Source organism: Peromyscus maniculatus, chromosome 4 (assembly GCF_049852395.1).
Source record: "Peromyscus maniculatus bairdii isolate BWxNUB_F1_BW_parent chromosome 4, HU_Pman_BW_mat_3.1, whole genome shotgun sequence".
Lineage (NCBI taxonomy): Eukaryota > Metazoa > Chordata > Mammalia > Rodentia > Cricetidae > Peromyscus > Peromyscus maniculatus.
Window position 1 is genome coordinate 84,455,647 of NC_134855.1, and position 144,179 is coordinate 84,599,825.

The following is a 144,179-nucleotide window of genomic DNA, read 5'->3' on the forward strand; positions in this document are numbered from 1 at the left end:
GTTTTCATTTATTTTTTCTTTTTAATTTTTTAAATTCATTTTACATACCAACCACAGACCCCTCTCATCCCTGTGCCACTCCCTTCCACCTTCCCAAACTGAACCAAGTTCAAAGGAACTCATGAACTTTAGACTGACAGCTGTGGAACCTGCATGGGACCAGACTAGACCATCCTCATATGGGAGACAGTTGTGTAGGTGGGTCTGTTTAAGGGGCCCCTGGCAGTGTGACCAGGATCTATCTCTGGTGCATGAGCTGGCCTTCTGGATCCCATTACCTGTGATTTGACACCTTGCTCACCCCTGATAAAGCAGGGAGGGGCTTGGTCCTGCCTCAACTGAATGTACCAAGCTTAGCTGTCCTGCTATGGGAGAACTTACCTGGGTTTTTAATATTAGGGCCAATTAGAATTTATGCTACACCAATGGTCTTTATGATGAACAAGGAAAGTTGGGCCTATGTTTTACTGTGTAGCCAAAAAGAAGGAGTTGGAAGATATACTTAAAACCCAAGCACCAGGCTGTATCTGTAGCTTAATGTTCAGAAATACATGAAAACTGCTCTCTCTTGAGGAGTAGATATGAACGGTGCTTTCAGAATGAACTCAGGTATAGCACACTCATACTGCATTACAATATAATACAAATGGCTAAAATATGATATCATTGGATACAATCATAAGCTTTACAGCAGATAATTCTGGCCAAGTCTCTTTCTTTAATCATTAAGGATAAGTCTGGCACAGTGGGGGTTTGTTTGAAGTTCAGAATATTTCTGGACCAGCATTACTCCACACCTATTGATCTGAATTTTCATTGGGAAATTATGAACCCCAAATTTCAATTTCAGTTTCTTCAGTCCTAAAAGAGGGGGATGATTTTCTTATAGTTATCATCAAAATAAATAAATTAGCATTACCAAAGTATTTAGTAGGATACTTTGGAAACTAATGTATTCATACTTAACTAATAACAGTGTATGTTTTAGTATCAGTTTCAAAAAGAATAGAGAAGATGTGCTAAAAATACTAATTAAATGAGAGAGGCAGTGTTTGATGTCCATTCCATGGTGCCAGATAGGACTGTTTTCATAGGACAGTACTGAAAGTGGTTTGTATAGCAGAGACCTTGGAATGGCATGGGGCTTTATTGGCTTTGTGGGTCCCATGATGGAACATGATCTATGCAAAGGTGGAGTTTAACAGATCTTAATTATATATTGTGGTGATATATTGTATACCCCAATAAAGCTTGCCTGGGGATCAGAGGACAAAACCCACCACTATATTTAACACAGAGGCCAGGCATGTTGGCACATACCTTTAATCCCAGCACTAGGAAGGAAGTAAAATGGCAGAGCATAGAAAGGTATATAAGGCATGAGTAAACAGGAAGTCTCTCTTTTGAGGCTGAAGATCTCATAGGGGTAAGAATATGGCTGGCTTGTTCTGTTTCTCTGACTTTCAGCTTTCACCCTAATATTTGTTTCTGTTTTTTTTTATTTAGTAAGACCATTTAGCAATTCATGTTACAATATACAGTGGAATTTAAAACAAGTTTGTAAAGTGGAGAAAATTTTAAAAAGGGTTAGGAGAATAGGAGAGAGAGAGAAAGAGAGAGAGAGAGAGAGAGAGAGAGAGAGAGAGAGAGAGAGAGAGAGAGAGAGATATCTTTCTAAATTACTCAAAAGCAAATGTGGCAAGATGCATGTGGCAAACTGGAATTTTTAGAGAAAAACTGAATGGAAAACCATATTGTGCACTACTGAGCTTTTGTATGGCTGGAAAGCCTGGGCAGCAGTTCACAGAACACATAAATGATAGTACAGATGAAAAGGAATGAGCCTTTCCAAGGGATGGGTAATTATTTCCCCTAGCATATATGACCTAATGTATATATTGGGTGTGGAAACTACTTACCATGACATTGTCCCACAGCCCTGAAGAACCAAAGGGATCTCCTGGCCGCAGACACTGCAGGCTAGAGTGAGGCTTTGGGCCTGAACCAAGCAAGCACAGCTGGCCACATAGAGGCAACCATGGTAACAGCAGCATTCCAAGATGAAGAATATGGACAGCTCATGGAAAATGTTTATGAGTTATGGAGGTCTAGATTGGATAATGTTTCTCAACCATGCTTCTAAACACCATACTGCTCTTTTGACACAACAACTGATGTGCGTCAAAGACTCATGTTGTAATGGTTTAGAAATTGCTGATGTTTCTTCTTAGTCTTCCCTTAGCTACCCAATGCTGACAAGCAGATGATGGTGGAACTTCAGAGATCCTGTCTACCCTTTGAATAGAGGTTTCATCACACAACAATAACCCTTGAACTTGTCACAAATTCATAAACACATCTGAAAGAAAATGGAGAAATCAATTGTTGAATTTAATGAGGACATCTGTGTGAATAAGCAAGGATATTCCTCCAAAGTCATTAGACTGTTAAGAGAAAATTCTCATCCAGCCTTGATCTAAGGGTTTGTGCCTAGTCTTATTATAACTCATTTTTGCCATGTTCAGTTGATATCCCTGGGAGTTGTGCTCCTTTTTGAAGGGAAATGGGGGAGAAGTGGGTCTGAGGGAGAGGGGAGTTTGGAAGAGTGGAGGAAGGGGAAACTGTATTATGAATGTATTGTATGAGAGAAGAATAAATTTTAAAAAATGAAATATGGGTTAGAAAATCCTATTGCCAGGATTGTACTACTTCCCTATGAGTGGCTGACCAAACAGGAGGCCCAGGGGGCCCCACAAACCACAAAGGCTATCGCTACTATTGTTGCTTGCATGCCAGAACTAAATGTTAAGTCTCTGTTTTTAAAACTACCACTTATTTTGACTACTGGATTTGGAGAAAACAAGATGGGATTGAAGTGGAAGCTCCTTCCCTTCTGGCTGGAAGTGTTAGAAAGCAACATCCACTTTGCTGTGCTACAGGGGTCGGGGGTGTGTGTGTGTGTGAAATTTTGCTATAGTTTTATTTGTCTGTGAGTTCTTTGTACCAAACATCAAGAAAGATGCAGTCTCTATAATGACAGTTAGGGTATTCACTAATCTGGTTACTTCAGTAGACCAGTTCAGGCACTCTCTCAATTCTTGCTAGAAGTCTAAGGTGGGGTCATCCTTGTGGATTCCTAGGAACTTCCCTAGCACCCTGTTTCTTCCTGAGGTGGGTATCTGTGGTTAGTGTGTAAGATGAATAGAAAAGTTCTTAAAATAATAATGATACTAATGATAAGAAGAAGAAGAAAAAATAGAAAGAGGCACCTGCTTTGCAGTAGTGGCACAACTGTTAAGAGTGAAACAAAGAAGCTTTTTAACTGCATGTAAGGCCCATTAAAATGCAGGTCCTAGGAAAAGAGCTCTTATGTGGTCCTGTTAGCCAGAGCAGAAGCTTGTGGCCTAAGATATATGAGCAGCAATATATGGGAAGACAATTACAATTGCTATCTTTTGTTAAAGGGATGTGATACATTTGTCAAACTGCCTTTTCTACGTTGGTGTTTGTGTCCTCAGGTGACTTTCTGCCATCCTCAGGCAGTCCTGGAAAGAAACTTCTGTGTTACAGTGGATGGATGGTGTCCTACAGAGACTCATAGCCAGTGACAACATTCCCGGATAACAAGTGACTGCTGAGATGACACGGTGGCCCATTGCTTAATTATAGATGAACAACCAAGGCTCAGAGAACATCATGGAAGAAGGGACAGCAATTATTTAAGAGCCAGAGAAAGGGAAGGAATATTTGTGTAGCAATTTCCTCTGAACTGAGACATTACTTTCTAGGAGGAGAGAAAGGAAGGACCATGAGATTCAGGAAGTAAATAAACCTCTGAGTCCAGGAAAACTAATATTTACAAGATTAAAATTACTCTTTTACCACAAGGAAGGCCTCTTCCAGCGATTACAGAAGCAGTAAACAATTGATGGTGAAAGGAAACACTATGACCTGTTGAGTCACCTGCAACTTGTACAGGGAGCTTCCGTGATACAGCTGTCATGAGTCAACACTCCTGCTGGGGTGGCCTTTTGGGTGATGCAGCTGTGTCTGAGTCATCCATGCTCCTATAAGAAACACCTCATCAATACTTCTGTAAGTAATCCAAATAAACACATTAGTTCACAAAGTTAGACTTTGGTAGATTCACTGCTACAACCTGTGATCTATGCCCTCACTGGGGTGAGTGGATGTTTGTCCACATCTTCCCAGGAAAAGTTAATACAACAGAATGGCAACATCTAATGTCTTGTGAGTTCAATTCAAGGATGTCATAGGATGTCATGGAATCTAGGCACAGATGGAAGACTTTCTCATGTACCCGGTTGTGTATTAAATTGAATTTACTATCACTAGAACACAATCACTGATCATAACCAAAAGCCAATGTATGTTTAAAAAATTCACTCATTTTGATTCATCAATATTTACAGATGACCTACTCTATGTTAGCTGCTCTGGAGGGATAAGTAAATAGAAACAAAAATGAACATAGATGAGCAGATAAATGATTTACTAAAGTGTTTGCTGCTTAAGCATGAGGGTCTGACTCTAGATTCCCAGAACCCTGTTAAATATCAGGCAGTAAGGCATACATCTATCATCCTAGTTCTGGGAAGGGGAGACATCATGGATCACAAGGGCCTAGTGTCCAGGTAGCTTTGCTGAATGGGTGAGCTCCAGGTTCAGTGAGAGTTCTTGTCTCAAGGAAAAAAAATAATGTGGAGGGAGACTTAGAGAGAAATCTGACAATGAACTGTGGCCTTCACTTCACATGCGCGCGCACACACACACACACACACACACACACACACACACACACACACACACACAAACAGGATTAAAAAATATACTCAAAAAAAGTAAGGAAAGAACCAAACAAAAATTTTAGAAAAATTACAAATAGATTTCTATTTTCAAAACATAAATAGGGGGGCTGAGGGCATGGCTCAACAGTTAAGAACACTTTCTCTTTTTTTCACAAGACCTTGTTTCAGTTCCCAGTTCCCTTGTCAGGTTGCTCGCAATACCTGTATCTCTATCTTCAAGGGTTTGTCTGGCCTCTGGAATACCTGGCATTCATGTGTACCCACACATACCCCCACATAAATATAACTAAAAATATATGATAAGTAAAACCTTGGGGCCAGAGGGATGATTAAGCAGTCAAGAATGATTATTGCACTTCCAGAGCACCTGAATTTGGAGAGAGTAGAATATTTAAAAGCATGAAGTACTGGGAAATTTGCTCTGCTAAGAGAGCAAATCCATTTTCTGACATCTGGCCCTGCATTCTTATTGATTAATCATGACATTTAGCTGAAATTTTATCCATTGCAATAGTCACAACAATTTGCCATGGTGAAAAAAGTGTAATGAGTACTTATTAGCTGACTGTGTAGAGAAAAGTCTATAGTTATAGTTTATCTGGTAGACTAATTTTCTGACTTAAGTATTAGAAGAGATACATTTCTAGAAATATTACTTTCATCATTTTTGTATAGTTGGTTTTAAAGGTTATAAAACAATATTGACTCATATAAAATATCTTAATTTATATGCTATTTCCTAATTGATTTTTTATTTATTCATAACACAAATATGTTTTTGATGGGTTGTCAGATATCAACAATTGTGTTCAACTCTAGAGATACAAAAATAAAGAATCTCATACCCTCAACCTCCATGACTTATTCTAGTGAAATTTTCACCGACATCTAATCAGCTATTTAAAGAGTATGAGCACTACAAGGATAGAAATAAACCAATAGAAACATAATAAAGGAGACCTAGGCAACATGAAAAAATATTTGAGTAATTGGCAGAACTTGACCTTGCCTTTGGAAAAAAATAAAAAATAAGTTTTATTTTACACGAGTAATTTGTTTTACACAACCCCATAAGAGCTTAAACAAAGGTGATATGAAACATTAAAGGTGGTTATGGAAGCTGCCACATAACATTTAATATTCTGGAATACAAGAAAGACTGTAACAATCCAAGGTGTAGGTAATGACTTAAAATTTATTTACACCTACAATGTTGTATGTTCTGTCTTCATTGACAATCTTTTATCAACCAAGTTAAACAATAATGTTGCTTGTGTTTTTATGGCCCTGCAATTGTTGACATCCAACAAAGAATAATGCTTGTTGGTGTGGTTGTACAGCTGCTGATAAGGATATAAGTGAATGAATCTGAATGTTAGTTAATGCATCATATCGGTGTTAATTAAAGTATTCTTATAAGGCTGACTGTTACCACTCATATTCTTAGCATTTACAAACACACTTCATTAATCTTTGCCCTCCTTGTGGGATGAGGCACTGCACCTGTTCTTTATGAGCAACAGCATTGCCTGCCAGATAGCTGGTGTGCAGCTCAAGGCAGGAATGGGTGGCATGTGGCAGATGAAAGAGAAAGCACCCTGGTGTTTGCTATGAATTTTGATTTCCCTACAATTTGATGGGGCATTCTGGCTGTTTTTGTTGCTGTTGTTCATTGTCAGAGTAGAACTTAAGGTGTATTCCTTAAATTCCCTCAAACTATAATGCCCTCATTAATATCAGTACTCCTTTTGTGGTGCAGCTGTATTTTTTGCTACTCAGAATGTTTTAGATGTTACATTGCTAGAAGTTTTGGGACAATGTTCCTATTGTCCAACCTAGAAAATATGACCTTTCAGTGGACAAATGAAACAGATATTATTGACTATATATGGAAAGTATAGCATCAAGTCCAGGCTATTATTCCTGGGCACATTTTACAGAGTCAGCCTAAAAGTTCTTGGAGGAAAGATCGCAGGGTTTTGAATGAAGAAGTACATAAAAATGACAGCAAGAAAGGTGCCAATACAAAATTATACTTAAACAGACATTATTATTTTGAACTTTGGACATATTAAAATACTTACTAGCATTTATTTGAGATCAAAGTTTCCCTGCTTTGTAGTTTAACAGCCCATACTGTCACAATAAAGGTACTCATTGTCTACAGTTAGTTAGAGGTAGAACCAGGTACAACTGTTAGTGGATCTCCCCCTGCAGTCTGTTTTAACCTTTATCTTCAGTTGTTTCTCCAATTGGGAGCAGCTGGCTATCAGAAAAACCCCAAGCTTGACTATTGGTCAGGATCATCTGTAATAGTTAATACCAACTATTTGAAAGAAACAACTTTTTTAGGTGACAGTGTGTATTTGCCTCACAGTTTGAGGCTATAGTTCATCACAGAAAGGAAGGAATGACACCAAGAGCTCAAAGCAGTTGTTCATGTAGGATCTATACTAAGAAAGCAAAAAACAATGGATGCTGGTGCTCAGCTTGTTTTCTTCCATTTCCCTTTTTAATCAGAATGTGGCCCCAGGCTGTAGAATTGTGCAAACCATATAGAAGTACTGCTCTTCCCTTCTCAAGCACACTCTGAGGCCTCCTCAATTACTTCCCTCCTCAATTACTTCCCTACTTAATACATGTAGAGGTATGTCTTGTAGGTGATTTCAAGTCTATTCAAATTCATAATGAAGTTTAACAATTACACTTTGGGTTGGTATATTAGGGATTGTAAACAATACTCTTCACATCAATACTGATAGTATACTTCTCTGATGACCACTTATTACAAAGGTGTTGGAAAATAAATTGATTTGAAAGTAGGCTAGGCTAAGGAATGAGGGTTGAACTCTGAGTTCATGGAGGAAATATTCAAGTTTCTCAAGCTCCAGAGTCTGGCTTTCAATAATGGCATTTCTATTCCAAAGTGATCTATTTTTTGAGGACAGAAGGACTCTTTATAAAATTAAACCCTCAAGAGACTAGATCTGTTTACTGATGTGTTTGTTAAATACATATATAAATATTGTCAGAATGGCTCCCGTCACCTGGTGTACCATTTTATTGACCAATAGAATAATATGCATGAGAGAAATCAACTAGAATGAAGCTTACTGATAACAGATTTAGAAAAAAATGTTTTGAATGAAGTTATCATTTCTTAAAGGAATGCACCTATGAAGATACAATGTAAAGGATCAGGAAAAGTGGCCTCTTCAAGAACAATAAAACATAGAAGCAAAAATCCTCCTATAGACTTGGGGTCTTCTGTTGGTCTCCTCATTTTTTTTTAAATGGAACATTCAATAACATGTTGCTATTATAATGACATATCTCTAAATGGCCGTCCCTGCCATGAAAGTTACCAAATGGATATATGTCTTTCTATGAAGCACTAACTACAGATCATCCACAAGAATCCAATGCAATAAATTTCTGGATATTTAAACCAGTGGTTTCTTGGAGGAAATCCTGGGGAGTTTCAGCACTCTCTCACTTTGAGCGTGTTAAGAAAAAAGATGGTCACAAAGAGCATCATTATTATGTGAGGAATAACACGACCAGAAACATGTAAGAAATATAAGATTGTTGAAATGTCAAACAGAAGAACAAAAAGAATACTTTGATGTTTTCCTGAATAATTAATATAAATTCACTCTTGTTTAGCATCGTTCTCTGTGCTGGAGCCAAAATGATCTTCTATACATTTTAGTATGATGCATCAGTTTTATGCTATATTTTCTGAAATTGATTGTTTTCTTTTCTTCTCAGAGCCTCAAACATAAGTTAAAGGCCATGCATTTGATCTCTACCAGCCCCAACTGTTATCATAGTCTACCCATTGATTCTTTATGATTTAAAAGCACTGATAATCTCTTAACCATTTTGATATATTAAGGTGTCTGTCTCTTGCCACAGAGCCTCACTGTGGGCAATTTGCTCCCTCCATTTTCACCCATTTAATTACTATCTAAATTTTATAGCTCACATAAATTTTTATTCTTGAGAACAAGATATATCTGAGGTTGTGATCTAGGTCATGATCTGCTATCATATCCTCTAATATCAACAGAGGACTCTGCTCTGTAAGTTGTAATTCATATTTATTCATATAACTATTTGATCAATATCTGCCTCACCTACTGCATTTGTTTGACAAAAATTTATTAGAAAAAATAATGTGTAATTGACTAGTATCTCAATGTCTAATGAATAATTTGTAGTACTATATGTTTATTGAGAAAATTAACGCCAACCATGCTATCTTATGGTGTCTCACTGTGACTTTTAAATGTATTCTTTCCAAGTCAATGTTTGTCAAGTTATACATTACAATTAATCAATATTATAGTAATTATTACATTTTTACCTTTCCCAAAATAATATAAAGAATAAAAACTTACAAAATTTGTTCTCTTCTCTTCCAAATTACCAACTTTTTCCATTTGGAGATGTATCCTTTCAATACTCATCTTCTCTGTAGTGAACAAATACTAGCTTTTGGATGACTGAGGATGTACCATGTGGACATTCTCTTTTTCTATTTAATATGCTGCAAAATAATTTTAGTAACTATATATATATATATATATATATATATATATATATATCTCAATTTTATGTTTCTGACTTGAGTCTAGAATACTATTGAACAGATATGATGCTACTTTTTGTTTTACTTTCTCATGGTCAATGCACATGTTGCTTAATTCAAATTGTGAGTAATACCTATCTCTTCAAGTCTTGTTTTGTACTTTTTCAGAATTTACATACTTTTCTAGCAATGCTATTTGATAATTAAAATAAAGTCTTTTTAAATGATGATAAATTGTTTTCAATACATTTTTGTAAAAGGTGTCCATTTTAGATTTTCATTAACAGTAGAGGAATGTCCTCATACTAAGATAAATATTTCTATTACTAAGTCTAAAAGTGAGTTTAGAAACAGGCCTATCTATGGTAGATATGTGAAATTAAGTTAATTATTAAATAAAAATATTAAAAAAAGAAATAGGCTTATATATCACTAAACGTTTCTGTTTTATTTTTGTTTTTTTTATAACTTTCATGAAGAAATATAGTAGTTTTTTTTTTTTGAAAAGCTAAAGTAATTTTCCTGGTAGATAAGAGTATAGTTTCAGGGAGACACTGCCAGCCACCGCCATGACAAGCAGCATGTGAAGATGCCGGTAAGCCACGAGGTACGTGGCAAGGTATAGATTTATGGAAATGGATTAATTTAAGCTATAAGAACAGTTAGCAAGAAGCCTGCCATGGCCATACAGTTTTGTAAGTCTGTGTTTACTTGGTTGGGTCTGAGCAGCTGTGGGACTGGTGGGTGACAAAGATTTGTCCTGACTGTGGGCAAGGCAGGAAAACTCTAGCTACAAATGGTGCCCAATGAGTTGGCAAGAGTTTCCACCTAAAACCTGAGAAAAGATTCTAATACAGAACTAAAAACAGCTTCCTAATTGTCTCTCTCAAATGAGCAGCAGCTGCTGGTTTGAGCTACTTGTGTGTTCCTGGCGTGTGCGCTTGACCTGCAGTATGGCAGGAATGAGGCCGCTGCAAGTGGCACATTAAGCTGCGTGGTGGATTTAGCCTTTGCTAGTACAAAACAAAAAAAGAGGTTTCTGGGCTACACGCTGCTTGGATAAAAGTATAGACCCATGATAGCTCCTAGAGCTGGTGGTAAACTACCACCGCCATGTTGGGAAGCTGAAGTGGGCAGAGCCAGCAGCCATAGAGCCTTTTCAGTCTTACAAATGCTGCAGTTTAAAGCAATAGATTCACATTAAGACAGATTCAGATGTAATAGTTTACAATGTGTGTAAAATATGCGTAGGCTTGAAAGAGACAAAAAAGGTGATATATACAGTTATATAAACAAATACATAGTTTTAAAAAAATAAAGTCTTTAAAGCGACAGTAAAATTAATATAAAAAATAAGCCACATAAAGATGAATATTATACAGAGAAAACAAAAACAAAAACAAAAACAAAGAGTATAGTTTCAAAGGCATAAAAACTCAGAGCTCTGAGGTAGCAGTTTACCAAAATCCTGATTTCTAAGAAGAATATATAAGATTAGAGTGCATTAAATCTGTGTGACTCTTAAGAGCTATAAGAACAGAAAGATAAGGAGGATTGATCAAAGAGCTATGACATGAACATAATGGAAGTATGTGTGGATAGTCCAGGCCAGGTTTCTAAGAAGATATTTTGTTGTTGTTTTGTTTTGTTTTTTCTTCTTCTTTTTATAATTAAGAATTTTTTTTATTCATTCCAGATACCAACCACAGATCCTCCCTCATCCCTCTTCCTGCTCCTGGCCTTGCCTTCCTCCCTAGCCTACCCCCTATCCCCTCCTCAGAAAAAGTATGGCCTCCCATGGGGAGTCAGCAAAGCCCATTAAGCTGAGGCAGATCCAAGCCCCTCCTTCCTGCATCAGGATTTGAAAGGTGTCCCACTATAAGCAATGGGCTCCAAAGCCAGTTCATGCACCAAGGATAGGAAGAAAATGTTTTCAGCTGCTGCCCTTACACTTCTTTCCCTGTTGCCCCTCTTGAAGGTGCTGACAATTTCAAGAAGTTAGAGCAGAGAGATTGAGAAATCTTTACCACGCTCTAAATTTCCTTTCCTTCTTGAGTTTGGGAAGACTGCTGTATCATGCCAATGATGCAAGAAACAAAGCAATAATCTATACTTAAAAATCATATCCTGTAAGCAAATGGATCAAGAGTCGTTGTAAGTCAAAGAAACCATCCTGTTTTGAGGCTGCCCAGGAATTTGTATCTTGGCCTCTGCTGTGTCAGTGTTAGATGTGGGAACTATGGAAGTTGTAATGTGGGTCCTCCACCTTAAGATACTCATTGATCCTCTCTCACATAGCTGAATTCTCACTGTGTGGGACTGGATTAATCTCATGGAGAGCAAGTATCATTTCAGCAATACCATGCCTTGTATTTTAGGTCATACCCAGGCTAATTCTTCTTCTCTATCCATTTCTATTCTGAGTTGAAGAAGCCCATGGCTCTCACCAGCTCTTGGACTTTCTGGTCCTAGAAGTATATATTCACTGTGTAGTTTTGGAGCCTGTCCTGGAACTCTCTCTGTAGAACAGGCCTTGAACTCACTGAGATCTGCCTGGGATTAAAGGCATGTGCCACCACTGCCCGGCTATTCCCTTTATTCTTATGTTTGTTTTTTTTCATAGTGTCCCAGATTTCCTAGATGTTTTGTGTCAGGAATTTTTTGAGATTTAACATTTTCCTTGACCTATCTATGTATCTGTTTCTTCTATCCTGTTTTCAATGGCTGAAGATTCTCTCTTTCATCTTTTGTAGTCTATTAGTGAAGCTTGCCTCTGTAGTTTCTGTTTGAATTCCTAAATTTTTCATTTCCAGAATTACCTCAACATTTTGTATTTTCTTTGTTGCTTCTATTTCCATTTTCATGTCTTGAACAGTTTTATTGATTTCCTTCAACTGTTTGTTTTTTCTTGGCTTTCTTTTTTCTTTGATTTTTTTGTTTGGGTTTGTTTTAGGACACAGAGTTTTTCTGTATAACAGTCCTGGCTGTCCTGGAACTCAATTTATAGACTAGGCTGGCATTGAAGTCACAGAGATCCACCTGTCTCTGCCTCCCAAGCCTGTCTCAGAAAAAAAAAGAAGAAGAAGAAGAAGAAGAAGAAGAAGAAGAAGAAGAAGAAGAAGAAGAAGAAGAAGAAGAAGAAGAAAATAAAGGGAATAGAGGAAGGAGAAGAATCCCATCTCAAAGGCACAGAAAATATTTTCAACAAAATCATAGAAGAAAATTTTCCTAACCTAAAGAAGAGATGCCTATAAAGGTACAAGAAGCATAGAGAACAGCAAATAGCATGCACACACACACACAGTAACAGTCACACATACACACCAACAACAGCAACAATAAAATAACAGGAATCAACAATCATTGGTTATTGTTATTGGATATTGTTATCAATATCAATCGTCTCGGATTCCTAATAGACACAGACTAACAGAATGGTTGTGAAGACAGGATCATTCTTCTTGCATACAAGAAACACAGCTCAACATCAAAGATAGATATCACCTCAGAATAAAGGGTTAGAAAAAGATATTCCAAGCAAATGTACCTAAGAAGCAAGCAGGTGTAACCATTTTATCCTCTAACAGAAACAACAGAAAGCTTATGAACTCATGGAAATTGAACAACTCTCCACTGAACGAAAAATGGTCAAGACAAAAATAAAGAAATTAAATACTTTCTGGAATTCAATGAAAATTAATACACAGCATACCCAAATGTATGGGACACAATGAAAGCAGTGCTAAGAGGTGAGTTCATAGCACTAAGTGCCTACATTAAAAAACTGGAGAGACCTCATACTAGCAACTGAATAGCACACCTGAAAGTTTTTGGACAAAAAGAAGAAAGCACACAGAGAGGAGTATGTAGTGGGTAGCCATTCCAGCTTTGATCTGGAAGTTCCAAGCCCCGTTGAGGCTTTGGTAACTGCCACGCCTACAAGGCAGGCCAAGAGAGGACCTGAAGACCTGAGATCTGGATGAGCTGGCTCTCTTGGTTCCTGGACCCTGGACGCTGGAGGTAGACTGAGCAGAGTTCTCCAGAGAACACCACCGGACTGTGCTATGTCTTTCCCAGACCCTGTAAACTATCCCTTCATTTGTAAGTTACCCCACAAAATAAACCTCCTTTTTAACTAAAAAAAAAAGAAGTATACATTCAAATAAACTTCCTTATGAATTTCCCAATGATGAGTATTGTAGCAACAAGAAATGGATGAAGCCTAGTTTTTGTTTGCTTGTTTGTTTTTGTTTTTCTGTTGATAAGATGCTTTTTGTGAATTCAAAATATTAAGACCATAGAAATACCAGGTAACAAAAGTCTAAAGAGCCCATATAAAGCTCCCTGGACTCCTAAGTTATCTGGTTGTAGTCAGCTAGGATATAAGATGTTAGAATGACTATCAAAGTGAAATTATAAAGAAAACTGAAAAAAAAACCCTTCTAGTATCACTAACAGTCCTACATTTCCTTACTAACAGTGTCAACTTGATTTCTTGCGCCTTAGACCTATATTCTCTCTTTCAGTAATACACAGTTGCTTCTTCACCAGCTCAATAGCTATGACAACCCTCCAATCTCCATAGATAGCATGTTTCCATATATAACACACAAACAAGTTTTAAACAATATTTTGAACATTTGGGGAAAATGAGTATTTTATTAGACCAGAAATAGATGCAGCAGAGCTATTGGACTTTGTAACTATTATTATAGGAGAGGCTATCCTGTATATTTTAAGTCATACAACCTTATTCTTTATAATATTACCAGGTAACTAACATGTCTTGCCATTTTGGATAATCAAAAGACCCTCTAGAAATAGTCACAAATGTCTCCTGGAAGGCCTGCCCTGCTGTATTACATGCTACATGCTACGTGTTCATGGTTGGCCAGGGACAAGCTTGTATGCCAGTGCAGGGCTTACAATCTTCAGTTTATTAATTAGATTATCTGATTATCCAGATTTAGGAGATACTTTCATGGCTATCCCTAGCACTATTCCACCTATGGCTAAAGGATAGATGGCTTGTTCTGAGGAGCCCTTCCCTGAGATGGCACACAGAAAATATCGATACTGGGAAGCTGACCACGTTGTGAACTGCTTCATGTGGAGGCCAAGTTTCACTTGCTAGGTTTGTGCCAGACAAATTTAGAAAAACCCCAGGATTTTCAGTCAACCCATAGTGCATATGTAGAGTCATGCGTTTATTCCAAGAGTTGTGGTAACATGTCCTTAAGTTCTCATATCAGAGACAGAACACTTTCTAATCACTTTACTCTCCTTTTTGATCAAAGAATACTATGTTTGGTCTAAAATGCAAAATCTGCATGTCTTCATATTTGTAAGGGAAATAAGAGAAACCAACATTTAGGCCTCTAGTTTTCTACATGCTTTAAATATATTAGATAATTAACGCTTCATGGCAAGATCTGCTACAATCACTGTTAATTATTTCACTCAATGATTTAGAATTTAATAGTTTAAATGACCTGACCTAGATGAGATTATAACTCTTACTTAAGTTTAATTTCAAAGTCAACATCCTCTTTCCACAATTAAGAAGTCTGCCTTTTTCTCCCCAAAGTCAAAAACATGCCAAAAACTGTCTGGAAGATTCTAATATGTGAAACAAAATACTATGTAAGAAAGAAGGTTCAAAATCACTTTATGTTTAAAGAAGTAGTTAAGAGTACAAAAAAAAAGAGAACATTTACAGGTTTGAATGATATGATAATGAACATACATTTAAGAACTGAAATTTAGAACCATTTAAAATAGAAAATGATTTCTTAGCCAAAATATGTGCTCCTGGAAAATAAGAAAAGGAACATAACCAAAAGGCATTGAAACCAAATCACTTCCTGAGCCATAATGAGCTTAGGTTTTTAATCAGACTAATGAGAAAAGATCTGTAATTCAGCACAGCTCATGAGTCATACCGTAAAGTTTCTCCCTACAGTTTCATAGCAGGCCTTGATGTATCATTCATTAGGTACTGCAAAAGCAACACTTTCCAGAACACAATGAACTGCAGACAGACAGGAAAAACAATGAGGAAGCAGCCTAGGTACTGCCTCCCGAACTGCCCTTTGCTGCTTCTGTCAGTGTGATATCATTCCCACATCTCCAAGCCAAGCTTACTACCTCTGGTCTAATCTAATGACTCACTGGTGGGCTTGGAAAATTGGTCTTATAATCTCTGTGATAAAATTGTGGCATTTTAACAGAATTTGACCAAGAATAAAATAGGTAACCGATCAGTTCTCAGGTTTCCTAACCCTTCTTGGTTATCAAGGACTCAGGATTTGGATGGTTCATTAATATCTCTATAAATGCTGGTCCATAATGGCTTCAAACATTTTAAGCATATAGCACTTGTAAGTACAATTCACCTTAAAATCATCTGTAGTTTAAATGCTAAGTACATACATAAGCACCCAAGCCCAGAAAAGTCATAGAAATCTCGTAGTAAATTAATAAAATAACCAAGTAGGTTAGGATAGACTTTAAGTTGGAAAGGCAGGTACAACAAGTACTCAAGGAACAAAAGGAAGAAGGAAGAGTATGGGATTCAAAGAGATGTGGATCTGATGTGTTTTAACTATGTAGCCTTAAGAGTGGTGAGTCTGCATTTTCCTAAACCTCAATGTTTTTGTCTGTTAAATGGTAATAATAAAAATCTTACATTATAGATCTCTCATCTGAAAGAAATTAAAGGTCATCTTATTGGTTTGCATTTATAGCATTTATATTATAATTGAGTTGTTTTGAATATATTTTAATTATAAGAGAAATGATAGTTTTCATTCATTTCATTCAGGGCTTTTTATCATATACCCTCTAAAATTAGGAGAAGAATGTTAGTTTCAGATATACAGTTCTTGTAAGAATCTCCATCATTCTGTAACTTCTCGATGGATTTTTGCCTAGGCAAGCCTGGGGGATGCACAGCCACCTAACTATACCATCTTTGATTGTAACTACAAAATTTATACTTTTGTCTCACTCTGTTGCCCCTCCTTTGTTCATTCTCTCCTTCCCACTCTACCTGTTTTTTGCTTGTGACCTTAATCTGTAAGTACTTTATTTTTAGAATTGTTAGCTGGTGCTCTGTGCCTCTCCTGGAGACTTCCTCTGTGGCTGTAGGCCTGGCTGTAATTACAGTTATGGCCACCCGGGGACAGCAGACTGCAAAGGAGCAAAACTGCATTTTTAAGAGCCTCTGTAAGAGAGGAGCCAAAGCAGAATTTTGGAATATTTGGCTCTAGGGGAATGTCTGTCTCCCAACCTATCTGATACACCAGAAGACAAAATGGAACAGTGAGAGGCTGGGGAGAAGGCTAAGTGGTTAACATGCTCTCAGCACAAGCATGAGGGTTGGAGTTCAGGTGCTCATAATTCATATAAATACCAGGTAGATACGGTGGCCTGCCTGAAATGTCATCTTCAGAATGTGATTAATAGCTTTCCCAGAGCAAGCTGGCAAGTGAGATAAGCCATACAGGTGAGCTCTAGGTTTGACTGAGAGATCTTGCTCTTATTTTAAGATCTGTTACATTTGTTTATGCTGTGGAAATTTTGTTTAATGATGCAAAGATGTGTTGCATTCTTTTATGTTGCATTTGTTTAACTCTGTGAATGTGTGTTACTGTGCCTGTCTAAAACACCTGATTGGTCTAATAAAGAGCTGAATGGCCAATAGCAAGGCAGAAGAAAGGCTAGGCAGGGCTGGCAAGTAGAGGAAATAAATGTGAGGTGCAATCCAGGAAGAAAGAAGGAGGAGCAAGAGAACAAGGAGAGAAGGATGCTAAGGACTAGCCATCCAGCCACACAGCCAGCCATGGAGTAAGAGTGAAAATAAGATTTACAAAAGTTAAAAAGAAAAACAGGAAAATCCCAGAGGCAAAAGGTAGATGGGATAATTTAATTTAAGGAAAACTGGCTAGAAATAAACCCATCTAAGGCTGGACATTTATAAGTAATAATAAGCCTCTGTGTTTGATTTATTTGGGAGCTGGGTAGTGGGCCCTCCAAAGAACAAAGAGCCAAAAAGAGTGAAAAACAACCAATTACACCTCATTGAATATGGTGGAATAATGATGGAGGATAACAAACAGATGAAAGATGACTCTGATTATCAAACTTGCTTTTCCACATGCACAATATGGTCTGTTATGACTAAAGTAAAACAAGCTTTGCATCATTTTCAAGGTGGAGGCTACTGCTTAAAACATCAGAATCATTATATCATTATTTGAGATTCCAAAAATTTCTTTTGTGAGAAAATGATGAATACGGTAGCTGAATCATAAGAAAAATGTTTTAAATCAGTATTTTTTTTCTTATCTATTTTGATACAATCACACTTGTATTGATTTTTCCAATCTCCTCTCCAAAACAGCCTGATTCAATTTAATTATCTGGGCCTGTACCTAAATATATAGAGAACATACCAGTTGCTCATTAGTGAAATCAATCTCCCTCCCAAGCTCTCATCTCTGAAGACTTTCAAAATTGTCAACAGTTTCTAGCACTGGATTGTGTCCTACCAGATGCCAAGAAGTTCAGCTCTTCTAGCTCCATCCATTTGTCTTCAATTTTCCTGATGTCATATTTTATAACAGCTGAATAATACTCCGTCGTGTAAATGTACCAGATTTTCTTTATCAATTCTTCACCTAGGGGGCATCTAGGTTGTTTCCAGGTTATGACTATTACAAATTAAGCTGCTATGAACATAGTTGAGCAAGTGTACTTGTGCAGAAAAAAATCATCCTGAGTGAGTTAACCCAGTGAGTACATAAACAATAGTATATACTCAGTCATAATTAAATAGTAACTGTAAAGCATAACCAGGCTACACTCTACAGACTCAGAGAAGCTAGGTACCAAAGAGGGCCCACGGAGTAGGTAGGGAAATACATGATTCTCTCAGGGAAGGGGAAATAGAAGAGATCTGCTGGGTGGACTAGGGATAGGTGGGGATGGTAACTTGAGGGATCGGGTTGAGGAGTGGGTGGAGGGTTAGAGTACTGAAAGAGATGACTGGATGGGGGAGCTCTTGGGGGGCAGGTAGAAACATGATGCAAGGGAACTCCCATGAATCTACAAGGGTGACCCCAGCTAAGACTCCTAGCAATAGTGGATGCATACCCTGAACTTGCCATCTCCTGTGATCAGATTGGTCATCAGATAGCCTTCATTCACTAAGTGTTGGAAACAGACACAGAGACCCACAGCCAAACATTATGCCAAGCTCAGGAAATCCTGTTTAAGAGAGGGAGGAAGTATTGTAGGAGTGAGAAGGGTCAAGATCACCACAAGACATCCCACAGAAACAACTAACAACTCATAGGAATTCGCTGAATCTGAACTAAGAACTAGGGAGCCTGAATGCAACTAACCTAAATCCTCTACATATATGTTGTACATATATGTACTACACAAGCAGTTGTGTAGCTTGTATTTGTGGGACTCATAATAATGGGAGCAAGGGCTGTCCCTAATGCTTTGGCTGGCTCTTGGGTCCTATTCCTCATATTGGATTTCATTGCCCAGCCTAAATACAAAGGAAGTGCTTAGTCTTACTGAAAAAATAAAAGAAGAGAAAGAAGAAAGCAGAAGCTGACGCTGACACGGACAAGGACGAGGACGAGGATGAGAAAGAAGGAGGAGGAGGAGGAGGAGGAGGAGGAGGAGGAGGAGGAGGAGGAGGAGGAGGAGGAGGAAGAAGAAGAAGAAGAAGAAGAAGAAGAAGAAGAAGAAGAAGAAGAAGAAGAAGAAGAAGAAGAAGAAAGTCAGCTTTATAACATCAGATCACATACATAGTTGGTAACATGCAGTCCAAGGTGGATTTACTTTGGCCAATAAAAATGCCTATATCTAGTTAATTAGGATTCTGTGTAATAGCTTTCCTTTGAATAATTTGCTTTTAACAACAAAAATACACCAATATTGAAGGAAAGCAGATTACTACCCATATTACAAAGCAAGTATGCCTTTTGCTTCCTTTTCCTCTTCTCAATCTTGTTAGTGTGTTTCAAATGCCTGTATGGTAAGGGTATTCTATGTGAATTCAAGTTCCCCTTTACCAAGGGCAATACACTACAGTATGACTGTTGGACTTTATAATAACAATATTTTTATTTTTCTAAGAAATTTGTTGAATAAATTTCTGGGATGAGTGATCCACTTCACATTCTTTTCCACAGCATGTGATTTGGCCCCATCAGCAATTAGTCTTCTTCTTAATATTATGATTATCATCATCATCATCATCATCATCATCACCATCATTTGTACTTTATGTTATCATGGATCTAACTTGCATTTTTTTTCTAATGATATAATACACTGAACAGCTTTTTATGTCTTTTTTTGCTTTCTGCACAACTTCTTCCCTGAAATGCCTGCCAGATATTCTACTCACTAACTTGATTGTTTATGCTTTGATTATAGAGTTTTGCATGTACATTATATTTTCATGTATAATTACTTTGTCAGATATATGATCTGGATTTTTCCTCAATATTGCTTATAGCAGGTTTTCTTACAGAGAAAAGTGTATCATTTTGATAAGATACAGATTAACTTGTCCTTTTTAGGTTTTTCTTTTGAGCTTGTGAGAGAGGAAGAGTAAGAGAGGGAGAGAGAGAGAGAATGAGAGGAAGAGCTTCTTTCCTCATTAGTGGTATCAAGATGCTCTCATGTGTGTGTTTTTTAAAGATTTTGTTAGTTTCATATTTTATAATTAAGTTCATCATCATTTGTGTTGGTGCTTATATGAGGTAGTATGGGGATCTTGATTTACCTTTGGTTATTCACTTTCTTCCAGCCAGAAATACGTATTGAAATTTCCATCTTTCAGTTTAAATTTTATCATTTTTATAAAAATCAAAACCAGAAGCATTTTTTTAATTTCATATTTTATTAGTAAAACATTAACTTAGATTCTCATTGCATACGATATGAAAAATTAATTTAAAATGGATTATGTACTAAAAGGCCACAGTCAATGCTGCATTAAGACTTATCTAATCTGATTGTTTCTGAACACTAAATACAAATATATTTTAGTATTTCTATAATCCGATGAGTAACACTCAGGATGTAGAGGAAAATGCTTATTTCAGGGTGCTTATTTTCTCCAGATCTTCTTGTTAGAAAAAAAAAAAAACATTAAATTGCTAAATGTTGAATTTACTACCTTCAGCTCATGATAAGGTGTGGCTGAATTATGAATTACAATACACCTTTCTGAAAACCATACACATACATATCTGGGTGGCTGTGATTTGTACCATTTGTCTAGAGCACAGCATATCTGAGAACCTAGACCTTATAAGCCACACTGCTGTAACTTTGGGTTTTGATTATATGCAGTAGTACTGTGGCATATTGATTGACCTGCAAATCCCTTAGAGCATTGTTTCTGTTGAACCTATCTACTCATCAGAAACACCAGAAACTGTTTTATTAAATGCATAGAATTAGCAGCCCACTGGACTCAGATCTTCACATAATATGGGTGTTTGTTAATTCCTTGGTAAACTAAAGTCCTGGGATACATCAGAAGGCTGATGAGTCTGTGAGGTTCTGCCCAGCAATGGATAGCAGCATAAAACGTTGGGAAAATATCAAGTTGTGTTTGTTTAAATAAACTCATTTACTTTCATCTTTTAGAGCATTATTAGCCTTTAAATAGATTTTTATCAGCAGATAACACGTGGTTATATTGTGCCACATTTTCTGATTTTTATACATTGTTAATCCTACTTCGAGCTGAAGAATTTATAATTTATAGAATGATTTCAAGAGTTTCTCATTTTCATCAGTGTTTCAGTGAAACAGAATTATGACTACAAGTGAAATGTGAACTTGTGATGACTGTCATAAAACCCAAAGTTTGTCACAGATGATAGATTAGGAAATTTACTTAGAAATTTGATGTGGGGCTATGCATACATTCTTGACCATTTAGAAATTTGTGCTGTAACTTTTTGAACAGGCATGGTCAGGTGCTAATGATCACTGTCTTCTAGATAGAAGACTGTAAGAGGAATCATGACTTGCATGATAAAGTCATCATTCCACAGCTTGAATGGTTCTGTGACTTTAGAAACAGTATCTCTAAATTTGATGCCTAATGAGCATCAGTTGAGAACAATAAAAAGGAAAGCTTACAGAATAATAACTGAGTGCTGGATTGAAAAAAAGAAAGCCAAGAGACAGTATGTTTATTAGTCCTATTACTTTTGCTGAGTAGCTGTGTGAATTCAGGTTAGCCACTTAATTTTCAGATTCTCCACTTCTTCCTATATGTGAAGAAATAGTCAGCATTTAGTAAACAATATGAGCATGATTACAAAGACTTAGAATGGAAAGATTCTAATCACATATAGCCACTGAACATTGGCGTAATAACTCAAATATTCTCAGCATAAATGATTTATAAAATGGAGATAAAGTTTCAATGGCTTAAAGCTGGTGTGAAAATTAAAATTATGTGCACAGGTAAATAATTACTTTGGAACCAGACAAATAATAAAGAAAAATGTGTGAAATTATCTTTTCATAGGTCTTCAAGTACAATGAGGCATGTTCCTAGAAGCTCATAGAATTAGGTTTACAACCTAGTGACTGGGATATAATGTCAGGTGTAAACCTGAATACACTTTTGCTGCCTAAGAAATGAAGAGACATTATGGGAAATGGCTGCCCGAAATGACTCAACAACTGTTGTTAGCCAACTGTGTGAAAAATCAAACAAGTGTTCTTGTGTGGGCCATAATAGCTAAGCCCATTTAAATAATAAATTTCAGAATGCCATCCAAGTTACTTTTTGACTTTGTGCTTTTTTTGGAAACACACTTCTCATAATATACATCCTGTTTTTCCCAAACTTTAAATTTTCTTAAATGCTTTTTAAATGAATTTTATTATAAAATAAACTTGCAAATAAATGAAAAGATCATTCATCAGAATTAACCGGACCCAAACTTGATAGAGCATTTTTGGTTTTGGTTTTGTTTTCTGTCATGGTGGAGAAGTTTACAATGATGTGCTGTTTCTTATGTAAAAATCTCAATCAGAACAGAAAAAAAAAATAAAAATAATAATAATAAAAAACAAAACCCGATGCAACAAAACTGGGAAAATAGGATGAACATTCCTGAGGGTCACATGATGAATGCCACTGTGGTTCACAGCTGAGCATACTAGAATATGATGAGCCATGTAGAATACTTGGAGGCCTAGAAACACCACTTCTTCACAATTAAAAATAGCTCTTTTGTATGACAACATTGAAATATTTACCTGAACATAAAAGTCCTAAGGAACTGTGCTGTCTTTTCTTCAGATTTACTCTTATTACGGTTTTCATTGGAAATTTCAGATACAGAAAGCAGTTCTTATCTGAAAAAAGAATTCACTTCTTTTATTGTAGCACCAATATAAGAGAGCCAGATAAAATAAAGGATACCACAAACTTGCTATGCTTAAAGAAAATTATCATTTAATTGATAATTTTGATAGTTTTGATACATTTTGTGTATTCACTAATTGCTTGATTTTAGGACTTAATTTTTGTTCATGAAGTTATAATGACTGTGAGAATACAATTATCTATTCAACACATGTCTAAGTTTTCTGAGACATTGTGGTGGTATTGTGTTCCCTGAAATATTGTGCACTCTAATAAACTTATTTGGGGTCAGAGAACAGAACAGCCACAATATTAAACATAGAGGTTAGGTGGTGGTAGCACACGCCTTTAATCCTAGCACTCCAGAGGCAGAGATCTGCCTGGATCTCTGTGTGTTCAAGGATATAGCCAAGCATGGTGACTCATGCCTTTAATCCCTGGAAGCAATGGCAGGAGGCAGAAAGGTATTTAAGGCGTGAGGACGAGGAACAATAGGCTGGTTAAGCTTTTAGTCTTTCAAGAAGCAGTTCAGTTGAGATTCATTTCTGGATGAGAACTCAAAGGCTTCCAGCCTGAGGAAACAGTATCAGCTGAGGAATTGGCAAGGTGAGGTGGCTGGGCTTGTTCTGTCTCACTGATCTTTTAGCATTTATCCCAATACCTGGATCTGGGTTTGATTTTATTAATAAGAACTTTTAAGATTCATGCTACAGAGACATACTTGTATTCCTTTCATAATGAATGTATAGGTTTTCATTCCAAACTACACAGTACTAGAGTTTCTTTTCTTCCACATTTTTGTCAACAACTATCATCTTTATGTGAATATATTCTCTAACAGTTGTGAGATAATCCCTCAGTGTACATTCTCCTGATGACAACAATAATTGGACATTTTTTGTCCATTTGTATTTATTTTTTAAGAGTTGTCTATACTTGTCATTTACATTTTTATTTAAATAATGAGCATGTTTTCTTAGCATTGGGTTGTTTTAATTCACTGTGATATATTTTGAATAGCTAATCCCTTACAAAAAGTATAGATAATAGTTTTTCCTATTCTGTAGATCTTCTCTTCACTCTGTTGGTTTTTTCTTTGCTCCAGAGAATTACAGAATTTTTTTTTAATTTGAAATAATGCCCTTTGTTTATTTTGTTGTTGCCTATGCTTTGGACTTACATGCAGAACTTAATTCACAGCCTAGTGTAAACATTTCTATTATATTATCTTATATTTTTATATTTCCAGACTGTACATTTAAGTTTTTAGTATGTTTTGAAAGTTGTGTGTGTGTATGTGTGTGTGTGTGTGTGTGTGTGTTTTATGAGAGATGAGCCAAATTTTATTTTACATATAGACACACAGCTTGCTAAGTATCACTAACTATAGAGATTATACTTTCCATGTTGTGTGCTCTTGCTGTCTTTTTTGAAATGAAGTCTATATTAAAGAAATGAATTTATTTTTGGTCTTCCTATTTTGTTCCATTGTTCTATATTTTTGCTTAGCACTACTTTGTTGTAAGACTTAGGAGTTTAGGTGTTTTGATATGTTTCAAAGTCAGGTAATCTTTAACTCTACCCCATACACACACACACACACACACACACACACACACACACACACACACAGAGTATATTTCTCTGTTATTTGGATTCTTTAGTTGTTCATGGTAGAATTCTGACTGTAATAAACCAAGCTAGCTATATTAAAAATGTATGAAATCATTAAAGAATTTGAAGTAGAAAGTGCTAACCTAAGTAAAAAGAAGAGGAATCTGTTAAACTAACAGCAATACAAATTGTACATAAGGGTAGTACTTCAGTTAATAACATGTTTTCCCACAGGAGTACTATTAATGATTCTGATACTGCTATGAAAGTGAATAAGAGTTAAACAATTATGTAAATATATGGCAATGTGAATGTCAGTTTTATCACTGGTAATAATCTAGAAATATCCCTGAGTTGGTGAATTAAAGTTAGATATCTGAGTCTGAACTCATGTTTCACTTTAATATAGATATATATGGTTGCATGCCTAAATCTTAGTAGCTATGTACTTCTACATTTATTAATATTTACTTACATCTTTAATATACTGTCAAGTAAGGGGACTTAGAAGCAATGCCAGCTCAGTTACAGCATGGACATTTAACATACAGATTGTGTTTCTAATACTTTGTCTCCAGTAAAGCTTTTAGAAATCCTTTGAGAAGTGGGTATAAAATATACAATATGTGTCTCAAATAAAATATCTTCTAACAGAAAAGAAAGAATTTCTTAATGCACACACACACACACACACACACACACACACACACACACACGGTCTGTCAGAAAAACACAAGCATCAATAGGAAGAGCTCTTACTGCTCAGAACTGATATATGTTATCAGCAAAGTAGCTAAACAAGCTAAATGTCTATGCACTGGTATCTAAAGTTAGTCAGAATAAGTTAATACTCAGACAGAAGAATTTTAACTCTGAATGCAGACAATCTTTCCTCAAATAAATGGAACAGAACTTTACTGCTTCACTGTGTGCTTTGCATCTTATAAAGTAGAAAGGGAAAAGGGGACCTTTACATGAGATAAATTTAGCAAAACACTGCCTTGGTTACTGATTAAAGTTATGACAACAACAACCAGTCAACCTGATAGACTGTACTCTGAAATGCGAATGGTACTAGATCTCTGTGACCTTCCTGCCAAACAGTACTGTGCAACCTTGAATAAAGCAGCAGAGATATAGCAGTTGCAGAACTACATCATTAGCACTTCTCAAAACTATGGGTTCATTAGTATAACTGACTATCAGTTATTTTAGTATAATAAACTATCACAGACTAGTAAATTGAAAGAGAGTTAGAAGTAAATGTAATGTGGGACCTAGATTGGAGCATAGAGATGAAAAAAGGACTGTTTAAAATACTGTCTTGTTACTATGACTAAATATCTAATGGAAACAACTGGTGAAGTCAAGTCTCCTTTTCCCACTGTTTCAGAGGTGTTAGTCCATTATGATGAGGAGAGTATGGGCAAATAGAACAGTTCACATCAAGCAGACAGGAAACAGAGAGATGATGCACTGACTCCTTTATCATTCATGTCCCTAGGACCTGTTGCTTGCTTCTGTCTATATTTAGGATTGGTATTGTTGTTAGTAAAAAAATTTCTCTGGACACATTCTCTGGGAAATAACCAGTGGTGTGCTTTACATATCTCGTAGGCTAATAATAGAGATTAACCATCCTAAGAACATCAAGTTAAAAATTAAGAGCACCTGAAAAGCATAATAATGCTGGAGGAAAGAAGACATTAATAGTCGTATCCAATGTTGCACCCTGTTTGCTACAATATCAACCTGTTAGACAAGAAGACCCCAGTGATGGAATAAGAGGACAAGAATTTTTACAGGAGTAAGAAATCAAGTGCTTTCTTGATTGAATTTGAGGCCTTCTCTACAGCAGGGAATTTATGTCTGGTACTGTCAACATGGCCAAATTCATGACTAGGGATGTCATACATTCAAAGAAAAAAACATTTTTTTTTCTAAACATTCATGTTATCAAACTGATTTCCATATATTTGCAGTATATTTTGGTCAAAGAAACTTGTTAATATTGTGGATAGTGGTCAATGCAGGGGCATGTTGCTGTTTAAAGTACTGAGAACAATCAGTTAAGAGTCAGCAGACAAAGGTGGGATATTTTTATCAATGTTTCAAATAAACACGTGGTTAAGAAAACATCACAAAGGAGGAAGCAGAAAGAATATCAGAGCTGAAGGATGGCTAGGAGAGCACTGAAATACTGTAGTCTGGACATGACATGGCTGATGTACACATCTCATGAACTTAATGCAGCTGGGGTTTTCTGCACAAGATCTGTACAAGATCATGCTGGTTAAAAATTCCAGCAAGGAGATGGGAGGGGTCCCCAAGAACCCAATTTTTACTGAGTAGTTTTGGCTAGTTAGTGACTGCCAGTGTGGAGAGTTACTTTTCTTTGAGGGTTTGATCATTGGTTTATCCCTTATTTCTGGCAAGGATGACTGTTGCTAGAGTTTTCCTGCCTGGCCCACAGTCAGGACAAATCTTTGTTACCTGCCAGTCCCACAGCCACTCAGACCCAACCAAGTAAACACAGAGACTTATATTGCTTACAAACTGTATGGCCGTGGCAGGCTTCTTGCTAACTGTTCTTATAGCTTAAATTAATCCATTTCCATAAATCTATACCTTGCCATGTGGCTCGTGGCTTACTGGCATCTTCACATGCTGCTTGTCCTGGTGGTGGCTGGCAGTGACTCCTTCTGCCTTCCTGTTCTTTCTTTTCTCCTTTTTGTTAGTCCCTCCTATACTTCCTGCCTAGCCACTAGCCAATCAGTGTTTTATTTATTGACCAATCAGAGCAACACATTTGCCATAAAGAACATCCCACAGCAGATGATGTCACATACACATACATATGGGCAATGCTAACTGGATTTGGTGCCTTAAAATAGAAATTAATTTTACAAAAAAAGACATAATGTTAGAAAAAGATGTAATGGGAGGTTCTGAGAGGGAAGCTGAATGTGAAAATGAATGCCGAATATTATCAAGAAATATTGTATGCATGTATGAAACTTTCAAAAAATAGAAAAGGAAAATGTTACAATAACATAAAGACAATAATGTGATCAGCAACCTCACACTCCTGCTGCCATGTATTCACTACAATGATGAACTGTATTCTCAAAATGTATACCAAAATAAAGTTCCTTTCTTAAGGTGCTTTTATCAGGTAATTTTTTTATCATAGCAACAAGAAAATTTACTAATATGGGTATCATAGAGCAAAGGCCAGAACTAGTAAAATGTTCCTTTACAAGAGAATTGTGCATACAGGATCAGCCTAGAAGCTGCACTTCATTAATACTCAGTCTAAGCCATAGTATTGTGCTACTTGTTTGGGCTATCATTGAGACAGACTTAGTCAATGGCTTGGGTTTACAGAAATAACTGAAACCCAAAGATAGGTCATATTCACTGTCAAGAAGCCCTTGACACTCTCCTCCCTGTTACAAATACATAGGTATTATAGGAGATTCTGAAGCCCATGGTACACTGACATCATTTTAATTAAAAGATTTGCAACTCCATTAATCTCTTGAATAAATTGACTTAATATTTTCCCACAAAAACCTTAATGCATGAAGAAACACACCTATTATCATGTCTAAGGTTTTTTTTTAACCTCAGCTTTTATTGAGACACATTAAACAATCACCAAAAAGGCAGATGGAGACTTTCATTATTATTGTTTTAAGCTCTAAGTCACCAAGCATAATATCTCTAGCATTTTGTTAGTTGCAAATAGGTAATTCAGTTCAGCCAAGATTGAAGTGATTGGGAGTTAGGATGTAAAACACTTTATTAGAGTATCAAAGAATTTCTAGATATGCTTTAAAGTCATTGCTTTTATGTTCCATGATGTATGCTATAGCATTATTATATATTAACATTTTTATTAATTAGATTTACTCATTTATTTTACATCCTGGCCACAGTTTTCCCTCCCTTCTCTCCTCCCAATCTCTCCATCCAACTCTCCTCTGCCTTCTCTCTACAATCCAGTTCTCCTCTGTTTCTATTCAGAAAAGGGCAGGCCTCCCATGGGTGTCAACAAAGCATTGCATACCAAGCTGAGGTAGGACTAAGCTCCTCCCCTAGTATTAGAGCTGTGTAAGGCAAGCCAGTATGAGGAATAGGTTTCCAAAAGCTAGCCAAAGCATCAGGACAGGCCCCCTCCCACTGCTAGGAGTCTCACAAGTAGACCAAGCTACACAACTGTCACACATATGTAGAGGGTCTAAGTCAGTCCTATGCAGGGTCCCTAGCTGTGAGTCCAGTGTCTGCGAGTTCCTACTACCCCAGGCTAGTTAACTCTGTGGGTTCCCTTGTGTTAACCTTAATGCCCCCCCACCTAGCTTGTACTTGATAAAATTATAGTCTATGTATTATGTTTTGAAATTGCAACCAAGGTAGGTGCACAGGTCGTTCTTGTGGTGAATTATTGGGGCAGTAGTAATCACAACACATTCTATTATGAAATAGATGGATTCTATGAAGAAGCAATGGAAATCTGCACCTTGCTAAATCAAATTGTAAGGTATATTATTTAGTCTGTTCATGTAAGGAATACAGAACACAGAAATAATAACACCAAAAATCATAGAACCAAAGAGTATTGTGGAGGTCCTAAATACTTAAATACTCTGTATTTTATCTATAAAGTTTAGGGTTGACTTCATTGAAATCTAGAAGCAAAATTTAACTTTAAGATTGTGCACTAGAAATAAAAGTTGATTCTAGAGTCTTACATGGTACGTATGCCCAAACTGGAGCATCATTTGAAAAGGAATTCTAGTTATGAATTCATATACATCTTGAAAATCTGAACCCTAAGTACTTTGCCTACAGAAGAATCCTACCATCTTCTTGCTAAAGGTATTGTTCTTCCCTTATTATAAGATCCTATAACAAGCTTGCCTCCAGCAGTTGTCCTGAAAGGAGTTACTGTTGTGGAAATATTGTCTAAATATATGCCATTAGTAATAAACTTATAAATAAAGCCAAATCTCACTCTGCTTTAATGGGTACAGTGTAAATTCAGAAGAAACATACTCCAGTACAATGACAGCAATTCTCTGTGTCAGGAGAAATTAGAGAATGTGTTTCAATAAATGAAAAGGATAGGAAACAGAATTGGAAGAAATGTAACTCCTGCATTGGGCTGACTGTATTCATATGAAGATACTTGACACTTGTTGAGTTCAAGAGTTAGCTCATTTAACTGAAAATGGCTTTACTATTTGACTTTGTTTGACAGAAGTTTGGAAGTAATAACAGCCATATTTAGAATGTGGATGAGGTGATGAGAAGTAATTATCAAGATCTTTCTGAATATTTGTTCTCATAGAAGTTCCTCAAACACTGACTTATTAAAGCAACGAAGAAAATGCCAGTGATAGACAGACCATCACTCACCAAGTGTCTTCTGGCTGGTGGTCACTCCCAATGAAAAGAAGCCAGACCCAGCATCATATAGGACATAGGACACACTGTCAGTTCATTCTGAAATTTTCATGAGTCTCAGAATCACCTTCTTGTATCATTTGATAACAATGCTGACTCCTTAGAGTATAAGCCCCACTTTCATAATGGAGCAGGTTCAGCTGAGCTTGATAAGTAGTGTAAAGGCTCAATTACTTAACATTTTATTTTTAAGACTCTTTCTTCAACAGGGAATACATACAAGTAGTAGGAAATTTCAAGTACATTAGATTATGATTGAAAGTAATATATTTGTAGTATATTTAAGAAAGAAAATCAATCTCTCTGAAGCAGCAGATAAATTATCAAAATAAAAGCTATGTGTCCCATGGGGACACCATTCTCAGGTAGAATCTCATGTTCTTTCAAGAAAGGGGAAACTATTTGAGCAATAATGTAGGTGGTAATAGAAATGTCTGTTTTGTCAATGATTGAATTCTAAACATCAGTTCTCCTGGTGAATTGTCTCTCCAGTGACTGACTTTCTAAGGATGTGAAAGAAGTTTTGCATAAGAGAGGCAGCTTAGCAAATGGAAATTAATAGGCTGAAGAGAACCAAAACTGATTAATAATGAGGGCATGAACTTAAAAGTTTATATTTTAATTGACTGTACTTCAATTTTTACAACTGCCAAAAAAAAAAAATTTTTAAAAACATCCTACAGAAACAAGCAAGAACAAATTAAGACAGTGTACATAAATCCAAAAGTGCATATGAGGTTAATGATAATGGGTAGCCACCATAATTATTATGAGCATTGAAATTTGGACCCACATCTGAGAAACTATGCATGGCACTGAGAAATTATGCATGGCACATAATTGCATTATCACTGAGCTATCCATCCCCCACTCCACAAAAATAAATGCCATTTGATAATTTCTGTATGGTGCTTTATAAAATAAAATAATAATGGCCAGAGTAATGGTAACAAGTTGTAATAATGGCAAAGTCAGTGGCTACTATGATAAGGATAACACTAAGAACCCTGATGGAGTCATAAGCGCAAAGCACCATAGCAAGTGGAATATAAGCCATATGCCACCTACCATAGTTTAATATCCTTAAAAGGGCAAGGTGACCAATATCCGGCTTCAGGATGTGATGAGACACAACTAATATAAGATTCCACTAGGGTCTTCAGATATTTTTTTCCTACATCAAATAATTACATATAAGATAAACAAGAAGTGACCTTAGTTTTCAGTGAAGCATGGTAATGGCCAATGAGCGTTCAACTCTGAAAAATCATTATAACAATCAGAATGAATCAATTTCTTTATGTCTATAGTAATACTATACTTATTTAGTATTCTGTGCACTCTACAAAGCACAAATAGGAAGAAATCTGTTAATAAAGTATTAATTTTAAATATAAAAATTGATATATTATGTTCATATATTATTAAATAAAGATAAATAAAATGATGCTTATTTATAGTTTAGAAATGTTACTATAATGCTTCAAAAAATTTTTCTATACATGAAAATATCCCTGAAATAAGTTTCCTGAACTTCCTTCAGGAAGATGGTATGATAAATCATTTTTCATATATTCTAGAATGGTAATAACATATTGTAGTGGTTGGCATGCCTCCCTCCTTGAGGTACTCCTGGCCTTTCTTGCAAAGGAGTTGTCTGCAATGACAGTATTAAGAGGGAACTAGAGAATGGTCTTTGAAGTAAGACTTGAATTTTAAAGAGATATAATTTCATTTGTACCTCATGACATTGAGCAGGTTCCTTAACAAATTCTAAGATTTATCAAAACCTATTAACATGTATATTTCCATGCTGACAGCAACGAAAGTGACAATTCAGTTTTTAGGGTGTGTTGTGTGAGTGACCTTGTCTAGAATAAAATCTGATACAAATATAAACATTTCTTCTCAACCAGATCCCAAAGGCGGGAATGTACGTGCTCACCCGATTTTGCCTGTGAAGCCCTCCATGAATGGAAGATTTACTACCAGGCAAATTACAGAATGATTCCACGACAACTTCAGTTCTGCTTTTCGTTAAAACAGGCAGGGTAAGTATTCGCTGGGAATGACAAAGTAAGAATCCTGTAGAGAATGAACAGTTTCATCTCATGGACAATGCCAAATTTTAGTTTCTTGGGTGACCAGGTTTGCAAATTCATTCGCTCCAGAAAAAGCATTCTTCTATCGTTCTTGAAGCTATCTCAACTTCTGATTACTATTTATTTCAAGAAACAAAATTTCAAACATCCTTTAATCCAACTGCCCAATATGCTAATGCATTTTAGGAATTAAAATCTCACTAGGAAGTCTGAGGAGCATGGAACCCTGATCAAGTTTCTTTTTTGTTAGTCAAAAACACTGAAAGAATAGATTAATGACTCAGGTGATTCAAATGTTAAGTAACTGCTTAGATTTTGGATCAAAATCAATCTACTCACATATGTCTATGTCACTTTGTTTGTCAGTGCTTTCCAAGCTGCAGGTCTCAGTGACCGAATAATGAATAAATAATGAAAACAATTTAATGTGTCATGAAGAGCATTTTTAAATACAAATAGAAAAATATCATAAAACTGAGTCATAAGAAGGAAGAATAAACTAGTCTCTTAAAAATTATCTATTGCAGGGGGAGGGGCTTGGACCTGCCTCTACTGAATGTACCCGGCTCTGCTGGCGCCTCATGAGAGGCCATACCTTGTTGAAGGAGGGAATGGGGAGTGGTTTGAGGAGAAGGTTGGAGGGCCTGGAAGAGGGAAGTCGGAGGATCTGTGGTTGGTATGTAAAATGAATAAAAAAATTCTTAATAAAAAATAAATAAAAATTATCTATTGGCTGCATGTGCCTGTTTTAATGCATGTTTGTGTTCACATGGCCACACTTTAGCAATACACTTCACACTGTGTTTGAGGTATGCTTGAAAAATGCATCTTTTCCAGGCGGGGAGGGACTAGGTAGGCCCTTCCTCAACTTGGTATGCCAGACTTTGTTGATAACCCAAGGGAGGCCTTAACCCCTCTGAGGAGTGGATGAGGGCATGGGATGGGAGGTAGATGGGGAAGTAGAAGAAGGGGAGGTAGGGGAAACTGGGGTTGGTATGTAAAATGAAAAAAATAATAAAATAATAAATAAATAAAATAAAAAAGAAAAAAAGGGCATCTTTTCACAAGTAGCCTAAAAACAGAGACATGCTACATTTCCATTCGCTTCTAAAGAAAATCACCTTTTCAGCTCAGAGAAGACTGACTGATCCTGAAAACAACAAAAACTAATTCATTCAGTATTCCTCAAATTTTTCTTTTTCGTTTTAATACAGAAACTGTATTTTGAATATTGAAAGTAAAGGATTTTGGTCTCTGCATCACTCTTCCTAAGACAATAAAAATCTCCTGTCTGATGACCAATCGTGGTAATGGATGTTGAAGGAACTATTTGAAAAAAAAAAAAAACAATGAGCACAGCGTAATGTGTACACTATCATCCCAACTGTTTACCACTCAACTGAAGCTTTATGAGAAACAAGTGCAGAAATATCTGGAAGGATACATATAAAGCTGGATTCAAAGATCAGGAAAGCTATAGATGGAAATCTAAACAAGGGAAGATGTAGAATATACTAAAGCAAACAAACAAAAATAACTCTAGTAGTATGAACTGGGTGAGATGAAGAGAAATATGAATGAAGATATCTAGGGCAAGGAACGTCATGGAAAATAAATGCCAATTAAATAAAGAAGGCACTCCCTCTTCTCTCTCTCTCTCTCTCTCTCTCTCTCTCTCTCTCTCTCTCTCTCTCTCTCTCTCTCTCTGTATGTGTGTGTGTATTTGTATCTGCAGAGAGAGTAATCTCATAGATGAGATCTTGTTCTCTTTGACTATGTATAGTTAGAACCTTAATAGATACCAACAAGCAGTTATTTGAATGAATCTATAGCTAATGAGATAAGGACTATATCAAATATATTTTAGTATAATTAACCTACCTAGTGAATACTGAAGCTATGAGGGAGTATATGTAAATGTACATATACATTTTTGTGTATGTGAGAGAGAAAGCATGTTGAATTAGGTGATTTTGAAGACTAACCTTGTGCCTTGAGGTCACATCAGTATGTTAGGCAGGAGCAGCCACATTTCCAAAACATTTGAACAAATTGGTAATCAGAGATAAAAAGGGAGTAGATGCAAATTTGTCTCAGGAAGTAATGAAGAACAATTTGAAAGAAAAAAAAGTATTTACATCTCAGAAGCTTCATGTAATATAAGTTTTAAAAAGTTCAAATGACAGTGCATTGTGCCAGTTTAGCAATCTCAGCTTCCGACTGCTGGGGAAGGAATAAGTGTGGGCGCAGTGAAGTCAGAGTCAGAGTGGTGGTGTGAACACACGGTAAATATGAACCCTGACTTTGGGGAATAAATACATCTGTAACAGACAGTGTAAAAAAGAATGAGGCAGTGTCTTCTACAGTTTTACGTAAATACATGAGACAGTTGTGCAGATAATAAAACAGAGTAGCATGTGAATTATTGCCTGACATACTTGTTTTCAACATGCCATTGCCCTTTAATATTCAAAATATAATTTAAACTTAGTAAACTTTGGTCTAACCCTCTGATCCTTGTCTGCTTAGCCGTTTGTGCTTTATCACTAGATAGCAACCATATATTTCTAGTTAATTATTAATTAATTATTAATTGAATAATCAATTAATTAATACAAATACAGCAGAATTATTTTTTCTTTTGTCACATTTTATATCCTTTGAAAATCCCTGTTTCTTGGGGCAGAGGAGATGGATGGCTCTGTCAGTAAAGCACTTCCCTTGCGAGTATGAGGACACGAGGTTTATTTCCAGCTGCCAAGTAAAAGTGAGGCATGGTTATACAGGCTCATAATCCCTGGAGAGGCTGAAACAAGAGAATCCCTTGGACTTGCTAGGCAGCAGCCTAGTTTAATTAGTAAGCACTAAGCCAAAGGGATAGCCTGTCTAAAATAAAAGACAAACAATGCATAAGTAAAAATGTAAGCTCTTCTCTGTTCTCTACATGTATGTATTTGTCTACATGTGTATACATGCATACACACATACATACACACACATGCACACATACACACACAAAAAAAACTCTGTTTGTAAAATAAAGAGAGTATTATAACCATCATTTTGAGTATCTTGTTCTGACACCCTGTCATCTCTTTCCTGGTTTACTTTGATAGATTCTAAATCTGCAGCCACTCAGTCTGTACTTAATCCACAGCATCAGGGTATGACTTATAAAGTTCTATAATATCACTTATACATAAAGTCAGTCCATGGATTCCAATGTCTCATGTGCTAAAGCCAAAATAATTATCACTCTAAATGGCCATGCTGCCTGCCTCTTCTTCTTTGCTCATGTGGCCTATCTCTAGATACTCTCTTCCCTTGATCACGCAGCTTCCATTATGCCCATTCCTTTACTGATCTCTCAATGGCTCTGCCAGACTTCACCTCTGAACCTTTTTCGACTCCTTCAAAACATCTATAAAGGCAAAGCCCTGACTCCTTTCAAATCTTTGAGGATTACTTTTATTAACTTATTTAAAAAAAACAAACTTTTTTTTTTGCCCAAGACTTTTTAAATTCATTGATACATTTGAATTACATGAGACAGTTCCTGGCAACAAGAGATACTTATGAATGCTTAATTGTTAAATGGATCTGTGAATGAGTGAATTTAGATCACTTAGCTCGTTCCCAGCTTTCAGAAGAATGTTCTGAGTTCTTGCTGTACCAGTCATAAGATGTGGTTTGGTATCTCTCTCTTCACGCTAAACAAAAATTTAAAAGTGAAGATGCCAAATATGGTGTCATCTTGCAAAGTATCTTAAAATAATTATTGGAGAACAAAGGCTGTTTCTGTGGAAGAGAATATTCACAGGAAACGCAGTAATATACATCCTCTGCTCCTGTCCCAAAAGACTGTCTGACTCATAGTCATTCAAAGGAATCCACAGCTTCAAGGCAAATCACTTTCTGTTCTAGAAAAAAGTTGCAGGACCCACACCATAGGATACCGGTCACATTGGGAAGCTATTATTATATACCATATTTCACAACTTGAGTACTTATTATATTATTTAGCCACGTGGATAATTTGGGAGCTCAAAAAAGTTTATATTTTCTTTCCTGCACCATTGGAAACTTGCTCATAATATCCTATGGATGGACTGGGTAATAAGTAAATAAATGACTGAATAGAGTATGTGAAAATATGAATAAAAATAATGCATTTTAGAACATATCTGTGACATAAAGGGACAACTATCAATGTTTATTTCAGGGGGCCAGAGAGGTGGCTCAATGATTAAGAGACTGGCTCCTCTTTAAAAAAGAGCACCAATACTTAGTTCCCAGAACCCACACTTGGTGGCTCAAAACTTCTTGTAATTCTAGCTCCAGAGGATAGGATGCCCTCTTTTGGCTTCCATGGATACCTGTACTCACATGTGCATATACAGACACAAACACATAAATAAATACTGTAAAGTAAATCTTTAACTAAAAATAATTGTTACTTGTCAGGATACACACTGAGAATTTAGTTGCACTGCCATGGATGTCAGAACTACTATAAAATACCTGAATCTCTGTCTCTTCATTATGAGTTGGTCTGTTCATCCTAAGGTAGAGCAGAAAGGATTTAGAAAATATTGAGAGATTTGTTTTTTAGTACATGAAGCTTATTAAGCAACAATAAGAATGAAAGCAAATCCAAAGAACCAACTCTTTGTTTCATTATTTTTTTGTATTATTCTCTTAGTTTCTAATTTATTAATTTCACCTCTCACTTTGATAATTTCCTGGCGTCTATTCTTCCTGGGAGACTTTGCTTCTTCTTGTTCTAGAGCTTTCAGGTGTGCTGTTAAGTCACTAGTGTGGGATTTCTCCAACTTCTTTATGTGGGCATTTAGTGCTATGAATTTCCCTCTTAGCACTGCTTTCATAGTGTTCCATAAGTTTGGGTATGTGGTGTCTTCATTTTCATTGATCTCTAGGAAGTCTTTAATTTCTTTATTTCTGAGGGGGGGACTGGACCTGCCTGGACTGAGTCTACCAGGTCGACCCCGGTCCTCGGGGGAGACCTTGATCTGGAGGAGGTGGGAATGGGGGGTGGGCTGGGGGGAGCGGGAGGGTGGCGTGAGGGTGAGAACAGGGGAATCTGTGGCTATTATGTTGAACTGAATGGTGTTGTAAAATAAATAAAAAAAACAGAAACAAGAAAAAAAAAGAATGAAAGCAAATCCAACATGACTATTTCCAATGGTCATTCTGCTTATATATAGTAATTTCTTCATTCCTTTTTAAAGTTATGATATGGATCGATGAGTTTCATTATGGTATTTTCAAACTTGGATGCACATATAACATTATACTTTGGATCTTTTATCCTCCATCCTTTCCACACGTTCCTTTCCCATATTCCTGTTTCTCCTGGAGTGGTACTCTCTCTCCTAAATAGTTGTCCCTTATTCTTCTCTGTTACATGTATTTTGTTACCTTTGCTCCCACACCCTTAAAAACTCCCCCTCTTCTCTCTTGGTCCCTCTCAAAACTGTATGACCTACACATATTTGGGTTTCAGTAAGGTTAGTGGATGTGCATTTAAATGTAACATAAATTTATTAATCTGGTTTATTCCACTTAGCATAATTATCTCAGACCTGTCCACTTTCCTGCAATTATTTTTATTTCATTTTTATTTATAACTAAAACTATTCTATTCTTATGAGTCACATTTTCCATAGCATATCATGGCTATTTATTGATGGATACCTAGGATGGTTTTATTTCTTATCTATTGTGAATAGTACAGCAGTAAACATGGTTCTGTGTGCATCTGGTATCTTGTTGGTGACTTACAGTCTGTCCACTATATATCCTGAGTGGTAAAGTTGTGCCATTTGGTAGATTTTTTTTTTAGTTGCTTGGGGAAACTCTACACTAACTTTCATAGTTGGTTTACTAGTTTACACTCCCACAAGCAAGGTAAATTTTCTGCCACCACTGCATCTTTAACCAGAATTTGTTTTGTTTTCTTAATGTCAGTTATTCTAATTAGGAATAGTAATACCCCATGGCAGTTTTTATTTTTTTATTTTTATTATTATTTTTTTTTTAGCCAGTAGCTCCTTTAGATACTTACTGACCATTTCTTTTTCTTTTCTTTCTTTTTTTGGTGAGAACTTTCATTTCATTAACTCATTTATTGATTGGATGGTTTGTTTATTTGATGCTTAATTTTGCCATTCATTATATATTCTAGATAGTAATTCTTTATATATTCTAGATATTAATTTCTTGTCTGATGCATACTTGGCAACAATCTTCTCCCTTCCTATTCTGAATGCTGTCTCTTCACTAGTTCCTCTGCTGTACAAGATTTTTAACATAATGTAATCCCATTTGTACACTTAGAATATTTTCAGTACTATTGGAACCTTTCAGAAATTTCTTGTCTGAGTCTATGCCTCAGAGTATTTTATCAGTCAAATGTTCCAAGTGTTCCAAGAATTTCCTGTAATAAACAAATAAGTTCAAGAAGACACCAGAAAATGCAAAGACCTTCTATTCTCATGAATTGACAAAAACCAGTATTGTAATAGATTGCTATATTATGTGGTCCAGGGTGGCCTTGAACTAACAGTTCTTCTATCTCAGCCACCTGAGTGCTATAATTTATATTATAAATTATTTATTAAGCACATAAACATATTTGCATGTAAAAACTCAAGCATAAATAAGACTATATGCATACACATTTGAGAATAGCCAAAAGTTGCTATTAAAATTTACATAAGGTAATAACAATTTTCTAATTCTTTTGGATAACAATCTACCTAAAAGATTCTCCTGGGTCTTCCCAACTTAAATCCTTGCTCTTTTTTACCTATATTTTACTAAGAAATAGCTTAAGCTAATTTTGCCTTAATTTTCTTTTCTATAACATGAGGATTGGAAAACTTAATGTTTTATAGATGGCATTAAGGGTCTAAATGAATCATTGAAATAGTGGTTTTATAATGGTAGTTGACCTGCAAAAAGTATTTCAGTAAGCTTAACAATATTTGAATAAAATAATAAACATTTCTAAGCAAGTGTCTGTAGAGTAAGTTGTCAAATCATTTGGTCATTGCTAAGGCATGATATAGCTGGGTCCTATCCTAGATCTATTTTTAATTTATATTTGGATCCTCCATGTTGATTTCCAAAGTGCATTCCTACTCACAGTGAGGGTATGACTTTTCACACAAGCTCACAACATTTGTTTCAGTTGTTTTGTGGATCTTAGCCATTCTAATTGGGGTGAGAAAAAATTTCCAGTGTTTTAAGTTGCATTTCCCTAATCACTAAGAATGATGAAAACTCTTTGAGATATTTCTTAACCATTTTTATTTCTTCTATTGTGACCTCTCTATTTAGAAATGCAGCCAATTTTTAATTGGGCAATCTGTTTTCTCAATTCTTTTTTTAAAGTTCTTTGTATATGCTAGATGTTAATCCTCTGTTAAATGTGTGGCTAGCAAAGATTTTCTCCCATTCTGTGAGTTTTTTCTTCAGTTGATTGATTTGTTTCTTAGCTGTATAGTAGTTTTTTAATTTTATGAGGTCCCACTTGTCATGAAATTCAAAGATGAATGACTGTACTTAGAAAATATTATGTGACTGAGTTAACCCCAAACCAGAAAGACAAATGACACATATTCTCTCTCATCTCTGGTTTCAAGCTCCATATCTTCATGTGTGAGGATATCACATGGAGTAATTGTTGAAAGCAGTAAAGTACAAATACACAAAGATGTGCATGGCTTGAGACAGGAAGAGCAGGATACAGATGAAAGGAATGGGAAAATGAAAAACTGGGGATGGGAGCTATAACCAGGAAGAGTTGCAATAGGTTGATACAAGAAGAATTAGGAGGATGAACAAGTAATACCAAGGTTGTTTGATAAAATATCAATGAATAATATTATTGTATTTTTATCTAAACTTACAAACAACGCAAAACTTATATGAATACAAATATTATATATAGGAAGTTATGCAACTTAAACTGACAATGCTTTTCGGAAAAAAACGTAGACAAATACAAACTACAGTAGCAGCCATAAGAAACTTCTTTCAAATAGTAGGTAGGGGGTAGTCAACATAGTCAAATGACTTCCATAACAATACAGAATATCAATATAGGCTTTGGGTGCCTTTCAGAGGTTCAAGGCAATCCCCTGTTCCTAAAAACATGGTACCTTAATGACACAGGACTGGGATTATTAGAGCTGGATCTAACTTGAAAGCCTTCTTCCAATCATCTAGTTTCAATAGAATAAGAAAATACTGTGCAAACTGCTGAGTGAGGGAAGCAATTATAAACCTTATTCAGCTATGACACCTGTGATACACAACAATGACCAGCATGGCAAGATATTTATAAAGGTGAAATAGTGGCACTCATCTCTTGGAGATAATCAACAGCTGTCTAAGTAGACATTAGCCCCCATCAACAAAGGGAGATTGTGCCTGGTACTAGAAAACCTAGCCAACTACTCAAGACTAGTAAGGTCACAGATCTTAGAAGAAAATGTGCCACTGCCACTTGACAGACCAGCACAATTCCTAAACAACACTCTAAATCTTATTCTTATACTCACAGAAAAGTGTAATGGTCATCTCTCACCAAAGTAGCTTGTTTATACAACAAATGGAGACCATCACCAAAAACTTAATGCAAAGATCAACAAATTCTGAGAAGCCCATGCCCACAGGATACATCTGCAGCATAGCTCCTGCATCTATGACTCGGGGAACATTGTGGAAAAGGGGGCAGAAAGATTGCTAGAGGCAGAAAATCAGAAAGTCTATTGTGACACTGCCTCTTTTAGGGAAAGTTAGCCTATCCTAGGGATGAATCCCTACAAAGTGACCCACCCTAAAACCATTGACACACAAACAACAAAAGTTGGCTCAGCAAGTTGTATTTATTTATATATTTCTGTATGCATACATACATACATACATACATATGTATATACATGCATCACATACACTTACATACATCAAATCAAAGAAAAAGGCTATAATCTGAGAGTGATGTGGAACATAGGAGGACTTGGAGAGAAACGACATGTGAAGGGCTTGAGAGAGAAAAAGAAACAGAAGAAATGATATAATTATATTTTATTTAAAGTGTATGGAAAACTGAATAAATATCAGGAAAGGAAAATGGGAAAATACACAGACAAAGTGAATGAGGTTAATAATTAGGCAAGATAGATGTTTAGACTACTTTTGCATTTTTCTACTTGACTCTGAGGGTATTAAATCTTTCAATATGTCTTACATGCTTATTTTAGTCAATAAAAGAGAAAAAATAATACCTATGCAAAAGTGATAATATGAATCTTGAGATCACTCATCCAAAAATCATTATAAAACTTTTAATGTGTTTCCCAAAGATACAATTTTAAATCATGAGACTTTATAAGCATTGGACATTCCTTAACACTATGCTCTGCAACAGAATTTTTTCAATTGCATGCTTTGCTGGATCACTGACTCTCAGATATGAAAGTAGAAGAAAATTCTGAAATTTCTTCAAAAGTCCATTTCAGTAGCAAAAACAAAATTTCCACAGCCCAGATAAACATTTTCTTCCCAAATATTATGCCATGATGTAATAGTGCTAATAAAATTACTCTGGTGGATAGCCATAGTCAAAAACAGAATAGAGGTAAATACCTTTAGATAGAATACTCAATGTAGTTATCAGAAGCAATTTTCTAAAGAATTGTGTTTCACTTGTATGTGTGTATTCATATATATATATATATATATATATATATATATATATGTTTGTTTGTATGTATGATACTGTGTGCTTGTGCAAGCATATGTATTGGCTATACGTAGGGAGAAAAATTATCCTGTTTTCAGACACACACACACACACACACACACACACACACACACACATATATATACACACACACACACACATATATATATATATATATATATATATATATATATATATATATATATAATGTTGGGGCAATACCAACCAGTTAGTTTTCTGGAAGGCAGAGTGGTCTGACCAAAGAAACAGGTTAACTGTGGCAGATAGGAATATGAGATATGGAAGATCACTAAGATTCAATGTCACTGAGAAGCAAAGCATCACCCAGTGTAGCTTGGGATCTGAATGAGCTGTTGATTCCTTAATATCTAAGTACTTCTAAAATCATACATTCACTCTCTTACACAAAATAGCAGCCCTGCATTATGCCTGTGGAGGTTATTATACATTCCAGGATAAGGTGATTTAAAATTTCTCCAAGCCAAAGTTTTGTGAGTCTGAGATAGAAGCTGTAATGACTACAACATACCATGACATATGAGGATTATGACCACCTGTGACTCAGATTTTAAACTTGTCCTAGTCCAAGGAGCTAGTGGCTCCATGACAAAAGGCAGAGAGCCCAAGTCAGGTGCTAGAAATTAAACCTTGTGCCTTGAGAACAAGGTAGCAATTCTTCTTCTTTAACTACCCTATTCAGTTTCCCAGGACACCCCTGGATCAGTTCTGGATAGTCTTAAATCCATAAACATAGACCAAGGAATAGACATGTGTGGAAATTTCAAAATATAAACAAGGCCTGCAATGAAATATATCCTTACAATAAAGGAGAAATTTCTAAGTAGACAATTTAGTAGAATTGGGTAAGTCAAAATATAATAATGCACCTGTAGGTTTATGAGAAATGATTCTTAAATCATTTGTGGGAGTTTAGTGAAATATTTCCTCACATGATCCATGAAGAATAATATTTAGTATGAACTGAAAGGAGTATCAGTGATTGCAGAAGTAGTAACAGTAATATTAATATTCACATAGAATTTATTATGTCATACACTATTCTAAGTGCTTTGAACACAGATACATTCATTAGAATCTTTAATTGAGAAGATGTGAAATATCAATGAAAGATTTTTTGATCATCTATTCTCCTTAGTTCCTGTCTCAGGTGATATTATGGTTATTATGGTGAAAATTTCTCAGCTCTTAATAAAATGGGGCTAGTAGAGCATATATACTCTTTGGGTTCAAAAGCAAAGTATATATTTTGCTTAAGAGATGACTCTGAACAAATACATGTGCATAAATGTTAAACGTTTTTAGGTTTTACCCACGATTGCAATGATTATCCAAGCCAGGAGAGATTTCTCCTAAGCAAGAACATAACTCGTCTCATTTTGCATTCACAGACACTCGTTCCTCTCACTGTGAATCAAGAAGCTTCTTTTGGAGGCAGTGGTAGTGACAAATCCTAGGGCCTGTGTTGTACTCATCTTGCATGCAGTGCTCCCATTGAGGCCACTTAATCCGATTGACGTCAGCCAGCACTCCGTGCACAGAATGTGCCACTCAGAATCTAGTAGAATCGATCATCCCTCAACTCACATTGCCGTGACACCCAGAGACTCCAATTTGTTTTAGCCTGTGGTTTCTTTACTTTCTCTTTCCTCTGCAACTAAAGGACGAATGTAGGTTTGTTTTTTGTTTTCGGTTTTTTTTTTTTTTAATTTGCAAGCAACACTTTTTTGAGTCCCAATATTACCACTGGAAAATGCAGACTATCACTTTGCCTTGATAATTAGATTTTTCTGAGTAAATTCGCTGTATACAGCCAGGTAAGAAAAAATCATGTATCAGGACAAATCTCAAATAAAATGTTGACTGGGAGGTCATCATTAGCCATAAGCATCGTTTTAAGTAGATGTGATTTATCCTGCTATGGAGGGAAAAGATACAGCATCTATGGTAGTCTGGGAATGTGACATTTATTGTAGCATGCATATAACTTGATTCTCAGCCATGTAGGACAGCTCCCTATCATCTTTTAAGGGATATTTGGAAATGCCTGGGGACATTGTTAGCTGTCACACCTGGCATGTATGTCCTAATATTTTTAGTAGATACTAAACATCCTACAAGACATAAGGAAAAAGACCCAGAACACAGAATTACCCAGTGTAAACTTCAGTAATACTAATGTCAAGAAACCCTGAAACATCTTACAAAGTCATAATTAGCTGCAAGATGAGGCCACTGGATATGATTAAACTGGCTTGCCTATGTTTATGAATTTATGAAGTGGCATACTTTAAGCCTCAAGTAGTCTGCTACAAAGTCAAACTGGAGCCTTCTTCTGCACCAGGCTGTACTGGACAAGCATGGATACCAAAGGAAACTATAAAACTATTAAGTCTGGATCTCGTATGCATTTAATTTTTTTCAACAATTTTATTTTATGCGAATATGAAGGCACATTTGAAGGCTGAATCATGGAGAGTTACTTTCCTGGCAATGACTCCTTGGGTATGCAGACTATATACATGAAAGATAATTTCACATAACTCAAGAACTATTTATCAAATATCTATACTGGTTGCATTGATATTGGGATCCTATATGTATGCAAGTGTGGTTTACTCTCTATGTTTAACCCAGACACGAGTAAATCATGATATTCCTCCTTAACTTGCTCAGCCTAGTGAAAAAAGATAGGCAATACAATGTACTAAAGTCAAGTTTTACCCCAAGGGCAAGGATCCCAGTCAGTACTGACTTTAATCTTGGAAGACAAATTCATTCGTTGGCCATTTATTTGACAAACAAATGCTGATTAAATTCTTGTTATAAACTCAGTGCACTGAGCCAGACACATTGCATGTAATTACCACAGTGTGATGAGTGCTGAAGTTGAAGTGGGGGAGCTGGGGTGGAAAGATAGAGGAGGAGGCATTCTACTCTCTTTGGAGCTGATAGAAAATGCTTCCTAAGAAGGGGTGGAACAATAAGGTTGGAGTTCACCTGGTGCCATGGAGTGATGGTATTAAAGTGAGAATAGTAAACCAGTCCACAGAACTTACATACAGAATAGTTTGAATTGTTCTCTGGGAATCAGATGAGACCAATAATTTTTTTAAACAACTAATCTTTCCCAGTTGCTCTTTTTCTTTTGTTTTTGATATTATAATAGAATGATATAAATTTCTCCTTTTCTTTCCTTCCTCCAAACTCTCACATATACATTTCCTTGCTCTCGTTCAAATTCATGGCCTTTTTGTCAGTAGTTGTTGTTACAGACATACATTTATATGAACATTACATATGTTTCTAACTATAACCTGCTCAGTTTGTATAATGTTACTCATACTTGTGTTTTCAGGACTGACCATTTGGTACTGGATTAAAAATTTGGTGTAGTATTTCCTGGAGAGGACTATTTTCCCTATCAGGATTCTTTAGTTGCCTGCAGCTTATTTGTGTAGGGTTTAAGCTTTTTTGGGGGGGGTCTTTCTTATCCACTTTGGTATCTCTGTTGTGGTTATCCTCTTGTTCATCCCATATTTGGGTAGTAATGTTGGTGAGATGTCATATGTATAGTGTCTGATATTCCTAGGAAACAGAAAACTCCATGATCCTCTGGCTTTTAAAATCTTTTTGCTCGGGTCGCTAGGCTCAGCCTGGGAGGAGGGGACTGGACCTGCCTGGACTGAGTCTACCAGGTTGATCTCAGTCCTTGGGGGAGGCTTTGCTCTGGAGGAGGTGGGAATGGGAGGTGGGCTGGGGGGAAGAGGAGGGGGCGGGAGGGGGAAGAACAAGGGAATCCGTGGCTGATATGTAGAACTGAATTGTATTGTAAAATGAAATTAAAAAAAAATCTTTCTGCTCATCTTTTCCAGTGATCTCCAATTTTAGGGATTATATTTGTAGATGTATCCACTGGGACTATGCTCCACAATTTTTCATTTTCATTTGTTATGGTTTTCTGTAACTTTTAAAGATGGCTACCTTTTTCGAAGATTTAGGGCTCTAGGACAGTGGAAGGAGCACAGGCAGAGAAGCACATCTCCATATGTTTATACTGATCAAGGTAGGAAGTGATAAAGGTCTGACCTAAAGCACAAGTGAGAATGCAGAGGATAAAAAGCAAACAAAAACAAAAAATCATCAAAATATAACTAGACTTAAGAGGAATAGGTCCTCAATATGGAAGTTCAGAGTGAGGGAGGATGTTTCCTTCTGGAAAATGAAAGCTCAGAAAACAGCAATTTTTATCTGGATAGAGTTATACTTAAGATAGCCAATACCAAGTAAACATATTGTGGAGTAACTACATATCAGGAACTCTAATGAGCTTTTCACTTATTAATAATCATAAAAGTTCAATGATATTATTATTCTTTCTATTTCAAATATGAAAGCTAATAAATGCTAGTTTTTAACTATAATATGGTAAAGAGTCAAAATGCCACTACAATGATGGAAAGCTTGAGGTCTGTATTTTCTAACAACTGAGCAATATTAAAAGAAGATGCTAAATATTATTGACAGTAATTAAAATACTCATTTTTTGCTGAAAATACAATAAAAGACTGTTGAGAGCATGGTTTTGCATGCACTAGCTCACTTGGTGTCAAAATGAATATTAATAGGCCAACAGGAGAGACAATTTAGGACAAAGCCATAAAAACTATACTAATATCTAAATCAAACTCCTCTTGCTCATTCTTCATTGGCCTAGATATCATCTCCCAATCAAGAAACATGTACTTTAGCTGAGAATATATCAATTTATTGAATACTAGTGATGATATAAGAATTAATTTTTATTTCTTTTGTGTTGTACAAAGATAGAAATTGAAACATAGAGTTAAGTGGTTGGGCAAGAATTTAAATTAGGATGTGTAAAACATAAGTGTCTTCTTCCATTGATAAACCCTCTAAGATAGTAAAGTAATACACTTGAACCTTAATAAAAGGGACTACTTATAAATGCAACATTGCTACTGTCATGAATGTAGATGTCATGAATTTCTACCCTCCACATTGTCCTCTAGTTCTCTTAAATCTGAGTGACTTTAAACCCGTCTTGATTTTAGAGCTGGTTATTTTTTCTTTCCAGTAATTCATGGTAGACACTGAGCAAGTTTGTGGGAGTCCTGTTATGTACATTGTTGAATTCAAATTTAACCTGTGTGTCTAAGAGACTCATCTTCCTGTTGTCTTTGCAGAATTAATGGTGATGGCTGACAGTATGGGAAGCAATCTACTGGAGATCACTAGAGTATGAATAGATAGAGATTATGTTATGCACAAATATGATTCAACATTTTATAAGAAGGGAAATTTATCAAATAACTCCCAATACATTATTTTGAGCTTAAGGCAGGCACACACAGAGAAATATTGCATCATTCCATTAATATGTAAAAGCTACAAAAATCACTGAAGTCATAGAAACATTGTAGAATTGTGGTTACCAAGAACTGATGTGTGGAGTGTGGAGTGGGGATTTGAGAGATATTGGTTAAAGAATACAGATTTTTCATTAGTTAGAATTAATTTAAATGATCTTTGGCATAACAGTGAATATAGTCAATAAAATTGTATTATACACTTTAAAATTTTTAAGATTAAAAAATGTATGCAAAAAGGATGTGCATAAGATAGTGGATATGTCAAATAGCTTGATGTAAGGATATGTGCTAGCAGGATCAGGATCCATTCCTGGTGCATGAGCTGGCTTTTTGGAGCCCACTACCTATGGTGAGACACCTCTCACAGCCTTGAGGCAGGGGGAGGGGCTTAGACCTGTCTCTCCTGAATGTACCAGGCTCTATTGACTCCCCATGGGAAGCCTTACCTTCTTATAGGAGAGAATGGGGGAGTTGAGGTGTGGAGGCAAAGGCTTGAGGGGTGGGAGAAAAGAAGAGGGTGATCTGTGATTGGTATGTAAAATGAATTAAAAAATATTAATTAAAAAAAGAAAAAAAGGATATGTGCTAAAAGGATTTCTGTAAGGCAATGGGTAGGTTCATTAGCTGGATTTGGCCATGCACATTGCATTCCACATATATCAAACATTATGTTGTATGTCCTGATTGTATACATGTTTTTCAATTAAATATACATATGCAGAAGCTGTGGAAATGGCTCAATGATTAAAATTGTTTGCTGTTTTTGTAGCTGACCCAAGCTCAGTTCCTGACACATGTCAGATGCTTCACAACCACCTTTAACTCCTATTCCAGGGAATCTAACTCTTCCAGCATCCACTGACACCCGTGTGTGTGTGTGTGTGTGTGTGTGTGTGCCCACAGGCATAGACACAAATATACATAATTTAAAATAATAAAGTTAAAACCCAAATAAATAGACAAATTGAAAAATCCAACTAGTTGTAAGTAACACCCAATCAACAGTTGTGACAAATAAAATATCTCCCAAATTTCCCATTTTCCTCTCAGGTAAGAAAATTCTCCATAGTATAAATGTGTGGCCATTTTGGATATAGTTTGTATATTTAGTATATAGCTGTATCTATGAACTTGTGGTCTCTTTTCTACAGAATTTGTTTGTCCTCTAGACTCTCATCTCTATCCGTTTTTCCCCAACTAGCAATTGATCTCATCCTCCATTAGAGAGCCTCCACTCTTAAGGCTCAGTACAGGGTTCCAAGCCCTTTTCCAGTCCTAGCAACTGCAACCTGCTCCTTGTTTGAAGACGAAGGCAGTAACAAAAAGCAAGCTTTCCTGATTGTGCATTCTTTGGGAGGAAAGAGCCTCATAAATCACCTTTTTGTTCCGTGGGCCTTAGAGGGTGCTTCTGGGAATGGCAGCATGACTCATCCTGCTGAACTGCTGGAATATTAAAGAAAATAAATAACGGAACTGAGGAGGCATTAAGTGAGGAAATGAGGCACGATTCGTGAGGCAGAGGTGATCCTTCTGCACGGCACATAAGTGGATATCACCCAATTACTTGGGAAGCAAACTTGGTGCGGGGTGGGGGTGCCAGCAAATCATACTTTTCTGAATGAACCACAGTGTACAGTCAGGTTGTGCTGAATCCCCCAGACGCTTCTTTTCCTCTTGGTGCTCCTTCTGAATAATACGGAAGTACATGTGATCATGTTGTCATGATTTGTTCTCAGACTTAAGTAATCCCAGTCATAACAGCATCTTATCTTTGCTCAGTGCTTCCTGGTTTAGACACATAAGTCATTCCACTCACAAAGCAATCATGTGGACACCAGCTATGAGGAAGTTAGTGTTCCACAGGTTGTAGATAACACTGCACAGCCTGGAGAATATACTTTCTTAAGTCTTAAGATTGGATCAAGAATAACAGTTTAGGACAGCTCTGGAATCTTGAAGTTTAAGCTGTAAATCTTCATTGCTCTCTGGGAGGAAGCAATAGCATTTTGAAAAGATAATCAGCTAAGTTAGAATTATAATAGATGAGCACAGTGCCATTTTATCCTAGGCAACAGGCTCTTAACAAGGGTCCTGGAAGGAATCTTTAACACAGTATTGTTTAGAGAGTATGAAAGTGTAAATGGCTCTTGCAAAATAATTAGTGGGGTAAAGCTGCTCAAAGCTAAGTCTAATGACCTAAGTTCGATCCTCAGACACAAGGAGAATGACGCAAGGAGAGGAAATCTCCTGCAAATTGTTCTCTGACTTTTACAAGTATATATCCCCACACTCTAAATAAATAGATAAAAGTAATGAAAACATAACTAATATTTGTTCTAGACATTGATCAAGAGAAAGATGTAAGCCATTCCTATTGGTATAAACCTATAATTCTAGTCAAAAAAGAAGCTGACACAGGGAATCAAGATCGAACTAGGTTACAGAATGAGTTCAAGATTGACCTGGATAACTCAATGAGATGCCATCTCAAAAGAAAGACATAAAGTTGGGTGGAAATGTAGCTTAATGAAAGAGGCTTGCTGGCATGAATGGGGAATTGGGTTCAATAGCCAGTATTCATCATGACTACTTCCATGGCAATAAAAAAAAAAAAGGAGAAAAGGGCTTTGTGACTAGAAAGAAGGATTTGCCTCTCACATTTGCTTCTTTTGTAACTTATCATAAGTTTCTTCATCTCTCCATGGCTCTATTTCTGCATCCAAAAAAATGGTCCTTGAAAAGTAAGCAGGTCAGTGGAGGAAAGGTTCATACAACATTGTACTGTCACTTTGCCTCTATGTTCTTGATTTAAGTTCTAAAGCGACTGGACAGAGTACCACTCTATGAGTAGAGGAGAATATCATTAGGAGTCATTTCATTGATTTTGTTTAATTTTAGTTTTTTTGGTTTTTGCCAGGCATGTTTGATTCTACCCCAGGTCTCTGGAGTATCCAGTCCCCGACTCCTGTCCATCCAGACAGTGTAGGCCATGGGCTCCCTCGCGTGGCTTGTGGCCTCAAGTTAAACCAGACATGGCTTGGCAGGACTCCCACAAGTTCTGCATCACTATTGCCCAAGGACACCTTGCAGCCAGGACAGATTATAGATGGAGGGTTTTGTGGCCAGGTCAGTATCCAGGTATCTCTTTCTGTAGCCTGCAGAGTACCTTACCTCACCAAAGAGACTAGACTGTAGGAGTGAAGGTCCCATGCAGGTACCAGCTTGATTGCTCTGCCTTCAGTGAACTGTGTGGATGCTCAGTGGGCACTCTCCGTTAATTGGTACAGTTCCTCATAGCTGTTACTGTAATTTTATGCTATCAGTTAACATATACTTTCAACCATCTGCATTCCCACTTCACTCTATGGAGATTGCATGGTATTACACATCACAAATCTATATTTTTAAACTTTTATTGATTCTTTTTGGATTTCACATCATGCATTCCAGTCCCACTTATATCTCCATCCCCTCACATCTGCCTTCTGCCCTTGCAACCACTGCAAACAAAAACAAATCTAAAATAAAAACAAAATGAACAAAACAAACAAACAAGAAAGAGAGGAATCTTGTTGTGGAAGCTGTAATGTGGCCCTTTGATTCATACAGTTTGCCTTTTAGTCTATTCATCTTCACTTGCAAGTGATCCTTGCCAGGAGTCATTGGTATGGCTCAAGGTCTCTGGGCTCTCACTGGGGATCCTCTTGGATATCCTGTTGTTGTCCAGAAGATATTGCTGTGTTGGATCTGTAGGTTCATCCCCTCCATTTGCTCCAACAGTTCATAGGTGAGGCGTATGTTGGGGTAGGTCAACTCATAGCCCTGGTTCTGGGCATGGGTGGTGGCTGGCTTGGTCAGCCTGCCAGCTTTCCCTCATTGTCATTACTCAGGTGAGCTCTCAAATTTTTAAAAATTGTTGAAGAAGAATTTCTGTCTAAACATGCACATCAGTGTCTCTCAATCATATATGCATACCCTTACCTTTTAACTTAAAACGTCAAAAATATCCCAATACTCTCAAGGGAATTGTATAATTTTACTTATTAAATCTGAAAATTCCACACTCCTTTTTCTTGCTTCCCACAGTCCTGTGAAGCCCAATTCATGTTCTAGCACGCCTTGTAATCACATATGACATGGTTCTGTAATGTGTCATTCACTGAACAAATTCTATTTACATTTTTTATTGGTTAGCTGTTTATAACAGCTTACCAAAAGGAATGAGAGTATTAAAAAGAGATACCACATCCAATTAACCTTGGAATCTCAAGTCAATTTTACATTCTACCCCTGTATGTACATGCTTTGTAAATATAAAATTGAGGTAGAGGAAGAATTTTGAACCTTGACATCTAACTAGATTCTATTAGTCATGGTTCAGAACTCATTTTGCTATTAAGCCATTGTTCTAGAATAAGAAAACAATTCAGAGTCTCCATATGAGAATTTTCTGAAGGAATCCTAAATGTCTGCCGTACAGCTGCATTAACGGTTATTTATTTATTTTTATTGTGAGGCCTTGATTAAACTGGTAACAGCCAGTGGCAATTCCAAAAGTCAATAATATTGGAACAGCTTGTCCTCTATCACAGTTGAATCCTACTTTTTAGTGTTGAGTTTCTGAATAGTCCATCCTTTCTAAAGGTCAGAGCATACACACCAATAACAATGACAAGAACATAATGGAAGAATTTAATAACTGCGTTCTTTTAGAATTATTTGGAAATTCGGATTAAAACTGGTCATATTTCTTGAAAAAAAGTATCTTAAATAATTAATATAATTCACTGCTTAAAGAATACTCCTTGAAAAGGAGATTCAACTTATGTACTTGAAATTTGAAATATTTTTCAAATACATTCAGTATGGAATTGTAAAAAAAAATAAATATTTGAATTGCTTTCAAGGCTATGAAAATACCACTAGCTGCTGCACCATTGATATAATTATGAAGTTAATTGAATACACACACACACACACACACACACACACACACCACACACACACACGTTGGGTGCCCAAGTTGGGCGCCAGATGTAGATATAACTATCCGTCTTATTAAATAAGAAACAATGTAAAAGAGAAAGCCGAGAGGTCAGAGCTCAGAGCTAAAATCTCACCCTTCCGCCTGCGGTGTCCCAGCTTCCCAAAAAGAGACCTATTTCCTGTCTGTTCGTCTATTTATAGTATTTTGTTCTGCCTTCTCATTGGTTGTAAACCCAAACACGTGACTGCCTCGTCACTGTCTGAATGTACAGCCCCCTAGATCTTAAAGGCATATGTCTCCAATGCTGGCTGTATCCCTGAACACACAGCGATCTATGGGATTAAAGGCGTGTGCCACCACCGCCACACTCTGTCTATGGCTCTAATAGCTCTGACCCCCGGGCAACTTTATTTATTAACATACAATCAAAATCATATTTCAGTACAATTAGAATACCACCACATTTCCCCTTTTCTATTTTAATAAAAAGAAAAAAAGCAAAAGGTATAACTAACAAAAGAAAAACGTTGGCGCCCAACGTGTGTGTGTGTGTGTGTGTGTGTGTGTGTGTGTGTGTGTGTGTGTATTTGTGTGTATATGTATGCATGTATATGGATATATGGCTGGATGGATGTATACACTTTATTTTATGGAACAATGTTAAGTGATAGAAAAAGAAAGCACTCAGAGCACATCCTTTGTAGTCTAATTATAGATTTGAAAGACTTTATTTAGTTAAATGGGAAATCTCTACTCATTGTTAACAGTTTATTCCTCTTCCTTTCTCCTTTTTAGGCACATTCATAAGAATATAAATCAAAGGCAGAAAACATAGAATTATAGACACAGAAAGGATCTCAAAATGTTCTTTTCAAAGATAGCAAATTATGCATAGTTTATAAAGATTGGAGATTTAATCCTTATGGTTCTGGAGAATTGAAAGTCAGCAATATCTACCTTATTACATCATAATATAGCAGCAGGCATTGCATCATGAGATCATTTATAAAAGAAAAAACATAGGGACCCAACATGAGGGGCCCTACTCAAATGTATGCTATCATGGCTTTGCAGAAAGCTCCATAAACACACTCAAGACTCTTTTACCTGCATGATGCTGTCTAGCCCATACAATTCCCTAAACTATCATCTCTAAATATCACTCCTGGATGGACAGTCTAACACATGCATGTTAGGAGACCTGTCTCAAACATGGCAGAAATTATTCCTACATTAGTATTACCACATCTATTTTTTCCAATCTCACAAATTTTTGCACATTCAGAATATTTATTAAGGGAATTCAGACTGTTGCCACCTTAATTACAAGCAAGATAGCATTAAAGATGGAAAAATTTTATGATCATGAAATAAGTGTAATTTCTTTTTAATATGCACATTTAACTGATTAATATAGAAAGCTAAAATGATTTTCAAATGTAATTTGCATTTCTTATCACAAGTTTGAAAATGCTTAGGATATCTAATTTGTCTCAAAATTACCTTTATTTGTAAATATATTTTATGAAAATTAAATGTTCTTCCAATTATTTCTTAAATATAATTAAAGACCTTTTCTGTCCTTTTCCAATTCATTGAGATAATTAGAGCTAAATTAATGGTGTTTGTTAAATTACTTACCATTTAATTTGATGGAAAAAAATGATCTTCTTGTGGCTTATAAGAGGCTTAAAATTCTAACCAAATAGCTACCATTTTCTTTAATAAGTAATATAAAAACTATAGTTTTACATTACAAGCATCCTATATAATATTATGGAATTAGTAGTAGAATCTCTTGAAAATTCTAATGTGTTTAAATCTTATAGAATTTGAACATGAAATTCTCCTTTGGGCTCATGATTTGGCAAAGATTCTGCATATTTTGGAAGTGGTACCTGGCTAAGAAGGGCAAGAGGAGAAGACTCTTTGAAGGTATCTTGTCTCTGAGCTCTCACGTGTCTCTGCTTCCTTTTGATTAAGAAACAAAACTGCCTCAGCCTCTATGATCACAATAGTCTCAGAAACATGATCTACTGACCATGACTGAAAAATTTGAAAATGAGCCCAAATAAACCTTTCCTCTCCCAATAATCTTTATGTCAGATATTTTATTACAGTGACAAAAAAATAACTAACACAAATCCTAAATTCCAAATGTTCTGATATTTGCAGGTAGAGGGGAAGCAATTTAACTATGAGGTTGATGTGCTCAAGAATATAAAATCTAAATAGGCTCAATGGTGAGACCTGTAGTCTTTACACAATAAAACTAGAGTGTTCAACAGTTCTGAAAAATGCATACTTCTTTATGATAACCATATTATAAGAACTATTGCATCCATGCCCACAGAAATCTTTTCAATATCATTGTAGAACTTCCTGCAGGTCTTACAACTAGTGACTGACCTCTTGATTGACAAGCTATTTCATATGTATTTAATCCTGGCAACACAACCACACAGAAAGAGGTGAAGGATGAATATTGCAAGTTTTAGGGGAAAATTTGAAGGTGATATGAAGTTAATTGAAGTGAATTCATAAGTAGTCTCTGTTTTGTTTTGTTTTTGTCTCTGCTGCTAATTTTGGGACATTTGACTTCTGTGGTTCTCTTTGCCAAACTAGTCTCAGTTTTCAATACTTTGGGCTGGGGAAGCCTCCAAAACTTGTTAAAAGGAAGTGATATGAGCACATTGGCCAAATTGTAGGCAGTATTTTATTATTAGGGAAGAAAAACAACAATCAGAAAAATAAGCTAAATGATACTGGTTTTGTTTAATTTTTTTTTTAACTTAGAATGGCATTACTTGATTATAAAGGCTGCCTAGTTAGGCCAATATGTATATTTTAAAGGTATCTTGACTTTAAAATTTGGTTCTCAGAATATGTTGCTTTGGAAAGGAGGCTCTGCTTTTGTTTCCACAGGAAGCAACAGGCTATGAATTTGTTCCAGGTTAAGATGGATCAGATTTGATCAAGCCACATCTCCTAAATCTTAGCAGATTGATCCTATCAACAAAGGTTATAGCTGATCTTTCCAGGACTTGACCATTTTCTCAAAATTTCTCAGGATCTCAATAAGACTACCAGCGACCTCAATCAATAGGAAGTAGCTTAAAAAACTATGTCCATATTCCCAAAAACTGGATTATGGATATTTGTCTTTGTTTGGAGGTTGGTTACAAATTGTTATTGGTCATAGTCAATCTCTTTCTAAAATAAAAAAGAGAATATGATATAGAAATGTATGATATAGCTATGATAGGATAAAATGGTAGATTATTTAATCTACTTTTAAAGAGCAACAACTTGCTGAAAATATTTTACATTACTATGGATTTTAGTTTAATTGATATAAATTTAAAGTTAATTTTGCTATACTGTATATTTCTACTCTTGTTTAAGGTATTGTGTTTATGCAACTCATTTAAAGTTGTAATATATAATTAAGAAATACAGATTAATAATTAGTCTTCATGATAATCAAATTTACAGTCATTTAGTTAAATTTTCTAGGTATAAATAGATATATTTCAATTAGTTAGGTAATCTTCAAACACTTCAAAGACCTACAGAATATAGCATTTAAAATATTTTAAGAACTTTGACTTTCTAGACATTGAGACATGTCTGTTCCTGGCAGCACAAATGTGGTAGTATTGTGTTCCCTAAAATAATGTGCACCCTAATAAACTTATCTGGGGTCAGAAACAGAACAGCCACTAGATACAAAGGCTAGAAAATGGTGGCACTCACACCTTTAATCCTAGCACTCCAGAGGTAGAAATCCCTCTGGATCTATGTGAGTTCTAGGCCACACTGGAAATGGCCAGGCATGATGACACACACCTTTAATCCCAGGGAGTGGTGGTAGAAAGCAGAAAGGTATATAAGGCATGAGGACCAGAAACTAGAAGCATTTGGCTGGTTAGGCATTTTGGCTGGTTAAGCTTTCGGGCTTCTAGCAGCACAGTTCAGCTGAGAGCCATTCGGATATGAGGACACAGAGGCTTCCAGTCTGAGGAAACAAGACCAGCTGAGAAGCTGGCCAGGTGAGGTTAGCTGTGGCTTGTTCTGGCTCTCTGATCTTCCAGTGTTCACCCCAATAACTGGCCTCAGGTTTGATTTTAGTAATAAGAATTGTTAAGATTCTTGCTACACACAAATCTACTTCAGAGAAGATAATGGGCATGGAAGAAACTCATTATGGAGTTTGCTTTCATGGTTGGCTAAGCCTGGCTTTTTATAGAACTCAGGACCACCATCCCGGGAATGGCACCATCCATAATGGGCTGGGTCTTCCACTATCAACCACTAATTAAGAAAATGCCTTCTAGGCTTGCCTTCAGCCAGATCTTATGGATGCATTTGTTCAGTTAAGGCTACCTCCTCTCTGATGACTCTATCTTGTGTCAAGTTAACATAAAACTAGGCAGCACACCTAAGGACCTATAATTTTACTGAAGTGTAAAATTACGTATTTGAATGACACAACTAGGAAGATACTAAAAGGCAAATCTTCTTGTAATATATGCTTTCTTTATATCTATTTCTGTCATTCTGTACTCACTGATGACTATAAATGATTTTAAAACTATTTTCAGAAATGATACTGGTATTCTTTGTGTGTTTGTTATTATAATATTCACGATTTTTCAAAAATCAGGGATTTGGCTTAGTATAAGAATGGAAAATGACTTTAACCTTTTAGCTATAAATTGTTGCAATTTTTGAAATTTATAAGCTATTCTACTTGGTAGAACTCTCTCTCTCTCTCTATATATATATATATATGCACATGTATTAATAATTAAAATAACATGAATATTCATATAACTTCTAATATATTCAGCATGTCTTCACGGAAAATAAGAATATTATCTCTCTCAAAATGTTCTTGTCAATATTAAGATAGCCACATTTATGCAAAATAGTACAAAGATGAAAGAAATTATTCTTGCTAAATCATTATTGGGCCAGGAGCCCTTTTAATGACTATACTAATTATATGAAGATATTAATACTAGTTTCAGGGAATGAGAGACGAATGTAGGTCTACAATCCCGTGAGTATTTGCACAGATTAAATTCTATAACAAAATTATAGCAAAGTTTTCAAAATTTAAAGTTTAGTACTTACTGAGCAAGTGTGAAAAAGATGTCACCCACACAGTTAAACTTATGCATACGCACTAACTCTTTAGAGCTGCAAGCTAGATCAGTAGTGCTTTTCAGCTACTCACTGGGATTTGTCTTAACCTACAATTCTAATTCTAGTTATCATATTTTATCCTGTGAGTTAATAGGCAAAAGCTAGTCTTTCTAACCATATGTAGGTCAGTGAAAAATACTACCCTCTGAGAAACTCTCCACCAAAAATGTGTTATTTTTATTTATGTGTATTTTTTTGTCCTTGTGAGTATATACCACATGTCTGTTTGTATCCATGGAGCTCAAAAAGGGTCTCAGATCATAGAGTAGGTGGTGGAAATGAAACTCTAGTCCTTTGGAAGACCAGGCCTTAACCACTGAGAAATCACTTCAGTGTAGACCAACAAAACATTTAGTAGCCACTTCCTACACTTTCCTCCATGTGGTGTCTACTCAGACATGGATGAAAACAAAGCCTCTTCTTTCAAGAGTTCATAATTTGTGCCCTAGACAGCTGGGTAAATGTAGTTGACATGGGTTTGGGGTGCTGCATACTGGAGGTGTGTCAACTTTATACTTGTAGTGGTTGGTGACTAAGCTGTGTCTGAAAGTATGAATGGAACCTGGGGAGGAGTGGAGAAAAGCAAAAAGTTTCAGTTTAGAAGAACTGCTTCTGGAGACATAGAGTCTCTTATTGTTATCAAAGACAAGGACTTGGTGGGTACTTGAAGCACAAGGTACCTACAGCAGAGAGATAGAAGGCAAGTGGAAGAGGTGGTGGATACAGATAAGTGCTTTACTTTGTCATACAGAAGTGGATGGTCTCTAGTCTAAAAAAACATGAATTTTTAATTATTAAAATGTGAATTAAATTTGTAGTCACTCAGTTGGAGATACAGGTGTTCTGTTGTTTTTGTTATTATTGTTGTTGCTGTTTTGAGATAGTGCTTCACCCTAGCTCAAGCTGGCCTGGAACTCACTGTAGTACACAGGCTAGCTTGCAACTCATGGCTATCTACCTACCATGGTCTCCCAAGTCATTGCAAGCATGAGCCTCCTTGCCTGGCAAGAGTGGAAATATTTCTGTGAAGTCTTTGCATCTTGATAACAGCAATTGTTAGGTAAATAATATCATACTGCATTGTGGAAGAATGTGGCATTACTACCAGACAATTCTCTAACTATTCATGTGCATATACCTTATCTCTTCAATTTTACAGTGCAGTTTTAGAACAAGAACAATAATGATATTTCCTTATATCATTAGTAAAAAATTTCCAATAGTGCCTCTTTTATAACAAACAATTGCATGGTTTGGATATCAAATGATCCCTGAAAAGATTTATGTGTTTGAAGTTTAGTCTTCCCGTCTCAGTATGATTGTGAGAGATTCTGAAAGCATTAGATAGGGAGACTTAGCTGGAAAGTGTTACACTGAGGATGGGCTCTCAGATATAATTTACTCCTGATCTTCCATTGACCATTTTCTCAGCTTCTGGGTCACCATATGAACTGATCTGATCTACTATGTATTCCTGCCATGATATAATCACACATTTAAACCAGATCCAAAATAAATGCTTGCATATTAAAATTGTTCTTTCAGGCATTTGGTCTAAGCTATACAAAAGTAGCCAATACATGCATGTGTTTGTTTGAATAGGTTAATTGTTTAATTTTACTTTGAATAACACTTCTGTGCTGATTAAGATAAATGTGTGTGTCTATGTGTATATACACACAAACATGCACATATGGAGTCATCTTTGTCCACCATGCTACCTCCTGTCTCCATAAGATATGCATATGTAGTTTGAATGATAGACATATTACATAGCATTAATTTCATGAATGTCTGGTCAGAGAAGTATTAAGACCACTTTATACATTCTAGATGAGTAGTCATATCCAGAAAATAAGGGAGTATGTATACAGTCACATAGCCAATAAGCTGAACTGAAAACTGGCTTCACTAACTTACTTTTTGGCTTTGAAACTTTAAAACAATCATCAGATTGTTATGTTCTTCTTTTGTTTAATTTACTACTTTGTCATGATAGATATACTTCTGAAGCAGCCAAACGGGAGAGATAAATAAAATTGGGGAAAAGATGAGAATGTTGCATGGACTTTGTGCCCTCTCTATTATGGCATTGTTGCTGACTATTATTGTAAGGTGTGTTACATTTGTTTATGCTGTGGAACATTTGTTTAATGATGCAAAGATGTGTTGCACTCTTTTATGTTGCATCTGTGTAACTGTGAAGCTGTTTTATTCTTGCTTGAGTAAAATACCTGATTGGTCTAGTAAAAAGCTGAATGACCAATAGCAAGGCAGGAGAAAGGATATGTGGGGTTGGCAGGCAGAGAGAATAAATAGGAAGAGAATCTGGGAGAGGAGGTGTAGCTGGAGGGCTTCTCTCCAGGTTCCCCAAGCCCCGCAGTCCCACAATCCACATATAAAATAATCACTCAGACGCTTATATCACTTATAAACTGTATGGCCGTGGCAAGCTTTCTGCTAACTGTTCTTTTATCTTAAATTAACCCATTTTTATAAATCTATACCTTGCCACGTGGCTGGTGGCTTACCGGCATCTTTACAGGTTGCCTCTCCTGGCGGTGGCTGCAGTGTCTCTCCCCTCAGCCTTCCGCTTCCCAGAATTCTCCTCTCTCCTTGTCCCACCTACTTCCTGCCTCGTCACTGGCCACCAGTGTTTTATTTATATAGAACAATATCCACAGCACTTGCCCTTTTTTCTTTTTTTTTTTTTTTGAAAAAGGAAGGTTTTAACTTTAACATGGTAAAATTACATATAACAAAACAATTACCGAGGAAGAATTATAGTTACAATATTAAAGATGTCCTATCTATCTTATATTTGTGAGTTTAAGGTTTTATATCTAACTTATCTTTTATCATAACTGAGGAAATTACAACTATCTAGTTTTCAACCACATCAAAGACCTGAGAAGGAACATAATGGTACCTGAGAAATGGTAGATGGATGCAAGCAACTTTCGGGAATCTTGTAAGAGTAGACCAAGACAGCTGGCAGTCTGGACAGTCACCTAATGTTTCTCAGCATTGTTGGTGCATTCAGATTGGCTACAGGCCTAGAATATCTGACAGACCATTTTTAGAAGCAGGAATTTTGAGAGACCATCTTACCCTGTCTTGGCAGAGTATAGTGGTCACTTTTCTTGTGTCCTGCTTGTCCAGAAAGGACAGCATTGCATTTGTACTGTCAGCCATCAAGGCAAGGGCAGTTCTTTGCCCAGTAGGCCATTTTGTGCCAAAAAGACAAACTTCCAAATGGAAATGTCTTAGAAGCCCAACATTCTCTCGGGATCAATTGGTGCAGCCAGGAGCAATTGTGTCTCACATCAACAGAATTTTAAGTTATTTAAATGCCATATTCTCTAGGTCTATGAAGTGTTTGAAGATTACCTATCTATCTGAAATATATCTATGTATACCTAGAAAACTTAACTAACATGGCTACAGATATGATTATCATAGATGACTAATTATTAATCTATTTTTAATTATCCATTACAATTTTAAATGAGTTACATAAACATAATACCTCAAACAAGAATAGAAATATATATATACACAGTATAACAATATTAACTTCAAGTTTGTATCAATAAACTAAAATCCATACCAATGTAAAACATTTTAAACATAAACTAAAATCTATACCAATGTAAAACATTTTAAACAAGTTGTTCTTTAAAAGTAGGTTAATTAATCTATCCTTTTATCTTATCATCTCTATATCCTCCTATATATCTATATTATATCCCCTTTTCTTTTTTAGAAAGAGATCACATTTATAATCAATCTGTTTTAAATAAAAATATTGGTTTTCTCGGTCCCACACCAGAGGGCTCTTCTGATTTGGGACACAAGAATTGCCTAACCATTTTTTTTTTAAAGCAATATGTCTGGGTTTAGAGGGGGAGTGAGCCAATTCCACCTCTAAAGCCAGCTTGGTATATTTGGGAATTTGGGCGTAGCATCTCTTACTACTTCCTGCTGGAGGGGGGTGCTGGGGATGCAAAGAAAATTTTAGACCTATGGGGTAGTCCGTGAGGCTGTATTGTTTGAACCAGTTGCCTTGAAACCGTTCTGGATGCTGGATCATCTGGGCCATGGTGTCATCGGAGACCTTTCAGGGGGTCTTGGCTGTTGAAACCTGATGTATCTTAATCTGGAACAAATCCATAGCCTCTGGCTTTCTGTGGAAACAAAAGCAGAACCTCTTTTCCAAAGCAACATATCCTTAAATCCAAATTTTGAAGTCAAGGTACCTTTAAAATATACATTTTGGCATAACTCAACAGCTTTTGTAATCAAATGTTTTTCTTCAGTTACAAATATCAAGACAACATAATCCAGATTCTCTGTGTGGTAGCCATCGTTACGTGGCTTATTTTTTATATTACCTTGAGCCTTGAGCCTATTGCTTTAAACTGTACCATTCTAAGACTGAAACTGCGCTGTGGCTGCTGGCTCCACCCACTTTAGCTGCCCAACATGGCAGTGGTACATTTTCCGCCAGCTCTGGGAGTCATCAAGTCTCAGAAATAGTGGGTCTAAGCTTTTATCAAAGCAGCGTGTAGCCCAGAAACCTCTTTTTTTTTTTTTTTTTTTTTAATACTAGTAAAGACTAAATCTACCACACAGCTTAATGTGCCGCTGGCAGACGCCTCATTTTCGCCATACTGCTGGTCAAACGCACACGCCAGGAACCCGCCAGTGTTCAAACCCGCGTTTTGCGCCGTCTAGCTGCTCATATGAGACAAGAAGCAGGAACCTGCTTTTGGCTCTGTTTAGAATTGGTTATTAAATATTGTCAGGTTTAAGGTGGAAGCTCGAGCCGTTGGGCGCCATTTGTAGCCGGGGGGCTTCTCTCCAGGTTCCCCAAGCCCCGCAGTCCCACAATCCACATATAAAATAATCACTCAGACGCTTATATCACTTATAAACTGTATGGCCGTGGCAGGCTTTCTGCTAACTGTTCTTTTATCTTAAATTAACCCATTTTTATAAATCTATACCTTGCCACGTGGCTGGTGGCTTCCCAGCGTCTTCACATGCTGCTTGTCCTGGCGGTGGCTGCAGTGTCTCTCCCCTCAGCCTTCCGCTTCCCAGAATTCTCCTCTCTCCTTGTCCCACCTACTTCCTGCCTCGTCACTGGCCACCAGTGTTTTATTTATATAGAACAATATCCACAGCAAGGAGGATCAAGACACAAGAAGGGGCCAGGCCAGTCACACAGCCAGACATGGAATAGGAAGTAAAGAAAAGATATACAGAAATAGAGAATGGCAAAAGCCCAGAAGTAAAAGGTAGATGGGCTAATTTAAAGAAAGAAAAGCTGACTAGAAACAAGCCAAGCCAAAGCCAGGCTTTTATAAGTAAGAATAAGACTCCATGTGATTTATTTGGGAGCTGGGTGGTGGGCCCCCAAAGAGCAAAGGGACAAAAGAGTAAAGGAGCTAAGAATAAAAAACAAACAAACAAACAAACAAAAAAACAAAAAACCAGCAACATGGCATAATTCAGCACCTCCTTGTGCTCCCTATCTGGGAAGTCAATTATATATATAATGTGTGTGTGTGTGTGTGTGTGTGTGTGTGTGTGTGTGTGTGTGTGTGTGTGTTGTATTCAGAATTTTGTATGGCTCAGACTCTAAGAGCTCTCTCTGGAGATTTGTGGGTTTAGACATAAAGTTCTGCCAGGTGGTGGTGGTGCATGCCTTTAATCCCAGCACTTGGGAGGAAAAGGCAGGTAGATCTCTGTGAGTTAGAGGCCAACCTGGGCTACAGAGAGAGTTCCAGGAAAAGGTGCAAAGTTATACAGAGAAACTTTGTCTCAAAAAATCAACAACAACAACAACAAAAAGATAAATTTCTAGTGTTTTAGAACACATCTAAGGACATCAGAGGTGTCTGCCATAAATTTTAGTGTAGTCAATGGCCCAATTTATAAATCGCAATGGATATCTCTATCACTCAGTAATGAAAAGACCTAATATGCAGACAGACATATAATGTGCATGTGTGTATGCCATATGTGTGTGCCTTTGTGTTCAGGTGCACATGAACATGTGTGCATGCATGTGGATATTAGAGGTCAACTTCAGCTGTCATTCCTTAGGTGCCACTTTCCTTGCTTTTGTTCTCTTTGTTCCAGTGTGGCCTTGAACTCACAGAGATGCTGATGGATTCCTGCCTGCCAAGTGATAGGCTTAAAGGCGTGTGCTACTATCGCCTGACTTCTATGTTAATATAGTGCTTCTCCAGACACAGATTCTGAATCAAGAATTCACAAATAAGTAGTTTAATAGGGCAGTCATTCTAGGACACACCAACAGGAAGTGCTGAAAAGACAACGAAGGCTACTTCGGGCTGTCTCTCGACCATTGCCAGTAGTCTATTGTGGGGGTATCTTTGTGGATTTCTGTGAGCCTCTCTAGCACTTTGCTTCTTCCTATTCTCCTGTGGTCTTGATTTATCATGGTCTTTTATTCCTTGTTCTCTCTCTCTGTTCTTGGTCCACCTGGGATCTCCCTCTCCCCTAAGATCTCTTTCCCTCGACCCTTGCCCTTCATTACCCCCAATCACATCCATGTTGTTCATGTAGATCTCATCTATTTCTCTGTCATTGGGCGATCCCTGTGTCTTTCTTGGGGTCCTGTTTTCTAGGTAGCCTCCCTGGAGTTGTGAGTAGCAGTCTAGTCCTCTTTGTTTTACATCTAGTATTCTCCTATGAGTGAGTATATACCATGTTTGTCTTTCTGAGCCTGGGTTACCTCACTCAGGATGATTTTTTTCTAGATCCATCCATTTGCCTGCAAACCTCATGATGTCATTGTTTTTTTCTGCTGAGTAGTATTCCATTGTGTATATGTACCACCTTTTATTTATCCATTCTTCAGTTGAAGGGCAACTAGGTTGTTTCCAGGTTTTGGCTATTACAAACAATGCTGATATGAACATAGGTGAGCAAGTGCCCTACTCTGGTGATAGGATGGCCAAACACTCTAATTGTCATGCTAGAAACCCTATCCAGTGACTGAGGGAACCGGATGCAGGGATCCATGGCCAGGCCCCAGGTGGAGCTCCAGGAGTCCAATTGGTGAGAAAGAGGAGGGTTTGTATGAGTGAGAATTGTTGAGATCAAGGTTGGATAAAGCACAGGGACAAATAGCCAAACGAATGGAAACACATGAACTATGAACCAATAGCTGAGGAACCCCCAACTGGATCAGGTCCTCTGGATAAGTGAGAGAGTTGATTAGCTTGATCTGTTTGGGAGGCATCTAGGCAGTGGGACCGGGTCCTGTACTCAGTGCATGAGTTGGCTGTTTGGAACCTGTGGCTTATACAGGGACACTTGGCTCAGCCTGGAAGAAGGGGACTGGACCTGCCTGGACTGAATCTACCAGGTTGAACTCAATCCTCAGGAAAGTCTTTGCCCTGGAGGAGATGGGAATGGGGGGTTGTTTGGGGGGAAGGTGGGAGTGGTGGAAGGGGAGAGAACAAGGGAATCCGTGGCTGATATGTAAAAATAAATTATATTATAAAATAAAAATTTAAAAAAGAGGAAAAAAGAAAAGACAGGCAAGGCAAAAATGACAATAAAGAGTATAGGAAATTTAAAGCATCCTGGGCATTAATTTCATTGAAAGTTGTGTAGGTTCATATAGAACTTGCATCTGAAAGTTAACCATGCTGTTTAAAGAGACTAGATCATTTGCGTGCTAAGTTCCATTTGTTATTAGTTGAGAGCTGTATCAGAAAGCCAACTTTTTCTTGAAATAATTGGCCAATAGAGAGCTTTAGTACGGCGGACCTTATGTAATATAAATCTCTCTGCTTGGGGCTGAAGGGATGCTGAACCTTTAAAGGTGATTGCCATTGATTCTAATGACCTGAGTTCAATCTCTGGGGCCCACATGATTAAAGAGGAGAATCAATCCAATCAATTGTATTCTGACCTCCACACACTTACTAAAATTTGTAATCATGCACACACATGTGCACAAATGTATGAATGAATGAATGTAAAACAATGTTGTTAGAAAAGAAAATTCTCCAGTGGTTGGAAGTTAAATCATGATCTGGACAGATGATTTGGTTAATGTACCCACCTGTCCAATGCTGTTAATCTTCAAGGCTGATTTCAAACAATCTTTGTGATATCCTCTCCAATATTCTCTCTACCTCTGCCACTTAATCTTTAAGATTGTTTTATGTAATAGAATAAAACCACTAATGTATCTGTTAAAGACATCTTGAAAGGCGGGACTATGAAGATAAGAACTCTCTAAATTATTTAGCATAATCTTTGTGTGAAGTAATGAGTCTTCTGAGTGAGAAGCACTTGACTAGATACAGGAATACAGATATAGGATAAAAATCCTATATCTGTTTTGAAGATAACAACCCTGTCTTCTAATATCAGAATCTCTGTTTCATGATTTATGCCACTGGGGCTGCCAATCTACCTCTTGCAGCATTATTTTTTATATAAAACAGGAATATAGATATACAAGGCAAAGCAATGTAATGATTAAGTATTTTTTCATATGTCAGATTTTCTTGTTCTGTATTCTAACAGGAAAGACTAAAATCAACAGAGAAAATTATATCATAGTACCCTACACTTAAACATGATGATGTGATATGGTATGTGCTGATATTTTCCGTTTCCAAATTCTGCCAAATAATATAATACCTCAAAAAGCTCAGAGGCACACTTAAGATAAATTATATTAGTGAACTAAGTTAAACATTTGAAAACAATTACATTTGGGTCTTGTCTTACTAGTGATTCTCTGTCTTAGTTCTGACATTTACCCGGTTCTCTTGGCTATTGTGAGTGCATTTCCTCCTTGTTGTCTGTTGGACACTGGCATTAAGTATTTGTTCACTTCTTTTTTTTTTTTTTTTTTTGGTTTTTCGAGACAGGGTTTCTCTGTGTAGCTTTGCGCCTTTTCCTGGAACTCACTTGGTAGTCCAGGCTGGCCTTGAACTCACAGAGATCCGCCTGCCTCTGCCTCCCGAGTGCTGGGATTAAAGGCGTGAGCCACCACCGCCCGGCTATTTGTTCACTTCTGTATCATTGTCACCTACAATGTTGTCTGAAATGTGACAGGCATTAGAGTTATGCACTGTTGCTACTAAATGAGAGGAGTAAGAATCCATATGCCGGCTATGTGCTTACATATAGTCAGGAGCTGAGTATGGCTTCGTGAGGGGATTTGAATATATTCTAACTACTGTGGACATTTGCTGGTAAAGAATTCTTTTTTCTATTGGTAAAGATGCCAAGCCTAAGCCCACATTAAAGTTCCTAAAATACATGAAAAGCTAGCACTTTTTGAGTTAAAATTGTGTCCCTGGAAGTTCATACTGGAGGCTAAAACAGTGAACTTGATATTGAGGGTCAGGTATCTCGTGGTTTTATTCCTATTTTGTTGTGGACTTTCAACTTTAAGACAAAGTAGTTAAGCAAGGCTCAATTTTCTGAAGTATATATTATAAATAATTCATATTTCACATGGCTATTATAAGGTGTTAATGTCATAATTCATGACAGTGTTTCACACAACCAAGACATACAGAAGAGCTTGATAACAAGCAGAATGCCTTATTTGATCTTGTTTATAGAAGGATTTAGGCCAGAAATTGTGCAGAAGACGGAGCATTGACCAGTGGAATGCTACAAGAGAGATCATCACATGATTTGTTTTGCATCTTTTGATCTAATGGATTAAATAAAATGTCTTACTAAAGCTTCTATTCTGCAATACTAATTTTAATCTCACAGATTAGGAAATAGATTGCCTTAGTTAAGGACTTAGGACAGTGTGTAGATGTAACCAACCATCTTATTAAAATAAGAAACACAGAATCAATGTAAAAGAGAAAGCCGAGAGGTCAGAGCTCAGAGCTAAAATCTTACCTTCTGCAGTGCTCCTAGCTTCCCAGAAAGAAAGCTACTTCCTGTGTGTCTGTCTTTAAATAGTCTTTCTGTTCTGCCTTCTCATTGGTTGTAAACCCAAACACATGACTGGCTCGTCACTGCCTGTAAGTAATGCCCTCCAGGTTTTAAAGAGATATGTCTCCAATGCTGGCTGTATCCCTGAACACACAGAGATCTACCTAGCTCTTCTATCAAGTGCTGGGATTAAAGGCATGTGCCACCACCGCCACACTCTTGCTATGGCTCTAATAGCTCTGACCCCCAGGCAACTTTATTTATTAACATACAATGAAAATCACATTTCAATACAAATAAAATACCACCATATTAGTGTCTACCTCTTCCTCACATATCCTCATTATGAAAACAGCTAACTGCCTGTTTAACAGACTTTTACAATCTATTTGTTTCACAATCAGTTTTTTATGTTAAAGAATGACTTAGTACAGCTTTCAAATTTGTACTAGTTTACCAAAGAGAGACTAGCAAATATAACTAGGGAAGAAATGTTTTAATATCCATAATGTATGGCCTACAAACATTCCTTCTAACTCCACAAGGAATTCATGCTTGTTCTTTTAGCTTATTAATAAATTCAATTATAATTAACAATTAGCATATGCTAATTGACTTTAATTTAAAATGTACCTTTGGTGACTGTCTTAAAATGCCTACATCTACTCTAGGGAGTGTTTTACCAGTCTCCTAACTGTCATTTTCCACGTCTTTTATCACCTTTGCTTCAACTACATCATAATCTTTTCTTACTAAACTTCAATACAACATACCAAAAAAAAAATGAAAATAAAGAAAATAGTATATTTATATATGTTCACCTCCATTTTATCAATTTCTTTTCCATACAATTTTTAATATTTTAAATGTAGTTAGATATGTTTGTTATTTAAATTGTTTCATACAAATATTTTTAAAATATCATTTCCACACTACCAACTCCTCCCAGATGTTTGCCATCTCCCGACCTACTCAACTTCATGTTCTTCCTCTTTTTCACAAATACATACATACATACATAAAACAAATATGCCCCTAACAATGGCAAATAGTAACTACCAGAAAAGGGAAAAATCAGTTTTCTTAAATGGAGTGAAACTGGTTATATCAACAACACAGCAGTCCACATATCCTTGAGTATTTGGCCAAAACAAATGAATTCAGTGTTGTGTGCTTTTGTTTTATTAAATTCACATTTTTAAAAATTGAACATATTTTATGCTGTATTATCATTTTGCTACCTTTGCAATACCAAGTTCTTCACAACTTTGTAAAAATAAATCCACCTATGATTTACTTGGACTCAAATCACTATAGCATAGCTAGTTATGTCTTTGAGGTAAATTATCTGAATTGTAATTATTGGAACAATAAATATGTAAGTTTTTGTTATTTTTTTAAAAAAATATAGTATAAATACATCATTTTTTATTTCTTTCCTCCTTCCAAATGCTCCTATATATCCCTCCTTTTTCACGTTCAAATTGATCACTTCTTTATCCATTAATCATTGTTGCATTCATATATGTGAATGAGTATACATATATATTCTTAAATGCATAAATACACAATGATAAGTCTGCATAATTTTACTTGTATGTATATGTTTTCAGGACTGTCCACTTGGTATTGGATAAACAATTGGCACAATGTTTCTCCCACTCTTAGATGTTTTTAATTTGTTGTTTTGCTCTCTAGAAAATTAATTGAATTTTGTGCTAGAATCCTCATTGCCCTTTCTTTGAATCAAAGTTAGAAGTCTACATCTTGAATATTGTGATGATCCTGGCCTTACCTTCCTCTTGCATACCACCTCCTTTTAATAGAAAAGGGGCCAGTGTCCAGTGTAGCAATAACTCACCATCACAAAGAAAAATTGCTACAGACATTCAGCATTTCCATTATATTTAATCCAATCCAATCTCTCCTTCCTGTGAATATGTAGATACCTGGCCACCAGGAAGGAAATGGATGTGCAATAGTCCAGTTACTTGAATCTAGAATCCAGAAGAACTGAAAATGCAATTCAGTTCTTTACATTGCATCTTGTTTTCTCCTCTATGTAATGCTTGCTATTGAGTCATCAATATTCATCTTTAGCTGATCCTTCTTTGAATGGAGTAAAGCTATGTCTATGAAACATAAAGTCATTCTTCAGAACTTGACAGAACTATAGAAAGCATGATTAATCAAGGATTTATAAAAAGCTTGGTTGTATTTTAGTAAGACTGCAAATGTATCAAAAACCTATATCTTATTAATGGTATTTCTTGCAAAATACTACTTGAAAGGAGGAAAAATACTCATTACTCAAATAATATGTTTGAAATCATAGTTATTTCACTTAGTATAACTATGATTTCAAACATATTATTTGAGAAGTGAAATAATAATATAATATTTTTAATATCAAATTGTGATTATTGAAAATATTGCCACCATCAGAAAATCTTGGCCATTTCAGTTGATTAGGTTTCAGTGATGGTATTTCAATTTAGCAATTTTCCTTTGTTCTTTCAAGGTAGCTACTCATCTTTCTACCTGGAGTTTCCTTGATGTGATGCAATGTCCCATCCTCAATGAATTCAATTGCATGACTCCTCTCTACCTAAATTAGCTATTGAAGCAAGGCCACCATTGGTGTGAATTAATGGTAATAGTGACCCATCAATTTGTCCTAATTTAGACAGTGAATTTGATTTAAGATCTACCTTACTTTAAATTTAAGATCGACATTAGGTCTTTTTTAGGTCTTAAATTTAACCCTGGACAATCTACACTCAAAAGGTCACTATTTATTTTCATTTTTGTATAATCATCCAACACTTGTTACCAAGCCTAAGATACAGCAAATGTTTACCCTTTTTAGTTAATTAATTCTTCAATTTGTTAAACTAATTGAACCTCACAAAGACTCATTAATGTGTCATTTCTTTTTAAAATCTTTATTAAGCACCTAGATATGCTATGCAATTAATGTTTTCATTTGTTGTTTTATTTTTATAAAACTAATGATGTCATATTTTATATCTTCTAAATTACTGACAGTCTTTTGGTACAGGACTGAATACTCATAACCTATTGATTTATCTGGTTAGGGATAGTGTAAATATTTGAGGCATAATCAATGCCTGCTTAATAATTAATCACATAAAGAGGTGTGAGACAGCAATGATATTCTGATGTAATTGGGTCAATAAGAAAGTTAGATAATCACATGAAACCTATAAAAGGACTTTGAAACTTTTAATTGCTAATTAGCTTAAAAGAGTCCTGATGATAATAATTTCTGATCGCTTATATAGAAGTATAGGGGATGTTAGAGACATTTGTTGTTTCACCAAAACTATTAAAAACTACTGGATATATCCTCCAGTTCAGAGAGGAGATGGGATCTGTGGGTGGTGTGTAGAGTGAGTAGAAAATTTCTTAATAAAGTAAAATGAAAATAAATAAAAAAAACAAAAAAAGATAAGTTAGATCTCAGTCATAATTATTTATGGGTAGACAAAAACATTTAACAATAGAAGAGATTTTTGCACTAGACTTTAGTTTTCTTAGGACACTTGTATTTATGAGAAACTCTTGAATTAAATTAAAATTCACAAGGCATTTATCTGGGATGTATATTAATGCCTTGCATTATCCAGGCAATATCGGGTTCTAAGATCTAAGTAAATGGTGAACAAAACATGTCACATTTCCTGCCCTTGAGGAGTTTATTTTCCAAAATATTTTTTCTCTGATAGCACAGTTTATTGCTTTATAGTTGAATCTCTTTAAAAAACATTTGGAGAAAGACTTTAAGCCACTTCATCCCTCTACCTCTTAGGAAATTTGGTAAGCCCTTTAAAGAGAAAATCCTGCTGGAAGATTTCAATAATCAACTTTAACCTTTAATTGGAAGAAATAATTCCTTGTCACTCATGGACAAGTCATTAACATTACTCAGTAAATCTTTTGATTCTTGGTATCAAGAGGTCTAATTAGTTTAGATGGATTAGAATATTGCAAAGATGAAAGTAGTATGCCTTGTCCACCCACACTTAGAACTAACTGCATGCCTAAGAGAAAGCTGGGAAATTCTCTCTTCTTTACTCCAAAGGTAATAGAAGGAGGGAACTGACAACTTCTGGATAGCACCTGGTTGATAAGGGGGGGCAGTGAGCTTCATATTCATAAGAAATGTGTATATAAGCATTATATACAATTATATATAATTTAATACACTGCAATGCCATGACTTATCATTCATATATACACATATGTCACACATATGTGTGATATAAACATGTATTCAACTTAATTAATATATAGTTGATGACCACTATCCTCTCATTTCTCACAAAAACAATATGAATGCTTTGTAGTTAGTAAGTATCTATTAATTATTTTTCTCATTGCTATAATAAACTATCTGATAAGAACAACTTCTGGGAAGAAGACAATTTTGGTTTCTAGTTTGAAGACATACTCCACCATGAAGGGTCAATGGCAGGGAAGCTAACAGTGAAGGTGCATGAAACCATTTGCTTATGACTGAGAAAAATATAAATCATAAGAAAGAGCAGCAACAGTACTTATTAACTATCTCTTTTTTCCTCTTTTTATACAGTTCAAGCCCCAGCCTATACGACTTCACTTCTTTCATTCAGGCTGCCTTTTCCCCTCTCAGTTATCCTTTGTGGAACAGTCCTCAAAGGCATATCTACATAGTTGTGCCTCATTAACAACCCAGTTTTTTTTTCTTTTTAATCTACTCAGGCTGTCAATAAAAAGTGTTCATCATAAAGTCTTAAAATGATACTGAGAAATAGGTACTTCAGTATTCAATTTGTTTCAAATAAAACAGTAAGAATTTCATATGAAGTTATTAAAATTACAGTGGGATGAAAGTTTCTCCAAGCCTATTTACTCATCTCATAAGCCTTGACGAAGCTATTAAAGGTGGTAGCTCCTCTGTCCCTAAATGGCTGAAATAATACATAGGTGTGGAAAACCATTCTTTATGGACTTTGAAATAATAAATATTGTAAATTGGAAAAATAACAAAAGCCTGTGTCTCCCCTATGGGAACCGGTTTCAGAAAAGTGTTTATGGCCCAAGCTGCCATGGAAACTAATTCTTCGGAAAGCAGTCACTCCTATAAAGGCTTACTCTGCCACTCTACACTTCTGTCACAGAATGTGTCTGCTCTCTGGCAGTCTGCTCCTCTCTGCCATTCCTCAGTTATATTCTTTTTTTGTAATTTTTATTTTTAAATAGTTCATTGTTTAAGAATTTCATACATCCATGTAATTTTTTATAAAACCCACCCTTCATTCTTTCTTCAATTTATTCCACAACCATCTTTTCCTCCAAACATTGTGTATTGTCTTCTTTAAAACAAAAGTCCACTTATTACTTGCTGTGTGTGCATGAATATAGGACAATGCACTAGAGCGTTGGTAGAGCAATGGCTGCACTTCTGAAAAATATGAACTCCACTTCCCCATATGCCATCAAATTCAAATAAGTCTTCAGCTAGTGTTAGGATTTCATGAGCTCCTTTCGTATCAACACTGGCATTTAGTGTGGCTTTACCTTGTGCATGCTGTAACACCATCTATTAGTTTATATGTATGATGGCTATATCATGTCTTTTAAATGCCATATCACTGCAGTTATCTATTACCTCTGGTTCTTACAATCTTTATGGCTCCTCCTCCACCATGATCTCTGAGCTTTTGGGGAAAGGGGTGTGATATAGATGTCCTATTTAGAGCTGTGCAGTCTACAGTATTTTATCTCTGCATGTTGAACAGTCATAGATCTCTGTACTAATCATCGCCTACTGTTAAATACATTTTTCTTAGGAGAGATGCATTTATCTACGGTTATAAAGATAAGAATATAGTGACATTTAGCAGATAACAGTATTAGTTTCTCCCATGGGTCCTAGAACCTAGTCAGCCAGGGATTTTTGCCCCATTTAACAGTATGAGAGATGAGTTCTGTCTCGTAGAGTTTGTCTTAAATTAAATTAGAAAGTGGTAGTTACTCCCATAACATTCATGCTACTGCAGCACAAGTTCACATACCTCACCAAACCAAGCATTGCTGTAGCTCATGGAGTTTACAATTATCTAAGGTTATTGACTACCTTTCCCTCCAGTAATGTACATAGAACTTTCAAACACTACAAAATCTGAGAATCGGGATGAAGTTTCCAGGTCAGTACCAGCTTGATTTCTTCATGTCCTTTGACTCAAACTTGTGTCATATTCAGCAATAGCGTCTTACCTTCAACTTTGGGAAGGTACTCAAGGGCATGGGCAATGTTTATATGTGGTCCTATGAGACACTATAATTAACAAATTAAAAAAGTAATTAACAACTAAAAGGAGACCCTTTAATATAATATCCTATGTTCTGTACGATAGATATTGCCCCACCATTGTTGGTTAAGAAATTCTTTGGTAAATGAAAATCTGAAAATCGTCATTTGTGAACGAAGTAAGACCTGGAAAGACAAACACTGCATGCTCTCTCATATGTAGATCTCAGCTTTGTATCTTTAGATATGCAAGTTTAAATTGGAATATCTATAACAGTCAGGAATCAGTAAGGAACCATTGGGGGGATTTTAAAGGAAGGGCAATAGAATGTAGGTAATATTAATTATGAATGAGGAATAATAGAATAGGAAGATTTAAATAGGGTTGGAGATTGGAGGACAGGGAAGAAGAGGGAATATGGGAAGAGATAATCAGAGTTAAAGAGCTATGAAAAAGGCTTTAAGAATTTTCTGTTAAAGATTATTTATATATATACATATATATATTTGCATTTGTACATATAAAAAGAGTTTAAATGAAGTTAAATATTTCTTAATTTTTAACACTTGTTTTTCTGGAATTCATTGAAACTCTTGTTCGTGTCATCAACAATACTTGCATTAATTGATATATGTTCACCTTTCATCTACTTATTGAAAATGTTTTCAAAAAATTGGAGATAAGGACATACTCCTTCATTTCCAGGACCCTCTAAATGAAACCTAAGATCCTGTTGGGCTGCTGTCACAGCCTAGCTATTGCTGACTCTCATGGTCAGATGTCTCTGTTTTTCTCTTTACTTTCTCATTCCATTCTGAACTGTGTTAAAGCCAAGTCTCTGCCTTTCTTTGATAGCACCATGTCGACACAGTCCTTAGTCTTCAGAACTGGGAATATCACTTCTTCCGGAAAAGCTCTTCTGCTCTCAGTCACTTTGCATGTATTACCCAGACTCATCATTTCCAGCTAATTGCATAACTTTTATTTAGAATATCCCTGTTGAGCCATATATTCTGAATTTTTTCTTTGATTTCTATCTCCCCTGCCCATGCTCCCAAAGCACATTTGTTTTCTCATAGTAATTCTTATCAATGTATATTTCAATTGCCTGGTCACTTATGCATCTTCATCCATAGACTATTAATTTCAAGGAAACTAAGATTATTATATTATTGCAGTATATATTCAGTACATGGCATAATGTCCATTAAATAGGTAATACTTGAAAAATTGGGGTTAACTGCAAGATTTTCTCATCAGATTTCTTCATAGCTTACAATGGCAAACTTTCACTCTTTACTTTGCTCCTTTGCTCTGGCTTTATTTAGTCATTTTTTCTAGTTGCTTTTTGAAATTACAATGCAATTATATAGTTTTCCCTTTCCTTTTCCTCCCTCCAACACCATTATACCCTGCCATTTGCTCTATTTTAAATGCATGGCCTACATTGTCACACACACCACACACATACACACACACACACACACACACACACACACACACACACATACACACACACACACGCACACTTTGCTCAATCAGAAAGATACTTGTGTAGGTAGTTTTTCAGGGCTGGCCATTTGGTATTGGATAACCAACTGGTGTATCCTTCCTAGGGGAAGACTACACATACCCATTCTTATCCTCAGCATTCTTTAGTAATGTGAAGTTCATTGTCTAGGGTTGAGGCCTGGGATATTGCTTTCTATCATATTAATATGTCTATTGGTGTCCTGTCTTTTCAGGCCATGTTTAGGCAGCCATGCTGTTGAGACTTTATGGGTAGAGTTTCTCCAATGTTTCTAGGAGACACAATCTCAAAACAAACTTCCTATTCCTTTAGATCTTGCAGTACATCCACCCCCAACTCTGCAATGATCCCTGAGTCTTAGGTGCAAAAATTGTGTTATAGATGTATCAGTAGGGGCTGAACACCACATGACCTCATGTTTCCTGCATTTTTATAATCTATATTTTTCTGTTGTGGTCTTTGTATGCTCTAAAAAGGAGTTCTCTTGATAAGGAGGGTGAGAACTACACTCAGCTGTGGTTATAACTATAGATATATATAGTTTTTTGAGACAGGGTTTCTCTGTGTGGCTTTGTGCCTGTCCTGGTTCTCACTCCATAGCCCAAGCTGGTCTCGAATGTTTAGATTATAGTTAGGTATTATTCTAGCTTTACTTCAAGTAGAATCTCCCTTTTACTTGAGCACCATAATAGACTATGGTTAATATTTATTTAAACAACCACAAAGTAAAAGTAAAATTTGCAAGGCTCTTCATCAGAGAAGAATTTGCATGGCATGGTCTTGTCATCTCTTCACATATTAAGTAAAATATTTGCCTGTTTTTAGTTATTCTTCCATATCACTCTGTACTTAGTAGTACTCCCTTAGCTACTTGTTCAGTATTGGTCACAACCTGAGAATTATACATCCTTTTTTTTTTCTTCAAGCATATACCATAGTACCTTGCACCAGCTCTGCACTGAAGAAATGCCTGTTCAATTTAATTAAACAATAAACCATTGAACTACATGCCTGATCCCTTTAAAGAGGATACTTAGGATGTGTCTCCATTTTAACTCTCCAGCTGTCATCTCCACTGAGATGTTTGGAGACAGGATGACCTTGATGGGCTGCATCAATGTGTTCTTTTGCTCGCTCTATGGCCTCCAGTCCCATTGGTCAAGATCAGAGATCAGGAGAATAGTGAGGTAAATATGTCTACCACCCTTGATCCCTCTTACCATGTCACCATTCACTGTGTTCTAATAAATGCTTCTTCCCTTGGCTGATTCATGCCTAAGAGTCTCAGTGGCCCCTTATTGCTGTGAGGATACAGATACATAGCATATTTTCCTGTTATCCACTAGTTTCTTTAAGCCTTCCTTTATCTCTACAATAGGTGCTTCATTAAGTACCCAGACTGCCCAATGTAAATATTCTGTCTTTTTCTACAAAGAACTCAACTGATAAGCAGTATTCTCTTACACTCTTTGATTACCTTTTCCTTAATGTCAAGGGGTTTTCTTTGTTTGGTTTTAAATTTAAGTGTCAATATGACCTGGTCCCCCAAAACTACCAATGAAAATTTTGGAAAAGTTAGCTAGAGGCAGAGGTCCATTTCTTCTGACTCAGTACAAATCATTATAGTATAGGAGTATGACTGAAGTCTCAAGAGATGGCTCAGTTGGTAAGATTGTTTTCTGTACAGGAATTAGGACCTAAGTTCAGATTCCAGTACCAGTACCCACATATAATGTAGGAGGTAATTGTAATTATAGGACTAGGAAAAAATATGGTGGCTTGCTGACCATCGTTCTATCGCCAAGTTCAGTTAGAAACCCCGTCTCAAGGGAATAGAGATGAGAGTGATAGAAAAGTATATCTGACCTTCTCTGGCATATCCACTCTCATGCACATGTATGTATACACTATCACTGTAATATATAAAGAGACATACTTCTCATTCAGTACAGTTTTATTCTTGATAATTTGCCAACTTATTACTTTACTATTTAATATGACCTCTTTCAATCACATATCTATCTAGAGTAAATTTTCTCTGTAAAATTCTGTGGTAAATTCTACCTTTCTTCTCTATTTGTGGTACTTCAAAGGCTTTGCTTTTTTAACTTTTTTACATATTTATTTACTTTTATTTATTGTGTGTATGTTTCTGCTTCTCTGCCTCTATCTCTCTGTCTCATCTCTTTCTCTGTGTGTCTCTTTATGTCTATTTCTCTCTCTCTCTCTCTCTCTCTCTCTCTCTCTCTCTCTCTCTCTCTCTGTGTGTGTGTGTGTGTGTGTGTGTGTGTGTGTGTGTGTGTGTGTGTGTGTGTGTATGCATTTTACTTGGGTGCTGGTAACTGCAGAGGTCAAAATTTGTAACATATACCCTGGAGTCGGAGTTATGAATTGTATGCTACCATAAGAAGATTCTAGGAAGCAAGCATGGATCCTATAGAATAGCAGCAAGCACTCTTCATGGCTAAGCCATCTCTGTGAAAAGCCTTGATTTTTGTTGTTGTTATTTGTTTGTGTTGTTGTTTGGACAGAATCCCACCATCCTCTTGCTAGCCTGGAACTCACAGAGGTCTGCCTGCCTCAGTGTCCAAAATGCTGGCATTAAAATCGTGTGCCTTCAAACCTGGCTCAGTCTGTTTGTTGAAATGTTTGATCTACTTTTGGTCATTGTTTTTATGAACTTGTTTCCTTGTTATCATTCTGTGCTTACATGGTCATATGGGTGGCCTGTTTGAATGCTTTATCCCGATTTTGGCACATGGGTTAGGTGTAATCGTTATTATTTTGACAGATCTCTCTGTATGCCAAATGGAACACAAAGAAGCTTTACTTTACTCTCAGTTTGTTAGAGTTTAAACCAGTTATCAGGTGGATTAACTGATTCTTACTATTTTTCAGATTTGTTACTTTAAACTTCCATGATGATGGACTTCAAGTAGTTCACGTTCCAGGTACAATTTAAGCCTCTTTCTATTAAGCCAGTCCTAAATAGAGAACATATACACAGACATGTACAAATAAGATTTTATTTCATTAATTTCTTTGTGAGTTATCAATTCTTATCACCAATTCTAAAAATGAAAGTCACAGAAACATATCAGGTTTGTGAACTTCTCTTGCTTAAGTTAAAATGAAATCTAAAATAGAAAATTAGGTACTCCTAATGTGTTTCACAGTGCTACCACAGATACAGGCTGTACAGAACAAGTCCAGAGCCTGGCAAAGGGATCATTCTGAAGTTTGCCAAATACACTTGGTCACAATAAAATCAGTTTCTGACCTACTCTGAATTTTTATCTTGCGCGCGCGCGCGCGCGTGTGTGTGTGTGTGTGTGTGTGTGTGTGTGTTTGTGTGTGTGTGACATTTATGTGCCACAGCATGAGTTTAGATATTGAATGACAAATTAAGGGAACTGTTTTCTTCCTTTATTATGTGGTTACTGGAGGATCAAGAAGGTTGTTGATCTTGGTCTGTAGAGCCATCTCTGACCAGCTTTTTACTTACCTTTTCTCCAGTTTCCTTCATTATTGCAGTCATTCTTCCCGTGTATTCTTGATTTTGCACAGTCTAAATATCCTTCTACATTTTTAAACATATTTCTACTCTCTCTAGTTTCATTCTTTCTTCATTCAAATTATTGTCATGGTTTTTGTTTTGCATTTTGGTATTGAGAAAAAAACTCACTCCATATCCTTATTCCATCCCCTTCCACTGAACTAAGTGAGTTCATCCTTTCCAAACATGAGTTATCACTGATACATCACAGTTTCCAAATGCTCTATGTAGCTCAATTGCCTCTTAACTCCAACTCCCTTGTTCCAGTGGTCTTCAGCTTCTCTCTTAGTCATATAAAAAGTAAATTTGTGATTTGGAACCAGTGAGATGGCTCAGAGGGCAAGCTGCTTACTATGAAAGCCTGACAATATGAGTTCAATCTTCAGAACATAAATTGGTAGGAAACTTCACCATGGTTGTGCAAGAGACTCCCAAAGTATTAAAGTATATTGCTATTGCCTTTAGTTGTCTGCCAGATGTGTAAGGTAAGTTCCTATTACTGAAGACACACGGTCTTTGGACACAGGACCCAGAAGCCCTGAGGTGGAAGTGAACTGAAAGCTTCATCCCTGAAGACTAGCTTCATGGTACCTGAAGGTTCCATGCAATCTTCCAAAGGAGAGAAACAACCAATAGCTCTAATTGGTATTTTGAAGAATCAACACAAGGTATATCCATTAAAAGAAATGTTGAAAGTCATCCATATCCAAATCCTATATATTTTATGCACCAAAAGAACCTTAATAGACATTTTCTATCCTAGTATAATTTTCCATAAAATTTATTATATGAGCTATAGAAAATAGCTTAGCTTTTCTTCTCTTACTTCCAACAATCGTATTTCTTGATTGAGATTATGTTCTGGTCCTTAAAAAAGCATAAAAACACATTCTTTGTACTTGATGAAGTCACATAAGAGATCTCTCATCAATCTTGAAATAAAGCTCAGTTTACTACCATGGACCACTCTGACTATGTATTCCACATGCCAGGCCCAGTGGTTTTATTTTAGATGCCTTCAGACAATTGAGTGTGCCATATGCCTTCTTCTAGTAATCTCTGAAGGCTCATGATGTGTTCTTTTAGAAAAGGTGTCCCACCTAATAGCTGTGAATCCCCCATGGGACTGGACTAGGCCCTATGGATAGGCGAGATAGTTGTTTAGTTTGAACTGTTTGGGGGAGCCCCCAGACAGTGAGAACAACATCTGTCTCTGGTGTATGAGCAGGCTTTTTAGAGCCCAGTGCCTATGGTGAGACACCTTGCACAGCCTTGGTGCAGTAGGGAGGGTCTTGGGCCTGTCTCAACTGAATGAATGTACCAGGCTCTGCTGACTCCCCATGGGAGACCTTGCCTTGGAGGAGGTGGGGATGGGAGGTGAGTTGGGGAGAAATATTGGGGGGTAGGAGGAGGGAGGAGAGGGGGATCTGTGGTTGCTATGTAAAATTAATAGAAAATTTCTTAATAATAAAAATTTTAAAAAAGCTATAAAAAGTGTCCTAAAGTACTGGTGTCTTTCAAGAATATGCCTTTGATATTTTAGGAAGATGTCTTCATAATACTTGGTCTATGTATTTATCCATCCAACACCCTGCATTATGATAAAGACTTTAAAGCAGGCACTATAGAGGCTACCTTTTCTGAAAAGAATTGACTCCTTATTTGGGCCCAATAGGTAACTGAAAGCAGAATGAAAGCCTGTCCTTTCTACCTTCATTTTGCCTTGCTGCCTCTTTATTTTGGGACACCTATTTACCTGTTGCATGTGAAACATTCAAAGAGTACACATCTACAAACCTGTAGTACCTCACATAGTTTATTACCTTTCAAGGCTGAAAGAACAAAGATCAGTATAACTGAAGCATTTGTCATCTCTTTGCAGTGCCCCATTGCAGACCATCAAAGTGCACCTGAATGCTCCAGTCATGGACCTAAACCTTTAGTCACCTTGGATTCCAGGAACAGGAGGGCCTCACAGGATAGAACATGCCACAGATGAGTGCAATTAGCTTCAGTGGCAACCCAGCACCTGGAGCATGAGTAATTCTCTCCTGAGAACCAGCTAGGATCCTCAAGCAATTATGACTCTTTAGACCACCATGTAGAACCAGAATAGACAGGGACCAGCCAGACTATACCTTGCCTAGGACTACTAAACTATTTTTCCATCTTATTCCCACCTATATGCTAATTTTTTTTCTGCTTAAGCCTAAAACTCATGTTGGTCCCCTGCACACAAACTTTAAGACACCGAGTCCCTTCATTTGTTCCTCTTTCCAATGCATATTGATTAAATCTCCTCTGTGCTTTCTCGTTGCATGTCTATTTAATTAGTGTTTTGGAATGGGTGACTGAGCCTATTTAATTAGTGTATTGGGAAAAGGAGACTGAGCATAGCCTACTGAATCTGCAATAACCAGACTTGTTGCCCTGGACCTGTAGTTATTGTGTTTCCTCTTTGCTAAGGGGCTGCATTGTTATGGAGTTTCTTCAGTTTCTGTTTCTTCCTTTGTCCTCCTTTCTCTTCCTAGAATATTTAATAAGTGATTTGTCCCTTAGCAAATGTCACATATGCAATGTACTATGATTATCCACGGGTAGATGTTGCATAGGTTTCTAGAGTATGCTCATCTTGTATGAATGGACCTTTATACACATTGAACAGCTGGCCTACTTTCCTTTCTTTCAGCCCCAGGGAACAGTGGGATTTTATGGGCGACTATTTCATAGTTTTCATATAAATAGAGTCATACAGGGTTTGACTTTCGCTAGCTCATTTCACTTGACATAGTATACTTAAACTTTACTCAGTTTGTAACAGTGTTTCCTTCTTTAGGAAGATTGAAGAATATCATATCATTTCCCTGTATTAATCAGTCACCAAGTCTAACATTATATACAGGAAGGGAAATATAGGACACTCAATAGTTCTGCTTTTCAGCCTTTCTTTATTCACCAACATGAAAATGATAAAATTCTTATATATATATATATATATATATATATATGTGTGTGTGTGTGTGTGTGTGTGTGTGTGTGTGTGTATCAAGTAAAATAGGCTGCAGTGCATACTCCATGGCAACATTCTTGTCTATGCAGAACACTTCAGTTCAATTTTTAGCACTGAAAACAAATTTGAGTTAATTGTGTTCAATGCTTTTACTGTCCTGGTAAGATGAAGATACCATTGCACATATAAGGTGGAAAATCTGTAATTTTAATTTGAGGAATTATGTATTAATTGTAGGGATTAATATGTAATTTTAGGGATTTCCTTGATGAGTTAATACCTTTAAAATTGCTTTAAAACAGCATTGCACAAAATTAAGATGATAAAATGCAAGCTAATCATTCAATGTTTTATTATTTCTTCATTTAATGTGATGGTAAACATCCAGTATTATGCAAAACTATGAGCTGAGAACAAAAGCACAGAAAAGAAGTAAAAATCTTTTCATTTTATGTTTTATGTGTGCTGGTGTTTTGCCTGCATGTATGTCCTTGTGAGGATGTCAGATCCCCCAGAACTGGAGATGTAGACAGGTATGAGCTTTCATGTGGGTGCTGGGAATTGAACCAAAGTCCTTTGGAATATCACCCAGAGCTCTTAACTGCTGAGCTATCTTTCCAGCCTCCCTCCCCAGGTAAAACCTTTTAATTAGTACTTTGGCATAAATTTTTATGCTTTATATATAAGGAAAATCACATTTTCGTCTTATACCGGTCCCTACATAGCTGCACTTTAGACTCATGTCAAGTGAGGATTTTGGCACAAATCTGTAAACCATTTCTTACCACTTAGCTTTCCTCACAGAAATTTGCTTTTTCTGCAAACTAGCATGACATTTCGCTTTTATATGCAGTATTGTTTCCTGAGTGATGTTCCTTAAAGAGAAGACAGTGAAATGTTTATGTGGTTTTCTGTTGACCTGGAGGAAGAGAAGTGTCATCATGGCTCTCTACATTTCTATTTTGTCTTGTTCCCTTCCCACTAGACCCCACCCTACATTTCATACTTGGATCTCATGGGTGATGATGAGTCAGATGGCATTTCTCACCAGCACTCTCTTGGGTGTCCTAGCAGTTTAGATCACCTACATTCCAGACAAAGCTGCTAGAAACACATGCAAACTCAATTCCTCTAGGTTATTCTAAGAACCTTAATTCATTTGAGAAGTGAAGGGGTGGCAAAGAACTTCAGCCTACACTCCAACTCACAAAGCAGAGAAAAACACTAATTTATCCTTTCTGATGACAAATCAGAGAAGTCACTCAGAAACATCCTTGCAACATACAAGGTCAAAATAAATCAACCCTCTCATGTCCCAGGCACTTCTGTTTCCCTCTGGAGAGCAACAGTTTTTCTTATGTTTGGCTAGCAGTGCTATGAGTGAAATACAATGTGTGGAATACAAGGAATGGGATGGGAAGGAGGAGAAGATAAGCCTCATACGGAAGAAACATATGGCTATGCATATGCATGCTGATCTGCATCAGAAGCACATGTGGCTGGATGACAGGATGTCAATGCTATAGGAGAGCAGTCAGAATCAGGCCTAAAAATGCTTACTCTCTACTCAGTGCTTCCCCATGGTGTGAAGACAGTTTTCAGCTATACTAAAGTGGATTTCTCTACTCACATGAATATACATTTAAATAAAAGGTATCTTACTTTACAGTTGCATTTAGAAAATTCAGTTATTTATGTATGTATTTATATGTACATATGTTATCATTATATTATATTACATTATATTATATTACATTATATTATATGTCATATTATATATATATGCATACTCTATCTTTAATGCCTTTTGCTGTCTGTATTTTTTCTCACTGAACAATTAATCCTTATATAATGTTTATTATGGTGATTTTGATGAGTATGATAATGATATAGATTTACTCATTTGACTTTTGTGACTTTGTTTTATTGAATATCAGAATTATTTGACCTCTCATTTTCAATATGGCACAACTAGGTGCCATAGATAAGAACTGATGTCAATGAAATTTAATAAATGTTATCTTGATGCTACTTATCTAGCTAGTTTTCTTACATGTGAAACTATAAAAAGAGGAATAGTTGAATAACTATTTTTAATAGAGGAGTAATCTGGCTTTGATGGTTATTATAAGTGAGCTCACTACATACCAAGTGCTGGTATCTACCTGACATTGGAAACATTTTCATTCAGAAATCTCCCCCAAAACTATAATTTACAATGCTTTCCTCAGTTTATATTCTAGAGTATATATTCTGAACCCAATACAAATTTTAAAATGCCATCCCTTATACAAGCAATTTGCTTTGTGAAGAAGTTGCCAACTGAAACCACCACAATGAAAATTTACCTTTATTTTGCTAAAATTCACAGCATCCATTCATCATTTCTGACTTATATAATGATTTCTTTGTGGTCTGTGTTGGAACTGTAAGTGCTCTGAGGCTATTACAGATGTTACTGTGCTCAGTACCTACCTTTATTACACTACTGCCCTTAAATGAAGAGTGTTCATCTTCCAGTATTGATTTAAAGAATTTGGCATCCAACAAAGGCTCAAATATATACAAGATAACAAATTATTCTTTATTTAGTAGTTATTTACAGAGAAGCATCATTTTTATTTGGTAGTTTTTGAAGTGCTGGAGATATAACAATAAATAGAGAACATTTTGTCCTTCCTGAGGCTTACCTTCTAGTAAGGTTGCTAAGCGATAAATATATAAAACTGAAACTCAGCTAATGAAAAAGAAGAAGCATGTGTGTTGTTGGGAGATACACTTGACCCAGGGGGAGTAAAGAGTATAGAACATTCTTCATTTAGGATACCTGAGAGCTTCTGAGATTCAGAAGGATGCTCAGTAGACTTATAGTATAGTAAACACAGCACAAGTATGAGGGAATGTAATTCAAGTGGGAAGCCTGCACAGAGTGGTAAAATAACTTAAGCAGCGTCTTCTATACGTGACAAAGAAGCTGCACCCATGAAATCTCACCAATGTGGTTGCTTAAACAAGACTTGAAAAATGGTAACACTAGTTAACATGGCAACATGAATGGAAAAAGCCTGACAATGCCCCGGTCCTAGATGAAGAGCTATGGGCAATTATTAAGTGAGAGGAGAGGGAGAATTAGTACGGTCCAGGGATGAATTTCCTGATAGATGAACGAGTTCCAGTCCCAAACAGTAAACCCTATACACACACACACACACAGAGAGAGAGAGAGAGAGAGAGAGAGAGAGAGAGAGAGAGAGAGAGAGAGAGAGAGAGAGAGAGAGAGACAGAGAGAGAGACAGAGAGAGAGACAGAGAGAGAGACAGAGAGACAGAGAAACAGAGACAGAGACAGAGACAGAGACAGAGACAGAGACAGAGAGGTAAAACTAAATGAACTTGGCCTGCCCCCGAAGACTTCCCTTCTGGACCAGAGGTGAGTACCCGGGTCCAACCCGGACCGCATCCCTGGCCACCAGCCACCCCGGGAGGACCTGCCCAGCTTGGCGCCGGGTTCTGGCCACCGGGCAGCTCCCCTTCTAGCCCCACCGGGAGGGATCCCCATTTCCAAGCCCCCGGCAGCCCCTGCAGTCTCCGCGCCCTGCCCCCACGCCCATCTGCCCAAGACCCCACCCACTTCCTGAGACTTAGAGACCGGCCCCCAGCTCCCAGCCTGCCCCCGACAACTTCCCTTCTGGACCAGAGGTGAGTGCCTGGGTCCAGCCCGGACCCCATCCCTGGCCACCAGCCACCCCGGGAGGACCTGCCCAGCTTGGCGCCGGGTTCTGGCCACCGGACAGCTCCCCTTCTAGCCCCACCGGGAGGGATACCCATTTCCAAGCCCCCGGCAGCCCCTGCAGTCTCCGCGCCCTGCCCCCACGCCCATCTGCCCAAGACCCCACCCACTTCCTGAGACTTAGAGACCGGCCCCCAGCTCCCAGCCCGCCCCCGAAGACTTCCCTTCTGGACCAGAGGTGAGTACCCGGGTCCAACCCGGACCGCATCCCTGGCCACCAGCCACCCCGGGAGGACCTGCCCAGCTTGGCGCCGGGTTCTGGCCACCGGGCAGCTCCCCTTCTAGCCCCACCGGGAGGGATCCCCATTTCCAAGCCCCCGGCAGCCCCTGCAGTCTCCGAGCCCTGCCCCCACGCCCATCTGCCCAAGACCCCACCCACTTCCTGAGACTTAGAGACCGGCCCCCAGCTCCCAGCCTGCCCCCGACAACTTCCCTTCTGGACCAGAGGTGAGTGCCTGGGTCCAGCCCGGACCCCATCCCTGGCCACCAGCCACCCCGGGAGGACCTGCCCAGCTTGGCGCCGGGTTCTGGCCACCGGACAGCTCCCCTTCTAGCCCCACCGGGAGGGATACCCATTTCCAAGCCCCCGGCAGCCCCTGCAGTCTCCGCGCCCTGCCCCCACGCCCATCTGCCCAAGACCCCACCCACTTCCTGAGACTTAGAGACCGGCCCCCAGCTCCCAGCCTGCCCCCCGAAGACTTCCCTTCTGGACCAGAGGTGAGTACCCGGGTCCAACCCGGACCGCATCCCTGGCCACCAGCCACCCCGGGAGGACCTCCCCAGCTTGGCGCCGGGTTCTGGCCACCGGGCAGCTCCCCTTCTAGCCCCACCGGGAGGGATCCCCATTTCCAAGCCCCCGGCAGCCCCTGCAGTCTCCGCGCCCTGCCCCCACGCCCATCTGCCCAAGACCCCACCCACTTCCTGAGACTTAGAGACCGGCTCCCAGCTCCCAGCCTGCCCCGGACAACTTCCCTTCTGGACCAGAGGTGAGTGCCTGGGTCCAACCCGGACCGCATCCCTGGCCACCAGCCACCCCGGGAGGACCTGCCCAGCTTGGCGCCGGGTTCTGGCCACCGGGCAGCTCCCCTTCTAGCCCCACCGGGAGGGATCCCCATTTCCAAGCCCCCGGCAGCCCCTGCAGTCTCCGCGCCCTGCCCCCACGCCCATCTGCCCAAGACCCCACCCACTTCCTGAGACTTAGAGACCGGCCCCCAGCTCCCAGCCTGTCCCCGACTGCCATTCTGGATCAGAGCTTGCCCCTGACTTCCCTTCTGGACCAAAGAGTTGGACAAGAGAACTCCCTTTTGGACAAGAGAGAGAGTCCTCCTGAGTCTGTCAGATCTTTGTGAAACAAGTCCACTGATAAGACCAAGAAGGAATCACAAGGAGATGGGCAGACGTCAAAGCAGAAGTACATACAGCAAAATGAAGAGCAATACAGCATCACCAGAACCTAGCTCGCCTCCAACATCTAGACCTGAACACCAAAAATTGGAAGAAGCAGAAGAAAGTAGCCTTATGAGTAACTTCATGAAGAAGGTAGAGGCGTGTGTAGAGGAAAAGACAAGAAAATTGGAAGAACGCTGTAAACAACTAGAGGAAAGGGCAAACAAATTAGAAGAAAACAATAAAGCCCTCCAAGAAAACAATAAAGTCCTGGAAGAAAACATTAAAATCCTGGAAGAAAACAATAAAGCACTGAAAGAAAATCATGAAAAAGCAATGAAACAAACAAAGGAAACAGTCCAAGATCTGAAAAGGGAAATTGAAAAAATGAAAAAGACACAAACAGAGGGAATGCTGGAAATAGAAAACCTGAGTAAAAGATCAGGAACTTCGGATGCAAGTATAACCAACAGAATGCAAGAGATGGAAGAGAGGATTTCTGGCATTGAAGATACAGTAGAAGAAATAGTTCCATCAGTCGAAGGAAACACTAAAGCCAACAAAGTCATGAACCAAAATGTCCAAGAAATCTGGGACACCATAAAAAGACCAAACTTACGAATTATAGGGATAGAAGAAGGTGAAGAATACCAACTCAAAGGCACAGAAAATATATTCAACAAAATTATAGAAAAAAACTTTCCCAACTTAAAGAAGGAAATGCCTATGAAGATACAAGAAGCCTATAGAACACCAAACAGACTAGACCCCCAAAAAAAGTCCCCTCGACACATAATAATTAAACAACTAAATGTACAGAATAAAGAAAGAATATTAAGAGCAGCCAAGGAAAAAGGCCAAGTGACCTATAAAGGTAAACCCATCAGAATAACACCCGATTTCTCAATGGAGACTTTGAAAGCCAGAAGGACCTGGACAGATGTAATCCAGACACTAAGAGACCATGGATGTCAGCCCAGACTAATATACCCAGCAAAACTTTCAATCATCATAGACGGAAGGAACAAGACATTCGAAGACAAAACCAGATTTAAACAATACCTATCCACAAACCCAGCCCTACAGAAAGCACTAGAAGGAAAATTCCAACCGAGGGAAGTCAGATACACACTTGAAAACACAGGCAATAGATAAAGCCACAACAGTAAACCCCAAAGAAGAGAAGTACACACACACTACCACCAAAAATAACAGAGATGAAGAATCACTGGTCATTAATATCCCTTAATATCAACGGACTTAATTCACCTATAAAAAGACATAGACTTACAGAATGGATACGAAAGCAGGACCCATCCTTCTGCTGCATACAAGAAACACATCTCAAATTCAAAGATAGACACTACCTAAGAATAAAAGGCTGGGAAAAGACTTTTCAATCAAATGGTCTTAAGAAACAAGCAGGGGTAGCCATCCTGATATCCAACAAAATAGACTTCAAACTAAAATCAATCAAAAGAGATCAAGAAGGACATTACATCCTCGTCACAGGAAAGATCGACCAAGATGAAGTTTCAATTCTGAACATATATGCCCCAAACATAAGAGCACCCACATATGTAAAAGAAACATTACTAAAGCTTAAACCACATATAAAACCCCACACATTAATAGTGGGAGATCTCAACACCCCACTTTCACCACTGGACAGATCTCCCAAATCGAAACTTAACAGAGAAATAAAGGACTTAACTGATGTCATGACCCAATTGGACCTAATAGATATCTACAGAACATTCCATCCTAACAAGAAAGAATATACTTTCTTCTCAGCACCCCATGGAACTTTCTCTAAAATCGACCACATACTTGGCCACAAAGCAAATCTCAACAGATACAAAACAATCAGAATAACCTCCTGTGTTCTATCAGATCACCATGGTTTAAAGCTAGATTTCAACAACAACAAAAACTACAGAAAACCTACAACCTCATGGAAACTGAATAATGCTCAACTGAATCACCAATGGGTTAAGGAAGAAATAAAGAAAGAAATTAAAGACTTCCTAGAGATCAATGAAAATGAAGACACCACATACCCAAACTTATGGGACACTATGAAAGCAGTGCTAAGAGGGAAATTCATAGCACTAAATGCCCACATAAAGAAGTTGGAGAAATCGCACACTAGTGAATTAACAGCACATCTGAAAGCTCTAGAACAAGAAGAAGCAAAGTCTCCCAGGAAGAATAGACGCCAGGAAATTATCAAAGTGAGAGGTGAAATTAATAAATTAGAAACTAAGAGAATAATACAAAAAATTAATGAAACAAAGAGTTGGTTCTTTGAGAAAATCAACAAGATAGACAAGCCCTTATCCAAACTAACCAAAAGACAGAGAGAGAGAATCCAAATCAACAAAATCAGAAATGAAAAGGGGGACATAACAACAGACATTGAGGAAATCCAGAGAATTATAAGGTCATATTTCAAAAACCTCTACTCCACAAAACTGGAAAACCTAAAAGAAATGGACATTTTTCTGGATAGATACCACATACCTAAGTTTAATCAAGACCAGATAAACTATTTAAATAGTCCAATAACCCCTAAGGAAATAGAAACAGTCATTAAAGGTCTCCCAACCAAAAAAAGCCCAGGACCAGATGGTTTCAGCGCAGAATTCTACCAGATCTTCAAAGAAGAGTTAATACCAATACTCTCTAAATTGTTCCACATAATAGAAACAGAAGGAACATTACCAAACTCCTTCTATGAGGCTACAATTACCCTGATTCCTAAACCAAACAAGGATGCAACAAAGAAAGAGAACTACAGACCGATCTCCCTCATGAACATTGATGCAAAAATACTCAATAAAATACTGGCAAACAGACTCCAAGAACACATCAGAACGATTATCCACCATGATCAAGTAGGCTTCATCCCAGGGATGCAAGGGTGGTTCAACATACGAAAGTCCATTAATGTAATACACCATATAAACAAACTCAAAGAAAAAAACCACATGATCATCTCACTAGATGCAGAAAAGGCATTTGACAAAATCCAACACCCCTTCATGATAAAAGTCTTGGAGCGATCAGGAATACAGGGAACATACCTAAACATAATAAAGGCAATATATAGCAAACCAACAGCCAACATCAAATTAAATGGAGAGAAACTCAAAGCAATTCCACTAAAATCAGGAACGAGACAAGGCTGTCCACTCTCCCCATACTTATTCAATATAGTACTTGAAGTTCTAGCCAGAGCAATAAGACAACATAAGGAGATTAAGGGGATTCAAATTGGAAAGGAAGAAGTCAAGCTTTCCCTATTTGCAGACGACATGATAGTATACTTGAGTGACCCCAAAGATTCCACCCAGGAATTGATAAAGCTTATAAACACCTTCAGCAACATAGCAGGATACAAAATCAACTCAAAAAAATCAGTAGCCCTCCTATATACAATGGACAAAGAAGCTGAGAAGGCAATTAGAGATACATCACCCTTCACAATAGCCAAAAATGACATAAAATACCTTGGGGTAACACTAACCAAGCAAGTGAAGGACCTATATGACAAGAACTTTAAGTCCCTGAAAAAAGAAATTGAAGAAGATCTCAGAAAATGGAAAGATCTCCCATGCTCATGGATAGGCAGGGTTAACATAGTAAAAATGGCAATCTTACCAAAAGCAATTTACAGATTCAATGCAATCCCCATCAAAATACCAACACAATTCTTCACAGATCTGGAAAGAACAATACTCAACTTCATATGGAAAAACAAAAAACCCAGGATAGCTAAAAGAAACCTGTACAATAAAACAACTTCTGGAGGCATCACAATCCCCGACTTCAAGCTCTACTATAGAGCTACAGTAATAAAAACAGCCTGGTATTGGCATAAAAACCGACATGTGGACCAATGGAATCGAATTGAAGACCCTGACATTAACCCACACACCTATGGACATATAATTTTTGACAAAGAAGCCAAAAGTGTACAATGGAAAAAAGAAAGCATCTTCAACAAATGGTGCTGGCATAACTGGATATCAGCGTGTAGAAGGCTGCAAATAGATCCATATCTGTCACCGTGCACAAAACTTAAGTCCAAGTGGATCAAAGACCTCAACATAAATCCAGCTACTCTGAACCTGCTAGAAGAAAAAGTAGGAAATAGTCTTGAACGCCTTGGCATAGGAGATCACTTCCTAAATATAACACCAGTAGCGCAGACACTGAGACAAACAATCAATCAATGGGACCTCTTGAAACTGAGAAGCTTTTGTAGAGCAAAGGATACGGTCAACAAGGCAAAGCGACAGCCTACAGAATGGGAAAAGATCTTCACCAACCCCACATCTGACAGAGGACTGATATCCAGAATATATAAGGAACTCAAGAAATTAGACATCAAAAGGACCAACAGTCCAATTGAGAAATGGGCTTTAGAACTAAACAGAGAATTCTCAACAGAGGAATCCCAAATGGCTGAAAGACATTTAAGGAATTGCTCAACTTCCCTAATCATCAGGGAAATGCAAATCAAGACAACTCTGAGATACCACCTTACGCCTGTCAGAGTGGCTAAGATCAAAAACACTGAAGACACTTTATGCTGGAGAGGATGTGGAACTAGGGGAACTCTCCTCCACTGCTGGTGGGAATGCAAGCTTGTACAACCACTTTGGAAATCAATATGGCGCTTTCTTAGAAAATTGGGAATCAATCTCCCCCAAGATCCAGCTATACCACTCCTGGGCATATACCCAAGGAATGCTCAATCATACCACAAGAGCACTTGCTCAGCTATGTTCATATCAGCATTGTTTGTAATAGCCAAAACCTGGAAACAACCTAGATGCCCTTCAACTGAAGAATGGATAAATAAATTGTGGCACATATACACAATGGAATACTACTCAGCAGAGAAAAACAACGACATCACACGGTTTGCAGGCAAATGGATGGATCTAGAAAAAATCATCCTGAGTGAGGTAACCCAGACTCAGAAAGACAAATATGGTATGTACTCACTCATAGGAAGATGCTAGATGTGGAACAAGGATGACTAGACTGCTACTCACATCACCAGTGAGGCTACCTGGAAAACGGGACCCCAAAAAAAGACACGGAGAAATGGACAAGATCTACATGAATAGCCTGGTCATGAGTGGGAACAATGAAGGGCGACAGTCGAGGGAAAGAGTGGGAGATCCTAGCTGGATCAAGAAAAGAGAGGGAGAACAAGGAATAGGAGACCATGGTAAATGAAGACCACATGAGAAGGTGAGAAGGGGAGGAAGCAGAGAGCTAGGGAGGCCCACGGAGATCCACAAAGATACCCCCTCAAAAGACTGCTGGCCATGGTCGCGAGACGGCAGGAACTGACCTACTCTGGTGATGGGATGGCCAGACACCCAAATAGTGGTGCCATAAACCCCATCCAAGGACTGAGGAATCTGAAGGCAGACATCCACGGCTGGGCCCCTGGTGGAGCACTGGGAGTCTAATTAGTGAGTAAGAAGAGGATTTATATGAGCGAGAATTGTTGAAGCCAAGGTTGGATAAAGCACCGGGACAAATAACCAAATGAATGGAAGCACAGGATCTATGAACCAAAGGCTGAGGGGCCCCCAACTGGATCAGGCCACCTGAACGGGTGAGACAGTCAGTTGGCTTGATCTGTTTGGGAGGCAGCTGTGCATTGGTGCCAGGTCCTGGGCTCGTTGCATGAGTTGGCTGTTTGAATCCTGGGACTTATGCAGGGACACTTGGCTCGGTCTGGGAGGGGGGAATGGACCTGCCTGGACTGAGTCTACCAGGTCAACCCCGGTCCTCGGGGGAGACCTTGATCTGGAGGAGGTGGGAATGGGGGGTGGGCTGGGGGGAGGGGTGGGCGAGAGGGGGAGAACAGGGGATTCTGTGGCTATTATGTTGAACTGAATGGTGTTGTAAAATAATAATAATAATAATAATAATAATAAAAAAAACCAAAAAAAAAAAAAAAAAAAACAAAAAAAAAAAAAAAAAAAAACAAAAAACTTAAATAATATTGCATGTTATCCATGGAGATATAAAGCAAACTTTTGTATCTTAGATTCATTCTTTCTTGGCCTTTCAATGTATTTTTTTCAGTTTTCAACTAATTTTATCAGTGCTCCAGGAATCCCAGTATTTTAGGAACTGCTCTATCTACCTAATCTCATTTTACTGCAAAATATTCCCTTATGGTGAAAGTGTTTTTGTTAAATTCTTTATTAAAATGTGAATTACAAAAAAAAAAAAAAAAAAAAGAATTCTCAAAAGAGGAAACAAATGGCTGATAAGCACTTGAAATGTTAAACATCTTTCTAAAAGTAAAATATCATTTTGTTTTAATGTCATTTTATTGTATTTTTGTCATTTAAAACAATTCTTAAATTTAAAAAAAAAAAAAAAAAAAAAAAAAAAAAAAAAAAAAAAACTAAATGAACTTGTCAGATTGTGTTTGTACATATCTAAGTGGTGTGTGTGTGTGTGTGTGTGTGTGTGTGTGTGTGTGTGTGTGTGTGTTTGGACAATCGTGTACATGTGGAGGCCAGAGGATAAGCAGGACTCACTATTCTCATTCTCCCATTTGTGTTCTTGGGACTGAACTTATGTTGTCAGTCTGTTGGGAAGGTCCCTTTACTTACTGACCTGTAATCAGCTCTTCTAAACTTATTTTGATATGTTTTATAGCAACATATATAAAATATAATTTGTAAATGTGCTTGCTGTGAACTCCAGCTTTTGGTTTCTTGAGTACAAAATTATGTCTTAATCAAATGAAATCCAGATATCAACTAGAATGCTCCATCCTTTGATATTAAAAAGTAATTCAGTTTAAATTATACAAGATTAGGTAATGGGAAAAACCAATAACACCCCCAATCTCTGGCCAAGTTTTGTAGGAATGAGGTGTGTTCACTGAATTAGTTTAATTTGAAAATTAATTAACTCAACTGGAAACTTTGAACATCTAACAGAGCAAGCAATTAAGAAAGAAAATGTCCCATAATTCCCATGTGACAAAAGTGAAAAGGAAAGAAAGTTATAGTTCCATGCTGTGGTGATTGGATATTGGCAAGATATTAGTCAGAATTTAGCTATAATGGCTAAGATTGAATGTAAGTCATGTAAGAACCGACATGCTTGTCCATCCAGATGAAGTAAGAGTGTTAAAGCTAATAGTGAACAATGCCAGATCCTTGACATGACATTTTCCCAGTGGGGAATGGGGGGATTATAAAATCTCCATTTGTTGGTTCAGAGGATGCATTAGTTCTTCCATCTCAAAAAATTGGAAAATAATGTTTAATATGAGAAAAGACACAGCTCTACATGCATGCTCCACTGCTGTGTCCATCTTTACAAGGGCTCTGGAGATTCAAACTCAGGTCTTAATGCTGTGTGTCAAGCACTTTACTGACTGAGCCATATCCCCAGCACTGCTGGATTGTATTTTTAAAAAGCATTTTAAAATTGATATTATAGCAATGAACAATCAAAAACTGAAAGACACACTGTATAGGAAGAATTGACTCAGGGGAACCTCGGTAAACAATAAATAAAACAGGAAGCAGTCTGCAATGACTGTAATAAAAATGCAATTTACAGTAATGAGGAGCTACATCGTGCAGTTTTGCAAAAGATATGAAATAAAGTACTCATAATTTTGAAAATACAGGAAAATATGAATTCATTATTATTTTATTGTACTGAATGATAAAATTATATATATATATGTATATGTTTATTTTTATGGTACTTACCATGATAATTTAATTATATATACTCTGGTGTGACTAAATAAGGCTAAATAACACACTACTGCATACCGTGTGTGCTATGAGAACATTTTATATAGGCTAAATATTTTTCAAGAACAAGTTCTGCTTTGTACAATAGGCCCCTTGAACATATGTTTAGAGTCAAACTGAGTTTTCTCACCTTTGACTACCATCTCCCTGACTTTTCAAACTGATTTCATAGGAACCTGGAAGCCACTATTCTGTCCTCATCTTCTATGACATCAACTCCTGTAGATTCCACATATGAATGGAATCATGATGTTTGTCTTAGCTGAGCCTTTTTAACTAGATGGAATGTCTGTCCATTAACACTGACGGAAAAATTCTGTTCTCTTTATGGTATAATAACACTTCCTTTTGTAGCTATCCTACAGGTAAAGGCTTCATCTGATGGTAGACACATGGGTTGACATAAAACTCGGACATTTTGAAGAATGCTGCTGATAAAAGTGAATATTTACCTTCAGTATTTATTGACTGGAAGCTTAAGCTAGTTCTGTTGTTGGGTTCTAAAGAAACTTCACAATACACTCCAAATGGCTGTGCCAGGGGTATAGGCTGTGATTTTCTTCATGCCATTCCATCACTTGCAGCCAGTTCCCTTCCCAACAACAACCATTCTAGTAGTTGACACCTCACTGTAGTTTAAATTTGCATTTCTGTTCTATCTTGATTTTCTGTTGCTTTGATCAAACACAGACCAAAAATAACTTTAAGGATAAAAGAGTTTATTTGGCTTTCAGGCTCCAGTCCATCATGGACAGAAATCAGAGCAGGAACTTGGAGACAAGAACCGTAGGAGAGACAATGGAATTATGTTGTTCCTGGCGTGTTATGGATTGCTTAGCCTGATTTCTTAAAGAATAAAAGATTACCTCCCAGGAGTAGCCCTAACCATAGCAGGCTGAATACTCCCACATTAATCATTAATTAAGAAAATTCCTTGTATTTATAGCTACAGGCCAATCTGATGGATGCAATTTGTCCAATGAGATTCCCTCTTCCCAGGTAACTCTAGTTTGTGTTGAGTTGACGGGAACGGACAAGTTCTCTGATGATTAGTGTTACTAGAATTTTTTTCATATTCCCATTGCATAATTATATGTTTTATGGAGAAATGTCTACCCATGTATTTACTCATTTTCTAATATGAATGTTTATTTCTATAGAGTAGATTTGTTTAATTTCTTCATATATTATGTCTATGAACTCATTATTAAATTGGTGCTTTACAGATATTTATTACATTATGTTAGGCATCTTTACAAGCTCCTGATTGTATCCATTGCTAGGCAGAAGTTTTCCTGGTTTTTAGAGTCCCTTTTGACTATTTTAGATTTTGTAGCTATGCTTTTGGCATATACATAAAAGTATATTATTCATTCTATTACTCTGAAATATCGCCTTCAACTTTCAAATCATCTTATCACCTTAAAGTCAAATCATCATTTTGATCTTATATTCACCATTAATCAACTTTGAAATGTGGATTTTTCTTATGACATCATGTCTAATTTTGTCTTTCTGATTATGAATATCTACTTTCTCCATTATGATTGTGAACTTTCGGATCCTTTGTTAAAGATCATTTTGGCTATAATGTGTTTATTTATTGTTGGGTTCTTTAAGCCATTGAATTGCCCTATGTCTAATTTTATGATAGTCCCATGCTGGTTTGGGTTATTGGAACTTCATAATATTTTTAACTTGGATAGCATGATGCCTTGTTTATTTTCTTAAGGTACTAGTCATTATTCAGTCTTTGGTGGTTCATATAAACTGTAGGCTTTCTTCAATTTCTATAAAAAAATGTCACTGGCATGTTAATAGGGATTACACAGAGTTTATCTTTCACTTTGCACATCATGGACAATGTGATATTATAAATTCTTCTAATGCTTGAGTGAATGATATTCTCATCTATTTATGTTTTACTCTATTTCTTGTGCCATTGTTTAATGATTTTATTGCAGTAATTTTTTTGTATATCTCTGGTTAGACTGATTCTGAAATATTTTATTCTTTATTCTTTATTATTTAATTTAAAGATGATTGTTTTTATTTCATTGTCAGACAATCCACTATTTGAGGATATAAAAACTACTAAATTTTTATATCAACTTTATAAACTGAACATTCAATAGTTATCCTTATCAATAACAAAATGTGGAGAAACAATTCAGGGATTTCTGTACAAGTAGTATTATCTACAATAATGTTGCCATTTTCTTTTTAAATGGATGATTTCTCTTTCTTTCTCTTGCTTAATGCTCTGCTTTGGATCTTTTGTGCCAAAAAAATGGAGAGTAGTTCATGCACAAGCTGGCTGTTTGGAACCTGGGGCCTATGCAGGGACACTGCTCAGCCTGGGAGGAGGGGGCTGGACCTGCCTGGACTGAATCTACCAGGTTGAGCGGAATCCCCAAGGAGAGTCCTTGCCCTGGAGGAGATAGGAATTAGGGGTGGGCTGAGGGAGGGCTGGGGGGTGGGTGGGAGGAGGGAGGACAGGGGAATCCATGGCTGATATGTAAAATTAAATCAAATTATAAAATTAAAAAAAAATGGAGAGTAGTTAGAATGACTCCAGCTTTCCTTAATGTCTTAACTGCTTGAGATATTTTTATGGTAAGAGTAGAGTGAAATTTGTCTATGTCCAGATTACATTTTCTTTCAAATATAACTTTTAAAGCAAAATTTGACTTAAGTTCAGAGCTAATTAAAGTGATAATTTATCATGCCCCTGTTTTGAAACATAATATTGCTCTTTGTATTCAACCAGTTTTCTGTGTCCTCATGAAGTTAGTGGTAAATCATATACACACAAGCAATACTAAATAGATTTAGAAGACTGTGTTAATATATTTACACATGTATGTGTGTGCATCTCTCTCTTTCTCTCTGTGTGTTGTGTTGTGTAGCAATAATAATCAAAGAAAAAGAGTCTATCAATTTGAAAGTGAGTGGGGGACATAGCGCAATTAGGAGTGAAAAGACATGGGAGGGATTGGAAGAGGGAAAAGAATGGGAGAATGATGAAATTATATTTTAGTTAAAGTTTTTAAAAGTTTAAACAGAGAATATTGTCCTGTAGAAACACTGAAAGTTTCCTTACATCTCTGGGATGAAACCTATTTGATCATGATGGGTGTGTTTTTGATGTGTTCTTTGATTCAGTTTGCAAGTATTTTACTGAATATTTTTGCACCAATGTTCAAGAGGAAAATTAGTCTGTAATTCTCTTTATTTGTTGAGTCTTTGTGTGGTTTGTGTATCAGAGTGACTGTGGCTTCATAAAAAGAATTTTGCAATGTTCCTTATGTTTTCTATTTTGTAAAATAATTTGAGGAGTATTGATATTAGCTCTTCTTTGAAACTGATAGAATTCTGCTCTGAAACCATCTGGCCCTGTTTTTTTTTTTTTTTTTTTTTTTTAAAGCTGGGAGATTTTAATGACTCCTTCTATTTCCCAGGGGTTATAGATCAATTTAAATTGTTTATCTGATCTTGATTTAATTTTGGTATGTGGTATCTACCAAGAAAATTTTCTATTTCTTTTAGATTTTCCAATTTTATGGAGTACAGGTTTTCGAAGTATGACCTAATGATTCTCTGGATTTCCTCAGTGTCAGTTGTTATGTTCCCTATTTTGTTTCTAATTTTGTTACTTTGGACATTCTCTCTCTGCTTTTTAGTTTACTAGGATAGAAGTTTGTATATCTTATTGATTTTCTCAAATTACCAATTCTTCGTTGCATTAAGAACCTATTCCTCATACTGGATTCCTTTGCCCATCCTTGAATTAAGGGGAGAAGCTTAGTCTTACTGCAACTTGCTGTGCTGTGCTTTGTTGATACCCATGGGAGGACTGCCCCTTTTTTGAACAAAAACAGAGGAAGGGTGAATAGAAGGGCAGAGGAGAAGGGGGAGGGACTGGGAGGAGAGGAGACAGGGAAAATTTCAGTCAGGATATAAAATAAATTAAAAAATTAATTAAAAATTAAAAAATGGAAATATTGACATTTTAGTCATTTAAATAGCTAATTATCCCAGAATGATTGATGCCTAGTAAGTTAAAAGTAGATTAAGGGGACATATAGAAAGAGAATATAAAATTAAAAAAACTTGAAAAGTATGACTATTCCCTTATTATTCAAATTAACTTAACCCCCCCCAAGAACACTGAAACTATCTCTTATAGAAAGAATTAAGAATTTATCTTCACTTTGTGGATCTAATGAGAAGAACAAAAAATTATTGCTGCAGACTCCGTGTATATAGCCAACGTAAATGACAAACATGATTTTTTAATATCAATTGACAAAAACCATTTCACCAATAAACTATAATATTATGTTTTCACAAATAATCAATAATTAATAAGGTATTTTAACCATATTTTGTTTCATATTTAGCTCCAAGTGTATATTTTATTTTATACTCATCACTTTTTGGATGAGCTGTATTTTCATGCTTCACAGTCATGCATGGCTATGGCATTAGCTATTATAGAGGACATAGAGGACATGCAATAAACCACCCATTACCCTGCATATTGAAAACAAAGAGGCAATGAAACAAATAGCATCAAAACAATACAATTTACTGAACACCAAACAGAAAGTCTAATTGATCTCACAGTGCCCTTCCTCAGTTGCATAACTAATTAAAAACATCTATTATATTTTCTGTAAAGTGTGTGTGTGTGTGTGTGTGTGTGTGTGTGTGTGTGTGTGTGTGTGTGTAGTTCTCTGTTGGGTAGAGCCTATGTGCTCTTCATTGTTGGGGCATCATCTATCTATCCAGTCCTTACGTTTTATTTTATTTTTTATCAAATTCACTTTGTGTTTGCTGACTTTATTCAGTCTGTATAAGTAATACAGAGAAGTTGGTTGTTCTTAATAAAATTAATGTAATTAATAAAATCAATAACCTTTGAGAGTCTAAGAACTGAATTAAGATAACCTATCATTGCTTTCAAACCCTTAATTTGACATGTTTTTTCAGATTTTCTACAACCTACCTTACGAACAAAACTCAACTTATTAGGTCTACATATGTTGCTGATTCCAGACTCACTTTTATACATGATTTTGAAAGTATCTCTTTCCTTAAATGCAATCAAAGTATTAAAAAATCCAAAACATACCCATGATGGCTTATTTAAATGTCTCTTTGGTTGCTCTGAATCATTAGGGTGACTTGAAGCAAAAAGGAAATGATTTCCCGATTCCTGTGACATTCTTCCCTTTCTAACGTGTGTTAAGTCTTACAATCCAGGAAGCAAACAATGACAATGATAATGAAGGAGGTGATAAAAGACAGTAGAGACTGGCTGTATCTCTACCATCTGTCTGGCTTAGTGGTTTTGGTGTGTACACCTTCTCTACCTCCTTAGGATACTACTGAATGCTGCAAAATTTCAATTTAAAGGATTATGGGAGAAAGATAGGTGTCTGGTATTTAGCTACACCTTTATTGTCATCTAATTAAGGAGCAGCTGTTCAAAAAGTTTTGATACCTAGTTGAGATATATAAAAGCAGTACCTCACAAATTTTTATAAATCTATGCTGTTCCTATTATCATTTTTATATCTCTTACAAAAAAATAAATTTATAAAATGTGCTCCAGACTTCTCAATAGAGATGAAAAGTCCACCCTGAAGCTATCGCCCTACATTCATAGTACAAAGTATCACTGCATATGTGTTGAACTTCAAATGTACATGAGCAAGTTTGTTTACGAAACCCAGATTTAGATTATCCTTAGCCAACAAAATGGGTCAAGTATATTCTGGGAAGCACTGAGATCAATATTTATATTTTAAGTTTTAGTACTCTTAGGTTTGGAGCTTATATGACAAGTCTGTGACAATGAGTAGCAAATTATTTACATTTAGTATTTCTTTGAATTGGGGATATCACTGAGATTCTGGTCAAGCTATTAGGTAGACTCACTACTGAAAGTTATATTTACAAATAGGTTGTTCCCTTGGCACTGGAAGCAACCCTGAGAAAGCTGTGGTCAATCACTGTTCTTCGTTCCCCTACAGAGAACACCCACAGCAATGGAGGACTCACAGAATGCTTCTTCTTTGAAGTGCTTCTAAGCTTGATGTTTCCCTTTTGCCTTTCTATAAAGGACTTGGATATGCTGAAATTTCACTTCTGAATCACTAACACTTACTTTCACCTTCTTTAAGACAGAGGGCAATGGTCCAATTTCATTTTCAACATGTTGCTAGTTTTAAGGATTTTTCTTCACTCTCTTCACTGAGAGAGAAAAGGAGGTGAGAAGAGACAGGGCTCCCAGACAAATCACCATGGGCATTTCTTCTCATATGTTCTTAAAACATCCCCCATATATTTCTAACTTTAAAATTCATATCTAAGAGCACATCTCAGAAGAGAGAACTAAGTGCATAAGGATATAAGCAGTTGTCAAAATATTATTGGGTTAAACTACCATGACAAGTACTTGTTCTCTGTCTAACTTAATCAAGGTATCCTAATATTTAACTACCCTCAGCCATATCAGTCACACAAAGAACAAAAACCAGAAACATTGCAGGGGTGGGAGTGTTGTATGGTCAAGGTAATTATGGACAAAAGAGTTTGAAGATTCATCTATCCTCCGTTTTTTGTTTTATAAAGAATGACTAACAATTATTATATTTTTTGATCAATCTAAGAAATTTTCCTAAGGACAGATTACTTTAGGAAGGAGCAAGGTGGGTAGAAGAATAATAGAAAAGTTGGCAAAGAATAATTCTTTAAATATGAGCAGTGGGCCAGCAATGAGACAGAACTAGGGAGTGTGGGGGAGCAGGTGGGTAGTCATCTTGGCTGGGGATGGGACAGAACATGAATCATGACTATGTCTTGATAAAATTGACTGCAAATAAATAATTGTCTCCTAAATTTGAGAAAAATCAAATGGCATAGGAAACTGTTTTCTCAATGCAACAAAACAATTTACTCACCAGATTTGAGTGCCAATAACTGTAATAATGTCGATTTTCCTAGAAAACCTCCCATAAAAATTCCATTTACATAAGCATGCAAAAATTTACCATGATCATATTTAATGTTTGCTATCAATAGTTTTAGTTTCGTAATTGAGAAAATGAGAAAGATTGGACTTGGAACCACTATAATTTAGTAAGAGAGGAAATTTAATATTTATCCTTAACAGTTGATAGGCCTATGACTGATAGATCAATTTCAAAGGCTACTTAATAAAATAAATTATAATAAATTTTCTTTATACAAATTTTGTCACGGGGGTCCTGTGTATATGTAATCTAAACACTATGGAGATGGAGGCAGGAGGATCAGGTAATTCAAGGTTACCCTCAACTACATAGCAAATTTGAGGTCATTCTTGCTTCATGAAACAGTCTCAAAAATTTAAGATAAATAAATGAATAAATAAATAAATACAATAAATTTTTATGAGACACAGGATTCACAGAAAATGAATACTTCTTAGGCATATAGTTCAGAAGTAGAACACATGCTTAGTATGCATCCAGCCCTGGGTTCAGTCAAGCAACAAGGAAGAGAAAAATACAAGACAAGGGAGAGAAGCAGATGAGTACACAAGTCCAGGGAAAATTATCCATTTCTTTTCCTGACTAAAAAAAATTGCTTAGTTGTACAGAATCAAGACAGGACACACGGGGCACAAAGTAAGGATAATAAACCGAGTCTGTTGTTCACATTCTTCCCTGGGTTTCTACAAGGTACTCCTTTCCCTTAGTAGTTCAGGAAACCTTTGTAACCATGCTTCAGGGAACATAGGTTGGAGAAGGTCAGAGTGACCTTGCTTCTGCCAATTTCTCAATTGTTAAAGTGCTACATTTGGGAATATCACCTGGATCCCAAACATTACAGCGCTCTTCACCTTTATTACAGCAAAGGCTTACAAACTTTGTGCTAAATTCCTCATAAATGTGATCTTATTTAGTATTTCAAATCACCCTCTATTGTGAATAATATTCATTGTCCTACTTAAAATAGTCGATGATATCACAATCCTAATAGCATATTGGGCAACTTTTAAAAATAGAGGTTCAATATTAATTAAGGTTAAGAAAATGTGAAAAAAATCACTATATATCAAGCAACTCATACAGTCATTGTTTTTAGATGAAAACTTTCCAAAGTAGATCCCTGGGTCTCAAGTACTACCTACAATTTAATTAATCAAATTATCTGTGTCTATAAAATTAAATGGGGGGTGGACTGGGGGGGAAGGGGAGGGGGCAGGAAGTGGGAGAACAAGGGAATCTGTGGCTGTTATGTAGAACTGAATAGTATTGTAAAATAAAATAAAAAACTTATATTTTCAAGATATCATACCATCACAGAACCAATAATAGAATTTAGCTACTAGAGTTTTCATGAAAAGATGTAATATCATTTAGAAACTTTTTTAACTCAAAATTAATTATTTCAATTCCTTCCCAGTTCATAAATATTGGTTATTGAAAGTCAAGAACAAAACCTGATTTGGTGGCACACACCTTTAATCCCAGCACTCTAGAGACAGAGGCAGGCAGATCTCTGTGAGTTAGAGGCTAGTCTGATTTACAAAGAGAGTTTTCTCTGGTCAATGGAGAAACCCTGTCTCTAAAAACAAGAAACAAAAAGTCAAGAACAGCATTTTAGTTTATATTAGCAATCTCATTACCTATATACTAGTAATTCTGTTTTTTCTTGTTCATTTTATATAATAAAAATGTTTCAAACTGAAGAAAAATATGAATAGAAAGTCAAACTGAAAAGTCCTTTCCTGGTATTTTGAAAGTTTGTTAGCCACTGAGAAGAAGTGTTCCCATCAAGTGCCCTTTGGGTTGCTGTGTTCCTTTGGCTGTAATATGCACTGATCTCTAGAATACTAATGTGTTGTCTGAGATTATATATCCAAGAAGTAGATTACCTATACTTCCAGAAGCAGCTGCAGCACACTGATGACCACAGTGTGGGGAACAGGCTGTCATCCCCTTCATCAGCACGATGTGTCAGGAAAAATGAGTGGGGACCAGCATACGGAGTGGAAGCAGTGGAAGGTGGTGAGTCATGCTTTCATCTCAACATCTAAAAATAATCACAGCATATTAAAAGAACATATTTCCTTCCATAAAAAAATGAAGACTTTTTTTTACCTATATGTCTGTAACTTTCCGCTTCTAAACAGTACTCCATTGCCATGGAGTTATATCCATCTAAATACTAGCTATTAATCAGAGAAGCTAGGGGGCTAATTGAAATTGTGGCACCTACATAGATCATTGAAAATGCAGGTTGAGCAATCAGGTGGTTGCAAGTAGGAATATCCTTTGAAATAACTTTAAGAGACAGGAACATGGTTCAGAGAGCTTTTAGATCCACCAGAGTTTGTTCATAGGTAAAATAATTTTGCCCAGCTCCATCAAAGTCTACATCTTGGTCTTTACATTCATATGAATTGGAAGCATAAAGATTCTCCTATTCATTGTTATCACTGCAATAAGTCTGCCATTATTGAAGATCAAACCCTGGGTGTATTTTAAAGGAACACTGGAGGACAAAGGAATATGCCTGGGAGTATAGAAATACATCTAAGATCTGCATAGTGAATCAAGGGTTATTTTTGAAGCTGAAACTAAATTGATCTGAAACTTCCTTATACATGTACTACAGACTATAGACATGGAAGGAAGCTTCAAGTGTTTTTGACATCTGTGAAAGAAAGAAGAACAGAGTGAGAGGAATGGAAGGAGTAAAGAAGAGAAGGATGAGGAAAGAGAAAGATTAAGCCTTATCAAGTATTATTTTCACCTTTATTTTGCTCTACCATATAACCAACTGTTAACTTTGTCAGAATAGCTGCTGGGGAAAAGTTCAGTCAATAAAATAAAGATATTTCAACATGAAGAAAATGTCAGAACCTTGGGGATTAGATTGGAGATGCAGATGTTTGTTAATTAAGTTTACAAAGGCAGTAAAGTTAATCAATCCAATGTCATATATGGCATTACTAAAGAAACAGCTGTCCCAACACTCTGCTGACTGGTTAAGGATGGTCGCTCCCCCTCAGTCACTGTCAACCTTGAAAATGCTTGCTCCACTTGTTAACTTTAATCATGTCATAAAATAATCTTCAAAAAAATGTTATAAATAATTCACATTGGAGAAAGTGGCGGTTAATGAAAGACACTAGAACTGCAGAACCAGAACATTTATTTGTTAATGCAAAAAACAATCAACTAAAATCTCACCTCCTACCCAATCTATGCCCCATGGTCAGACGATGGCCAGTTTCATATTTGTCTATTTCATTTTCCTGGTAAGTTTGTGTACTAGACTTGTCTTCTAAGTTATAAGATCCTCATTTTAGTTTAAAAGTACATGAAGAAGAATTCTGACTTAAGAGAGTTACAATCCAGTTGGTAGAATGAAAGGCTTCCTAGGATATGTTTTTGCTTTTGTTTCTAGAAAAAGAAAATTTAAAACAAAAATATAAATGATTCAAGTCGTATTTGAGACAAGAAGCAGAGTGGAGAGTTAACCTTACACCAGCATTTATAACCACCACAGGATGCCAAGTTTATCCACTAGGGCATTCACATCAATTCATTCATAGGCTCTATGTGATGTCTTATTTACACCTCATCAAAAAATATTGTCTACTTCAAGGTATTGCTGGTTATTTGGAACACTGACTAATTTGGAACCGCTTAACTTTGTAGCTAGGGCAGTGAAAGACCAACATCCACTTTTTATTACCAAGATTAGCCATGTTTATACAAGGAGTTATTTTAAGGAAACTCATTTGAAAAAAAATCATAAAAGTGATGATGAGATGCAAAAAGCATAAAAATGTGAAGGGTGATGTAGTTTTCATGAACATCAGAGTAATCTGCAGTAACACATATCAGTGTTTTATATGAAACTCTTGTCATGTTTATCTCGATTTTAGTATTTAAGACAGTAATTCTCTGGAAAAAAGTTTAAATTAATTTTAGTATTCTATATATATATATATATATATATATATATATATATGTATGTATTCATTGAAGAGAGAGAAATTTCAAGCTATAAAGTGACAATATTAATCCAACCACCAAAGGAACTTCATATTCAGTTGATGCTAATCTCATGGCACACTGATACCATAAATTGGTAGCATTACAAGTTTATGAAAATATTCTTTTTCCTAGAAAGATGGCAACCATTCAAAACACATACCACCCATGACCTACAACAGTCCATTTCTGTCAAACCTCTACTTGCCATTGCCAAAGTGCACTGGTATTTAAGACATCCAACAACAGCTGGCACTGCAACAGCAGCTGAAAATTCTGCAATGTCCCTCCCTTGTCTTCCTGTGTTCTCCCAGCCAAGGTGTTTCACATCTTAGTAAATCACATCATCATTCATCTAATTTTTCAAAAAATATCTTTAGATCTTTTAGTTGCTTCCTTCTCTTTATACACCACATATAATTTATGAAAAGTTACAGTGTGAATTCTGTTTATCCCTTCTACCAATTTTACCCCAATCCAAGCAATCTTAAACCATACTTAAAAATCTGAAGTACCTTCTTTCTCTTTTTCTACCAAACTTATAGAATATGTTTTACCTGGTTACAGGGTGATGCTATTTTATTGTATAATTTAACTATTGCCATAGTGGCGTGTAGTCCTCCAGAGACATTTTAGTACATTGGGAATAGAGGCTAAGGTACTGACTACAGTATAAAAGAAGCCGAAAGTTAAGTGTCTGTGATGGTTTGAGTCAACTCTTCTTTTCCACTCATGGCAGGTGAACTGACCACTGCACACTACTCTTCACACTACCAGTGTCAGCTAATTAGCCAGTTCAATATGGACAATGAAGCTGAAAAAAAAGTCACAGAAAGGGAAATATTGGGGGTTTCCGCTCTCAGTAGCTTCTCAATTTTAGTGTGCTTTGTTTACTTCCCTTATTGTACCCTCCCTGCATTTATATATCTGAATTACTTAAAAAATACCTAACACTTAATACTAAGTGGAGGGTTGATTATTCTGTCTCACAAAATACTCTGGTGACATCTAACATTTTTTTTTCTCAAAAGGAACATAGGCAAATAGCCTTCATTAATCAAGGTTCTCTTGAGAAACAGAACTAGTAGGAAATGTTTAAATTGCATATAAAATAAGATATTAAATCAGACAATTATGGAGGTTATCAGTCTAATACTCCACCTGCAACCTAGGACCCAGAAAGTCTAGGGATGTTGTAACATCCTGCAAACCTGGTGCAGAGGCTAATATTGCATATTAGACATCATATGTGAAGGTCTGAGAACCAGGATTTCAGGGGGAAGGGAAGGTCCATCTCCAAATTTAAACAGTCAAATCAAGTGAGCAAAAATTTAAATCTACCTCGCCCTTTTAGTTCTATTCAAATGCCCAGCAGATTGGAATATGTACTCACAGGGCAATCTGCTTTCCTAAAACTCTCAGCTTAATGTCTAGTCTTTCTGAAATTTACAAATAATACTCATTCAGGAATCCTGACATCCTGATAAACCATGACACAGCCCTTAAGGTGTTAGAGATGAGCTATAAAACTACTGTTTTCTATCTCCTAGAAGGAAGACACAGCCTGGGGAAGGCCATATGAGGAGTGAAGAAGGAGGCTACTCAAAGAATGACTGAAGCATTGTATTCTAATAGCAAAGAGTAAGCTAAGATTCTCTTTCTATATTTAGTAGTTACATGGCTTAAGAAAATTTACCTAATTTTCTAACCTATTGATCATTTATCCTGAAAAACAGAGTAATTACCACATGAAATGTAATGTTTGTGGATTATACAAAATAATCCATATAAATAATAGAAATAGTACATGGTATAGCTAAGATACCAACAGACATTACCTAAATTTATTCTTGTCAGAAGAAAGCATCATTTAAGTACATCTAGAATCCAGATGCACATGAACACCACAATTTGCTGTTGTGGAGACAGGTCCAAAGTACTGTGAGACACTGAGCTGACATTTAGGGAAAGATAAAATACAGGCCACAGAACTTTAAAGTATCTCAGGTAGAGAACAGATTGGATATTAAATAAGGCCATCTGCCTGCTGATTTTGCGTTCTTTGTAATAGTGAAAATGGCAATTATGGTAGACTCACTCTTTTATTGGAGAAACAAATGATTTTTAAATGCCTCATGTACAACAGTCTTTAAATGAACAAGCTTTTGACCCATAGTTCTGATATTAAGATGCTAACCTTTTCTTACATATGAGTTAATGAATTACTAAGGGAAAGTTGGAATGAGGATGCATAGAGCAGTAAAGGAAACAGCGAAATGAAGACAGATCAGGGAACAAATGTTTTTTAATATCTCTGGATGCAGGAATAGACTCTACCATCCTCCTCTGACTTTGTGAGGATCAAATATAGAGCTGTAGATTCTAATAGCTTCTTTAAAACATTTCATTTAACATTGTTATACTCAAATACTTAATTAAATGTTTACTAGTAAACAGATGTCAGATGTTCCAAAGTCTCACTTAATGTAATTAAAATACATATACTGAATGTTCAGATGAATATTCTTTGGCAGCGAGAATCCTTTAGACACTCATCAAAATCCATATTTAGAATTCTAGCATAGTTTTTCCAAGTAGTAGTTTAGTGGCAAGAAACGACTTCATTTTTAATGTGTTCCTCAGAGGAAAAATAATTATGGAGAATTGAAAAATATGTACAACAAGGACCATGGAAATGTATGCTGTGGCTGTGTCCTTCAGCCATGCCATAACTGCATTACACTGTCTTTCTTAACATTTCCTGTGTGATTTCAGTGAGACTGACTTGTAATAACAATAGGTTGGCATTCATTTATCATCTCTGTGGTGCTCATATTACTGCATGGCTCAATTCTCGTGTAAATGCTAGCCCCTTCAGCCACCCACTGAAGAAACATTGTAAAATGCAGATATTACAATCAAAGCATGAGTCCCATTCACCCTGAATGTATTTGCTGCTTTCTCTCCCTTTTAATTATTCAAGTAATATAAGAAAAGATTGTAAAAATTGAATCAAATTCAAATACTAGAGAAAAAGTAAAAGCACTCAGACATCCTTCCCTCCTTGATTCCATCCTCAGAACTGCCATTCTTATAGCTTTATTGTCTCTAGGTCTTTCCTTTACATTTACTAAAAGAAATAAATCATGTAAAGGGATAGGTGAGAATCTATCTATGTACTTAGTTCTCACAGAGAAATAGGATCCAACAATTTATATTTGTCTGTGAGCTGCTATTTTCTTTTTCTTTTTGGTTATTAGAGACATGGTTTCTTTGTGTATCTTTGGATGTCCTGGAACTCACTCTGTAGACCAGGCTGGCCTTGAACACACTGAGATCTGTCCAGCTCTGCCTCCTGAGTTCTGGGATTAAAGCCATGTGCTACCATGCCCGGCAGAGCTGCTATTTTCATTTCCCCAAGTGATTTGCTCTTTCCTGTCCAGTCATACCATACTATCATTATTGAGAACTACATAAAACAGATACATCAGAGTTTATATCTATGGTCCTGAATTAGTACATTTAAGTGATGTGTACTTTTTTTAAATAATGAGTTAAAATGTACACACATGACTGGTTGGGAATACATAATCTTATAAGTGAAGCACTTGAAGTATAATTGGTTAGCCAAAGGAACTTGTGACTAGGCATTATCATAGATTTCTACACCCCCATTTTAACAGTGGAGCCATTGACAACAGCCCACATAAGGTGTCAGCCTCGGTACCCATCAGTGGATGAATAAGGAAAATGTGATGTATATTCACAAGGAGTTTTACTCAGCACATATATATGGCACATATGTATGTCATTTGAAGAAATCCAGATGGAACTAAAATCAATCATAATTTAAAGTGAAATAAGCCAGATTCACAAAGGGAAGTCTTATGCAGTTTTGTTATATGTGGAATCTATGAGGGAAAAAGACATGAAACTAAAAGACAACTACGAGAGATGAATAAGGGAAAGAAAAATGATGAAAAAATTATAAAATAATAATAAAAAATAATAAAAACTACCTAGCAGAGTTAATATATTGAAATAAAAATTAAAAATAATACACATTTATATTCCAATATCCTTTCCTACAGACAAATGAGTGTTTTTTAAATTGGTAATCTTTTATGAAAGTCTAGTATTTGTATTAATTTTCCTTTCAGATATTGCTGAATTTTAAGTCGTGTCTATGTGCTTAATTGCCAATTATATTTTTCCTGTTAGTGGCCTAATAATGACAGGCATTCCAAAAGTTCTTCTTCCTTCATTTTAAAGATACTTTTTTTTTTTTAGAAATCTTCCAATTTGAGTAACAAGCTTATGTTTTACTATATTTGAGAAATCATTTCTCTAGATACCACTTATCTTTTATTATTTGTGTAATATAAAAGACTTCAGATTTGTGAAGTCAAAATATCTATTTCTAATGTAGTTTTCAAATTCCTTAGCAAGGCCTTTGTACCATATCAGAGCCCCATTTCTTTGTCTGCTTCTTTTACTATTTTTTATTAAAATATGACAAATATACACAATCATAAATCAGCAATTAAGGCTACATTTCAACAAATGGTTGTTATGTGAACTTGCCTGTGTGTCCAGGTCAAAGAACAGCACTTTCATCTACAAGGAACCCCTTTGTAATCCCTGCTTATGGTGTCCCTATTGCTCTGCTCAAAGAAAACTAGTATTAAAATGTATAATTTGATATTTACAGACTTTAATAAACATAAATATTTTATATTGTAATTTTGAGATATTTATCTGATGTTTATAAAGTGTATTCATTTAATGGAAATAGTTTTTATTTGGTTCAATGACATATATATTACCTCCTTAAATTAATTTGATCTAATTTCTCATAGATGTTTATTTGAAGAGCACATGTTGTATACTGATTGTGATTAAAACTGTTATAAACATTATAGTACATATAGTGATTACTATAATAATAATCCAACAGTTCTATCCAACAAGCATACACACACACACACACACACACACACACAAACACACACACAGAGTGGGTAGGGCAAGAGAGATAGACATAGAGACAGTGATAGAGACAGATAGACAGACAGACACACACACACAAACACACACACACATTTATATATACCCTGGAATAGGAATTATAAATGATTTTTAACCACCATGTGGGAGTTGGAAATTGAAACTGCATCCTTTGTAAGAGCAGCAAATGATAACTACTGAGCTATCTCTCTATCCCCAAGTAGTAACATTTCTTGATCATCAGATATTTACATATTAATTTTAATATATACTGCCAAACATATTTCCACCATGGTTAGAATATGCAATCTGTAAATAATGTGTTAAAATAATACATCTGTAGCTTTGGTATGTATACTTAGAGTCCCTTTGGAAGAATTTTAATGTTATTTTGGGGTAAAAAAAAATAGTAAATTTCAGATATATTTTACATTGATATTATGTATCATCTATACTAAAAATAATTTAAAAGATATTTCTCTATGGATTAATCTTCCCCCATTTTATCATAAATCAATTAATCATCCAACTTTGCACATTTTAAGGTTTATATATTTTTATTTTATAGGTTTGAGTGTTTGGTTACATGTAAGGACTGCACCATGTGTGTGCCTGGTTTGTGCAGAGTCCAGCAGAAGGTACTGGATGTGCTGCAACTCTCTCATTCTGCTCTAAGAAATTTCTGCTAGTATCATGCCTGGCCACACTCAACTTGAAAAAAAGTCAAAGGACCCAACTAATGTATTTCATACAGGTCAGTTTGCTGAAGAGAAAAACCGTTGGAGAAGGACCTTGAGTCACAGATGGTGCAATTACACAATCACCTCCAGTTCACCACCATAAGTGAATATCTTAGGGAACTGAGCTACTTTAGACTTTCTTGCTTATGCTGACTTTGTTATGCCTTTGCACAGCTGATGTCCAATAATGCTGCAATGCTTTTGGTGTGTTTCTTTTTTTTACTTCAACGTCATTTTTGTTAGTACCCCATGGTTAGAGACTCTGCTCCTGGGTTTCATGGGCTGCTTCTTCATTTGTTCACCTACTGCCGTAGATACTCATTTGCAGGTAAGTTATAAACTTTGGGTTTTCTCAGATTACAAGGCTGTTGTACTCTGACGCCATTCTCATTTCCATCTGTTTGTGAAAATGAGATCTCTCCTCTTTTTTATGTTCATCTATCAGAAATAATAGGTCTTATAAATTTCTGTTCAAATCTTCCTGATAACTTCATAAAATATTTCTTCAGATCAAGTAAGTAGAATTGAATTGAACATGGCAAACTATTAGTCCTTTATTTTTTTAACACAAGCATCACAATTTCCCCTCATAAAATATGCATATCTTCAGAATTTCCTCTTTATACCATATATAGTTCTTCTTACGTTTGAAATAACTTTGAATATGTTTAGGAATGAGTTTGCATTTTTATAGCTCATTTTTCTACTTTGAAAAGAGATTCTCAGCTTATTGATAGAATTTGATTTTTTTACTTGAATCAGTTTTAAGAAGCAAATGAAATCAATATCCATTGGATAAAATGAAACTTGATTCTATGTATTCATGAATTAATAATTCCCAGAAAATTGCTCATTTCATTTTGATTATTAAGTGTATTGATTTAAATTTGTACACTGTGTTAAACTGTAAGCACTTTTTTCTTATTGTTTTCAATCAATAATTTTTCTGATTTCTTGGGAATGTTTTATTTAATTAGTCAGTGTAAGAAAATTGGTATTCCTATTGATTAAATTTATTGTGTTACTTCTTTGTATTTTATTTTCAAATTTCACTCTCCTGTTTAACATTTACAAAGCATGTTTGTAATCATTTTACACATATTTTACTATTTACCCTTGCTTATTGTGTAGCTCACTCCTGTTAGTTTTTTTTTTCTAACATTAAGATAACAAACATGTGGATTTCATGATACCATGTTCATATGGGATTTCTTCTCCTTTGTCACATCCATTCCATGCCCTCCTTATCCACATCTGTTTCGCTCTTGCTGGTTGGTCCAACTTCCTTCAACCAAATACGACTCCCCTCTACTGTGCTACAAGTATTCCATTATCCTGTTTTCCTTCTCTTCAGAATTATAACACTCCTCTTATAATCTCCTTCTAACTTCTGTTATACACAGACACAAAATTCTAAATTCTATACATAAGAGAAAGCATGTGACATTTGCTTTTCTTAGTCTAGCTTACTTTGTTTAACATAGTAATCTCCAGTTTGAGCCATTTTTCTGGAAACATCATGATTTTGTATGGCTAAAATATTTTGCTGTGTAAATGTACCTTATTCTCTTTAACCACTCATCAGCTGATTAAGATCAATTGTTCCATTTTTAGCTGTTGTGAAGAGTGAAGCTGTACACATGGATGCCAATATACCTCTGTGGTATGTTAAATAAGTCACTTATGTATTTAAGCATCTATATCCTCCTACCCCTTCCCTCTTGCCAGTCATCCCCACTTTTCCTCTCCCCCAGATCCTCTGCTCCTTTGTTTTTCTTCAGAAATCAGCAGGCCTCCCGGTGATATCAACCTAACTCTGTATAATATGATGAAATGACACTAGGCACAAACCTTCACGGGAAAGAGCCTACCCAGTAGTAGGATGTAGTGGGTACCCATTCCAGCTTGGATCTGGAAGTTCCAACCCCCAATGAGACTCTGGCAACTGTCACACCTATGAGGAGGGCCTGGAGGAGGCACCTGGAGACCCGAGATCTGGATGGGCAAGTGCTCTCTCTGTTCCAGAACCCTGAACAGTGGAGGTGGACTGAGCAGAGCTCCAGAGAACACCATTGGACTGCGATACACCTTCCCCAGACCCTGCGACCTACCTTTCCCTTTTTGTAAGTTACCCACTAAATAAATCTTCCTTTTAACTAAGTGGAGTGGCCTTAATAATTTCACCAATATCTGGCACCCAATGTGGGGCAAATTCCAAAGGCCTGGGTGGCTCCCACCCTCTCCTCCCTGCCTGGCAGGTACCTAAACCTGCCTGCAAAGTTCCATATAACCAGGGAACGCCTACATGGTTCTATTCCCAAAAAATGGAGCAGCTAGTCCGGTCTCAGTTCCCCAGTTTAGCCCCAAGACCAGCGAAAGAGGCACTCCCCTGGCCCCACCTCATAGCCATTATGATGTAGTAGGTAGCCATTCCAGCTTGGATCTGGAAGTTCCAACCACCATTGAGACTGGCAACTGTCACACCTTACAAGGCGGGGCCTGGGGAGGCGCCTGGAGACCCCAGATCTGGATGGGGGTTGGAACTTCCAGATCCAAGCTGGAATGGCTACCCACTACAGTAGGAGGTGTCCCATAAGCAGAAAAAATGGGTCAGAAACACCCCACTCCCATTGTTAGGAGAAACCCCCCCCCCAAAAAAAAAAATCCAAAGTTAAAGAGTCACAGCATGTATGTAGAGAGATTGGGGCAGACCCATGCAGGCTCAGTGGTTGCTGCTTTAATTTCAATATCTATGAGTCCCCATGAGCCTGGCTTAGTTAATTCTATGGACTGTATTCTCCTGGTGTCCTCCATCCCTTCTGGCTTCTACAATCCTTCCACATCCTCTGCTTCCTTTGCAGAGTTTCCCCGAGCTCTATTTAGTATTTGGCTGTGGTCCCTGTAGCTCCCATCAGTTGCTGGATGAAGTCTCTCTGATGACAATTGGGCTAGGCACTGATCCTATGTGATCCTATGAGTATAGCAGAATATCGTTAAGAACTGTTGCTTTGACTTTTTTATTTCAATCAATCTTCATTGGTTCTAGTCTAGGTCTTTCAGTCATTCAGCTTCCAGATCCTGGGCATCTAGGTAGTATCAGGGCATAGGATTCCTCTCATGGTGTGGGCCTCAGGTTAGATCAGGCATTGGTTGGCAGCTCCCACAACTCTGAGCCACCATTACCCAGAACATCTTGCAGGCAGGGCAGGTTGTAGGTTCTAGTGATCTCTTCTATTCCCACCCCACCCACCCCCACATACACTCCTAGTCTATCCATGAAATCAATTCTATTTCTTCTTCCCAGGGGGATCCATGCATTCCCCCCTCTAGACCTCTCCTCTTTATCTAACTTTCCTGTGTCTGTGGATTGTATTCTCATCATTCCCTAACAGCTAATATCTACTTAAAAGAGTTTGTTCTTCTTGTTATGGTTTCTGATTGGGTGTGCTAGGATTTCTGGGCACTAGCACAGTGCTGCAGTTGTGCCCCTGAATCACTCTTCTTCATAAACAATCTTTTTTCATACACATTTTTTCCTCAATTTTGAGAATATCATTCTTTCGTAAATTGTTGACACTGCTTTAGTGTTGAGTTTAGTATATGTGAGGCATATTTGCACCATTAATATATGAAATCTATAGTGGCTTTTAGCATGGTGACACATATGGGCATTAAGTATAAGCAAATATTCAATACCTCTGTCTCTTCAAATCTTTCTCTCACCTTTCCATGAGTCTTGAGCAGAGGGGGTAACATAGACGGAAGTCGGTTGTTTGCAATACCTACATACTTAGGTAATATTATTTCCTCCTCTGGTCTCTGAAGGAGTTGAAGATTAGATAGTTATAATCATAGTTATAGTTTTTCTGGTTAACAAATTCAGAAAAGAAAAGGTATCTTATCACTAAAGATACACAAATGTATAAGTTTGAAAGTCATCAAAAGATAATTTTCAGTTGGTAATACAACTTAGGATAGAAAGTGAATTAGGTACAAAATTTGACTCACCAAAATAGGATAAATAATGGAATATGTTCTCTGAATCTGTCAAATGTTAATGGACTGAATATTGTTAATGCAATTCTTGACTGTATATATTATATATACTTATTGTATTTACTAAATGTAGTTTTTCTTATATTAGTTATAACCTTCTTTTATTATTTTAGACAAAAAGGTGGAAATGTGGTGATATATTGTGTATCCTAATAAACTTGCATGAGGATCAGAGGACAGAGGCAGCAGCCACTAGATTAGACACAGAGCCAGGAAGTAGTGGCACACACCTTTGATCCCAGCACTTGCAGTCTCATGACTTTGCTTGGGAAGGACACATGCCTTTAATCCCAGGAAGAAATATGGCTGGGCAGAGAAATGACATTTAAGCCAAAATTAGACAACATCCCACTCTTCTTAGAATGGCTATTATAAAAAAGATGAAAGATGACAATGCTGGCCCAGAAACAGAGAGCTAACCACCTTTTACGCTAATAGTGGGGCTGTTAGTATAGACATTGAGGAAGATAGTACAAATATACTTCAGAGAAGATGATGGGCATCCATTTATTTTTTCCATTAATAAGTACACAGTGTCTTTCCCTACTTCTTCTAATCAGTTTTGATTTGAAGTCTATTTTGTGATATATTAAAATGGCTATACCAGCTTACTTCTTATGCCCATTTACTTGGAATATAATTTTTTTTCATCCTTTTACCCTGAGGTGATGACTATCTTGCATGTTAAGGTGTATTTCTTGGATGCCACAAGGATGGATCCTATTCTCACACCCTTTCAGTTAGTCTGTGTCTTTTCATTAGGGGGTTGAGACCACTGATCAATGAGCAGTATTTGTTGATTACTGCTATTTTGCTGTTGTGGTGTTTGTTTGTTTGTATGTATATGTGTGTATTCATCTGTATGTATGTCTATGTGTTTCCCCGCTTTTCATTTGCTGATACAGAATTGTACATACCCTGTGCTTGCTTGAGCATGGTTAAGCTCCTTATGTTAGAATTTTCATTCTAGTACCTACCTTCTCTAGTGCTGGATTTATAGATTTTTTTTTTAAATTTGGTTTAATCATAGAAAGTCTTATTTTCTCTATCTATATGATTGAAAGTTTTGCTGGGTATAGTAGTTTAGGCTGGTATTTGTGGTATCTTACATTCTGTAGAAAATCTAATACGACACTTCTAGATTTTTTTTCTTCATTGAGATATTATGTGTTATTCAAGTATCTTTGCTTTTGTATGTGACAAGGTCTTTTTCCCTTCCATCTTTTAATATTCTGTGTTGTATGTTTAATATTTTGATCATTAGATGCCAGGGGTGGGGGAGCTTTCTTTCCTGTTCCAATCTATTTGATGATCTGTATGGTTCTTCTACCTTAGTAGGCATCTCCTTCTTTAGGTTAGGGAAATTTTCTTCTGTGATTTTGTTGAAAATCACTGTGCCTTTGACCTGGATTTTTTTCCGTCTTCTATTCCTATAATTCTTATATTTGGCCTTTTCATAGTGTCCCAGATTTTCTGAATGTTTTGTGCCAAGATTTTTTTTAGATTGAACATTTTCTTTGATGGAGGTATCCATTTATTTTATCTGGTCTTCAATGCCTGAGACTCTCTTCCATCTCTTTTATTCTATTGGTGAGGCTTGCCTCTTAGGTTTCCTTTTGAGTTCCTAAAATTTTCATTTCCAGATTTTTTTCTCAGTTTGATTTTATTTACTGATTTTATTTCCACTGTCAGGTCTTGAATTGTTTTATTCATTCCCTTCCATTGTTTGTGTTTTCATAGATTTCTTTAAGAGAAGTTGTTTATTCCCTCTTTAAGGACCTCTAACATATTTATAAAGGCTATTTTAAAGATTTTTCTTTGTGCTTTGCCTATGTTGCAATACTCATGGCCTTTTGCAATAAGGATTGCTGGGATCTAATGGAGACATCATCCTAGCAGTTAATGATTGTGCTTCTACACTGCTGTATAGGCATCTGAGTTTTAGAGAATTTTAATTCTGGATGGTAATATCTGGTCTTGTCTTCATTGAATGAGTGTTTTATTCCTTGGTTTCTGTTGCCTTCCTTGGTTCTTAAGAGAGTGTGGTGGCTATGTGTTCCCTGGTAGGAAATTTTTATGGGATTCTTTTTTTTTCATATTTTTTTTTTATTTATTTTACAATACTATTCAGTTCTACATAATAGCTACAGATTGCCTTGTTCTCTCCCTTCCTGCCCCCCTCCCCTTCCCCCCAGCACATTCCCCATTCCCACCTCCTCCAGATCAAGGTCGCCCCCAAGGACTGGGATCGACCTGATAGACTCAGTCCAGGCAGGTCCAGTCCCCTCCTCCCAGATTGAGCCAAGCGTCCCTGCATAAATCCCAGGTTTCAAACAGCTAACTCATGCAACGAGCCCAGGACCTGGTACCACTGCCTAGATGCCTCCCAAACAGACACTGAAGACACTTTATGCTGGAGAGGATGTGGAACTAGGGGAACTCCCCTCCACTGCTGGTGGGAATGCAAGCTTGTACAACCACTTTGGAAAACAATATGGCGCTTTCTTAGAAAATTGGTAATCAATCTCCCCCAAGATCCAGGTATACCACTCCTGGGCATATACCCAAGAAATGCTCAATCATACCACAAGAGCACTTTGTAGTGGTATTGTGTTCCCCAAAATATTGTGTACTCTAATAAATTTATCTGGGGTTAGAGAACAGACAGCCACTAGATACAAAGGCTAGAAAATGGTGGCACTCACACCTTTAATCCTAGCATTCCAGAGATAGAAATCCCTCTGGATCTCTGTGAGTTCAAGGCCACATTGGAAATAGCCAAGCAGGGTGACACACACCTTTAATCCCAGAAAGCCAGCCTTTAATACCAGGGAGTGGTGGTAGAAAGCAGAAAGATATATAAGGCATGAGGACCAGAAACCAGAAGCATTTGGCTAGTTAAGATTTTGGCTGGTTAAGCATTTGGCTGGTTAAGCATTTGGCCTGGTTAAGCTTCAGGCTTTTGAGCAGTAATTCAGCTGAGACCCATTCCGGATGAGGACTCAGAGGCCTCCAGTCTGAGGAGACAAGACCAGCTGAGGATCCGGCGAGGTGAGATAGCTGTGGCTTGTTCTGTCTCTCTGATCTACCAGCATTGACCCCAATAACTGGCCTCGGGTTTGATTTTATTAATAAGAACTTTTAAGATTCCTGCTACAGCACTTGCTCAGCTATGTTCATATCAGCATTGTTTTTTATGGGATTCTTATTGGTGTGATCACTGGGCATTGTGGGTAAAATGAATTTCTAGGTAATTGAGAGCTTATATTAGGGATGGGGATTCACTAGGAAGAGGGGACTGAGGAGCATCATAGAGAGAGGAAACAAGCTGCTCTACTGAGATCTGCTTCATCCCCTGGGAGTGTGGGCAGAGATCTAGGAGAGGTCACAGCATGTGGTCTGTTACACAGCAGAGCACAAAACTGGGTGATTAGATGTGGAGAAGCTGAGGAGGAGGTGGAGATCCACAGGAAGCCTTCCTTCTTCCCTTGCCAAAGTCATGCATTCTTCCTTAAGATAGGCTCAAATTTACTTTTACTTTAAAAGATAGAGACTCCCCTTCATCAGAGAAAAATACAACTAGATAATAGTTCCTATTACTCTCTTCATTCCTTTCAAGCCAGCTCCTGTAGAAGTCCTACCTCCTAGATTTTGAGGTTTGAATTTTTACTTTGTTCAACTGTATCAAAACTGAAGGAGAGAGCCATTTTCTAGCCCTCCAAGTGATATCAATACTTGCTATTTTACCTGATCCCATCTATACATTGGAGCAAGTGGACAAAGTGTAGAGTGGTTAAGGTTTAAAAGCCAAAGAAGTTGATAAAAGGCTGTTCCAATTATCCTGAACTGCAGGTAATCTGAAAGGGAAAGAGAAAAAACCTTCACAGTGTAAAATGCACTAGAATGTCACTGTAATGCTTCCTTAAGTCTTTAATAAAAGAATTTGGTCTATCGTTTTGTTTTTCTTTCACTTAGCTCTCAGATATGTGTTTCCCTCCATGATAATTGTTGCATTTATGATTAAACATTGTTGTTACAGATGTCTAAGGCACACAGCCATAGAGAGAATCTGACATCACTTTCCCCTACTAATTTGAATCCAGGCTTATTGTGTTCCAGGTACATATGGCAGAAATTTATGATTCAGTAAAGAAAAGCTCAAAGAAGTTTGAGTTGTTTGTAGGAAGCACAAAGATTATTTTTAAGAAGTACAAATCATTATTATGTTCTAGTAATTAGTAAATGACTAATATCATAATAAATGACTATATCTTGGTTCATTTGGTTAAAAAGGGAAGGGAAATTGACTTTCATAAAAGTAGGAGAGAATATTCTTGTCTACGGTCTACTTGACACAACCAGTTATTAAACTGGGTGAAGATGTGAAAAAGAAAGTACAGATAAATATACAAAACTGGTTCCTCTATAAAAGGCCAAAGACCTGGTGTGGGAAGGAAATATGGGTAGAGCTCAGAGAGTCGCTTGGGAACTGGAAGCAAACACAAAACTTCTGGTGTGCAGGTACCAATGGGCAGAACAGGGACAATGAAGTAAACTTGAGCTTTTGACATAATAAATACCTTTAACCTTTTTGTGATAATTCTTATTTTTTAGGGGTATGAATGTTTTGGATACATGTATGCCTATGCACAATGTGTGTGTTTGTTGCACTTAGAGGATAGAAGAGGACATTAGAACTCCTGCAATTGGAGTTACAGATGATTGTGAAACACTATGTGAGTGCTGGGAATCAAACCTGGGTCCTCTAGAAGAGCAGCCGGTGCTCTTAACCATTGAGCCATCTCTCAAATACCAACAATTTTTTTATAACTTATAAAATCATATTTATAATTATATTTACCTTTTGTACATGTGTATGTTTGTCTATGCCTTAAAAAGAATGGTAGTTCACTAAAAATGTATATCATCAGGGAAATAGACTTCCTTTTGTAAATACTCAACTGAATTATAACAGCATGACTTATTGAGTCAAATCAGAAGGGACTAAAGACAACTAGCATACAAGTTAAGACTTCTGAGTTAAATCATAAACATAATTCAATAATATATTATATAAGAAATCAAGAATATTTAAAAGTGCCTGTAGAAATCAGCCAGGGCTCAGATGAGTTTAAGAAAGATGAATCTGATGCTAACATTGCTGAACAGGTGGTTTCTACCTTATCCTCCACAAACAAAAGCCAAAACAACTAAAAAGCTATAGTTGAGGTAAGAGGCTGAAAGAAAACCCTGGAACTTAGTATAAGAATACTGAAAAACACAGAGACCTATGATTGTCATCAGAAAGAGAGTAGAGTACTTACACCAGCCACCAGGTTAGGCAGTGATTATCAATCTGTGGGTCGTGACCTCTTTGGGAGTCAAATGACCCTTTCACAGGTGTTGCATATCAGATATCCTGTATAGCAGATATTTACATTTGTGATTCATAACAAGAGCAAAATTACAGTTATGAAGTAGCAATAACAGAATTTTATGATTGGGAGACACCACAACACGAGGAATTGTATTTAAGGGTCATAGCATTTGGAGGGTAAGGTGGAGAACCACAGTGTGGAAAAGTGTTAGAGTCGGGATGGAGAAGAACTCACCCTTTACTGTGTATGTCAGGCACAAGCAATCCTAGTAAAGCTGTGACATACTGGAATCCCATTACACAGTAGAAATGTGTGTAGCCTTAGTTACCAAATTACCTAGAAATGTACCTATGACTTCACAAACCAAGTCTATGCACCACTCTACACTAAAAGAAGGTGGCTAAGGGCAACAGGGTAGTGTGCTCTCCCTAAGAACTAAGATGCTGGGGTAGTTTCAGTTGGGGATTGAAGACCCATATCTTCCTCTTCCCGGTTAAATGGCTGAAAATAAGGTGATTTACTCCATGTCCCTGGTACTATCGGTTTTGCGCCAGCCTGCAAGCCATAGCAAGACTGGATGCTTAGTACAACGTACATGGCCACACTACTCACAAGACACCACAAACACTGAGGTGCATTCTTATGCCGAAACTTTGCCTGCTGCTGTCATCAACTAGAGCTTGAAGGACCTATAGAGGGAAAGCACTATGGCAGTTAGTGGCATCAAAGCTAACATAGCTTATCAAACTGATACCTCTCTAGAATAATGGCAGATTTCTTATCAGAAAACTTACAGTCAAAGAGGGAATAAAATGATGTTTTTAAAATGTAGAAGGGAAAAATCTGTCTAATGAGGATACTGTATTCATAAAAATGATCCCTCAAGAATGCTGTAGAAACAGAATCCTTAAGGAAGGCAAAAAATGAGTGAATACATCAGCAGCAGACCAAGCATACTAGAATTACTAAAAGGATTCTACATGTGAGTTAGAAAGAACAATAACTACTCTGACAAAAACACATGAAGAAAAAAACCTCAGAGTCTGAAGTGCATAGTGTTTTCAGCAATGGGACTTACTGTCCACCTCTGGAGGGCCACCAAAGTCAGTGGCACATAATTCATAATGCTTTGAGGGTCTCTTGGACAACGCTGGCCAACAACCCCAAAGAGGGCTCCCTGTACCTGATTTGAGGGATTTGTTGGATGGCCTTTGACTCTCGCAGGGAGCATTGTCAGCTCAGATGAGAAAATTTCACTTAAGCTGTATTTGTACATTTATATACAGACTTACATATATTATGGGTTTTATTTCATGCAGCTAGCTAATAACACGATTCGTTATTACCTCCCCTCTTCTTCTGTACTTATCTGCCCTCTTCCTCCCTAATTAGAAACCCCACATTTTTCCTGTGCTCCTGATGAAATTACTTTTACCCTGCTATTCCATTCTTTATTGCTCCTCTATTCAACACAGGGTCCAGTGTGTGTGTGTGTGTGTGTGTGTGTGTGTGTGTGTGTGTGTGTGTGTGTGTGTGTGTTGATGTATTCTGTCCCCAATATACTGTGTCTCCCAATAAAATTTACCTGAGGATTAGAGGAAAAATCCAGCCACTATATTAACATAGAAGTCAGGCAATGGTAGCACAAACCTTTAATCCTATCACTTCGGAGGCATGGATCTGTCTGGATCTATGTAAATTCAAGGCCACACTGGGGAACATAGTTAAGTGTGGTAACACATGCCTTTAATCCCAGCACCAACCATATAGGTCTGGAGGTCTATATAGACACTTGTGGGAGTCGTCATTCTCTCTTTCTAGGTGGATATCTGGGATAAAACACAAATCATGATTCTTAAATGTGCTTTGAGCCACTGAGTCACCTCATTGGCCACCATGAAGTCACTTTTAAAAGGATCACTGACAAAGTGGTAAACTAAAGCCAGAACCTAGGCAACAAAGTCAGCAAAGTGGATGGAAAGAACAATGTAGAGGGAAATTTTACAAAATGGAGCTGGGCAGGTCAGGTGGCTCAGGGCCTAAGGGCCTAAAGCACAGGCTGTTCTTCAAGAGGAACTGGATTCAATTCCTATCACCCACAGGATGTCTCACAATCATCTGTAATTCTAGTTCCTGAGGATCTGATGTCTTCCTTCATAGGTGCAAGGCACACTCCTGAACGACAGACATGCACAAAGGGAAAACATTTACAGACATTTAAAACAAGAACATGGATCAAAATTCAGCAATGCAATGAATTTATGATAAGAACAAGAAGTTAGGGTAATGAATCAAACAATCCAGTGAGAAGTACTGTGGAAACTGTCAGGGAAGATCAATGGAAGAAAGTATCAAGATAGAGGAAAACATTGAGGCAATTAAGACATGTAAAAAGAAAAAAAAAACACAATAAATGAGTCTGACCAAACCTCTCAGGAACTCTGGGATGTGTTTAAATAACCAAACCTAAGAATTCATAGGATAATAGGGGAGTGAAGGGAAAAATCTCAAAATTAGACTATTAATTCAGTGAAACTGCAACAGAAAAGTCTCAACTCAAGAAAAAGAAATTAACAATCAAAACCAAGAAGCTTTTCCTTAAAGATCCTTAAAGATGGATCACCAAAGAAGAAACTCTCCAAGATATGTCCTAGTCAAAATGTCACAAATACAAATCAAAGATACAATATTTAAAGCCCAAAAGGCAAAACATCAAATCAACTACAAGAACAAGCACATGAAAACAACCTATAATCACTTATCTGTGATCCTAAAGGATCGCAAAAAATGAGTATCAGAAAACAATTAATCGTTCTTTCAATGATAAGACCAATAATCTGATGTGTGTTGGATATGAAGGTAGGAAAGTCCCATGGGGAGAGAAGATGAGATCCTAATGTAGCATGTGACTGGTGGTCAGTGAGAGTGTAACTGACTGTATAAAACACTGAAGTGGAAGAAGACACAAGTCGGGGAAGAGGGAGAAGATCAAGAGAGAATCTTTTCATGCTAACATGAATTAATCTTAAAAATTAGAAAAATATAAAACAAATTAAGAAAATTAATTTAATTTCATTAATTAGAAAACTAATGAAATAGAGTTAATATTTTCAGAAAATGAAGATTTAACAAACCATTAGCTTGGTTAATCAAGAAAAAAAGGAAGAGAAGAAAAAAAACCTCATAATCTGATGCAGTGACACCTTTCTATAACCCCAGCACTTAGAAAGTGGAGGCAGTAGAATTAGTTCACAGTTTCTCTAGCTACGTATTGAATTGAGTTTCAGAAAAGCCTAGATTAATGATACCCCGCTTTTAATATCAATCAATAAATAAGTAGAAATTAGCATTGACACTAAATGCCTTACTATACAAGTATATATCCATATATTTGAAAATTAAATGACATAAAAATGTTAATATCTATACTTGTACATTTTTATAGAATACTTTGACAGTAATAAGAAATAATGAGATTTAATCCATAGTAAAAAGTCTCCCAACAAAGAAATGTTTAAAGTGTTGGGGATTCATTGATAAATTATACACACACACACATACACACACACACACACACACACACACACACACACACACACACACACACACACACACATTCATGTGAGACTAACCCCAGGGATGCAAAACTGTTTCAAGGTACAGAATTCCCAAAACAATATACATATTCTACAGCACATCATCAAATTGAAAGCAAAAACTATATAACCATCACAGTAGATACAGAAATAATTTAAAATAGTTCAACATTCTTTCATGATAAAGTCACAACAGATTGTAATCATAAGGAGTAAAACGCCACATAATAAAAGCTACATGGGAAAAAAATTGACATTTCACATCTTGTTAAAGAGGAAAAAAATTAAGTTTCTTACTTTTTGGGTGGTGTGTGTGTGTGTGTGTGTGTGTGTGTGTGTGTGTGTGTGTGTGTGTGTGTATTTATATGCATACAAATGCTTGCTCAGATCCCTGCAGTAGCTGGAAGTTAAACTCAGGTGTCAATCTCTGGATGACCCACAGCCCACCAACAAGCCTGGATTATGTCTGTTTCTACCTCTTCTAGGCTGGAATTCCAAGCATGGGCCACTAGGCCTGGTTTTTTTTTTTTTTTTTTTTTTTTTTTGGTATTATATTGATGCTGGAGATCTCCCTCCAGTCATAGCAAATGCTTTACCAGCTGAGCTATTCTCCTAGTGCAAAAATAATTTCCTCTAATATGAGAAACAAAATGAGATTTTTACCTTTCCGATTCAACATAATACCACAAATATTAATCAGAGGAATTGGTCAGAGAAAAAAATCAAAAAGAGGACACAAAAACTGGAAAAAAAATCAAAATTAACCCTGTATGAAGATAGCCTGATTTTACATATTGAAAAATCCAAAGTCTACACCAATAACCTTTTGGAACTGATAAATGATTGGGAACATTATAAACATAAGTAAATTAAACATATGTGAAATTGTACCATTTTTAGATATCAAAAACAAATTGAAAGAAAAATTATAAAATGGGTCTGGTGTACAATATATATTAAAAGACACAAGAAATAACTTTTATCAAAAAATTAAATACCTTTAAATAATAGGATATAAAAAGAAAGGCATTCTGTGTTTATGGATTAATAAAATTAGTATTATAAAATTAACAATATCCAAAGCAATATTCACATTCAATACAATTCCCTCTAAAGAGCCAATGTAGTTTAAAGCAATAAAACTTCTATAATTGTATGAAACATTTAAAAGGAAATCCAATTTTAAGGAAAACATTTTTTATGTTGGCCAGAGGTTTAAATATATATTTCCCGGGCCTAGTTGCTTCTGGGCCCATGCTGAAGCAGGGCATCCTAATGGAAATAGCTGGTAATGGAAACTGTTAACCTCATAGTCTAAGAGAGCCTGATAAGGATGTGTCAAAGATCCAAATATGTCCCATGGACTATGTCCCATAGATGAAAAGTCCTACTACCTCTTGGTAGTGGTACAGGCTGGGGACTAAGCACATGGGTCTCTGGGACACATTTCCAACCCAAAGAATAGTACAAATCTTTTTAGACTTTCCAAACACAAGATCAAAAATTTATACAGAATGATCAATGTGATCAATGACACATAACAGCAAACCACAGACAAATAACAATATCAACAAAAATGCCAAAGCTGGTAGCATCAAAATGCTTCACTTCAAAACACATTTTAAAACTATAGTTATCAAAGCAGCAAGTCACTAGACTAAATATAGACACAGAAACAAATAGAACAGAATAAACTACACAAGAATTAATCCACACATTATAACCCAATGAGTTCCATGTATAAATAATGAGCATTAAACATAATTATTCCTCATTATTCTCTTGTCTCCACCCTCTTTTCTCAATGGTCCTCCCTCTACTGCCATGTCTTAAAATGTAGATGACATATGTGTTATGAAATGGGAGCTTTGTCTTTCTGAATCTGGCTTAGAAATAAAATTGGCCAATTAACACATAGCTAGATGAATTTTTACAAAGGTGACACACACATATTAAAGAAAAAAATAGTCTCTTCAATAAATGGTACTGACAAAACAGAACACAGATTCAGAAAGGTGAAACCTCTCACATTACATGAAAATCAACTCAAAATGAGTCAAGGACCTAGCTGTGAAATCAGTCTACACAATCAAGAGAAGCACTTCAAAATATTGAGAGCATTCATTAAAAATTCAAAGCAAAATCAAGAAAATTGTAGTATACAATGAGATTGAATCATACTAAAATGTTTCTATCCAGACAGGTGACTGAACAATGGGGTCCCAAGAAAGGCTATAAATGGGGAGAATTTTTCACATTATTCATTCAAGAAACAGTGAAATATCCAAAATACCAAAGGAACTCAAAAAACTTGAAAAGGCAAATAAATCAATTAAAAACGACCAAATTCTGAGACTATGATTGAAAGTGCCTCTCTCACAATCAGGAAGACCTGAGTTCAGATCCCCAATACCCATTAAAGAAAAAAGAAAGCTGGTCATGGTGGCATTCATTCTCAGAACATGGGAGAAAAGAACAGGTAGATACCTAGCTCATTTGTCTATTAGCCTATGCAAATCTTTGAGCTACACTTTCATTGGGAGATCTCTCAAATAATAAGGTGGAAAGAAATTAAGAAAGACATTTTCCATTGACATCTGGCCTCCATAATGTACATGTACACATACACATTGATATAAAAAACACACACATTCATACACATACATACATATACAAACATATTACAAACATATACAGAAAACACACACACACTAAACATAATTATCTAAACAAAAAATTATCAAGAGAAACATGCTTTAAAAGTTTGAGCTGGCCTACTCTGGCGATCAGATGGCCGAACACCCTAACTCTCATCCAGTGACTGATGGAAGCAGATGCAGAGATCCATGGCCAAGCCCCAGGTAGAGCTCCAGGAGTCCAGTCAGCGAGTCAGAGAAGGGATTATAGGAGCAAGAGATATTGAGACCATGACTGGAAAAAGTGCAGGGACGAATAGCCAGAGTAGTGGAAACGGATGAACTGTGAACTAATGGCTGAGGAACCCCCATGGAACTGGACCAAGCCCTCTGGATAGGTGGGACAGTTGATTGGCTTGAACTGTTTGGGAGGCCCCCAGGCAGTGGGACCTGTCCTTAGTGCATGAGCTGGCTTTTTGGAACCTGGGGCCTATGCTGAGACATTTTGCTCAGCTTTGGTGTAGGGAAGAGGGGACTGGACCTGCCTCCACTGAATCTACCAGGCTGGGCTGATCCCCCAGGGGAGACCTTGCCTTGGAGGAGGTGGGAATGCGGGGGTGGGGTGGGGTGGGGTGGGAGGGCTGGGGGTGTGGAAGGAGGGAGGACAGGGAGATCCGTGGCTGATATGTAAAATTAAATTAATTATAAAATATAAATATTTTAAAAAGTTCAGTATGACTATTTCTCTGGGCAGTACTAAGCAACCCACAGTGAGATTTTTTTTCGAACTAGTTAGAATGGCTGTTATCAAAAACAAAACAAAACAAATTACTGGTGAGAATATTGGCAGCCTGAAGAAGATGAACTTTTATAAATGGTTGATTGGAATATAAATTAGTATAAATATTATAATGAAGTATACATTCCTCAGAAAACTGAAGATAGAATTTCCATGAGATCTCTGTTGGGTATGGATCCAAGGAGAGGTGATGCAGCCATGTTTACAGCAATGCTTCTCTGAATCATCACAGTGTGGAGTCAAGAAAGATACTCACTGACAGATCAAAGTACTTAGAATGTTTGAGTGTGTGTGTATGTGTGTGTGTGTGTGTGTGTGTGTGTTTATGTGCAATATTATCCACCCATAAAAACTGAATTTGCAGTAACATGGATGAATTTGAAAGTAAGGTAAACTGAAATACATCAGACACAGGAAGACATGTACTGTGTGTTCCTAATCATTTGTTGTAGATAATTATTTGATTACATGGAAGGAGAAAACAGAATAGAGTTTGAATAGAAGTCGAGAGGATGTACTGAGGGGAAAGAAGAATGGGGTAGTAATATAATTGATAATGGGTAAGAAAACACAGTTAGGAATGATAGTTCTGGTATCATAGGACACAGCCCAATAACTGAAGCTTGGAGCAATTAAATTTAAAATATGTACATGAGTCTGAAGGTTTCTGACACATAGAAATGACAATATTTGACTAGATGAAAATGCTAATTTCCCTAATTTAATCATTTCCATCATATTAATATATTTTATTAGATACTGCAGCCGACAAAAATGGATAGATATTAAATGACAGTTTTAAAAGTAAAATAAGAAACACAAAATAAGAATGAGTCAGAGTGAGTCAGGGCAGACTGACATCATTCTCTCTTGATCAAGTATTCAAAAAAGGTAGCTTACGTCCATCTGGATTTAGCAAGGTATTTGTCACACTGGCAATAGAAACAGAGCTTGGTCAATTGCACAGGGAAATAAATCCATGAAGATCTAAACAAGATCAATGATCTTAATTAGTGAATTAATTAAAGCTTACGGGACAGTTGACTACTATTCTGAAAAACCATTAACCATCAGTCTCTTTCTTTTTAAACATGGTAGCTATTAACATTTAAGCACCTGTTATACACTGGGTATTAATTATGTCAAGCTCATGAAGTTGATTTTATCCTCACAATAACCAGTAAGATTAATATTCTTTGAACTTTACAACAGAAAAACTGAAAGTCTTTCTCAAAATCACCAAGCTATAGATAATAAGCTTAAATTTTCATATAGATGAAGCTGGAGAAGAAATAAATATGTTGGATTACAGTGATGGGCTATAAAAGAATACAAATTTATTAGTGTAGCAGACAAAAAATAAAATTCATAATTTTTGTTTTCACAAACATAACACTTTAACAAGAAGTGACATATTATGAGATTCTTTGGCATCTTGAGACAGGAAACATATCCTACCTAACCACAACAAAGCTTTAGAAATGCAGAATGATGTTATATAAATATCTGTGGGTTTGGAAAGTTAGAAAGATTGTACATCTCCTTGGAATATGTCTTAGAAATCTATTATCTCTGTGATAGTATAGGAAAAACATAGTTAACAAATACAGTTTAGATATCTAATTTAGAGAGGTCAAATGTTATAACATAGAAAATTTACTTAGAATAGTTCTTGGTGTTCAACAAAAAATTCATTATTATCTCAGCTAAAGGTTTATTACAGTAGTAGTTTTGTCTTAACAATAGGATATTACTAAAATATATTTACTACTATACTGACTTCTGGTTTTGTGATCTTGACTGCTATGTTCCCCGTTGCTTAACAAGCAGTAAAGTATAAAATTTCAGGAGATTAATGTAAACTTGAATATAAGCCACACACTAAATGTTATAAAATAAATGCTTGTGAATTAATATCTATCCATATACCTGAAATAGAAGTAAGACAAATGAATCCTAATTGGTAGTTGTAAAAGAAGGACAGCAGTGTTGGTACAACACCCAACAGAATGAAAAATTGGGGGATCAAAGCACCACTCATAATTGTGACTCTAAAATTTTATGGAAGCTAATACTTACACAACAGCAATCAAAAATTAATTTATTATTTAATGATCCTGGATTTTTATGCCATACTTTCCTGTTTGATACATTCACAATTTAAGTTTATATGAGAAACAAGTTTAATACAATGTTTTCATATCACTTTGCATTCGTTTTTTAAGTCACAAAATCAATAGCTAGCAGACATGTGTATTAAGTCCATTTCATTGAAATTATTTCCTGTCCCTTACAAACATTTTGTGTTTCTTACTCTTGCCTGTGGAAGGGTTCCCAAAAAATTTCTATTATGGCATACATAAAAAATGAAATAACTTTATTTGTACAGTGTTTTGGCTGGAGGAAGAAGATACAAAGGAGTCTTAAGACACTGCTCCCAGACCTTTTGTGGCCCCAAGTCTTGTATTGCTGCCTGAAGTTGAGCAGAAGGCTTTGTGAGCAGATCTGTGTCTCCTTGGGGCTGCTGTCAAGTCATGTGCCCAGTAGTAAGTCTTATTCTATGTACCAAGAAAATGTGGAAATTGTCATTTGTGCAAGTTTGTTTATTCACCAAAGATTTAAGAGTTGCTCTTCTGGTCACTAAGATACAGAAAGGAACAGAGCAGTGTATACTCTTCTGGAAATTGGCTAAAGGTATAAATGACCAGGTCAGGACCACAAAACATGGGACTAGGATCAGATGCTCTATAAGATTCAAATTAGAGTTCTTGGAACAAAAAAATGTTTAAGAATCTATATTTTATAATACATTATTCCACAGTGAATAAAATGACCACCATTTCTTTTGCAACTTTATGTTTCTATTTGGAATGTAGGAGAGTTTGGGTGTGTAAAATATAAACTTCAAACTAAGGTTACTTCTACTCTGGCCCTTGTTTATTTTTTTTTCCTCACAGAGACTTTAGTGTCTACCAATATCTTTCAGTGTAGATGATAACCAATCATAACCAAAAAAAAGTAGATAACAGAGAACACAGAACACCATCACTGGCCAGCCTTAGAAAATTTGCTAGTATATCACCAAAAGAAGATAATATAGTCAGGCAGCACATGTAATTTATTTAGTAAAATGAACTGTTAATGTGTGTAACTGTTAATTATATAGCATCTTCAGTTTTCATTAAAGGAGGTCTCAGCGTCTTTATTTAGAAATAATTTAATGATATATTTAAATCAGTATGTTCTTATAAATAATAAACTCACTGCATTCTTTTCAGTAATTTGAGCATTTTCCTAATTCTTGTAATGAAACATGGCAAATGGTAAATTATGCAGATTTCAAGTAGAGAAAGATTTCACACATACTTATATTTGAATAAGCAGAGATGCATGTGTGTGCATCTAAACCTTAATTCTGACTCCTAGCCACCTGAGAATCACATAGCATCCAATATGCCTCCCGGCAGTAGCACAAGCCACCATTTTGATTCCAGCACTAGCCACCTGAGAAAGCACTGAGCCTTGTGTACTTCCCACAGACTACTGAGGAGCTATAGCAAGAACCTGCTAATGTAAGGAGGCTTCATTGTGTGCTCAGGAGCTGCACCTAGTTTTGGATGAGCCAAAACCATTTCTGATACAATAATAATGAGACTGGAAAGATATGCTCATTGGGGATATAGTGGCATGAATGTTATAGGGGTAATCAACAACATTCTGATTGGATTTGAGATCCAATCCATTAGAGCAAACCCATTTCTTATACTGGGTTAAAAGCCTGTGGCTGCACTGGTCACAAGCCCTAGGAAAGAAACCACTACTATTATTCTGCTATTATTATTATTATTATTATTATTATTATTATTATTATTATTATTATTTAGTATTATTACTAGTATAATATTGCCTCCTAAGTGTACCCATAGATTAGTACACCTCTTCTCCCTCATCAAAGAAGCTTCTTTTGTAGTAGGTAGTTTCTAATACAGAGACTCATAACTGGTCAACATGCACAGAGAATAATAGACTGATGGTGCTCTGTTCTAAATGTATATTCACATCACACCCCTTCCATTCAAGATTGAGGGGTCATTACGGGATCAGTAAAATTAGAAGAGCCAGAGGTAGTGGAAAATTACAGATAAGCAGTGTTTGCTGGACATGCAAGTGCTGTTGCACACATGTACTTACCATGGCTGTGACATCATTTACTATATCTGTACATGATCTCAAGCATAGATTGGACAAAGTCTCAAAGCCCCAGATCTAGTGAGGAGCTATTGGCAACTGATAAATGCCTGGAGAAGGATAATTATTTTTGGAGGGGATGTATTTCATGAGAGGACATACAGTACACATTAGCTTGTCCTATAGCCACACACATACAGGCAACACTAAGTTTATTCAGTACTGAAAAACCAGAGCACATGAATTTTGAATGAAAAACCAGTGTAGGAGAGGATGGGGATTAACTGGAAAGGAGGGAACAGGGTTTTAGAAATAGATTTGACAATTTTTTGAACATTGAAATTAAGCATAAAGTTAAAAAAATAATTTTTCATTTTTGAAAAGGGTAAGCTATTCTCACTGCTCCTGCATTGGGTCAGATGTTTTCTTAGTTGGTCAGGTGTATGATCTATCTATTTGGTGTATGTGTACAATGTGCTACATGTAAGTAATGAATTTACACCAGCAAGCTCCCAGGCTCCTTTTGTCTTTCCTACCCAGGCCAGAGAGGTTATAGGCATTCTCAACCATTCTGGGATTTTATGTGTTTGCTAGACATCTAAACTCAGGTCCTTATATTTTCAGAGTAAAAATTATTCCTCAATAAGACATTTCTGTAGGCCTATTACTATAATTCTATAATGATAACGTATAACCTATGCAGTTGAGGAGATGATGTAGTTGCCACAGAGCATATTGTGTACTCATAAAGATTTGGGGTTGGATTACTATCACCCACACATAAAAATCCAAGCAAGGCAGTCTTGGCTGTAACCTAAATACTTGGTGGGACAGAGTCAGAAAGATCTCTGAAGTTCTTTGACCAGGAAATCTAGCCAAACTCAAAACTCTAAGCTCAGTCATATGTCATTTCTCAAAAAGCAAGTTGGAGAACAATTGATCTTTGGTTTTCATACATAAATGCACATGCATACAAGCACACCAGCCTACACATATGCCCAAATGAAAAGATACTGATGCCCTCCCAACAAAATATATAGATAAGTCAAATAACTTGCTAGAGAGAATAAAAGATGGATTGAAATGGAATTCAACACCTTCAAGCATACTAGACTCTAGATTTTTTCTAAAATTGTGGAATGTACTTAATAATCTCTTCATGTTTCTGTTACTTCCCCAATTGTTCATTGGGATTTTAATATAAGTACTTATTGGTGGACACTGGTGTTTAGAAATGGTATGTGTAAATATGCCTTCAAAATGTGAATATTTATACCAAATAGTCTAACTACTTTAGCCTTGGCATTTGGTTAAGTGTTTAACTGTAGAGAAAAACAGAGAACTGATCTTTTAAAAAATACACAAATCCATAAAAAGCAGATGGGGTCAAGATGGTTTGTTTAGCCCATCTTGAAGATCAGGGCCATATATTTTGAAAGAAAGGCAACATATGTTTGTTAAGTGGAGGGAGAGCTGAGTTAAAGAACTTATCAGTACCTGCCATGAGTCTCTCAAGGCACATAGCACTAAGATCTCCATCAGTTCATCATAAACTGCAATGTGTGTACCTATCAGCAGGAGACATGTTACACCGTATACTGTGTCAGAATATCTGGGGTATTTGAATCAGTTTGAGTTGGCATAAAGCTGGTCAGCATTCCTAGAAATCAAGGAACTAGTAAAACAAATGCAATGAAGAAAGTTTTCACAGGGATTTTAAAATATAGTGAAGTCACTTTTGGTTTTGGAAAAGAGTTTGAAATAATTTTCACAGTACCTCAATTAATGCGATGGTTTAAATAAAAAATGGCCCAATAGGTTCATATGATTGAATGCTTAGGTACCAAGGAGTAGTGCTATATGAAAGTATTAGAAGATTTAAAAGGTGTGACCTTGTAGAAGGAAGTGTGTCACTGGGGGTTGGCTTGAGATTTCAAAACTCCATGCCAAGTTCAGAGTCTCTCTCTCTCTGCCTGCTGACCAGAATGTAGAACTCTTAGCTACCTTCTCCAGCACCATGTCCACCTAAATGGCACCATGGTGATAATAGATTTACCTCTGAAACTATAAGCAAGCCCCCAATTAAATGCTTCCTTTTATAAGATTTGCCTTGGTCATGGTGTCTTTTCAAGCAATAGGACAATGACTAAGACAATTAGGTTGTGTTGAAGCTGTTTTTGCTTATGTGCCATACATTAAATTAAAAAATAATGACCAGCAAAAATTATATGGAAGAAGAAATTACATTATTCTACAACCATCTGCCTATCTGTAAAGGCATGGAGAATGTGAGATTCACTTAGCATGATTTAATTTTCCCTGACTACATGGTGGCATGCCAGAGAACAAAGTAACTGTGTTGTTCACACCTAGATACTCAGTAGCTTAGGTAGTTTCCAAGGTAACCACAACTTTTGATTAGTATCAGAGGATATAAGATTAGAAAAAGCTCTGAATTTTCATTTTCTGCATTACCATATCACTTGTGCTAAGAGTCATGTGGGCTTCTCCTTTCTCCCCTTTCAAGAGGATCTTTCCGTGTCACTAAATTAATAATTTATTTTCCAGGAAAGAAGACTACAAACAAGAAACAATCAGGAACTGTGGAGATAATAAAGTACACACTATGCTGTATGAACACATGAGTTTAGATTCCCAGTACCCACATAAAAAGACCAGTGTGGCAGTATGCACCTATAACTCCAGTGCTGATTGGATAGAGATATGTAGATTCCAGAGCTCATTTGTAGACCATTCTATCTGGATTGGAGAGGTTTAGGTTCAGCTAGAGACCATGTCTCAAAAATTGAACATGGAAAGTGAGCAAGACGAAACACTGTCTACATGGGGCCTCCACACATGTTCACACAAGTGTATCTGACCAACATGTAAACATCCACACTACCAAATACATACACCAAATATACAAAAACACCACACACAGACACAGACACAGACACACACAGACACACACACACACACACACACACACACACACACACACACGAAGTAAAGCAAGGCAACGGATTCAAGAAAGGCAACGTTCTTCCTACAAATACTTCAATAAGTAAGCAGTTTGTTTTGGCTGAGAAACAAGCCAGTTAATTGTGAAAAACAAAATGAAAAAGTGCAAAATAGCAGGATGACCAAGCTGTTAAACACAAAGCCCTAGGGTGAGTATATAATTAATCAAATAAAATTTCACATAATAAATTAAATTACTGTACTGTTACTATATAATGTAACAAGAAATAATGTGACAAAAATAAAATAAAATTCAGGGCCATAAATATATTCTTTTAGAAATGTAAAATGTGACTGTTTTGGAGTTTTGTTTGATTTACTTTTAGTATTATAGTTACAGCTATAAGATACCACTCACTCACATGTTCAAGAATGAAATCCTGCCATATTATAAGAATGCACAAAATTTCCTAAAAATTGCAGATTTGATTTTTTAAAAAAAATATGTTACTACTCTTTATTTTAAAAACTTAACATCTTGTTAGAAAAACGTTGAAGACACCCAAAGAAAAATATTCAAACTCCTCTAAATTGCTAATATCATTGTTATTTCATTTGAGGTAGTTAAGCATACAATGCAGTGTTGTGATATGTAAAGACACTGTGAAATGAACACAGCCATCAAAATAAATAACAGTTCACATAGTCACATATTCCTTGTAGTGAGAATGACTATTATACTGGAAATTTTCAAATATGTAATTTGTAATTTAATATAGTTACCATGATGTACATTAGTTCTTCAGCACTCACTCATTCTGAGTAAAAATGTCCACTTATAAATTATTAGTTGAATATTTCATAAAATGTGTTTTGATCATATTCTCCCTCCTTACTCATCAATTCTCACAATCCCTAGACATCCAGCACTCTGTTTGTTTTTTTTTAAAGCCATCAAGTACAACATTATATTCTTGGGTGTCTGGCCTTCTGCTGGATTGTGGCTGACCTACAAGGAACTGCACAGTTAAAGGTAATTAACTCTTCCCCTCCCGGTAGTTACCAATTGCTAATAGCTCCTCAGCTAGGTGGTGGGGCTTAATATTTACCTTCTGTTTCCATTTTGGGGATTTGGTCTGACTTGAGCGTACACAGTATTTGTGTATACTGTCGTAACCACAGTGAGTCCATATGGGCATCTGACTTGCCGTGTCCATGAAAGTTTCCTTATCATCACCCACCATCTCTGGCTCTCAGTCTTACCCTTTTCCACAATGATCACTGAGCTTTGGGAAGAAGGGATGTTGTACATGTTGTACAGATGTCCCATTAAAGCCATGAGCATTCTCTTACCTCTTCATTTCTGCACTGGGGCCAGCTGTGGTTTTCTGTGTTGATGCTCATCTACTACAAACAGAAGCTTTTCTGATGAAGGTTGAGAGATGTATTTGTCCATGGGTGTAAATACAATTATTTGGATGTTACTTCAATAGTATGTTGATTTAGCAGGATAATAGTGAAAAGTTCTTCCCTGGGACCTGTCCAGCCACAGGTTCTTAGCCCTGATAATGGTGCCAGATATGGATTTCATTTCATGGATGGAGTCTTAAATACAATGAAAAAGTGATTGATTATCCCTATAGTATTCCTGCCACAATTGCAGTGGTACGTGTGTCATGCCAGGTTAATCTTTATTGTACCTCAGAGGTTTTATAGATAAGACTGATGATTATATTTTTCCCCAGGTAGTGTTTGTACTACTGTGAAAGATATGTAGCAGGGATGAAGCTTCATTTCTACATATTCTGATTCAAGTATGTGGTATATTCAACAATAGAATCTTACTATCAAGTGTGAGACAGTAGCTAAGAGCATTTGCAACCACCTGTAATATATGAACATGTATGGGATCTTACTGGCTAAAAATACCAAAAGAGGTAACCCATTTCTGACACTGTGGTTTTTTTTGTTTGTTTGTTTGTTTTGTTTTGTTTTTTAAGCTTATGGTGACTTATAGGGACATTGTCACCCATAGTAATGTAACTCAATTTAAAATCGTGTGTGTGTGTGTGTGTGTGTGTGTGTGTGTGTGTGTGTGTGTGTGTGTGTGTGTGTGTGTGTTTTAGGAGTCTTCTACAGCTCTAAGGGGTTTTATGGCATTTTAAAAGGTTTTGATGTAGCCGGGTGGTGGTGGCGCACGCCTTTAATCCCAGCACTCGGGAGGCAGAGCCAGGCGGATCTCTGTGAGTTCGAGGCCAGCCTGGGCTACCAAGTGAGCTCCAGGAAAGGCACAAAGCTACGCAGAGAAACCCTGTCTCGAAAAAACCAAAAAAAAAAAAAAAAAGGTTTTGATGTTAAAAATCCCTACCTGCATTAAATGATGGAATAGAATTTAAGACCCTACACTCCTACAGCCCCAGATTTTTGACAAAGAGGCAAACAATACATGTTGGAGTAAAGACAGAATCTTCAAAAATGATGCTGATCAAACTGGGTAAACGATAACATGTAGAAAATGAAACTGTATCTTTACACATTACCCTTTACAAGACTCAAGTTTAAATAGATCAAGGATCTCAAGATGAGCTATGCTATCCTGAATTTGATAGAAGAGAATTATGGAATGTGCTTCAACTTAAAGTCACAGAAAATGTTTTTCTGAGCAGGACTCTTGTAGCCCAGGCATTAAAATCAACATTTAATAAATGGAACCACGTGAAGCTAAAAAGTTTCTGTACAGAGAAATATACCTTCATCTGAATGAAGAGGCAGACTATAGAATAGGGAAAACACCTTCACCTGCTTTAATCAGACATAGGGTTCCTATTTAGAAAACACAAATAACTAAAAAACAAGAAACAAAAAAAAACTGAACATTAAGAACATACACAGCCCAATTTAAAAATGGGATATGAAACTAAACAGAGAGTTCTCAAACAATGAAATACAAATTTCTGAGAAAAATTTAAAGCATGTTCAGCATAATTAGCCATCAGGGAAAAGCAAATTAAAACCACTTTGAGATGCTTTCTTACCCCATTTTGAATTAGTATGATAAAACAAAGCAAGAAAGAAAAGAAGACAATGCTGGAGTGGAAAGGGAGGACCTACTGGCAAAAACAAACAAACAAAAACTCTACCAACCAAGCAATAGCAACAAAAACCCAATGAAATGACTCCTAATGATATTCCGCTATACCCACAGATGGACGCCTTGTATGGGTGTTATCAGAGAAGTTTCCTCTGGCAACAGATGTAGAGATTCACAACCAAACACTGTGCAGAGAGAGGAAGAGAGGAGAAAGAGATAGAGAGAGAGTCTAAATTAGAGGTTCTTCATAGGGTCTTGCCCCTCCAAGCTGGAGGGGTGGGCAGGGGTAATTCCACAGAACAGGAGGAGGAAAGATTGTAGGAGTCAGAGAGGATGAAGGATACCAGGATAACCTGGTTCACAGACATCAACTAAGCAGGGCACATCTAACAGGGTTTACAGAGACTTAAGCTTCAAGCACAGGACCTGCAAGGGTCTGCACAAGGACTTCTGCATATATGTTATAGCTGCTAGCTTGATGTTTTTGTGGTACTCCTCACAGTGGGAGCAGGTGTGTCTGGGAGACAAAGCAGGGAATAGATCTGGGGAGGGAAGACCTGGTGATGGAGGGAGCTAGGAGAAGTGGAAGGAGGGAAAACTGTGGTCCGGGAAAACTATGTGAGAAAAGAAGATATTTTCAATTATATATATATATACACTTGACAGCCAACAGGAATATAATTGGTAGCCAAAAGGAGTACATGTTAAATTCTTGCTAAGAGTTGTCTTTTGTTTTTGAATGCAAAAGGATTTGTTACTGTGTATCTCAGAAGATCTTATTAAATGACTAAGTATATGTAAGTGCCTTTCCCCCTTAAATATACCAAAATTAGGGCAGATATACAGAGGTAAGGAACACTGGATTTTGAGCTGAATTTCACGAGTAGAATGTTTTCAGTCTTTTATTCAGACCTTGCCATACAAAAGTATGTCAACATTTGTGGCCTCTAGGAGCTGTCACTATTGCACTCAGTTCTGTGCAGTCCATTCCACAGAGGAGAAAAAAACACTTAAAATGAGAGTGTTAAGCAGGCAGTAAATCCCATTGCCCCACCCCATGCTCCATCAGATTCTGTTTCTACCTCACAGTGCCTTACTGTATGCATTCAGACTTCAAATATTGGTTTTCTGATCTAATCATCCACAAACTGCTTTAAAACACATGCTTTATGTGATTTAGCATTGAAGCTCACTGAGCTTTGATGAGATAAATAGTGCTTTCCTCTTGTCATGATGTCATTACCTGCTCAGTGCATTTCTCTCTTTTTTGGAAGCATGTCATGATCATTGAACTACCTAAATCCTTTAATGGCAGGATTTTTTTTTTTTTGTATTTTTTTAACCTCATGCATGCTCTCTTCCAACCTTTTATCATAAAAGCCTGTTTGTTCACCTTCTGACAGCTCTCCACAGCTCATCACCCTGCAGGCTGCAGCTAAACCATACCATTGTATGAATTTCAATATATAGAAAAAAAGATGAAAGATGGAAAAAAATAGATAATGGGTCTGTGATAAGTCAAAGAATTAACAAAAAGGGTCAAATTACTTGAAGTTCAAACCAAAAGACATCAAAGAGGGAAAGCCAAGTACTAAAATAAGAGATAATAGAAGATGATTAGGGGAGAAAAATCATAACAAAGGAGAGATAATGGTTTGTAACTGGGAAGAGAAATTATAAAGAACTAGAAATAAATCGGTAAGATAGAATTAAAGGTATAATAATGAGAACTGAAAACTAATAGTGGCTGTAGTGAGAGACAAACCTGTCAGTTTGCACATAGAGGGTAGGAACACGAGGAACCATCCCTGTGGGAAGTTTCCAAAGACTTGGACAGGGTAGTTATAGTCAGAGGTGCTGTGGAGTCGTGGGAATAAAGGTAAACTGGGAGAAAGTTGAAACTGGGTAATTAAATAGTGGCAAATGGTTACTTGGATTTAAAACACCAGGATCATAGGAAAAGCCTGCCAGCTTGTTGTTCCATATGGAATGGGGAGCATGATGACACACCAACCTGTTCTCCCAGTTCATCTTATTGACATTAGATGTTGCACATAATAAGGGACTCTATTGTGTGCTGTGTGTTCATCTTTCTTTTAAAACATGCTGATTAGGACAGAATGTCCTATGTGTTTGTAGTCATATCTGCCTCCAGTCACCATTTAATTTGCTGCTGTTACCTCTGTAGCTAAAAATTAAAAACACCTATATTAGGTGGTTATGAATAAATGGATTAATGAAGGTGGCCTTCATTAGTAGAACCATGTAATTTGACATTCAGAATCACTATTCTGACTTGATCCGATCTGGCATTTTGAATACACAAATTCTGTAGTGAAACTCTATTTACAGAATTAGCAAAAATACATAAATAAATCATTAACACAGCCTATAGTTGACTTTCGAGGGCTTGTTAATTTCCAGATGCATACAAGGAATTACTTTTGCTTCTCCCGGGTACAAGCTTTTTAAACAATAAGATATTTTGAATCCCATATCTTATTATGTGGCCGGGGCTTGCTTGAACTACACTGCAAAGCTGACCCAGCTTCAATAACACAGCTACAATGTAACAAGAAACTAAAATGCACCACCCTAAACTTGGCCCTAAAGTTGATACACTCTTGCCAGCTATAAAATATTGAAGTTGGGGATACCACTTCTACTATGTGAACGAAAAGAAGAATAAATTCTAATAGTTTTATTCTCCAAAGATTTAGTTAGCTCAATATTAAACTGGTAAAGCTGCTTCTAAAGGAAGAAGTTCATACATTTATTCAAAAAATGCATAAATACGATACTAGAATAGTTGTAAAACTGGTTCAAGTTCTGCAGTCCAATCATAACAATTTGAGTTATTGTTTCTATTGAACAGAGCACATATAGAATAAAGGGCTATTTTTATTGAAAATATTGGCGGAAAAGTACAAATCATAAACTGGATGGGCCAAAAAAGAAACATTCTAATGGAAGAGTTCACTGCCAATTCCTAGCAGGACTGGAGACTCTTAAAGGCTTGTAATCTGTGAGCCACATCACTGGCATAGTTCATAAGAGTGAGCAGAATGCCATTGTGCTCTTTAAGAGTTGGGAAGAAAAAAGTGCCTGAGTTTCACAACCAAAATGTGACTAGACTCTTCTTCCAGATAGCCAGTTTTGGACATAAGTGACTACTAAACCTACATCAACAAAACCAGAGCAGGAATGACACAGAATTCCATAGAGAAGGAATTATCAAACTCAAGAAAATGTGAAATTGGGTCCTTGTGTGGGTGACAATGTAAATACATGTAAAGAGGATTACACATGTGATGATTACACTTTGCTTCCAAAAAAGCATGCCAGAGACTGGTGTCTGTAGCTGGAAGTTCATCTGGTCCTGCCTTTCACAGCAGTTTCCCAGAATTTCTCCCACCTGTGGTCCCACAGCCACTTACAAAATAATTACACAAAGGCTTCAATTAATTACAAAGTGTATGGCCTATGGTTTCAGCTACCTGCTAGCTAGCTGTTTCATCTTAAATTAACCCATTCTTATCCATCTATATGTTGCCATGTGCCATGGTATAACCGGTCAGCTTGCAACTTGTTGCTCCTTGGGTGGCAGCTGGTGTCTCTCTCTACTGCACCCTTCTTCACCCTGTATCTCCTGCTTGGATGCCCCGCCTGGCTGTAAGCTTTCTTGCCATAGGCCAAAACAGCTTTCTTGATTATCCAATGGAAGCCACACATATTCACAGCGTGCAGAAGGACATCCCACAGCAGGTGTCTGCTGTAAAAATTATATTTTCATTTATCATGCCTTTAATTCCAGCTTTATTCCTTAAACCCATATGGTTCCCACTGTGGGGCTCCTCATTGTTTTGGTTTGGTCCATGCTCCCATTTGTACTCTTCTTTCTCCATAAAATGCTTTTATTAATAGAACTTACATGTGTCTTCTGGAAAAAATGGCTTTCACTTGTTTGTATGGCTAAAGTAACCATTGTCTATATTTTTGTTTTGTTCACAATCCTTCAGTCTCCTCCAAGTACTGAGATTGCAACTATGTAACATTTCTCTTTCTTTCACTTTTGAGATTCACTTTCTATTAATACAGAACACTTTGCTTAGATATTTAAAGACTGTTTTAAAATATTTTCCAAGAAAATGTCCTATCTCCTTTGATTTTTGTTTCTCTGTCACAAGTATGTTACCACTGCATCAAACTGGGTCCTAGCAGAGACAGTAGTGATATTCCCATAAAAATTAAAAGCTGAAAACTCAGAAAGCTGATATTTTAGTTTCAATTAAAACTCAGTGTGTATGCGTGTGTGAATGTGTGTGTGTGTGTGTGTGTGTGTGTGTGTGTGTGTGTGTGTGTGTATGTAAAACCTACTGCCCCATTTGGAAAGCAATCAAGCATGATGAAATTTCTCTTATTCGGAGGAGGGTTGGCTTTTTATTTGTTTGCTGGCATACATTTTACTTGTTTCCTATTCTGACTTTCCACGGCAATTCATCGTGCCTCTGTCTGGGCAGTGTTAGAGTTTATGGCTGACCTCCTAGAGGAAAAAAAAAAACAGAATCAAACTCAGGGCAACTGTAACTGCTCTTATTCTGGTTCTTAACTGTTGTACTGTAGCTGGACACAACTCAATACACAAACTCAAACACACACACACACACACACACAAGTTTCTAAAGAAGATGTATTTATTTTTACTATTATGTTGAAATAAAAAAGTGGAAAGACATTGGGGAAGGTAAAACAATATAGGAATGAAGGTCCATTGGATGTCAGCTTCAGTGTAATTTTAAACTTCAGAAGCCAGCCTTAACATATAGCATAAAAACTACATATTTTGGGCAAAACATATCATCATGCCAATTCATATCTTAAGTTTTTACAAGACACCAATCCTTAGCTTTCTCTTATTACTTTCATGTCATTATGATATTAGAGGCACACAATGAAAAGTTACTTGACCTAGTTGGCAATATAGAAGGTAAGTGGCTAGTCAGCTTACAGAAATATTGCCCTGATACTGTGGTATGATGCTTTCACAATGCACATCTTATTAAACATGTTCTTTGTATGTTATATTCTAGAAATTGTGAATATACAACCCTATTCATAGTCATTCACACTTTTGTGCAAATTTACAAAGAAAAGAAGTCTGGTCACATTTCAAATACAGAAAAATTACTAAAAAGAGTGATGGCAAAAGAGAGCTGTATTGAAACTTGCCTGGGCAACACATCAGCCTCAGTACTTACAGTGACAACATACAAGTCTGATTGACTCTGGTACTGAAATACAAGGTGGTTTTTATTTTCTTCACTACTATCCAAGGACATAGAATTTTCACTAAAAATATATGGAGCTTTTGCGTTCACTGATTGAGTATAGAAGGAAGGTGCTTAATATGAGAAATCTTTTTACCAGATAGCATGAAATAAAAGCAAGACTATCTTAGGACAATTCTGACCACTAAAACCATGTGTAAACTCCCAATTTGTCCATTTATATCATTGACTGAGTTTGGATTCAATTCATTTATTTATAAGTGAAATGCCAAAATAAACTCAACTAACCAGCCTGCCTATCTGCCCTTTTTCCTTCTCCCATTCCATCCTTGTAGAGTTAGCAAGCTGTTTAAAATATCCATTCCTAATCTACAATATAGGTTTTAGGACAACACATCTGATTTATAAAAATCAAATCTAAATAATGCTTAAAATAATTCCACAAGCAAAATAGCATGCAACACTTAATGTGTGTATATGTGTGAGATGACATTGGCTACATAAATTTGAGGCTCCATGCAAGATGAAACTTCACATTCCTTGCTAAAAATTATTAAAAGTT

The 144,179-nt window shown here is 36.7% G+C and overlaps 1 long non-coding RNA gene across 2 annotated transcripts; it reads right to left on the reverse strand.

Annotated features, from left to right (window-relative positions):
• Positions 1-21,631: 21,631 nt before the first annotated feature.
• Positions 21,632-121,364, reverse strand: LOC121828769 (uncharacterized). 2 transcript variants are annotated; one of them, XR_006071324.2, is made up of 6 exons: positions 121,290-121,364; positions 119,425-119,534; positions 103,744-103,901; positions 36,559-36,598; positions 22,744-22,842; positions 21,632-21,740 (listed from the first exon to the last, which is right to left on the reverse strand). It is a non-coding gene; the product is annotated as an uncharacterized LOC121828769 (long non-coding RNA). The 2 variants fall into 2 exon arrangements; XR_006071323.2 differs by lacking the exon at positions 121,290-121,364 and adding an exon at positions 121,002-121,097.
• Positions 121,365-144,179: the final 22,815 nt, after the last annotated feature.